Here is a 106,392-nt window from a genome sequence, read left to right on the forward strand (position 1 = left end):
CACTATGCCACCTATGCTTGTCTAGCCCGTCAGACCCTCGCCCACACCACACACGCACAGACACACGTGCACACAGGCAGAGAGCAGTCCTGGGGCGGTGGCTCCGGGAACAGAGTAGGGGAGGCCAGGGTTACCATGGAAAGAGCCAGAGTTCGGGGTTTGAACCCCCCGGCTCTGACCCTTCTGCACTCAGAGGCCTGGAGAAACGACTTGGCTGCCTGAGCCCTGGTTTCCTGATCTGTGAGACGAGACAGTGATACTGTCCTCGTGGGTTTGTCGTGCCTAGTGTGTAGAAGTTGCTAGATACGTGTTCTGAGAAGGCAGCTGGTTGCATGCAGCTATGCAAATGGACCAGACTAGACATCCTAGCAGGCCGTTTGCGCCCACAAATCTCAGTTGCCACATCTATAAAACGGGGCTAGTAAAGAATGCCCTCCTTCCCTTGCCCACCTCAGCCTCTGTTGTGTGGCTTGAAGAGGCAGTGCTGTGAGGGGTAGTCTGATTCTGTAGGACTGAGGGCGCCCTTGTGGGGCAGTGATGGTGGGGGTCAGGAGCCAGACCCAGCTGGCAGCCTCCACGAGGGCACCCACCAGGGTCCTTGGAGCAGCTTCCCGGCTGTGTGCACATCCAGAGCAGAGCAAGGGGCCCGCAGCCCCTAGAACAGGTGCCCACATAGGTCCACCATGAAATGAAGAAGTCAGAGTAAGTGAGGGTGGGAATAGGGCCCCATGGGATGAACTGCTTTCTGAGGCTTTGCAGGGCTCACCACATGGGCAGCCCTGAGGTCTTTTCTCTAAAGAGCAGACATTGGTGGTTCTGAATGGACTTGCCAGAAGTTTCTCCACCTCGGGCTCCACACCTCATCATACTTGGTCATTCAGGAGTAGAAACCCAGGCAGGCTCCCTGCCCTCAACCTCCTCAGAGGAAACAAGGTGATGAGAGGCCTCCAGTTCAGGGAGCAGCTTGGAGACTCAGACAGGAGGAGTCAGGCCCTGTCTGTGCTCTTACCAGCTGTGGGCCCCGAGCAAAACCTCAGGTTCCCTGGAGGTGCACTCTGGGCTGCTGAGGTACAAGGTTTGGGGTGAGGCCTTCTGTCTGACCTGGCTAGCAACTTTGGGGTTGCCGCAACCCCACCACCTCAGGGTCAGCAATTTGCTAGCACAGCTCATAGAGCTCAGAAAAGCTCTTTACTCACATTTACTGGTTTATTATAAAGCGTATTATAGAAGATAGGCATGAACAGCCAGCACAGAGAGATACCTAAGGTCCAGGAGCATCCTGAGGGCAGAAGCTTCTGTCCCCATGGAGTTGGGGTACACCACCCTCCCGGGACGTGGATGTATTCACCAACTCAGCTCTCTGAAACCCATGCTTCAGGGATTCTTATGGAAGCTTCATCACGTAAGGGTGATCAATTATAAACTCAGTCTCCAGCCCCTCTCTCCTCCTCAAAGTTTGGGGATGGAGCCAAAAGCTCCTAGTGTTTCTAGTGACGACTCCCATCCAAGAGCCATCCAGGAGCCCACCCAGAGTCACCCATCAGAACAAAAGGTGGTCCTATCAGCTGGGAAATTACAAGGGATTTAGGAGCTCTGTGACAGGAACTGGGGTCAGACATATTATGAGAACAAAAGATACTCCTCCTAAGTGTTCTTATCACTAGGAAATCATACGAGTTTTAGGAGCTCTGCGTTGGGAACAAGGAGCAGAGACCAATATATCTACATATATCTATATATCTATATCTATATGTCTATATATGTGTGTGTGTTTTAGAGACCAAGGGAAAGTGAGGCCTAGAGACATGAGACAGCCCAAAGAGGGGGAGAGAGGAAGACAGACTGCCCAGGAGTCCCAGTGTTCCAGGGACAAAGAGGACCAAGAGAGTCAGAGACATGAGGAGACAAAGAGGGAGACAGGCAGACACTCTAAGGCAGGGGTCCCCAAACTTTTTACACAGGGGGCCAGTTCACTGTCCCTCAGACTGTTGGAGGGCCGGACTATAAAAAAACTATGAACAAATCCCTATGCACACTGCACAAATCTTATTTTAAAGTAAAAAAACAAAATGGGAGCAAATACAATATTTAAAATAAAGAACAAGTAAATTTAAATCAACAAACTGACCAGAATTTCAATGGAAACTATGCTCCTCTCACTGACCACCAATGAAAGAGGTGCCCCTTTCGGAAGTGCAATGGGGGCCGGATAAATGGACTCAGGGGGCCGCATGTGGCCCGCGGGCCGTACTTTGGGGACCCCTGCTCTAAGGGGGTGGAGATGTTTCTGCAGACCTGCTCCCCCCTCTCAGCAGTCTCAAGACATGAAGCTTTTACCCTCCCAAACAGCCCCCCGGTATTCTGCCTAGTGGCCCCGTGACCCGACCTGCCCTCTGTCAGCCCGGTCTGCCAGGGCAGGTGAGCGCTGAGCTGAGGGTCAGACAATGTGCTTGGGCTGCTAAAGCTGCCAGCATGCTGCCTCCACGCCTTAGGCTGAGTCTGGCACCTGACCAGGACCAGGCACAGGTTAAGGGGACCCAAGATCAAAGACAACCCCCACCAAAGGGTTCCAGTGCTTGGGGGCCAGTACAGGACTGTGGTTAGGCATGCAGGTCTCACTATCATGGATATTGGATTGGCCTCTGAGACCTGTTTCATCGACCAATAGCTCTGGGACCTTGGGCAAGTCATATCACCACTCTGATCCTCTGTCTTCCCACCTGTAAAATAGAGGTAATGATAATACAGTCCTTGTTTAATAGGGTTGTGGTTTTATTGTGAGGGTTAAATGTATATAGAGTCTTTACCCTGAGCAACCTATAAGCTTTCAACAACTGATGGTAAAAACTTGAAAGACTCAATGAACAACTAAGGTGCCACAAAGAAGAATTGATGCTTCTCCTCTCTCTCCCTTCCTGTCTGTCCCTATCTGTCCTCTCTGTATCTCTCTTTCTTTGTCACACACACAAAAAAAACTTGAAAGCTTAACTCAGGGGATGGGGTGGTAGAAGGGACCCAGGTCAGGGAGCCTGAACTTTCCTCATCCCTGGGGCCTTGGGAGTGTCAGGAAACCTCTCTGACACTCAATCTCTTCTTCTATGTAAGATAAAAACCCTCACCTACCTTACAGAAAAAGGAGAAAGTTTTTGATAAAGTTCAGCTAGTGGCATAATGGGGACCTTGGCTGCTGGATCTGTGACTTCCCTCCAGCTCTTTGGCACCAGCAGGGACTATGATTGGATGGTGGTCTACCCTGACTGTTCCTTAGCCACTGGCTGGGTTGTCAATGCCCCCTGCTGGTCAGATGAGGATGCCTCCAGTGCCCCCTCCAGGAGCTAGTGTGTTTAGCCGTGCAGGGGCTCACTCTCACACGGGACTTGGTCTCACAACACAGCTCCCTGGAACTGACTCAGATTGCCTAGGGCTGGCTTACTGGGTGGCTGGGACCACCAATAAGCATGGTCATTATTCCCTGATGTGTACTAAATATTGGACAGTGTTTTTAGTGCTTTGCCCACATTACCATTTCACTCTCCTAATGACCTATGTCACTAGGATTAACACTGTTATTATAATAAATTATTCTACAATACCTATTTTACAGCTGAGAAAACAGACTCAGAGAGGAGGATAACTTATCCAAGGCCACACAGCCAGAAAGGGGTAGGGATGGTTTTGCCATCCAGATCTGGCTGTCTCCTGAGTCCTGCCACCTCCCATACAACCCAGGTCTATCTCAGAGGAGGTGACCCATGTATGTGCTGGGAGAACAGTAGTGTCACATTGTCTAGGACTAGCCTAATATGGGGACAGGAGGCATCTGGCATCCTGAAAGGCACCTGGTACTACTTTGCCCACTTGGCTGCTCTGTGACCTTCAGCCAGTCCTTTGCCCTCTGGCCTCAGTTAACCTCATCTGTAAAACGACAGGCTTGTGCCACATACCGGGAGGCCCTTCGTGCCTCCGATTCCTTCTGCCACCCTCATCTCCATCATCACATTAATCCTATTTACGATACATCTTTACCGCAGACTGAGGCATATCAGCCTGGGGTCCCTGGACCTCTTTGGACTCCCTGAGCTGCCTGCAATGTCGAGTGATATCACCTGTGTGTATACCCAACGTGCATTTTCCCAGGGAGCGTCCGTTTTATTAGCAGATTCTAATCCCGAAAAGCTAAGAATCATTGATTATTGTAACCTTTTAGAAAGCATTCCCCTATCCTCAATCTAATTTGGGGGGGAATGAATGGAGAAAGTTGAGTCTCTACTGTGTAAAATTCTTTCCTTTGCTGTCCCCTCGGGCTTCCTGGAGCCCCACCAGCTCCTGTGCCCCAGGCTTTCATCCTCCAACCACAGTGACCTCTGAAGACCCCCCCCAACCCGCTGCTTCCGGTTCGTCTCTGCCTCCATACTGAAGTTCTGATCCACTCGCTTCTGTCATTGCAGGTCCTTATCCCCATGTTCTTCCCTGGACCTGAGGCACCAGGACTGGTGGGTCTTTCTTGAGGTAGGTGCAGTGACCAGGATGGACAGTAGGGGCCACCGGGCAGACGAACCCCGTGGAACCCGGGAAGCAGAATCTCAATCTCATGCTCCCTTGGTGGCCCTGGGGCTGGGAAAAGGAGGCCTAGGTTCTGGGTCTGGACCTTCCCCCTCATTGGCCTCAGTTTTTTCATCTGTAAAGTGGAGGGAGGTGGCCGAGAACCCCTAGATGATTGCCAGGCAACCATTCAGCACTGATGTCCAGTGCACCTTTCTGATTGATGCTGGAGGAGGAAGCTGTCTTGAACTACCCTGGCAGAAGTACTTGGCCCAGCATCCTTAGGGAATGGAGCCAAACAATTCCAGGACTCTTTCCCAAGCTTGACTGACAAAACAGAGCCCACTGTCCTGCAGCTTTAGGGGAAGACTTACCCCTGGAAACAAGAAGGGTTCTAAATAGGGCTGCCCCAAGAACTGCCTGGCTGGGGTGGCTAGGGGAATGGAGACCCCATAGGAGGCCTCCCAGGGGTGGGCAGGGGGGCTTTGAGATCAGGGCTCATGGGGTCTGGTGATGGGTGGCAACCTGCTGGGATATGGCCTCTACCCATGTCCAGAGAAGCCCAGGCAGACCCTGGTGGGAAGGGAGAAGGCATCAGCAGCTGCAGGCCCCGGGAGCAGGGCTGGAGCCTGAGCCATCCTCCTTGCTCAGCTGCTGGGGACTGTCCTGTCCCAGTTCTTCTGAACCTTCCCTCTCTATCAGCTCCAATTCTGGGCCCAGGGAGAGCAGGTGAAGGCCCAAGGATGAGGGGAACCCTCCACAGCTGCTCAGGGAGGAGTGTGCAACCATCCATCCCAAGACCCCCTCCAAGGAACAGGACCAAGTCCTCAAAGGCACAGAAAGACCCTTGCCCTCTCCTACCCCACCCGCTTGCTCTCTTCACCCTACCTCCCCCCCCCCCAAATGATTAGAGAACAAGACACAGTCATGACAATAATGCAGAACATACTCTTCAAAAGTTATAATGAGCCTGGGGGAGGGGTACTTTGTACAGTGGTGGGAGTCACAGAGCCCACACTACCCCAGCACAGGGAGAGCAGGGAGGGGCTGAGGCAGTGCACGGCCAGAAACAGGAGAGAAAGGGCAGCACCTGGCGTTCTGAGGAAGTCAAGTCGGCACTTGGGGGTTGCCCCACGCTCAGGCCCAGAGAATGGGAGGACTGGGGTGGGCTCAGGGTGGCAATGGTAGGCAGCCAAGCCCTCTGTGTGGGACCAGGGCCCATACACAGGCACAGATGCCCAAAGGGAGGCCTATGGCATCCTTTGGGGGTTCTCTTTCCCTGCTCTGGCCAAAGGGGCCCAGGAAGGAGTAGGAAAGGCTGTGGCAGTGCTCCCAGGAGAAACCGCTTCCCAGCTGAAGTTCAGGAATGAGGCCCATTACATGGGGGGGGAGGGTTGGGGGTATGTGCACACACACGTGTGTGAGCTCCTGAGTGACTCTCCCACATCGATGACCTCGGTCTAACTAGAGAGTTCTGATGACACATATCTGAGCACACATGCCTGAAGACCCCGAGGCCGCCTTTCTCCTGGTCTCACCACCACCACAGAGCAGGGGCATCTGCTGAGCTCTTGCTCACTCACTATTCATGCAGAACAGCAGCCACCCAGCCGCTTCCAGACCTTGACAGAAGTCCACCAACCAAAGCCCAGCACAGGCACACAGAGCCCTGGGGAGCTATGGTCAATTAGCAGCTTAGATTATCCACAGCCTCAGGCTGCTCCAGTGCCCCCATGACAGGATTGCCCCCACTAGGCTGGACAGCCTGCCATGCCTATCTCAAGCCTAGGGGCCATAATACTGCAGCCGGTTACTCTAGCACCTTGCATCTATTGCCCTGACCCTCTGGGGTCCCAGGAGGGCCAGGCTATACAACCGAGGAGAGGGAGTATGGAGGATGACAGGGTAAGGAGGGCAGAGTCAGGCTGGGCCCCCACCCCCAGGGTGAGCTGGGAAGGGTGCATCACCTGCACTCACACACACTCCAGCCTGGCGCTCCAACTCCCCAGCATGGCCAGTGGGAGAAGGAGAAGAGGGCCGGTTGTGCTAAGGGCAGGGGTGGGGACTAAAGTCAAGGCATTTGGCTGAAGAGTCTAGCCAGGACCTCTTCTCCAGGTTGTACAGGCAGAGGGAGGCAGCCCAAACTCTTCCCTCACAGGAATGGAGGAAGTGAGTGTCTCCAGCCTGAGCATGAAAACAGGCTCCTCAGAGGAGAGATATGGGAGACCACGGCCCTGGGACAGGCCGTGCCCACCCCTAACACACACTCCCACCCAGCTCTGATAGACACGTTGTCTGGTCCCCAGAGCCACAGTAGCCTCTGCCTTTCTTCTGGCCTCCTGCAAATCCACATGTCCTTTAGGGCCACTGAGATCAGGGTGACTTCAAGGGCTCTGGGACCCTTCCGGATGCTTCCAGGACACATCCTCTGCTTCAGAGTGTGGGAAGGATTTAAGGGAGACGAGGGACATGGTCCTTGCCCCTGGGGAAGGGCTCAGGGGCTGCGGGGCTGGCAACTGTGAGGACTTCGTGGCCCCACCGTGGGTTGTGGCAACTTGCAATTCATTTTGGTCTGGGGAGAGAAGCCCCCGTTATCTGTAGAGAGACAGAAATAGACCTCAGGTAAGAGCCTTTGAAACACTTTAAACCAAGACTAGCCATTTTGACAACTTACCATCTCTGGGCAGGTTGATGGTCAGGAATGGGGACACTTGCTGAGGGGTGCCCACCCCATACCCCAAACTCTAAATCAGACTGCCTCTTCACATCCACCCCTGCCCAGACATGTAGGTTAAAGGCCACACATACCAAGGAGCTTATGGAATGCCATGAAGGAGGGGTCAGAACAGGGATGGGCCATAGCATGGCCAGTGTGGCAGCAGCCTTGAACTTACAAAGATAGCTTTTTTTTTTTTTTTTTTTCCCCTGAAGCTGGAAACGGGGAGAGACAGTCAGACAGACTCCCGCATGCGCCAGACCGGGATCCACCCGGCACGCCCACCAGGGGCGAAGCTCTGCCCACCAGGGGGCAATGCTCTGCCCCTCCGGGGTGTCACTCTGCTGTGACCAGAGCCACTCTAGCGCCTGGGGAAGAGGCCAAGGAGCCATCCCCAGCGCCCGGGCCATCTTTGCTCCAATGGAGCCTTGGCTGCAGGAGAGGAAGAGAGAGACAGAGAGGAGGGGGGGGAGGGGTGGAGAAGCAAATGGGCGCCTCTCCTATGTGCCCTGGCCGGGAATCGATCCCGGGTCCCCCGCACGCCAGGCCGACGCTCTACCGCTGAGCCAACCGGCCAGGGCCACAAAGATGGCTTTTTGAACACGACAGCTCTGCCCTTCACTAGAGTCATCTAGTCCTAGGCTTTAGAGCAGCGGTTCTCAACCTGTGGGTCGGGGGTCACCTAAAGCCATCGGAAAATACATAATGCATATCAGGTATTTACATTCCAAATCATAACTGTAGCAAAATTACAGTTATGAAGTAGCCACCAAAATTATTTTTTGGTTTGATGTCACCGCAACATGAGGAACTGTATTGCGGGGTCACGGCATTAGAAAGGTTGAGAACCACTGCTTTAGAGTCACATAGACCAGGAAGCAAGCCCAGCTCTGCACCAAGCAGCCTTAAGCCCCTGGAATGAGCTATTTTAACCCTCTGAGCCACCACCTGCTTGCCTGGAAAATGGGGATGATCTAGCCCCTGTGTGTAGGGCATCTCCAGCGCCTAGGAGATGGGAGGCTCAAAACATCCTAGCTGTGATTACTATGACTACTGGGTCTCATCCACACTAAGACATCCAGTTTTCCACATTTTGACTTGTCCAAAATCGAGATGCACTTTACATCTGCTGTGATAAAAGGGCCTTGTGTCACCATCAAATCTGCAACTTATTTGTCTGAACTTGGAGAAAAGGAAATAAGTGGGACCTCTTGTAATTGATGGTGACTTGAGTTTTATGAAAAATGTATTATCCTCCACTTCCGGGGAAGACAGACCCCCCACTCCCAACCCCTGTTTTTTCATCCCCCCAAGGCTAGGTCACTCACAGCTCTGTGTCCTCCAGGGCTGGAGGGCGCTCCAGCGCCTGCCTCCGCCTCCGCACGGCCCCCATGATCTTCTTGCGGGGTCCCAGGGGGAAATTGATGCTACGGAGGTCGATGTCTGAGCACAGCATCAATGCTTCCAGGTCGATCTTCTCCTGCCGCAGGAGGGAGGTAAAGTCCTCCATGTGCAAGGAGGCCAGGAAGGTCTCCAGCGGGCTTGTCTCTGGCTCCAGATCCTCATCCAGGCCCAAGTCCAGCTCGTCCCAGGGCAGCTCCTCCCCGCAGCTGCGGTCCTGCAGGCTGTTGGCACTGCCCAGGCTGTCATTGTCCAGGCTGGGGGAGCTCTGCAGCCGACCCCGCGGCGTGCCCACGCTGTCCAGCGCCGCGTCCTCCCTGCCCAGCCCGTGCAGCCCGCTGCTCAGGTAGTTCCTGCGGAACACCATGGTGCCCAGGCCGGGGCGGGTAAACAGAGAGTCATGGCCTGAGTCGGTGCTGACCTCCGAGTGGGCAGGCTCGGCCGCCAGTGTGGCACGGGAGATACTGTCCTCGTCGGAGAGGAACATGTCCCGGAGCGGGGAGCGACCCCACTCCTTAGGGTTGGCGTAGTTGCCCTGGCGCACGAACATCACATCATTGCCCAGCTGTAGGCCCGAGAGCGAGCGCACACTCTTGCGCCCGTCCTCTGAGATCTTGAAGGTGCCCTCTCCGCCCTGCTTGCGCCGCTCCAGCTTCCGCTGGATCTTGGTCTTGCCCCTGTTGGTGCCATGCAGCGTGGCCTGCGAGTAGGGCAGCTGGCTGCCCAGCGTCAGGTGCTGCAGCCGGTGGCTCAGGGTGCTGGACGTGAGGCTGGAGAAGCTGAGCGTGTCGGAGCGTTCAGCCAGCTCTCGCCGGTAGCGCCGCTCCATGCGCTCGTGGTGCTTGCGCTGCATTTTGGCGCACTCGCGGATGCGCCTCTCCGCCTCGCGGAAGGCCTTGTCCTTCAGCTTTCCCACCAGCTTGGGGTTGAGACTGCTCTGCTTGGCCGCGATGGAGTCCAGGTAGCGCACACACTCCATGTGGCCCTTCATGGCGGCCATGTCCAGCGGGGTGTGGTAGTCGTTGTCCAGGCACCAGATATTGGCCCCGAAGGACACCAGAAAGGAGAGGCAGTGCAGGTGACCGTTGGCAGCTGCCAGATGCAGGGGCGTGTTGCCCCAGATGTCACATTTGTCCGGGTCACCCCTGCAGTGAGAACACATGGAGAGGGGTGATGTGCCATCACAGCTCAGACAGGTAGTCGGCAGTGGTTGCTGGTGTGAGGAGCTCCCAGCTTGGCTCAGCCTCCCCACGGGCACACCAGAGGGACCGGAGGGCCTGAGGTCTCTGCTTTGATTCCAGGAAACACTCAGCCCTGTGCCACCAGGCCGACAGAGAGTGAGCCCACGGGGAAAATGGCCCCAGGTACAGAGGGGGTGGGGCGACGGAGAAGGCGGGGCTAGGGCGGGGCCTTCCCCAAGAGGACTGAGGGCTGGGAATCTCAGGGGATAAATATTTGATGCCCAAAGAGAAAGGGGTGAATTATTCATGGGGCCCAGTGGGGAGCTGGCCCAGAGAGGTGGTGGGCCAGGGCGTGTCTGGGTCTCTAGGCAGGCGTGGTAGTGAGCTAGTTAGCGTGGCTGTGCGTGCAGGAGTGACCCTTAAAGAGGATGAGAGGGTGGTATGTGCTGGGCCTGAGCCCTGGGTGAGTGTGTGAGGGTGTGCGTGCGTGGCAGCGGGCACGGCCATGTCTGCAGGGAGCAGGGCCAGGCCTGGCAAGCCCGAGTGTGAGAGCAGGTGTCGGGTCTTGGCCTGGGCCAGAAGGGGAGCGTGGGGGCAGCCAGGACTAGAGGGGAGGAGGAGGGAAGTCTGCAACCTGGGCCCAGCGGCCCTCTCTGCCCCTGCTGCCCCACCTTTAGGATCCCTGTGAGGCAGGGTGTCTAGGGCCTGTCCAGGAGACCCACCTACCCCCCTCCAACATCCTCTACATCAGGCTGTTTTCCCTTAGGTCATGCTCCCTTCAGCTCCTGAACTCTCCTGTCCTTCAGGGGCCTAGCTCAGCGACTCTGCCTCACGCTAATGAGGCCACGAGGCCACCCGCAGGGCTGGAGAAAGAATCACCCCTTTGTCATTACTGCTTCCTGAACAAGCCCCTCCTCACTTCCCCTACAATCGCCAAGTCTTTCAGGACACTGTAGGGAGGAGCTGCTTGGCATCTGGTGTCCACACCTATACACCAACCCTTACCCTTTTTGGGAGTTGGGGGTGTCGAATCTCTCTGAGGGAGGGGGCAGGAAGTCAGGATCACTTCCTGACTGTATGCCCTCTTGGTGTGGGAGGGGCCAGACTTGGCCTCCTGGAATATGGCTTCACTGCAAGATTTTAAGAGATGGTCCCACCTGCTGGGCCCCAAAAACAGCCACCAAGGGAGAGCAAGGGGGGCTTCTTCCACCCACCACATGTTCAGGCCACAGGCCAGCACTCGGCACCAGGGCTACCTGGGCCCTTGCTTCTCCACAGTGATTTCCTAGGGCCTGAGATGTGCATGTTGACCCTCCTGAGGCAACTCTTTCACTTTTTCTATGTTCAGGCCTCCCTGATGTCCAGTTCAACCTGACTTCTTTTTATAAATCTGCTGGGGGCAAAGAAGTGGTCTATAGTGTCATTCAGCCATGGGAGCCCCCTTCACATTCCATAATTACCTCCAAATCTCTTCCCTAGCCCTGACACCTGGACTCTACATCCTCCCCCCACCCCACCCCAGACAATTCCAAAGGGAAGGTGAGGGAGTTTTTGGTGGGGGAGGGGCATAGAGGGATTTGTAGGACGGTTGGACCCAGTGACATTTGGTACTGTGGATAGTTCCCATAAATCCCAGCAATGAGCAAGGAGAGAGCATGTGAGCCCCAGCCTGAGGGGAGGAGGTTGCTGCTTGGAGAGCCCTTTGCATCCCAGGCTGGCAGTGGGTACTGAGTCCCTCCATTCTGAGCCTCACTCTGACCCCTCTGAGGCTTCTGCACTTCCTCTCCTGTTCTCACTATGCCTCTCACACGTGCTTCAAGGTGCCACCCACCCAGGAGACCTTTCTCACACTCCCACCTTCCTCTTACTCCGCAGCCACTCCCACATCATGAACCCCCAAATCCTAGTCCTCCTCTCCTAGCCCCATATCCAGGTCACAAATGTCACACACTGCTTGTGTCCCCCTCCCTCCCATGACTGCCAGGTCCCAAGTTCCTACCTTAGGGTCTGTCGATAGGGAAAGAAGTGGGTCAGAGGAGAGGGTGCGTGGAATCTGGGGGAGACTCGGGGGGCTGGAGAGCGCTGCGACTCTCTTCCCCTCCGCTGCGGGGCTGGTGCTGAGTACTCACCCCCGGCTCACAATGAGGCGCAGTGACTCCAGGTTGCCGTGGTAGGCAGCCCAGAGGGTGGGGGTCATGCCATCCTCGTCGGGGGCGTTCAGCTCCTTCCGGGTGGCCTCCTTGAGGAGCTCCAGGTAGCCGTCCCGGGCCGCCCGGTGGTACTGGTCGTTCATGGCTCCTGACTTGGACGGAGCGGGCAAGGGACACCGGGAAAGGCCCCCCGCTGGGGAGGGTGTCGAAGTTAGGTCTGAGGCATGGGGTTGGGGGAAGGGGCCGGGCAGGGGCCGGGGCCGCCAGCCCCCGCTGCCGCAGACGGTAGGTGCGGAGCGCCAGAGCCGCGGCTACTCCGACATCTGAGCCGCTCACGGGCGGGGGGGGGAGGGGGGGAGGATCTTCTGCGGCCCGGGGAGCCGCCCCTGGGCTGCCCCTGGGTCCTAAACACCCTGCTTCCAAGAGCGGACTAGGCCTTGAACTCCCTCCAAAAGTGCCTACCCCAGCGCCCCAGCCTGTGAAGGGACAATCCGAGGTCTGTCCTTACTAGAGCCCCGGTGCGCGGCTCTCCATTCATCAAAGGAACGGGTCAAGGGTTGAGGAGGAGTATCTGAGGGTAGTCCTGACCCCTAGGACGGTGGGCCTAAAAGGGGTATTAGTACCGACCGCGAGAAAGTCGCCAAGTGGAAAGAACTCCGCTGTCCCGGACGCCGCCCAGTTCTGCGGGGTAGGCAAGACGCTCTCCAGCAGGGGGCGCGAGAGGACCGGTTCCGGACGCCGCGCGCAGCTGGGGAGCTTCAAATCCGAGCTCCCCTGCGCCGCATCCAGCGAAGCAGGGGGATGGAGGAAGGACAGAGGAAGAAGGAACTTCGATTGGAGATTAATGAGGTGTCGGAAAAAGGGGCATGAGGGTCTGTCTAAATCTTGAGGCAACAACAGGGGGGCACAAAGGTATAGGGCGCACCGAGAGCATTGCGATGCCTACGGACCCTTGGGGCGTCTATTGATCATAAATTCTTGGGGCTCCTGGCGGCCAGGATTGCGGGGTGCCAGGGCGAGGTGGGCGCCGGGGTGGGGTGTTCTCAGGGTGCCTCAGTGCGGGGCCGCGCCCGAGTCTGGCCGGGCAGAGGTGACGGGGCGGCGAAGGAGGGGGCGCTCCTTAACGGGAAATTAAAATCTCCCCTTATCTGGCTCCTGCGCGCTCTTCCGTAAAAGCTCGGAGGAAAGATGGATCATGTGAGTGGGTCTGAGAGGTTTATAGAGCTGCGCTCCCTCGGCTGTAAATCACCCTGCCCTCCCCACTATAAAGTGCCCGTCCAGCTCGGCGTGGAAGACAGGAGACGTTCGCCGCCCTCTGACCCCCAGCTCAGCGCGGGCTCCCGGCCCAACCAGGTGGGTGACCTGGGCCAGGGGGCCCACGGATTTGGGAAGTGGGGACTTTGGAAGGTGTCCGACGGGGCTGCGCCGCTTGAGACTGGCAGTCTCAGTTTTCCCCTCCACATTTCCATTGCTTCCTCTATCGCCCGCGGCCCTCTCTGAGTTAGGAATTCCCTGGTACCCAAATCTAGGTATAAGATGGGGGAATGAATCTAGGGTTCTGTTCGCTTCCCCCCGACAGTGACCCCTCCAACCTCCTCCAGTCGCCCCTGCCATGTCCGAGGAACTGGCCACCGGCCCCAAGGAAAGCCCGCCAGCGCCGCGGGCAGGCCCCCGCGAGGTGTGGAAGAAGGGCGGCCGCCTGCTGTCCGTGCTGCTGGCGGTGAACGTGCTGCTCCTCGCCTGCACGCTGATCAGTGGTGGCGCCTTCAACAAGGTGGCGGTGTATGACACCGACGTGTTCGCGCTGCTCACCACCATGATGCTGCTCGCAGCGCTCTGGATCCTCTTCTATCTGCTCCGCACCGTGCGCTGCCCCGACGCTGTCCCCTATCGGGATGCGCACGCTGGCCCCATCTGGCTCCGAGGTGCCAGGGAAGGCGGCGGCCGGACGGGGGGGCGGGGGCAGGCAGGAGCTGGAAGCTTGGGCTTTCCGGGGAATTGTGGAGCGCGTTGAGGTAGAGGGGTTAGAAATCCCCCTGACAGGACTAGATGTGCCTGAGGAACAGGTGAGCCGAAGGTGAGGGAGAAAGGGAAGGGAGAGGATCCCAGAGGAAGGATGAAGGGGAACAGGTTTACCTTGCCTACAGATCAAAAAAGGGTGGTCATGGTAGAGCCTCTGGTGAAAGCAGAAAACAGATGACAGCTGCAGCTGAAAGAGCCCATCCAGGGCCCTTCTCTTATCTGTTTAGTCCCCGAAAATGGGGGCTCAATGAGACACCTATCCATCCACCCACTCAGACATACACTCAGCCTTTTACCCATCCATTCATCTTTTAGTCCATCCACTCACCTCTACATCCATCCATCCATCCATCCATCCATCCATCCATCCATCCATCCATCCATTATTCCACCCCACCATATATCTATCCATCACTCACCCATTCATCCATCTACCAAATTATCCAACCAACCATTTACCTAGTTGTCCTCAGATCCATAAGCCTTCTTTCTCTCCAGCTTCTCTTATCCACCCCCCAACCCCTATTCCCAGGTGGGCTGGTGCTGTTTGGAATCTGCACTCTGGTCATGGATGTCTTCAAGACCGGCTACTACTCCAGTTTCTTTGAGTGCCAGTCGGCCATCAAGATCCTGCACCCTCTCACCCAGGCTGTGTTTGTCATCATCCAGGTGAGTGGGTGGGAGGAATGTCCTTGAGTGTGGTGGAAAGGAGCCAACACCTGGAATGGGGTCAGGAGACCTGAGCTCCACTCTTCTACACTGAGCAATCAGATGAGGTGGGGTTAGGACTGTAGAAGAAATCATGAGTCCATACATCTGGAAGCACTTGGTAATGAAGAAATATCCAAGTGTGAGCACTGTCTTAGGAACCTATGATTTTATTTCAACCTAAGCAGTGCCACTAGTTAACACCTAAGAAGTATGAGTTGTGGCAGCCACGCTGTCTCCTAGAACCTGGCCTGCCCTCCCTCCGTGCCCATAGAGGTTTCAGCCCAGGGTTCTGCTGTGGACACGGCCAGTTTGGCCTCAGCTATGACCCCTATATTCTGTATTTGATCAGGAAAAAGGTTTGCTATATCTGGGGCTTTTGGCTTTTCAAACAAGTTCAAAATTTGTTTGTTTGTTTGTTAATTTATTGCATAAACAGCACTGAAAGATCTTCCTACTGAGCCGAGGCAAGACTAATCTTATATGGGACCAGAACAGACTCCAGCCCAGTATGACCAGAATGACCACATAGATGGTTCCCACCCCTGAAACATCATCCCTGTGGCCAGTTTTCCACAATTCAACACAGTTGTGACTTTGGAATTTATGTAGTTTGGTCTTTTACATTGTATGGGGTGGAAGAAGACTCATGTAAAAAGAAAATACAGATACCCCCACAGAGTAAGGATTTGTTGGCAGCCGGATGGGAGTGAGAACTTACAGGGCAAAAGAGAACGAAGATGGGGCAGGGGATGCTGCCAAAGCAAGTGAGATGTCACCAGAAATTCTCTCTATCTTGAACAAGACCTAGCCTGAGGCTGGCCTTACTCCCAGGATTAAATAAGCAGACACTCAAACCTCTACCAGACCTCTACCCTGCAAACAAACAAACCCCAGGACCAGAACTTTTTATTGGTAATATTTTACAAATTATTAAAGAAGAGAGTACTATTTTATATGAATTTTTCCTAGTCTCATTTTGTAAAACTAAAATCAATTTAATAACTTAGTATGAGGGCTTTTGAGGTAGAGAGAACTTAATGCTGGGTGTAGACACGGCACTTGAGTTTAGCTGTGTTTGTTGCACAGAGTAAATGACCTCACTGCTCTCTCTCAACAGACTTACTTTCTGTGGGTCTCTGCGAAAGACTGTATTCACATCCACCTGGATCTCACCAGGTGAGTGCCTGGTCCACAGCTCAGTGGCCCTGCCCAGCATAGCAGTACTCACCTTGCGTGAGCACTGTGCTCACCTTCCAACCGAGGGCATAGGTCCTCTTTCTGCCCCTTAGGTGGGGTTTTAGCCAAAGTCCCCTTGCTTTGTCGGCCTGATTTCCATCACCCTGTGCAATGGTGTGTGTGTGTATGCATGTGCACATGCATGTGTGTGTACCTGGCTGTGATTTGGTGGGATGGTCTATGTAGTACACTATCTGTCCTTTTCCCTAAGAGAGGGAGCAGCCCCTGGATATCCCTAGACATCCCCACACTCCCACCAGGCTATGTTCCTTCTAAACTCAGCTTCCTGTTCACACAGGGACCTGACTGCTTTCTTGTTTCCAAACAGCATCTCCCATTGTAGCTCCCAAACCCTCCCTCCACCTTGCCAATAACCCAAGGTGAGCCAGAGACTTTCACTGGCCTCTGTACTGTCCCTCCCCAAACAGGTGTGGTCTCATGTTCACACTCACCACCAACCTGGCCATCTGGATGGCAGCCGTGGTGGATGAGTCCGTGCACCAGGCCTATTCCCACAGCAGTTCCCACAGCAACGCCAGCCACTCCCGCCCTGCTCCTGACCGTGAGTGCCCACTTCAGATGACCCCTGGCCCTGTGACTCTCAGGCCCCAGGCTGAGAGCTTTGTTCACTGATAGAGTCAGTCTCCCAGTGCCCTCCCAGGAGAGCCTCCTCCACTCTGACTCTGACACGTGGGTGTAGGCAACACAAGAGGCAGAGTATCGGGGGCACCCTCTCATCCTGGATGGTGCCGGCTTAGCCCCACTGCCCAGGTCTGCATTCCACTAAAGGAGGGTCTTGGGCTCCAAGAAGAAAGGGCAAGGGTGATCAAACTGGAGGGAGGGAGGGGAGGCAGAGTGCCTTGATGGCGGAAGCAGAGGAGCAGATGGAGTGCCTGACTAGGAGAAGTTAGAAATCATAATCATGATGATAATGGTGACAATCTACGGAGCTCTACATGACTGGTGCTGTGCTAAATGTCCTAAGCACTATGTTACTTAACTCTCATAACTTCCCTATGAGATGAGTAATATTAATATTCCCATTTTACAGGTAAAGAAACTAAGCATAGCAAGGTTATGTAGCTTGCCCAAAGTCACAGAGTTTGAAATTGGAGTGGTGTTCAGATCCATCTTTGCTTTTAACCAAAAGGCCACACTGAGAAAGAAGGAGGCCCACAGTTCCCCTGGTCTTACTTATCTGGAATTCTCTAGAGCCCCCACTACCAGGACCATCTGAACTTGGCCTGAAGATACATACACACCCAGCATGGGAGGAAGAGAAAGCATGGGCCAGCCCCAGGGAGGCCCCAGCCCAGCAAGACCAACAGAAAGCTACCTTTTACACACAGAGAGTTGCTGAGGGTGGCTAAAGCCAGTTGGGAGGTGGCCAACTGGGTGCTCTGGGGCTGTGGGGTACAGAGAGGCATGCGGGAGAAGTCCTTGCCCCAGGGTGCAGTCAGGTCATTTGCAGTAGCTCCGCCATCACAAGTCATTACCTCAATGACCCTCAGTGTTTTCATCTGTAAAACCAGCTGGGATAGTTCTGGGGATCAAAAGAGACATTTGCCCTGGCTCAAGGCATCCCACAAAGCATGGGCTGGGTGCAGGATGAGACTCCTTTTAGTGTGGCACAAACCGAGGTGATGGGAGGTCATGGTCCAGGCCTCAGCACAGCAGCTCGCTTTCTGGGCTGAGCCAGGCGCTAGGGAAAGCTTACAGTTAAGCTGGAACTTTAGGGGTTCCCAAGAGGGACACCTTTTATTGGGACCGGAACCCACCTATGTTGTTGGGGAGCCAGGGGTCATTACTGCTGGGGACTGCTTGGCAGTGTTTTCCTGAAGGAATGGAATGGGTGAAGTGGGCAGTTTTGCATTTTAGGGGTTTTTTTTTATTTATTTTTTATTTATTTATTTTTTTACAGAGACAGAGAGTCAGAGAGAGGGATAGACAGGGACAGACAGACAGGAACAGAGAGATGAGAAGCATCAATCATTAGTTTTTCTTTTTCTTTTATTTATTTATTTATTTATTTATTTATTAGATTTTATTTATTCGTTTTAGAGAAAGGAGACAGAGAGAGAGAGAGAGACAGACAGACAGACAGAGAAGGGAAGGAGGAGCAGAAAGCATCAACTCCCATATGTGCCTTGACCAGGGAAGCCCAGGGTTTCAAACCGGCGACCTCAGTGTTCCAGGTTGATGCTTTTACCCACGGCGCCACCACAGGTCAGGCTTGTTTGTTTTTTAATTGAACACTGGCTATTGTTTACTGATGTGTCTCCTTGTCTCTGGCACACAGTAGGTGTTCAATAAATGGTTGTGGCATGAATGAACATGCCAAGCCCAGCGTAGGTGTTTGGGATACAGTGGTGAATGTGGCAGTCAGAGAGCCTGCCCTGACCAAGGTCGCAGGCTAGGGGTGAGGCTCCTTAGCTGCGGCTCCTCCAGGAAGCTGGGAGGGCAGTACAGCTCTGTGTCCCTCTCCGCAGCAAAGCGCATGGGCAGCCGGGTCGGAGGAGACTGCCCCTGCAACACGGCTGTCTGCCAGGTCTTCCAGCAAGGCTACTTCTACCTGTACCCCTTCAACATCGAGTACAGCCTCTTTGCTTCCACCATGCTCTACGTGATGTGGAAGAACGTGGGCAGGCTGCTGGCTTCCTCCACCCATGAGCACGGCCACAGCCCATCCTGGGTCAGCCTCTTCCAGGAGACATTCTTTGCTGGCCCAGTCCTGGGCCTGGTGCTCCTCATGCTGGGGCTGGCCGTCTTCATCATCTATGGGGTCCAAGTGAGTGGGGAGGGGGGCCACACCCAGCAGGCCCTGGTCATCTACTACAGCTTCAACATCGTCTGCCTGGGGCTCATGACTTTGGTCAGCTTGAGTGGCTCAGTCATCTACCGTTTTGACCGCCGGGCCATGGACCACCATAAGAACCCCACTCGCACTCTGGATGTGGCCCTCCTAATGGGTGCCGCCCTGGGCCAGTATGCCATCTCGTATTACTCTATTGTAGCCGTGGTGGTGGGCATGCCCAGGGACATGCTGGGGGCGCTCAGCCTAGCCCATGCTCTGCTCATGATTGCCCAGCACACCTTCCAGAACGCGTTCATCATCGAGAGCCTCCACCGGGGCCCGCCTGGGGCTGAGCTTCACGGTCTCCCTCCCAGGGAACCCTGCCTTACCTTTGCCAACCTAGATGCCCTCCACACCTTGCCCGCCTGCCCAGCCACCCCCAGGTGGGTTGACCCCAGCCAAACAGGCCCTCAAGAAGCCATGGCCATCATCTTGGCCCCCAGGGGCCACTGGAGACGCCGGTACCTGAAGGACATCTCTCTCTTTCTCCTGCTCTGCAACATCATCGTGAGTACCTGGGGGAGGTAGAGGTGGACCAGGGCGGGAGAGAGGGCTAGGAAGGGGGTTTCATCGTTTATTGACTTGGCCTTCTCTGTCTTGACCCCAGCTTACTTGAGAATTGTATGGCTGTCCAGAAAAGGAGTGGGTTCAGTGAGGGTTGGGGGCAGGCCCCAGGCAAATAGCATCTCAGGGCACACAGTGAATCCCAGCATTCTGGCATCCAGGCAGCTGCTGGAGCTGGAGGGGTCCCAGGGAATGCTGACAGGGGACAGCGCGGGATGGGAGGGAGCTGTGGGAACTGATATGGAGGTTGGGGACCTCACCCCGGGTGGGAGGTGTGACTGCTTCTGGGAACTTGTGACCAGCCTGCTTCTTAGAATAACTGGAGCAGCATCAGGAAGTAGCGGAGACCAGGGTAAGTGTGAGCGATCTGTTAGCAGAGCTTAGCAGGGGGCAGGCCAGGAAGGTGGCACCCACAACAGCCATCCCCTCCCCAGTGATTCAGCAAAGTCCCTAATGAAGGGAAACTCCTCTGTATAACAATACACTTCACCCAATGCAAATATGCACTGTCTATGGAAACATTCTTCATAAAGGTGCACCCCAACAGAGAAATACCCCTAATGTAGCTATCACCCAACAGTGTAGATATGATGATCCCCAGGGGGAAATCTCTAATACAAAAATATGTACCCATCTGAGTACCTCCCACAGAGGGAACACACCTCTAAAGAGGTTTCACTCAATATGAAAATAGTCCTTTTAGTTAGACCCTCCAATGGAAAAAAAATACTCGTAATGTAGAAACAGCCTCAATGTGGGTATATCAATAAAAAATATCTCCAGAGAAAACTCCTACCCAGTGTCATCTACATGAGATACACTGACAATCCAAGAACACAGCTAAAGTACATTTTTAGTGAAGTCCCCACTGTAAATATTGCCCATCCTACAAGTAACCTTCCAAAAAAAAAAAAGAGTGATCAGTAAACTCCAGCTTACCAGTGGAATCAATAAGGCTCAAAACATCATACCCTGAGCCAATCTTAGTGCTGGCCCACAGCCCTGGCCTGGCTCTCGCCTTCTGTAGGCTCTGTCCACAGGCTGGGAATCACCTTTGGGAAGGCTGTTTTTGTTCCAGGTATCTGAGCCTGGATCAACTCTGGGAGAATCATCTCCAATTCAATAGAAACAGGTTGAGAGAGGGGCGGTGATGTGGCCAAGGATGCAGTTAACTGGGGATGGGGAGGGTGGGGTTAGCTTAGAAGCCTTTGTTCTTTGCCTCATACACCACCCCAGAATCTTCTGGCTGGATCCTAAGCACTCCTCCCCACCACACAGACCTTGGGCCTGTCTTATTCTTCCCTACCTCTCTCCAGGAGAGAGTTCCTAATTTAGCCATTTCTAAATTTCTACCAAATTCTCACATCATCTATTGAAACCTCTGCTCCCTCACCCCATCCCACAAGAAGTACGTGATGATATGAACATGGGGGAGCCCTAGCCTGGGGGCAGGCTGAGTTGTACACATTTCTTGAACTCCTTAGTGAGTGCCACTTCCTGCCCAGGAAACAAGAGATGAACATTCAAAAACATCCAGCCCTTGCTGTCCGCCAAACTAGAGGGCTGGAACCCGCAGCAAAGCTTACTGATGTGACCCAGTCCAAGACAGGTCCTGACACACCCTCTCTCACACAGCTGTGGATTATGCCTGCCTTCGGGGCCCGCCCTCACTTCAGCAACAAGGTGGAGGTGGACTTCTACGGCTACTCCCTCTGGGCAGCCATTGTCAACATCTGCCTGCCTTTTGGCATCTTCTACCGTATGCATGCTGTCTCCAGCCTGCTGGAGGTCTACGTGCTTTCCTGAAGCCCCCGACAGATACATGGAGGGTGTGCTCAGCTCCTGCGCTCACCCAAAGACCCTCAGGAATGAGCTTGAGGCTGGCAGTCACTGTGCCACATTACCACCACTGGCCCCAGGGTGGAATTTTCACAGAAGTTGTTTTTCCAGGATGTTTTTTAAATCACAATCAGGACATGGCCACCCATCCCAGTGCGACCCTAGTGCATGCAGCTACTGGGCAGAGAGACCTCTCCCTGAAGCATTTCTAGGACAGATAAGATATACAAGTGTCAGTGGCTCTAGCTCCACCCCTAATCCCAGCCCTGTGACCTGGCCAGTGCTGCTGCCTGAACCTGGGAACCAATAAATCCCGCAGTTCACCCCCTGCTCCCCACTTCCTGTCTCAGCCACCCAATATAAGGTGATCACAGGAGAGGATCGTGGGGGACCTAGCTGGAGGGCCCCTGCAGATTTTCAGGTCTCAAGCTTTTCCGTGGTAAGCCAAGTCCAAGTTACACACACCAGCTACAGACTAGTACCTGGTGGTGAGGAGGAGCTGGGCAGAGTACCCGGGCTGCACCTTCCCCTTCCCTTTATCCTCAAGTGACACACATGCTATGTGTCCCATGATACTGGAAAAGTTAGGAAGCACTGACTTAGTCCAACTACCATTTTACAAAGCAGGAATCTGAGGCCCAGAGAGGAAACATGAGTTGCCCAAGTCACACAATTGAAAACAGCCAGGGCCTTTCTACTAAGGACAATAATTTTCAAACTGCAGAACGTTGCCGCCCCCCCCCCCCCCCCCACACACACACAAGTGAAATATTTCAGGAACCTAAATTTATAACATAGACACAAGCAGGGCTGTTCTAGTTCAGGAGGAGTTGGGGATATAGATCTTTACCCCTGGACCTCCTCTTTCCCACCTCCCAGGGGTCTGTGAGACCTCCTTTACAAAAGGTAGAGAGATGGACTGACCTGGGAGAAAGACTGAGATCGCTGGGTGGAACAGAGCAAGGAGGAAAAGAGGCCCAACATCTAGAAGAGGAGGAAGAATTGGTGGCCAGCTGAGTCAGGTGAAGAAAGAGACAGGATGGGGTGGGGACAGGGGTGGGGCTGGGTGGAAGGAGAGCGTGGGAGCAGCAGGACCGAAGCACAGGGGACTTGAGAAGAAAATATGCCTGAACCCTGCCAGCAGAATGAAGTGGACATGTCTCAGAAGCCTCGGGAGAAGCTGAGGAGGCCCAGAGGGGCAACTCCTCACCCTGCCTGCCTCTTGCCCTGTCTGAATGGGGTTTCTTCTGCCCCAAGTTCACGGCTGACTTAGGGAGAGAGAAGGTGCTGGAACAGGTGGGTTGACAAGGTTGCTGTGAGGCTGCAGCCGGCCTGGTGCTGAGTGGGGTTACAGGAAAAGACGACCCCAAACCTGGGGTTCCATTCCTGCTTGGAAGCCAGAGGAAAGTGTGGCCTGAACCCCTGCAAAGCCAATATTGCGCCCTGAGGACATCGCGCCCCACCCCACCCCGGAGGCTGCCGCCGGCGGGTCCCTTGACCCTAAGCCCCACGCCTGCACCGCCTCCAGCCCCGCCCGCCCGTCCAGCCGCCTCGCTATTGGCTTCTCTCTCTGGGCCCGAGCCCCCGGCGGGGTAATTAACGAAGGATTAATGACATCCCCAAAGTCAACAGAAAAATCGATGGACCGCGGAGCCCAAGTGGCGGCTGCGCAGTCCCGCTAGGGGAAGGAGTTGGAGGCACCGGTCCGGGCGCTGGGGCCTCACCGGGACGGACTGTCGGTGCTGCATCTGCAGTCGGTGGTCAGCCGGTTGCGATGCCTGCCCAGGCCTCAGGTAAGGCTCTCCGGCAGCGCCTTTCTGTCCAGGCGGGAGTGCCCTTGGACCTTGGGCTGGACATTCCTGGCAAGCCCATCTTGACACTCACACCTACTCCTCCTTCTGGGGTTCAGGGACTCCGGGCTGCAGGGATTGAAGCGGGAGGACAGGATGACTGGGGGAGGGGGGGAGCCAATCACTGACGACTCCAGCGCCGGCTCTGCTCCCTGCCCCAACTCGGTCTCCGCGCCCCACCTCCTTTCCACGGATGGTTGCGCACAGCCGAAAAGGGGCCGGGAAGCCAGGAAGAAGAGAAAAACCTGGACTGCCAGGAAAAGGGGGTGTGGGGTTGGGCTGCCTGGGCGCCGGGTCTGAGGCATATGAATAGCGCTGCCCCAGCCCGCAGTCCCCCGAATGGCTCGGAAAGAAATCCCGAGGCTCCCGCCAGCGCTCAGCGACCTCCTACGGAGCTGGCGCGGCCCTACTGGCCCGGCGCCGCGCCCCGACGGCTCCGCGGCTTTCATCACCTGTCTCGAATCGTGACCACAAACCAGTTGTGCAGGCCCTCCCTTGGACTGGCGTCGCGCCCAAGGGCGTGCCGGAGGGTGGCGGTTTTCTCCTTGTCAATTCCCGAAGCTCTTGCCCTCTTTCTGCGACCCCTGTAGGTCGCCCTGCCTCAAGGCCCACCGAACCTGCCACTTCGAGGGCTCCCTCTAGCGACTCTTGGAAGGTTGAAGCCCTCGGCTGGGGGCGGAGACGGTAAATTGAAAACCCTAGGGAGAGGACCCAGAACCTTGTCGACCAGTGTCCCCTCCAGGCTTGTCGCGCAAGCGAAAACTGCCCCTGAAATTCACCAGTAATCCCGACTCTTCCAGCTTCCCTAGGATTTTTAAAGAACTGGAAGGAAATGCTCAAATCGCTAACGCTGAGAGCTTTCTGTGTGCCAGACACCGATCTACATTCATTTACATAAATTAAATCATTAAATTTTGATAAAACCCCTGTGACATAGGGATTAGGCACTAACCCCTTCATTTATTCGTTCAAAAAATTGTTATTGAACATCTACTATATACCAGGTACTATTTCATCTTTGTAATCTGCTTTGCCATTGGGGAGACCGAACCACAGTCTAAGTAGCTTGTCCAAGATCACACAGGTAGTAGGGGTCAGAATCTGAGCTCTCAATCGTTAGGCTGCCCTGCCTTGGGAAGATGTGGGGGGGAGATTCTGGGAAAGGTGAGATGGAGCAGTCAGGGTTGGGAGAAAAGGGTCAGGGAGGTGTCCCCATGAGCCCCAAGCTTGCTCAACCTGGGCGGGGGACACTAGGAGGAAAGATAAAGATCTTCTGGAAAGTCTCAGCTGGCCAAGATGGAAGAGGTTTAAAGGGGGGTCTCTGTCCATGTCTCCAGTGCTGAAATGTCCCCAGAAAATGCCGACAGCTGGCAAACACTGGTTGAGTGTCATGCTGTGCCAAGTTTGGGGGCTCCAAATTAAGCAGGACCTGGTCTCTGCCCTGGAGGAGCTCCTGGCCTCGAGGGGAGCCAGTCACACCCACCGCGCCTCACCAGACAGTGCACACCCACTCTCATAGATGCTTGGGCAGAGAGAGAAGGCTTCCCAGGACAGATCCTGAGGTGGATGGTGAGAATGGGTGAGAGCCATGGTGGAGGGGAGCAGGTGAGGCAGGAAGCACGGAGGGCTCCAGGAGTGATGGTGGGAGGCAGGGACCCACATAAGAAATGTGGAGCCCTCTGGCTGGGCCTGGATGGGTGGGGGGGATGGGTGCTTGGAGTGTGACGAGGAGGCTGGACAAGAAGAGGGCAGAGGGGAGCAAGGATGACAGAGGAAACCAGGAACTGGGGAGAAAACCATGTAGAATCTTTGAAAGTGGACCAAGTTTAATTATTCTGTGTGCCCCAGAAGAAAAGAGTAGACATACAAATATCAAGTAGGTTGTACGTGGAAGAAGGGGGGACATTTTAGAGCCACATGAGATGAGGGTCTGATGATGGTCACATAGTGAGAAAGGCTGAAGCTTCTAAAGCTCAGAATTCAAAGGCAGAGACAGAGCAAAGACTAGCTAGATAAAATAGAGCATAAGAGGTGCTGCTCCAGAAACAGGCATGGGGCTCAGGGGGGGCCCCAGGGGGAGCACCTACTCCAGTTTTGGCATGCGGGTCCAACAGGGGTTGCTTACGGGAGGCGGGGCTCTTCTGAGTCCTGAAGGACAAGCTGCGGTCAGCTAAAAAGCAAGAGGTGAGCATGATGGGCAGAGGGTGGAGTGTGGGCAGACAGGGAGATGAGCGAAGACAGGGGCATTCTGGAAGTGTAATAGGATGGTACGGCCCATGGGCAAGGGAGTCTGAAGACAGTGCTGGAGATGTAAGTCAAGGCCAGACCAGGAAGCGACAGCAGCTACCCTGCCTTGGGCACTCTGTGTGTTACTGTGTTGTTTCATTTTGAGGGGGCATGCTAGGCAGTTTGGATTTTATATTGAGGGCAATTAGGTGCCTGTGCAGGGCTCACCGTTGGGGAGAGGCATGGTGGGCAGGGAGATAAGTCTAGGACAATGAGGAGGGGGTCCTGGACTAGGGCAATGGTTGAGCTCAAGAAATATCTAAGAGCAATTCTGGGGCTGGAATGGACAGGCTTGGGGCCTGAGAGGAGGGCTGGTGAGGAAAGAGATAAAGAGGATGCCTAGTCGCCTGCTGAAATACGTGGGGATGGAATGCCACTCGGTGAGAGAGTGAACTTAGGAGGCAGGCTTCCTGCAGCCTGGAAATGGGGACACTCTGAATCCTGAGCCCAGGGCCCCAGGGGTGTGAGGCGAGTGGCAGGACCAGAGGAGAGCACCTGGGATGGCAGAGGGTGAGGAGGCAGCCCCCAGGTCAGCCCAGGAGAACCTTTCCCTCTGGGACAGCACCCAGCACCAGCAGGGCACCCCTCCCAGTGCAGCTCAGTTCCACAAGGAATGAGCACCTACGGGTCCGCAGGAGGAGTGTGCTGACTCCAGGCCAAGGCCCTGAGCTGTGGGTATGGGCTGACCTAGATCTGGGTCCAAGAAATGAATGACAAAGAGGTTGGTCTGAGTGAAAGTTTGGGGACAGTGAGGAAGTAGCAAGAGACGTTCAGGGAAAGAGAAGGGTCATGGATGATGTTTTCCATGTTGTGCTGAGAATTTACGGAGTTAGGGAAAGGTGGTGCAGATGGAAGTCCGTTCTGTCAAGGTCAAGGTCAAGGGCATGGCGTTCATGCTGATTCCAACCTGCCCCGTGCTTGTGGCAGACATTGCAAATCAACCCCAGGAGGTTTCCCCTAAGCCTTCAAAATCAATTTTAATTACCTAAGTGATGTGGGGTTTTTTTTTTTTTATTTATTTCTGAAGCTGGAAACCGGGAGAGACAGTCAGACAGACTCCCGCATGCGCCCGACCGGGATCCACCCGGCACGCCCACCAGGGGCGACGCTCTGCTCACCAGGGGGCGATACTCTGCCCCTCCAGGACCTCGCTCTGCCACGACCAGAGCCACTCCAGCGCCTGAGGCAGCGGCCAAGGAGCCATCCCTAGCACCCGGGCCAACTTTGCTCCAATGGAGCCTTGGCTGCGGGAGAGGAAGAGAGAGACAGAGAGGAAGGAGGGGGTGGGGGTGGAGAAGCAAATGGGCGCTTCTCCTATGTGCCCTGGCCGGGAATCAAACCCGGGTCCCACGCACGCCAAGCCGATGCTCTACCGCTGAGCCAACCAGCCAGGGCTGATGTGGGGGTTTTTTTTTTAAAACTAAAACATGAAGCCACTGCCACTCTTTTCTTCCCCAGAATAAAACTTATTGCAAATCTTGTGAGTACCTTCTAGACATTTTCAAAACATATACCCATCTGTATCCGTTATTACTTCAGATGACAGCATTCTTCCCCACCAAGCCCACACTTAGCCTCAGAATCCCTCTCAACACAATGGTCTATGCAACAATGACTTACTAATCAGAGCCAGAAAGAGAGAGGACACTTGCTCTTTCACTCAGTAGTGAAATTCCTCCCAGAAGTCAGCAGAATGCAGGATGCCTTTTGGTGGCAAAAAGTCACCAAGCGGGAAACTGCCCAGTGGCCAGGCACTATGCACATGCCCCTGGCTCCCTTGACAGATGTTATTATTACATCTTGAGATCAGGCACTGAGTCAGAAAGGGGGCATGAGCGTAGGGTGGGAGGAGGTGGTCCTCAAGCCAGTCAAAATAATCTGTTAATGTGGAACACAGAAGGCTTCCATCTCCCCAGTCTGTTTGAACCTCCCCTGGTCCTGTAAGGTAGATAGGCAGGTGCTGTTATTTCCAATGTTCTGACGAGAGAGGTTGTATACTTTGTTTGGCCCTAGATCACATAGTAGTTGAGGTCAGGGATGGAACTGAGTCCAGGATAGCCCTGGCAGCCAATCAAGACTCTCCCTCCCTTCCCAGCTCCTGCTGAGGCTCCACAGGTGGCCTCTGTAGAAGCACAGGAGACTGGACCAGCCCTAGCCAAGGAGAACGTAGTGGACACGGGGGCCGAGGAGACAGGGGCCCCTGTCTCGCTCAGGCAGAAGTCCTGGCTGGTGCGGCATTTATCCCTGTTACTGAGGCGGGACAGGCAGGCCCAGAAGGCTGGGCAGCTCTTCTCAGGGCTTCTGGCCCTCAACGTCGTGTTCCTGGGAGGCGCCTTCATCTGCAGCATGATCTTCAACAACGTGGCCGTCACGCTGGGTGACGTGTGGATCCTGCTGGCTGTGCTGAAGGCCCTGTCCATCCTCTGGCTAGTCTACTATGTGGCGGGCACCACCCGCCGGCCACATGCCGTGCTCTACCAGGACCCTCATGCGGGACCCATTTGGGTACGGGGTGAGTACGGGGCCTCTGGGTAGACAGAAAGGATGGGGAGGGAGGGCCCATTCTAGGGAGGTGCCAATGGCTGCCTGGCCCGACCAGGCTCCCTGCTGCTCTTTGGCAGCTGCACCATCTTCCTCAACGTCTTTCGCGTGGGCTACGATGTGAGCCACATCCACTGCAAGTCGCAGCTGGAACTCATCTTCCCTTCCATTGAGACTGTCTTCATCGGCGTCCAGGTAACAGGCCTTTCTCATCCCCATGTCAACAGGGAAACACTCTCCCTACCCAAGCCAGGTGCACACACACCCAATGTGTGTGTGTATGCCTGGAAACAGCCTCATGGGCAAATACCTACATGGCCCAGAGTATGCACACACACCAGAGCCCCCACAGATGCCTGCCTATATGTACCCATGCCACGCACACCTACATACACTGTAGCATCACGCACGTCACTGAAATGCAGAACCCTGTAAATACATCTGCCTGCGTCTGCTTGTATGTACTCAATCACAGAGTCACTCTTAATAATAAATATCCAGTTCCCTCCCGACTTCCTGTTCTCACCCAGCATTGTTTCATTTGTATCATCTGTTTTATTTCCCCAATAAATACACATCACCTGAGAGGTAGGCATTTTAGTCCCCTTTTAGAGCTGAGGGAGACTGAGGCTCAGAGATATCATGCCACTGGCCCAAAACCACACAGTAAGGAAATGGTGGAGCCAAGATTCCAGCCCAGGTTTCTTTAATGTGTCTTCCATGGAAAATACACACAGTAGCTGGAGCATATACCCCACGGTCCCACCCCCACCATCCACAAGCCCAGGCTCAAGGCCCTGGGCTCAAGGCCCTGTCTCTTTCAGACCTGGGTGCTCTGGAAACACTGTAAGGACTGTATTCAGGTCCATACCAACTTCACTAGGTAAGATGGGGTGCCTTCTCTCCCTCCAACAGCTCCTGGAGCTCCCTGTCCCCACCTAGTGCCCACCCCCTATGGCTTCCTTGGACAGGGTGGTCCTGGGGCTAGGGGTTAACCTGGGAATGGTCCCAGGTGGCCCCTGGGGCTGCTGCTTCTCAAGTCCCAATGCCAGATGGGACTTGGCTTTGGGAGACAGTGGCTATCCCAAATGCAGTGATGGTAAAGTTTGGACACCCGAGGAGTGGGCCAGGCTGTGTGGGCAGAGTGTGGCATCTCCTCCAGGTGTGGACTGATGCTGACCCTGGCCACAAATCTACTGATGTGGGTTTTGGCTGTCACCAATGACTCCATGCACCGCGAGATCGAGGCGGAGCTCAATGCCCTCATGGAAAAGTTCTCAGGTACAGAGAAGACCATGCCCTTCCACCCTCAATGTGCATGCAAATGCGCGCGCACACACACACACACACACACACACACACACACACACACACCACTCCCTCAAGCGGGTGAGGCTCAGTGAATCTATAGAACAAACTCCAGTGGCTGGATCATGACTAAACAGAAAACAGACATTTGCCAATAGTACACACTGCCCCCCTTTTGTGCCTGCTCCCTCGGGTGCTGGCGCCCTGCGGCCCTGCTCCAGGCACCCATCTAGCTGTCAGCAAGCTAGCCACTTACCCCGGCTGAGCTTTTCATTGATAGGTTCAGGTATGCACCTCACCCCTGAGATTTACATTTTACTTGCAAGAAACTAAAAAGCCTTCAGGGCTGAAAGGAATGTCTTCCTGATACAACTGTGGGTGCCTGGCCATATCAGAAGGAACAGAGAATTCTGGGGAGAAAGACTCCTCTCATTGTTCCATGTGCCCAATCCCCACCTGTACGGTCTGCCCCTCAGAGGCTATGTCCCCTAAACCTACATGGGTGTATCACTGTCTGTGGGATTCAGCCACACCTGTATTAGACAGCCATACTATCTAAGGTGGTATCTCTAAGGTGGTATTACCGTACTGACCTGTGTGCAGGCACGCCTTCCCAGCACACCTGTGCACTTACACACCTGCTGTGTGAGTAACGGCACACCTGCACACTGGCCAGATTCTTTTTTTTTTTAATTTTATTTATTCATTTTTAGAGAGGGAGAGAGAGAGAGAGAAAGACAGAGAGAGAGAAGGGGGGAGGAGCTGGAAGCATCAACTCCCATATGTGCCTTGACCAGGCAAGCCCAGGGTTTCGAACCGGCGACCTCAGCATTTCCAGGTCGACGCTTTATCCACTGCGCCACCACAGGTCAGGCTGGCCAGATTCTTTATACCCTGGATACATCTCTCAGGGGAGCTGTGCAGAGGATTTGTTGCAAGCAACACAGTAGATTGTTTTGTTTTGTTTTGTTTTTAGATTATTTTATTGTTCAAAAATTCAAACATAGAGATGAGTAGAACAAGATATTTTATCACCCAGGTGCAATAATTAATATTTTCCCATATTTATTTTTATTGATTGATTTTAAAGAGACAGAAAAGGGGGGGCATTCATTTTTCTTGTTCCTCTTAGTTGTACACTCATTTCATTTCCTGTATGTGCCCTGACTGGGGACCAAACCTAAACCTTGGTGTTTCAGGATGATGCTCTAACCAACTGAGCTAACCAGCCAGGGCCCGTGTTTATTTTTTTGTTGAAGTACTTACATAACTGAGATTATGGCATTTTATCTTAAAGCATTTTCATGTGTATCTCCTTAAAATAAGCATATTCTGCTATACTACAACAATGCTATTATATTTTCTAACAAAATTCCTTAACATCATCCCCATCCTCTATATCAATCTATACTAGCTTTTCCAATTAGCCTGTGAACATCTTTTATGTTAGTTTGTTCAAACATGCAATGCATTTGTTGTTCGGTCTCTTTTTTCCTAATGACATTGAGATCTGTCAAGTTGCTTCCTAGTGGTGGCATTTGACTTGTTCTGCCTATTTTTCTAGATACTGGAGGCATAGACTAAAGTGTTGATTAGGTTCAAACTAAACACTGTTGGTTCCAGCATCCCACAGGTGAGGCTGTGTGCCTCGCGGAGCACCTCCTCGCCAGGCAGGATGCCTGGTTGCCCCACAGTGCATGCTGCTGAGGATGCAGGGGTAGCAGCCAGATCCTCCCATTATAATGCTACAGGTTTCCCCTGGTGCCCAAAAAGTGACCTGTAGAGTGACATTTGGTACCAAAGACATCATCCATCAAATGCTTTGCATAAGCTTGACACCCGAAGTCTGAAATTCCTTTGTAAAGGAATGACCAACCTGTGATTTCTGATTTCTCTCTCTGGGCCTCAGTTTCCTTCCATACCTGTGAAATGGGTGGCGGGGTCCCTTTCACCTGTGGCACAGTCCAGGGGGTGAATGAGACTGATTTGTGCAGCTGGTTTTCTCAGAGCCAGGCCCACCTGAGTGTCTCTCCCTACCCCCTCCCAGGCAATGACAGCAACACCTGCTTGTGCCTCAACACCACAGTGTGCGAGGTCTTCCAGAAGGGCTACCTGATGCTCTACCCCTTCAGCACTGAGTACTGCCTTATTTGCTGTGCTGTGCTCTTTGTCATGTGGAAGAACGTGGGTCGCCGGCTGGCACCCCATGCAAGCACCCACCCTGGCACCCTGCCCTTCCGCCTGCACGGGGCCTTCTTTGGGCCACTGCTGGGCCTGCTGGTGCTGGTGGCAGGCGTGTGTGTCTTCGTGATCTTCCAGATCGAAGCTGGTGGACCAACTATAGCACGCCAGTACTTCACCCTCTACTATGCCTTCTATGCAGCCGTACTACCCGCCATGAGCCTGGCATGCCTGGCGGGCACGGCCATCCATGGGCTGGAGGAGCGAGAGCTGGACACACTCAAGAACCCCACCCGCAGCCTGGATGTGGTGCTGCTCATGGGGGCGGCTCTGGGACAGATGGGCATCGCCTACTTCTCCATTGTGGCCATTGTGGCCACTCGCCCCCATGAGCTGCTCAACCGCCTCATCCTGGCCTACTCGCTGCTGCTCATCCTGCAGCACATTGCCCAGAACCTCTTCATCATTGAGGGCCTGCACCGGCGCCCACTCTGGGAGGCAGCTCCCGAGGGCGAGGGCACGGAGGGCAAGCAGGAAGCTGAGCCACACCACAGGGGCTCCCCGCTGGGCCAGGGCCTGCGGCGGGCCTCCCTGCTGGAGCTGGGCCAGGGCCTGCGGCGGGCCTCACGGGCGTACATCCACTCCTACAGTCACCTCAACTGGAAGCGGCTGGCACTCAAGGAGATCTCGCTCTTCCTCATCCTCTGCAACATCACGGTCAGTGATAACCGGGAGGCACAGGGGCAGAGCTGGCCAGGTAGCCCCAGAAATCCTCACTCAGGAAGGGATGGTTCAAGGGGCATTCACTGCACACTGACTGTCCCAATAGTAATTGGCTTGTCGCTTTGATTGTCAAGGACATGTGCCTCTTTCCAACTAGCTCTGTGATGCTTGAGAGCAGAGCGTCCCCCAGCTCCCTGCAGAGTAACTGGCATGAATGAATGAGCGTGCCAAGCACAGATACAGACGGATAAGATTTTTGCCCTCGGGATGCTTCCTGTCTGATTGGGGAGACACCGAGGGAACAACTGGGGAATTACCAAATAATTAATCATCTACTTAATTCAAAGGAAGAGATTAGAAAGTGTCTAGTTTTCTTTTTTTTTTTAATTTTTTTTCAAGATTTTATTTATTCATTAGAGAGAGGGGAGAGAGAGAGAGAAGGGGGAGGAGCAGGAAGCATCAACTCCCATATGTGCCTTGACCAGGCAAGCCCAGGGTTTTGAACCGGCAACCTCAGTGTTTCCAGGTTGACGCTTTATCCACTGCGCCACCACAGGTCAGGCCAGAAAGTGTCTAGTTTTCTGAAGAACTTTTAGTGGAAGAACACATGTTGACAAGGTTTGCTCGTCCCAGGTCTTCCCCTCCAGGCAATAGTTCGGCCTCTTGTGAGCTGTCAGAGTAACTCCACACAGCAGGCATGGCTGCTGTCCCTGGTTCACAGATGCAGAAACTGAGGCTTCAGTCGTTTAACCTGACATAGTCCCACAGCCTAAGCGGCAGTGCTGGGACAACTCAGGCCTGCTTGAGCTCACGTTGGTAATGACGGTGCTGGAAACACATCTCAGATGTTGAAATCCCTCGTCTATAAAGAATAAGTAATGAGTTGGCCCTAAAGTGCAGTAGAACCTCAGGGGAGGAGGTGTTGGCCTGAGTGGCCAAGGAAGGATTCGTGAAAGTTTGATCGAGGCCTTGAGACATGGGTAGAATTTGGACAGAAGGTGGGGCCAGGGGGGAGAGGGCAGAGACTAGCAGAAGAATGAAGCTGGAGAAGAAGATGGTTGAGATCAAAGCAGGGGGCACTCCACTTGACAGAGCAGGTTATACCCTGGGTGGTGGAATCCATCCAGAATTCAGGCTAGTAAGCCAAGGAGGTGGCGGTGCTCTGGGTGAGCGGGGATATGGAGGGAGAAGGGCTGGCTCTGAAGGCCCAGCGGGGAGGGATATGCTGGAGGAGCCATGGTTCTGGGGCCCGCCTCCTCTGCACTGAGGGCCTGGGAGCACCTCTCCTCTATTCAACACCCTGCTTCTCCTCCCCAGCTGTGGATGATGCCTGCGTTTGGCACACACCCTGAGTTCGAGAATGGACTGGAGAAGGACTTCTATGGCTACCGGACGTGGTTCACCATCGTCAACTTTGGCTTGCCTCTGGGGGTCTTCTACCGCATGCACTCTGTGGGGGGACTGGTGGAGGTCTACTTGGGGGCCTGAGGCTGCCCGGGGAACACACCCCCGGCAGAACCCCAAAGTGCCAAGGCTGGAAAAATATAACCCAGAGTCTCTGAGCAAACATCCAATTCCAGGGGGGCTTAGGGCAGCCTGGATTCCCAAAGACTCCCCTTCCCCAGAGCCTCTCCAAGGGGGGTGGGTGAGGGAGAGTGGGTTACTGTTCACAGCCCAAGGCCAAGGGCAAACCTGAATACTGAGTTTCTAATGCCCATACCAAGGACTGGGCAAATGCTTGCCCTTGCTCACCACCACATCAATACAGCCCAGGTTATACACAGGAAGCCCCGACAGCTATTCTGGGAGGGCCAGCCCTAAATGACTGAGTCTGCAGAGCTTGGAAAGGGGTGCCCTTCCCAGCCTGGCTTCTGGGGTCTGCCTCCTTCTGGGAGGAGCGGGCATGGTCCAGCTCAGCCCAGGGCATCGCGGAAGCTAGCAGCTAGGCAGGCAGCCCTGCCTGTCTCTCCCCACACAGCCTAATGAGCTCATTAATTAGCTGCCAGGCAGGGTTTGACAGCTCTCTCCCACTGCTATAAACTCTGTTTGATTGATTACATTCGGGCTTTGTGGCATTTGTTCCCAGGAACAGAGCTGCCACTCCAGGTATGGTGGGAAGGGACTGTCCTGGGCAGGGCTGTGGGGCTGGGACACTTCTGTGTATGAGCCAAGAGGCATCTAAACCATTTCTTGTCTATCCATGGGAGGAGGTGGAAAGAGAAAGGCCAAGGCTCTCAAATTCCCACACCTTCATCAGCACATCCTCTCTGATACAGAGCCTCAGGTGACTTTCTGGAGCTAGCTCACCATGGGGGTTATCACCTCTGGCTCCTGGTCCCCAGGCCTGCTTGACCCTCTGAGCCATCAGGCAGAAAGGGTAGATATGACAGCCCATTCATCTTCCTGAGCCCAATGCAAACATCAGGCTGAGCCTGGGGTGAAGCCCGGGGTAAGGCCCAGGGTGAGGCCCGGGGTGAGCAGCCCTAGGCCTGTGGACTGGCTTTCGTGCCTCTGGGCCACCCCACCCCCCATGAAGCTGGGCCATGGCAAGCACAGGGCGAGGTCCCAGGAACCCCCAGGCCACTTTCAGAGGCGGCCTGGGCCCAGCAGAGCCCCTGGGGGTTGTGCAGAAAGCTGGGAGGTAGGCCCCTTGCCTCTCCTGTGTGGGCTCTTTCTCTGGGTGGCCACAGCCCTGGGGTCCAATTCTCCAGTCCCCACCCTATCCTCACCTGTAAGAAAATTACAACACAGGTTCCCAGTCAGGTACTAAGGTCCCCTGGGGACTGACTCTGGGAGACAGCATCCCTCTCTCTCCTGATGACAAGATCCATGGCCTGACCCGCCCCTCCTCTTTAAGCACCAAGAGCCAGGACATGGAGAGGGGGCTTTATTGTGTCAAGAGGCCGATTGTACAGAGCAAAGATTGTACTGAACAGGTGGGGTGAGGGAGAGACCAGAGCCAGGAGGATGGAGGGAAGGACAAAGGGGTGGCATCCTGCCCCCAACCAGTCTTCCAGACAGTGGGTGGGGAGTAGGGGGGACTCAGCTGCCCCCTCCTCATTCCCTTTGCCCCCATTATTAAATATAAGGAGCCAACCTATATCCACTGACCTGGAAGAATATAGCAAAACACCCTCAACATCCCACTCCAAATCCCTAAAATGCATGGGGTCTCCCAGTCTGGTTTCCATAGTCAGCCAGCCTCCAGCCTTTGCCTCAAGCAGCCTGGCTGCACGCCTTCCCCCTCAGGCCCTGGCAGTAACCAGGACTGGACCGAGTGGTCTCAGGTCAGGAGACTTGATCAGGCTCCCCTCAACCGGCCCAAGCTACTCAAGGGACGGCCCCCAGCTCCCTTTGGGCAGCCTATTAGGGCACAGTAACCTGACGGCGTCTAGAGGTGAGCAGCACAGAAGCTGGGTGGGCACTGAGGGCTGGCATAGAAACAGGGCTGGACGGGGAGCAGAGGAGGTGGAGGCATTGGCTGGGGCCTGCAGCCCTGGAGACTAGAGGTGCCGGGGGTACAGGGAGAGTTCGGGGATGGTCGGAGCTGGTCCCCAGCATTCCAGCCATGAGGGGCCTCTGAGGCCTGCCACCCAGGACTCTGCCAGCCCCCAGTAAGTTAAAGCTCAGAAGGGTGGGGGATGGGGAGGACCATGGCTCCGCCCTCTCCTGGCCCCTGGCCCTTGTCGCTTCCGTCCTTCATCCTCACACTCGCTGGATCTCAAACAGCTTCACATCAGTGTCGTACCAGACAGGCGGGTCCACATTCCTGCCAAGGGAGGGGGTCATCAGGTGCCAGGAGTCCTTGCAGACCAGGGAGACACTAGGCGATGGTAAAGCCCAGACCACTCCCACGCTGATGTCCCACTCCAGTGTCCCACCCTCGACAGTGGGTGCCCAACCTCAACCAGCCAGGGCCATCTTGGTTGACATTAATTACCCCACTATGATGGTGGGACCCAGTGATGAGGCCCCCAGTAAGCCCCACTCAGCAGATCCTCAGGTGGAGGGACACCAGACCCCCCCAGGCTGTTAACTGCCCCACCCCCACAAGGCCCACCTCAGATAGATGACACCCCACATGTAGGTGCGGAACCACATGGCTGTGCCCGAGTTGGCCTGGTACTTTCGGATGAGGATGGGGTGGGGCACAGGCAACAGTCCCACCAGCGTGCCATGCTGCAGGAACCTCAGGATCTCCGACTCATCCGTCAGGCCCCTGCCAGGGATGGGGGGGTTCTAACACGCTCATGTGGAAGGCCCACCATGAAGGTCAAAGGGAACATGGGCTAACCCTGGACCCTCGAGGCCCGTGCCTCCGGGCACACCCCCACCTAAGCCTGGACTCGCCCCTCCTTGGAGCCACTGATCCACCCCCACCCCACCCCCATCCCCACAGCCTCACTTGTCAATGCAGATCTTCTCCACCTGGGGAACGAGCACCTGGAGCAGCCGCATGATGGTCTGCAGTGGCAGCTTGGACTTCCAGGAGAGGACCTGGGGAGAACCCGGGGTCCTGGGGCTCGGAAAGCAGCCCCTAGGCTATGGGACCGGCCTGACCCCTGACCCAGGGCTGCGGACTCTTCAAGGCAAAAGGCACCCCCAATCACCACAGCAAGGGCCTGGCATGGAACAGTGCCCAGGAACAGTGACTGTTTCTCACAGTAAGGCCACGGCCTCTCATTGAGCACATACTATACTCCAGAATGTCTCCTGGCCCCTCACCATGGCACGATCAGGTAGGGATGTTTATTCTCGCCATGCAAGGGCCATTAGTAGTGATCTCAGGAAACACATAAGGGAATGGGCAAATGATTCAGGGAAGAAAGCTGAAAGGGGCAATTTATTAAGAAGAAAAGGAGTGCTGTGGGCAACTGGAGCTCAACCCTGTCATACAGAGGAAATGACTGAGTCAGAGGGAGGCCAAGACCACCCAGCGAGCGGATCCTGAGTCTGGCTCTCAGGCCAATCTTTGGATTTGGACACGTTTCTGTCAAGTCTTTACTGAGCTGCTCCTAATCCCAGGAGCCCCTGTCCTTGTCCCCACGTAGGTGCCACCTGCCCAAACCCTCACCCACTCCGATGTCGGGCTCCACTGCCCACTGGCTGATGCACTGGACAGTCGCCGCTGCTCCCGCCAGGCCTGGCTGGGCTCCTGGTCCCAGGAAAGAAACGGGAGTGAGGGGTGGAAAGAATGGGTACAAGGTGGAGGCAGAGGGCAAAGAAGTAGCCCTTTTTCCAGCCATCCCACAGTCTGAAACCCGAGAGGGCAATGAGGACCCTGCACTGGCACATGTGCCTGGGGGTTCACTCCTGACCAAGGAGACAGCCCAGCCCGGCACCCTTTGCCCTGGGCCCCAGGCCCTGCCCGACCCAGCCCAGCTCAGGGACAGGTTTAGGGTAAAGGCCAGCCTAGCCTCAGATAAGGATGATGGATGAGAAGTCTGAAGGCCAAGGGCTTGAGTCTGTGACCAGTAAGACAGGAAGGAGTCTGTGAAAGCCGTCTCCCCAGAGAACCACCCGCCGCCTGCCACACTGCTGCAGGTGACTCCAGAGCGCCCGGCTGGGCCCACGCCTCAGAGCGCCCGGCTGGGCCCACGCCTCAGAGGCCAGAAGAAAGGGAATGCCCAGCCTAATCCGCTCCAGGACACCCGCCGCCTACCTCCTCAGCGGGACTGCCATCTGTGGAGCTCTTCTGGGGTGCAGGCTCCAGGGATTGCAAGGTGCCATCCTCTGACACCTGAGACTTCTCTGTCAGCTTGTCAATGCCTGGGGGGGGGTCCAGGTAGGCATGAGGACACCTGCCCACTGCCGTTCCTCAGCCGGGCCAGGCCCCTCAAGTCTCCCTCTTCCCTCCGCCCACTTGAGAGATGCTGTGCCTGACCCCCAACTCCCCACCCCTGCACCCACCCCTCCCAGAGCCCACTCCCAGGCCTGGGCCCTAGGCCCTCGACCAAGCTTCCACTCCCAGACACCGATACCTCTGCCCTCACCCCAGTTGCCATCCCCAGCTCCTCAGTTTCCCGACTCAAGCCATGCTCTTTGCCAGAGATGGGGTGACATATTCAAGAGACCCTGCCCATTCCCAACCATGCCAATAGCCACACCCTCTGCCACCTGCCAGCACCAGACCTGGGGTGGCCACCAGGCTGGTCTTGAGGGTGCCCGGCTCAGCAGGGGCAGCAGGGCGGGACCCCTCCATGGAGGCACCCTCCTGTGAGCTGGTGCGGGACAAGGGCTCAGGTGCCCGTCGGCGCCGCTGCAGGGCCTTGTGGATGGATGGTGGGTCAGTGGGCAGGTTGGCCAGCTGGTGGAAGACACTGCGCTTCCGGATAATGGCATAGACCAGGTTGGAGTTACCTGTGGAGAGGGAGCAACTCACCTCAGGGAGGCCCCTTCCCTCCCCCTCCACCTGGTGGGCTTCTTGGGACAGAGAATTTGCAGGACAGGAGGGTGTTGACCCCAGGGGAAGGAGACATGCCCAAGAGAAGGAGGCAGAGCAGGGCTGTCACCCGGTGGTGTGTGTCCACTCTGGCTACACCAAGATACACCTTTCTGGAAATGAGCTTCTGGGCTGAGCTCCCCCTATGCGCCTCCTGGTGCCTTTCAGCCCCCCTTCCACCCAGCACTAAGGGGTAACACTTGGCAAAGTGGGGTTGGCTCAGTATTTAAGTGTCCACACCATGCCAGCTGTTAAGTATTTTGACCCTGTCCCGAGCCAGGTCACGGGGGGGGGGACAACATATGTGCACCTGGGCTCCTCAGCGATGAATTCTCTCAGCTCCAGGGGAGGACACACATGCTTTCCAGACCTTCACACTGGGCCCCTCCCTGGTGCTTGCTTCTTACCACACTGTTCAGTATCTCACCCGAGGGCCTCTGTATATGTTGCCCCTCCCCAAAATGCTTTTCCATGCATTTTAGTTATTTTGGAAATAATAATAACTGCTGATATTTAAATTGTCAGGCACTGTGTTACTTGCTTTTGTAGGTTATTTTACTTAATCCTCCCAACACCCTCTGAAATAGGGCCTCATTGTATTATATTATTGTTACAACTATCTCACAGATAGGAAACTGAGGCTCAGAGAGGTTGTGTCCACAACGACAGAGCTAACAAGTGACAAGGCCCTCACTTACACCAGGCAGCACAGCATCTGTGGCACCCATCAGGGTTATGCCATTCAGAACTTCCCTCTCACCTGACCAGTGGCAGCACAGTGGATAAAGCATCCACTTGTAACACTGAAGTTGCTGGTTTGAAACCCTGGACTTGCCTGGTCAAGGCAAATATGGAAGTTGATGCTTCCTGCTCCTCCCTTCCTTCTCTCTCTTTCGCTTTTTCTCTTTTCCCCCTTCTTCTCTAAAAATGAATAAATAAAATTTTAAAAATAAATAAATAAAAGAAGCCTGACCAGGTGGTGGTGCGGTGGATAGAGTATTTGACTGAGATGTGGAGGACCCAGGTTCAAAGCCCTGAGGTAGCCAGCTTGAGCGCAGGCTCATCCGGCTTGAGCAGGGACTCACCAGCTTGAGCATGGGGTCGCTGACTTGAGTGTGGGTTCATAAACATGACCCCATGGTCACTGGCTTGAGCCCAAGGTCACTTGCTCTACTGTAGCCCCTCCTCCCCCATCAAGGCACATATGAGAAAGTAACTACTGAGCAACTAAGGTGCCACAAAGAGGAATTGATGCTTCTCATCTCTCTTCATTCCTGTGTCTTCCCCCCCCCCCCCGAAAAAGCCCCCAAAACTTCCCTCTCATCAGATTAAGATGACCTGTCCGGGTGACCATCTGATTAAAGCCTCCCTCCGAGCCTCCACCCCCCGCTGTTGAGTGCCACAGGGCAGGAGCATTCCGCCTGGTTCTCCACTGTGTCCTCTGCGCCCAGCACAGGGCTTGGTACACGCCAGGTGCTCAATAAATACACACTGGACAAACTGGGGGCAGGGTCTTCGGCAGGTGCCTCACCATCAAACTGGTACTGGATGATGTTGTTGAAGACCTCTAGGAGGAAGAAGACCAGGTGGTGGTTCTGGGCAGCAGAGAAGAGGAACCAGGTGGTGGAGAAGGCCTCCAGCAGGTGCAGCAACTTGTTAGCAGCCACCATGGACAGACTCTTGAGGTAGGGTGACACTGAAGGGGAGGGTTTGGCTTACTCCTGGGGCCCCACCAGCCAGCTGTGCACATCCTGGGCTTGAGCAGGACAAGATGTTCCTGCTCCCAAGCCCTCCCTGCCCCCGCCTGTGAAATCTTAGAAAAGCCAGGAAGAGCACATCCCCAGAGGTCAAGGCCACACTAGCCAAAGCTTCTGCAAAACCCCAGGGAGTTTAGGCTCCACCCTTGACCCAGGGTGGGGCTGAAAGGTCAGACTGTGGCCTTGCGCGCCACCTGGCGGTGAGCACGGGATAGGCGGGCTTTGGGGCCCCTACCGTTGACCACGATGGTGAGCAGGCAGTCAAAGAGAGGCTGCAGCCGCTGGTGCCCGCTGGTGATGATCTTGTGGAATACCTGTGCGGGGTCGGTAGAGGGGCGGCCATAGAGTCCCCTCCGCCCCCAGACTCAGCCAAGAGGACATCACCCTCATGCATCCAGGTGCCCTCTTACCACAATGAGTAGGTCAGCATGGGTACCCGTGAAGACTGGAATGTCCATGGGCACGCGCACTGAATAGGGCTTGTTCAGCCGCACCCCGAAGTTCCGCTCCCCACTCAGAAGCAGCAAGATGAAGACACCAATGTGCATCAGGCCTACTCGAGCTGCAGCAGGTGGCATGGGAGGGGTCACCCCATGCCACATGGAGGGAAGGAAAGGAGCCAAGGGCAGGGACCCATCCTGGGGGGACTGGAAAAAGCCCTCTTTAGGGCACCAGGCCTGAGCTTCCGGGAGATGGACAGACTGGCCGGACCATGCCTCTGCAAGGAGCCCCCCCACCCCCACCCCAGCCTACGCACCGCCCCGGCCTTACACTGATCTGCTCGGGCGTCGTTGAGGAAGTAGAGGATGGGGACCAGGATGTCCAGCACATCGCTGCTCTTCAGCACAAAGAAGAGGAACTTCTGGAGGGAGGAGGGAACAGGCAGCAGGGTCAGGGAGCTCCTTCTCATAGGGCTGACCACTAACCACCAGGCTGGGCCCCTGAAGCCGGCCCACCTTGTTGAAGTCACAGAGCTTCCAGAAGAGGACCAGCAGCTCCTGGTGGAACTGGATCTTCTTGGTGGAGTTGGGCAGGTAGGTCTGGAGCAGGGGGTTGGACAGCAGCCGGGCTATGCCCTTGAGGATAAACTGGAAGTCCTGGGAGGGAGAGCAGGGCCTGTCCAGTCCGGCTCCCTACCAATGCATCCTCACCAGCCCAGAGTGTGGCCCCGCCCAGAGAGCCTTGGTGGCTTATATCCTAATGTCATCAACAGCTGACATTAGAGCCCCTCAGGAAGTTGAGTCCAAGGCCAGACTGGGGGGCGCCTTCCCTTCCACCAAGAGGGTCATTCACTGAGCACCTACTACACGCTGAGCTGTGCTCTCAATCCTCACAACAAAGCAAAGGAACAGCTACTTCCCCGTGTTACAGCTGCAGATCACATAAACAGGCCCCAAGGTCACAAGACACAAGACCTTGGGTCTGCCTGGCCTTTAAGTCCATTTTATTCCCTTGCCTCAACCTTTGAGAAACTTGACATCAGAGCCACCTCTTCCTGGAAGCCTTCCCAATTGCCCTAACCCAGTTGGGGCCATTGGCCCTTTTCTGCATCTTGAAACCCTCACAGTCCTACTGTCACTATTTTACCTGGGGTGGCTGGAGTCCATGGGGACTGTGGTTCCTTTAGTGGGGTCAAGACCTCCCCACCCCATCTCACCTGCATCCTTTCACCCCTTGCAAGGTCATAACCACTATGGGGTAAGCATCAATAATCCCCCTGAGCAAGAGCAGTGCTAGGCCTACCTCCTCACGATGGATTCGGGACAGGTAGTTCACAAACAGGTTCTCAGGCCCTGGAGGCTGCCAAGGGTGGAGCTGGGATGAGCAGGTGCCCCCACCCTCTGCCCCTACCCCGGGCCTAGCTGTTGGTAGCTGCGCCCCCCCTCCTCCCCAAGCTTACCACAAGATGATGACTGGGTATCCCTAGCCCAACTCTGCTAGAGAGAGTGCCACCTGCCCAGGGGCCCTGCCCTCCCTCCCTCTCCATCCTTACATCAGTGTCATCCATGGCCGTGCCTGTGGTGGTGCCATCCACAGTTGGGCTGGCACTGGTGGCGCCATCATGGTCCAAGGTGACAATGAGCACCTGGGCAGCCTCCTCTACCAGGGGTTCCCGGTAGTCAGAGAAGAGCAAGTGGTTGTAGGGAATCCCGTAGCCCACAGGGTCATAGGCACACACGGTGTTGAGCAGAGAGGTGAAGAGGGGTAGGGCGTGTCTGCAGGGAGAGGGGCGGCAGGGCTTCAGAGACCCCACTGGGCCCAGCCCTCCACCCACCCAGGCCGGCACACAGGGAGGGTGAGCCCAGCCACCTCCTCATTCAACACGTGTCTCAGTGCCAGCCCTGGGCTGGGGGCCGGCAGCAGAAACAGTGGCTTGTCCCTTCCTGAGTGGAAGGACCATTTCTCCTCCTTGCCTGTAACTAGGCTGGGCCAAGGGAAGGAATAATGTATTACCAAGAGTGGGATGGCCAGGCAGGAGGGACTCTTCATAGGAAATCATGTCCACACCCCTTAGATTCCTCCTGAAGCCTTTTCTTCTTTTATTATTTTTAAAGACTACTTTTTAGAGGTCACGAGACAACTGAGGAAGGTACAGAGATGTACCATATACCCCTGCCCCCACAGAAGACTCCCACACCAGTGTACAATTTATGAACCTACGTCCATACATCTTAACCACCCAAAGTCCACAGCTTCCGTCAGGGCTCACTGTTGGTGCTGTACAGTCTGCAGGCTTGGACGAAGGTATAAGGAGAAGGGGCTGGTGGCCCACAGGGAGGTGGGCTGCCCTTTGGGAGGCAGAGCAGGTACTCAGTCACCGTTCTCAGGCCACAGAATGACTCCACTCAGAGATTCGTAAGATGTCAGGGTTCAAGCGCCTCATCCTATGGATGAGGAAACTGAGAACCGGAGAGGCTAAATGCACGTGGCAGGGCATGGCTGTTTGCCTGATAAGGCTGGTGAGAAGGAAAACTGGCCAGCTTTTGACTGTGGCTGGTGGGGGGAGTCACCTGGGTTCCTTTCTGGGGGGAAAAATTGGAGCAGGAGGCCAGGAAAATCTGATGGATGAGATGTGCCATGTGGGCACCAGACTCTGGACATGACAGGATGAACCAGGAACCTTGGGGACATGACACTAACTCCTGTGCTGTCAGCAGAGCCCTGGGCACAGCTGGAGCTGCACAGCTGCAGTGCCAATACCCGTTCCTAATACTCAGTTCTGCCATGTGACACGTCCTTGTACTCATATGAGCCCCCGTAGCCCATAAGCACCCCATGTGGCCGGGATCCCCTATCCTTCAGGGTGTTCATTATGCCCCATCCTCACCCACTCTCTAAATTGCACTGCCCAATACAGGCCACATGTAGGTCCTGAGAGCTTAACACGTGGCAGATTGAATTGAAATGTGCTGTGTGAACTACACACCTTAGCATGAAAAGGGAATGTAAAACATTTCAATAGTTTTGTATATTGATTACATGTTAAATGCTAATATTTTGCATTTGTTGGGTTAAATCAAACATATTACTTAATTAATTTTGCCTGTTTTGTTTTTACTTTTTAATGTCGCTACTAGAAATGTGTCAATTTCCTATGCAATTTGCATTATATATTTTTTATTTTATTTATAAAATTAAACTTAATGACGTTATATTTCTACTAGGTGGAGGATCCAGACACACGTCACCCAAGGCCCCGCAATGGGACATTGGACAGCACCGGCATAAGGTGTGACTGTTAAGTTACAGGTCATCACCACCAGGGGGAAGCACCTCCCCTCAAATAAGACTTAGCTGGAGTGTGGCCGCAGCTCCTCAGCTCTGCAGCCTGGAGTAAGAAGGGAATGGAAAAAAAGGCCAGGGGCCCCTCACCTGTTCTCCGTGGAACAAAAGAACTGCACCCACGGGTTAGTGCTGCCACTGTCCGGAGCTGGGGGCAGGTACATGGCCTCAGAGAAGCACGTCAGCAGCAGCTTCAGTAGCTCCATCCTGGGGAGGGGGTTCAGTACCTGAGGGTCCCACTTCTCCTCCAGGAGGGCATGCCCGCCTTGCCCAGCCCCAGGTCAAGTCCAGGAGAAGAAATGGCCCCATTTTATCCCTGTGAGGCTGAAATTGGGTCATGAATGGGTAGGGTCTCTGTAAGGCCCCATGCATGGTTCCCTCCCTGAGCCGTGCAGGGACCAGGCTTGGGGTGCAGCATGACACAAGCTCTGGGCCCAAGAAAGCTCACCGGTTCATGTCGTGGATATAATTGGGCTGAGGGGAGTGAGCAAAGCCCACACCGGCCTCCCAGATGTATTCACAGCTGTCCAGGGAGTGCACGTCCTCCATCAAGTCCTGGGGACAGGGATAGGGAGAGATCAGGAGAGATCAACCTCAGCCCCCGCTGTCCCTGGAGCAGAGACCCTCATATTATCCCAAAGACAGACCCTTAAAATGCCCCATGTGCTAATGTACAAGGGAGGAAATAAATGTTCTCAACCTCTTGAAAGCTCATTTTTCTTCAGTCTAGTTCTTTTACTTGCTCAGTCTAGTTTGAGACAGAGAGAGATACTGAAGGAGGGGAATAGAATTGGGTGTGTCTGGTGGTGCATGGGAGTGGGGTCAGAGAGCACTCAAGGTCAAGTTCATGGGCCCACGGGAAGTGAAAGGGCCAAGCCTCCTGTGCCTCAGCCCCACACCCCACCCACCACCCAGGCCAAGACAATGGGAGCCTGTGCCCAGCCTCCCGGATGCAGGGGCAGGGCCAGGCACCAGGTGGCTCCACTCCAGCTCTGCCAGCCACCCCGCCTCCCTGGCACCATGAACGCAAAGGCGGCCCAGCTCTCCCTGGGCAGCAGATTTAACGGCAGGCGCGCCGGGCATGCACCCTGGGCCCAGGCTTCTGAAGGGCTCTAAAAAACCCCAACTTTATACTTTTTTCTGACAAGTGGCCCAATATTTCCTTCTGTGCCCGGGGCCTCAACTGATTGATCTTAATCCATCTCTGCTGAGCAGCCCTGCCCCCAAAACATCCTGCCCAAGGCAACTTCAACCTGCCTCAACCTAGAACCATAGCCATCCCCAGCCCAGGGGTGGAGTTAGGGGCTCTCACCACAGTGCTCCTCCGGTGGCTCTGGACAGTGAAATCTGGGCAGAAGAGCAAGTCAGCAATGGCCAGGAGCAGGGACTCTGCCAGGGGCCGGGCATTCTCGTCATTGTCTTCACCCTGTTCAGGACACAGCACCCAGGGGCTACCTCATTGTTAGCTGGCCAAGGAGAAGGGGCTCCAGGACTTGGGGGAAAGGAGGAGCATCGGGTGGAGCCCAGGCAGTCACTGGGACAAAGAGTAGAGTGAGGAAACCTCTCACTGTCTGGGAGGGCCAGGCCATGTGTGTCCCCTAAACCCTGGAGCTTCAGTCCTGCAGGGATCCAGTGGGCTTAGAGGTAAACCCAGGGAGGGGAGGATGGGAGGAAGGAAGGGAGGGAGAGGACCAAGCTGCCCTGTCCCCATCTCTGCCCACATGTAGGGCAGAGGCCCCTGGGGGAGAGAAACCAAGGGCTCAAGGAAGGAAAGTTGACCCCCACTTCCCCTACCCTGTACTCCTCAAAGCCCAGGAGAGGTCTGAAAGAACGTGGCTGGCCCGAACCTTCTCCACCTGTCCCCACAACTCCACCTCCCACCCAGCCCTGTCCGACCAAGCACACAGACCCCGCTGCGCCCTGCCCCGGGCACTGTGGACCAGAAGAAGCCCCTCCAGTCTGGGTCCTCAAAGATGTAGGGAAGCACGCGGGTCAGAAGCCGGCTGCAGTTCAGGACAATCTGCTTCTCCTTCTCTGAGTGGCAGCCACTCTCAGCTCCCTGCACCAGCTTCTCAACAGCCTGGAAGATGGGCAGAGGGGCACAGTGGAAGGGGCACATTGGAAGGCCCTGACACCTGGCTCAGGATGAGCACCCCAGGCTTCAGAGGGGGAAAGGCACCAGGACCACAGATGAAGGCCCCACCCAATAGGGCCACCCCTTTAGCCAGGGTCAGCCAGCCCAGGTGGATGGGATATGGGCCAGCCCACCATTCACGGCGAAGACCTTGCTAAGTAACCACCCACCTGAGCCTCAGTTTCCTTATCCATAAAATGGTAACACTGAAAGTAGCAACCACACAAGTGAGCTACATGAGCTGACCTTGGAAAGTTCTCAGCAAGGTCTGGCACAGAGGAAGCCCTCACAGATGGCGGGTGCCATGATCACTTCCCCAGAACCGAGTCCAGACACACCTGGGTGCCTGCCCTCTCAGACCACAAGGCTGAGCCAGCTTCAGTTTCCTCACGAGGGTGGTAAACGGCTCAGCTGGGAGTGGCAGTGAGGGGCCAGGTACCCCTCACCTTGTAGCATAGAGTGGCCAGGTTGGAGGGCGACTCCTCCCGCACAGCCCGGATCTCTGCTGCCGGCACCAGCGCAAAGACGTCCTGCACTGAGGTGGCCGTGTCCGCCCAGAACTGGTCCCAAAAGGCATCATCAGTGGCTTCCACAGGCTATAGGGGAACCCAATGTCCAAAGTTGCACAATCTCTTGCCCAAGGGCCCATAGTTTGCCAAGGAAGCCCCCAAGAAGGAAACCATAGTCCCCCTACTCCATCTCTGCTGGTGTCCAGGAACCTTCCCATGTGAAAGGCGTCCTCAGACACCATGAGCCCCAGCCAGCACAGGCAGGCTGGGGACACGTGGCAGGCATGGTCAGGGGTCAGCTGGGCATTTAGTTTAGCAGCCAAAGCTCAACCCAGTCCCTGAGGAATTGTGTGACTGTCCAGCTCTGAGAATGTCACCATCCTCCTCTGGTGGGCTTCCCCACTTGGAGACATTCTCAGGCCACACAACTAGGTCAAGTGTCCAGGGACCAGACCCAGGCTGTGCCTCTCCCCCTAGGAAGAAGACAAGGGGCATGTGCTCATTTCCATTCACCCGAGCGATTCCTGAGCCCCCGTCTCCACCCTCTCCCAGCATAACCAATACATGTCAAATCTAAAGGAGTCAATGCCATGGCTCTCTGACAGCACCTGCTCCTACAGGTGCTTCCAGCACTGCAATTCAGGCCCCACCCTCAAACTTACCTCCTCAATCCAGCCTCCAAGTTGCCCCAGCCCACATTCAAAGCCCGGCTCCAAAGACATAGATCCCTCAACAAAGACCTTTAGGGCTCCCACTGCCTGCAGGATTGTCTAGACCTCAGCCAGATGCTCAGCCAAGACCTTACCAAAACACACCTACACACCTGCATACACACACGTGTGCACACACCCCTGTATTTACCATCCCTACAAAACCACCGACAAAACTTCTTCTTGCCTTTGCTCAGACTGTCCCCTCTTGCCAGCATACCCATCCCTCCTAATACATTCTGAAGTCCCACCAGTCCTAGTGAAGCAATGTCCCTTAAACACATTTATTCTTTTGAATCATATAGGCAATGAATGTGAATCACAAACTCCACTTCTAGAAATATTTCCTAAGGAAATGATTGGAGATGTTTATGCATCTATAAGGATGATAACTGAAGTGTTATTGTTAACAACAGTAAAATGTGGGGATGAACCTAAATAACCAACAATCAGGGAATACTTAAAAAGTTAAGGCACATCGCCCTGGTTGAATCAGTTGGTTATAGCATCATCCCGGAGTTCAGAGGTTGATAGTTTGATCCCTGGTCAAGGCACATACAGGAACAGATTGATGTTCCTGCCTCCCTCTTCTTTCCTCTCTCTCTCTAAAATCAATAATTTTTTAAAAAGTTAAGGCAAATTTATACAATGGAATATTATGCAGCCATCAGAATCACATTTTCAAAGAATATTAATGAACGGAAAATGCTCACAGTGTCATGTTATGTGGGGGAAAAAAAACAAGTTCTAAAATTAAAGGATGGGCACAATTTATGTTAAATTATATAGTAATGGCTCTGGCTGTTTGACTCAGTGGTAGAGCATCAGTCCAGCATGTGGAAGTCCCAGGTTTGATTCCTGGTCAGGGCACAAAGAAGTGACCATCTGCTTCTCTATCCTTCCCCCTTCTCTCTCTCTCTCTCACTTGCTCCCCCTCCCACAGCAATGGCTCAATCGAGCAAGTTGGCTCTGGGCACTGAGTATGGCACCATGGTTTTGCCTCAGGCACTAAAATAGCTTGGTTGCCGAGCAACGGAGCAACAGTCCCAGATGGGCAGAGCATTGCCCTATAGGAGGCTTGCCAGGTGGATCCTGGTCAGAGCACATGTGGGAATCTGTCTCTCTGCCTCCCTGCTTCTCACTTAATAAATATATATATATAACTATATATAAAGTAATAAAAGCCTAGAAGAAAATGACAATCTTAACAGCAATGATCTTTTGGGCAGTTTTTATTTTTTCTTTATGTTTTTCTGTAAATGCAGTATTACCATTTTCTTCCTTTTGAATGTTCACCTGTCGAGGGGCCAGGGTGTCTAGGCACTTCTACCCTTCAGAAGAGCACTTTCTGCAGGAGACCTTTGCCATTGCTCCAGTCAACCTATGCTTTTTCCTTCCTCTCAAAGGGCTGCTCTTGGCTCAGCGGAAGATGTCGGCCCAGCATGTGGAAGTCCCGGGTTCAATTCCTAGCCAGAGCACACAGGAGAAGCGCTCATCTGCTTCTCCACCCTTCCCCCTCTCCTTTCTCTCTATCTCTCTCTTCCCCTCCCACAGCCAAGGCTCCATTGGAGCAAAGTTGGCCCGGGCGCTGAGGATGGCTCTATGGCCTCTGCCTCAGGTGCTAGAATGGCTCCGATTATAGTGGAGCAATGCCCCAGAGGGGCCAAGCATCACCCCCTGGTGGGCTAGGCTCATGCGGGAGTCTGTCTGTCTGCCTCCCATCTCACTTTGGAAAATTAATTAATTAATTATCACCTGCTATCCCCACAAATCCACATATAATATACATTAGTCTTTTATAATTCTACCTGACCAGGGGGTGGCGCAGTGGATAGAGCATCAGACTAGGACGCAGAAGACCCAGGTTCGAAACCCCAAGGTTGCCAGCTTGAGCACGGACTCATCCGGCTTGAACATGGGCTCACCGGCTTGAGCATGGGGTCACTGGCTTGAGCAAGGGATCACTTGCTCTGCTGGAGCCCTCCCCCCCCAGCAAGGCACATATGAGAAAGCAGTCAATGAACAACTAAGAAGCCACAACAAGCCTGACCAGGTGATGGCGCAGTGGATAGAGCGTCAGACTGGGATGTGGAAGGACCCAGGTTCGAGACCCCGAGGTCGCCAGCTTGAGGCGGGCCTCATCTGGCTTGAGCAAAGAGCTCACCAGCTTGGACCCAAGGTCACTGGCTCCAGCAGTGGGTTACTCGGTCTGCTGAAGGCCCACGGTCAAGGCACATGTGAGAAAGCAATCAATGAACAACTAAGAAGTCGCAATGCGCAACGAGAAACTGATGATTGATGCTTCTCATCTCTCTCCGTTCCTGTCTGTCTGTCCCTGTCTATCTCTGCCTATGTAAAAAAAAAAAAAAAAAAAGAAGCCACAACAAAGAATTGATGCTTCTCATCTCTCTCCCTTCCTGTCTATCTGTTCTTATCTGTTCCTCTCTCTGTCTCTGTCAAAGAAATAAAAAAAAAAAAAAAAATTCTGTCCTCTGAAGCTACTTCTTGCAAGAAGTCTCCCAGAGCTCCAGACAGACGGGCTTGCTCCCACCTTGGACCCTGCTTCCTGCCTGCTCAGTCACTCACTATAATCCCTGACTCCATGGGTCTTAAGGCACCTTTAGTCTACCAGCTCTTCCTCCTTGACCTTGCGGTTGAGGCATAGGGCAGATGCTGAGGCAATGTTTGTTCAGCTAAAGGCTATAGTTATTCCTAGAGATCCCTTCAGCCTGGTCACTAGGCAGGGCTGAGGACCCGCGGGGCTTTCCAAAGTCAGGGCTGGGGTTGCGAGCCTCTCCAAGGTATACCCTGGCCCCCAAGGGATGCCCTCCTCTGAGCTACAGGGCAGTATATGGTTTTGGCCCTCCGGACAGGCCTGGCACCAGGACCTGCTCAGTCCCAGAACTGGTAGAGCGAGTTAGCTGGGGTGAGAGGAACAGAGGCCAAAGGAGGGGCCCTGGGGCTGGGGTTTGCTGGCCCTCAGTCCCTCAGCTAGGACAGCCCTCTGACACTCACGGGAGTCCAGGGGTACCACACCCTGGTGTGGTGGCCAAGGTGGGGGTTGGAAAGAAAGGACATCCCAGAAAACACGTAGAGCCCTCCCCCACCCAATCTGGGAGCACCTCTGGGAAGCTCCCATTTCTACACCTTTCCCACCTGCCAGGTAACCACTACCCACTTAAAGGGACAGAAACTCACCAGAGCACCAAGTGGACTTGGTCTCTGACCTAGTTCATCAGACAAGTGTACCCAGGGTAGCCCAGTCCTGAATCCGAGGGAAGTCCAGCTATAGGAGCAGGCCTTAAACTTCCAGAGTGGTGACTTCCACCTTCCCCATCCCCAACTTGTGCCATTGTGGCTTGTACACTTCAATTTGGTGACCATTACCTGACCATACCAGGCTAGATTGATGCTACATATCTTGACCAGGGTCACTGGAGCCCCTTTAACTTCTAAGAGGAGGAACATGGCTTAATTTCTGACTCAGTTACCCTAGCTGGGCTCCACTCAAACCAAGGAAGCTTTAAAATCCAAACCAGTTTCTTTAAAAAGAGAATTTTTGCTGAAGGTAGGCAGGCCCAGGCCACCAGGTACACAGGGACTAAGCTACCCTGGGGGGAAACCAGATATTCTTACCCCAGCTCTGCCAGGACCTGCTCAGGCCAGAGCTCCCACTGGCCTGAGTGACCCATTGCATCTTTTGAAACCTCTCTGGAGGAAAGATGGAAGGACCAGCAGTGCGCCAGCCTGCTTGAAACCTCTCTGGGGGAAAGATGGAAGGACCAGCAGTGCGCCAGCCTGCTAAGTGTGATCTGTTCTAGAGGACTGTGTCACCACGTTATTAACACGCATATACATGTGCACACATGTAAACATGGACCCACCAGGTCTCATCTGTCCAACAGCAGAGAACCTCCGAACAGGTGGGATCTAGGAGAGGGTCCAAGTCCAGGAATGCCCCCCTCCAGGGCCCCACCCACCTGGGAAAGGCTCAGGAAACAGCCAAATCTCCTGGCCCTCAGGACCAGGGTCAGGCCTAGCTCAGGGCAGGAAGAAAACAGGATGCAGCACAGGAAGGCTGAGCAGCGGCCGCTCAGGCCCAGGCTACGGGGAAAGGCGCTGGGTCAGCTTGTCTGCAAAACTGTTCACAGCGCAGCCTCTGACGGCTGGGACTGGCCGATACTATGTGGACAACTGGCCTGAATCTCCTTGGAGGCAGGGAGTGACAAGACGAACATCTGGGATCTAATCCTCACGCCCAAGCTGCCCAAGCCAGGTCACTACACAGGATCTGAGGTTTGGGCCCCTGAGAATCTTTCCCTCCAGGCGTCCCAGGCCACCTCCCACTTAGAGGACCCCAGTGCTTCTCAGCGGGAGACCCAGGATGGCCTCTAGCTTTGGTCCTATTTCAATCCAACACAATATCCCCAGCTGGGAAATGGAACAGCATAGCCTCAGTCAACTCCACCAGGAGTTTTGAGGAGGGGGGCGCCACAGGTAGAAATGTAGTCCACCCAGATCTGTTGGGGTCTGGCTGAGCTAGTCCTGCTGACCCAACAAAGGACCCTGGCAGCTGAGCCAACAGCCCATAGTTAATTTCTCCAACAGGGTGTTTCCCTCAGCAGGTAGGTAAACATAAGAGCCTCTCTCCCTCTTCTCTCCATGGCCTCACATTGAGCGGCTGGCCCACCTTCCACCCAACCCACAGATCTAGAAGCCCCAGCCCTAGAGAGCCAAGTGCCAGAACTAGCCAGGAGCCATGGGGGAAGCAGCAAGGAGCAAGGTCTGGTTTCTATCAAACACCTCTCAGTCGGGCTGGACTCTCCAGAGGTCCTGGGCATTTGCCAGCCAGCACCTGACCTTTCTCTCATGGGAACGAGAGAGGGTGGGACCAGTGGTCTGGCCTCTGGAGCTGCGACCAGCTGGCTGTGGGGAAATGGCTCCCTCTGTAAGAGAGAGCCCTGGAGAGCAGTGGGATGGGGTTGGGGGCGGGAGTAGGATGCAAGTCCCAGATGGCAGCAGGTCCGACTCCTTTGAAAGTGGGGGAACTGGGGAGACAGGGTTTGCATCTGTGTGGCCAGAGTGGCCTTGTTTGAGGGATGAGGAGAGAAGGGTGGACAAGGAAACAGGCTTGCTGGGGCCAGGTCCTGTTTATTGGGGGCAAGGAGGTGGCCTTTGTGCCACTTGTGGACTTAGGGGAGTGTGCAAGCATGGACTAAGCTGCAAGACACCCCCAAACCCCACACCAGCAGGTCAAGGGCAATCTAGAAGTTTCTCAGCCCTGACCCAGGAAATAGAGGGTACCACAAACACAGCCATCCTTACTGCTGGGCCTCAGAGGAGAAGCCCCCTTCAGAAGTGGTCCCACTGGGAAACTGGTATCCACGAGCCTGGAAGCAAGTTCCCTTGCCAGGCTGCAGTGCTGGCCACTACTCTTAGCGTGTCCCCAGGCAGACTTGGGCCTTTCCGGCCGGCCGTGGGCATCGACTTGGGCCCAGCGAGGCTGCGGCCACCGCGCACCAGCTGTTCCCCAGTCAGGGCGGGCGCCGGCCCGGCTTTGTTTGCATTGAGTCAGCCGGGTCTGTGCGTCCGGGACCAGCGAGCATCCAGGGGCAGGGAGGGGAGACGGAAGGTGGATGGATGGGTGCAGGCAGGGAGAGGCTCAAGATGCAAGGCTTGAGGAGCAGAGGGGATGAGGGGCAGGCAGGGGGCGGAGTGGCGACGCCGGCTCGGGAAGGCACACGTCAGCCTAAGGTGGCAGCTGCAGCTGCCGGGAGAACGATGTTCCCGGGAGAGAAGGCTGTGGGTGGAGGACTAGGGCTAGGGGATGGAGCCTATGGGTACAGGCCAAGGGGTTCAGCCCCGGCCCTGGCTTCCGTATCACCCACCGGCCCATATGGTTCCCCCATCTCAGGGCCAGCCAAATACGCGCAGCCCCCTGGCCCTGCCCAGCTCCCAGCCCGGCAGGTGGGTGGGGAGGCCGGGACCCCCGGGCGCACCTGCGTCTTGGTGGTGAGCTGGATCACAGCCTTTCGGAAATTCAGCTTGGAGTCGGCCGACCCCATATCGTTGGAGCCCGCTCCGGCCTGGCCCTGGCCCCGGCCCCGACTCCCGCCCCGGGCCCGGCTCTGTATCCAGCTTCAGCTCCGCGGCCCCCGCGGCTCTCGCAAGAGCAGAGCGCGGCACAGCACCCAGCCCGCGGGCCAGGCGTCGGCCCCGCCTCCTGTTGGCCTCGCCCCCTTCAGGCCCCACCCCCTCGTGGCTCAGCCCCCAAAACCTGCCACACGCCGCACAGTCCGTTCCCGTGTCCCGAGACTGCCCCTCCAACCCAAAGCAGCAGCAGCCGCTCGTCCCGCTTCCTTCTCAGCTGGACCAATGCCTCTGCGTCCCTCCTTCTGGGTTCGAACGTTGTCCCTGCTCCATCTCTCCTATTTCCACTCAACCCCAGGCCCCTCAACCCTCCCATCCTCAACGTGATCCCCACGCCATCACTTGGCCCTCTCCCTTGAGTTTCTTACTCGTAAATCCCTGCCCTCCCCATTCTTTTTTCTTTTTTCCTGAGCATCTGCTCTCCTGGTTTCCCCTTTTTCTGATCTGTCAAGCTCACACGTCCAAACAGCCCCAGGCTCAGCCTTCCACTCTGTGGAAGGAAGGCCACTTGGCCCCCTTCCTGGGAAAGCAGCGCCGGGACTTGATGAGGTCCGGAGGTCTCTGGGTCCCACAACTCCTTTCTGACCACCTGCCTTTCTGAAAATCTTTTAAGTTCATCCATTTCAACAAATGTGTTGAGGGACTGGAATTTAGCAATACCATGTCAGCATCACCATGCACAGGGGCTTAAAATCAGAGGGCCTATCCTTTATGACCAATTATCTAGGGAGAGAATCAAGAAGAACATCAGCCTGACCAGGCTGTGGCACAGTGGATAGAGCGTCAGACTGGGATGCCGAGGACCCAGGTTCGAGACCCCGAGGTTGCCAGCTTGAACATGGGCTCATCTGGTTTGAGCAAAAGCTCACCAACTTGAACCCAAGGTTGCTGGCTCGAGCAAGGGGTTACTCGGTCTGCTGAAGGCCCACGGTCAAGGCACATATGAGAAAGCAATCAATGAACAACTAAGGTGTCTCAATGGCAACAAAAAACTAATGATTGATGCTTCTCATCTCTCCATTCCTGTCTGTCTGTCCCTGTCTATCCCTCTCTCTGACTCTCTCTCTGTCTCTGTTAAAAATAAATAAATAAATTAAAAAAAAAAAAAAAAAAAGAAGAACATCAGCCATGGTTCAACCAGAGCTTTTGATAGAGGCAAAGTGCTAATAATAATAATAATAATAATGTGACGACAATATCGCTAACAACAAAACCTACCTCTGAAGTATGTATTATACACATTTTACACTTGAGGAAACCGAGGCTCAAAATGTTTGTTACTTGCCCGAGGTCATACAGCTAGTGAGGAACAAAGCCAAAAAAAGAAAATCCAACTCACTACCAAAAGAGTTTGCACTTTTTCCACATCATCTTGCATGCTACATCCGGAAGCTTCTGGAAATCCTAGATGCTTCAAAAGGAGGTGATGTTTAGCTTAAACAGGAATTCCACCAGTAAAAAATGAGAGACACACCACCTGGGCAGCAAACAGGTGACGCAAAGGCAGAGTAGGATAGGTATGACTGTAGGAAGGAGGGGGACAGGGTGTCACTGAATGAGCAGACTGGACAGGATAGCTCAGTCCTTGCTCCAGAGGTGTGTTTTCCCTGCCCTGGATGAAATCCTGGGCAAGCTCTGTGACTTTTCTGATTTCTCTGATATAATGAATGAATGGTACCTTTATTTGACATTAAAAAAATATATATGTATCCAGTTTACTCTACAAACCACCCAACTCCAGTCCAGCCTAGAGCAACATTAAAAACTTTGAAGGGGCAAGGGGAGGAATGGTTACCAGAACCCAGAGAAAGAAAGTCCAGCTGTAGGAAAGGGCTGACAGGAGTAGTGGCCTGCCAGGGTCTGGAAGGGAGGGTGCTGCCAGGTAGATCCTCAACCTTCACTCTTCTCCCCCCTCTATTTTCTTATGGTGCTTCCCATCAGTGGACCCAAAGACAGTAAGAGAGCAAACGACCCATGAATGCAGCCTGCAAAAACCTAAGCCCCCTGGGCATGGAGCAGATGGAGACAATGGAAAGAGATTGGAAAGGGCAGATGGAACATGTCCTTCATCCAGGCAGGTGGAGAGAGCAGAAGGAATGCTCAGAAGTGTAGAGAGCCTGGTACAACTAGAGGATGGAAACACCCCATTGAGGTGAAATACGGGGAGAGACAAGAGATATAGCTTGAGAGGCAGACCAGGACCAGAGCATAAATGGCTGCATACATCATGTTAAAGAGCTTTTATCTTATTCTGTGAGCAATGAGGAGCCTTTGAAGCAGGGAAATAGTGTTATGGGATGTCATTTATGTCTTAGCAATGTCATTTTGGCTGCTGCAGGAAAGATAGTGACCTGAACACAAGGAATCCAGCTAGCAAGGGGGAGACAATGAGGGTTGAACCTAGGCAATCATAGATGATACGGAGACTAAAGATGCAGGTGACATTGGCGATGTAGAATCTTGATCGTCAATGCAATGCATCTTCCAGATACTATTGCTGCCTCCCACCAAACTTGGGGAACAATAAACATTTATCAGAAATTCAGTTAGGTATAACCCAGCTGAAGTGGTTTGTGTCTGCTCCACAATGTCTAGGGTCTCAGCTGGAAAGACTAGAATGGCTAGGGGTGGGATTAACTCAGCACAGCTGGATTCTGGAATCATCTGGGAGCTTCTTCACTAACATATCTGGCATCTGGCACCTTGGGAGGACTCAGAGGCTGGGCTTGACTGCTAAATCTGGAATCATCAACATGGGATGTCTGTGTGGCCTGGGCCTCTCACAGCAAGACCTTGGGCTCTGACAGTGAGTGTACCAAAGAATGAAAAAAAAAAAAAAAAAAGATGTCTGAGTGAGATATAGAAGCTTCATGGCCACTTACTGGACAAAGCAATCACAAGCCCATTAAATTTTAGGGGAGGGGACCAAAACCCCACCTAGCACTGTGTTTAAAACTGCCACATTGGGCCTGACCTGTGGTGGCGATAAAGCATCAACCTGGAAATGCTGAGGTCGCCGGTTTGAAACCCTGGGCTTGCCTGGTCAAGGCACATATGGGAGTTGATGCTTTCAGCTCCTCCCCCCTGTCTCTCTCTCCTCTCTCTCTCTCTCTCTGTCTCTCTCCTCTCTAAAATGAATAAATAGGTTGGCTCAGTGGTAGAGCGTCGGCCTGGCGTGCAGGGGACCCAGGTTCGATTCCCGGCCAGGGCACACAGGAGAAGTGCCCATTTGCTTCTCCACCCCCTCCCCTCCTTCCTCTCTGTCTCTCTCTTCCCCTCCCGCAGCCAAGGCTCCATTGGAGCAAAGATGGCCCAGGGCACTGGGGATGGCTCCTTGGCCTCTGCCCCAGGCGCTAGAGTGGCTCTGGTCTCGGCAGAGTGACGCCCCGGAGGGGCAGAGCATCGCCCCCTGGTGGGCAGAGCGTTGCCCCTGGTGGGTGTGCCGGGTGGATCCCGGTCAGGCGCATGCGGGAGTCTGTCTGACTGTCTCTCCCCGTTTCCAGCTTCAGAAAAATATAAATAAATAAATAAATAAATAAAATGAATAAATAAAATAAAAATTAAATCTCTAAAAAAAACCAAAACTGCCACATTGAACACCCTGGCCGAATAGCTCAGTTGGTTGGAGAGTCATCTCCAGGCTCAGAGGTTGCCAGTTCAATCCCTGGTCAGGGCACATATAGGAACAGTTTGATGTTCCTGTCTCCCTGCCTCTCACTAAATAAAACAAAACAAAACTGCCACATTGTGAGTGATTCTCTTCTCCACATGTCATCCCTGAAGCCTCATCTATCCCTTTCCTGATCTTTGTCTCTAAGTCTTCTTATCTCAGTAAATAGCAGCTTCCAGATAGTCAGGCCTGAAATCAGTGTCACCCTTGGTGCCCCTCCTCTTATCACACCATGTGCCACCCATCACCACATCCTGATGCTATTCCCCAAACCTGTGTGGTCCCCCATCATCCCCATCTATAGCAGCCTCCACTCTTGCCCCCTCTAATCTCTTCTCAGCAGAACAGCCCCAGTAGTTGTAAAATGCAGTCACAACCCTCCTCCACTGAAAACACCTCAGTCCTTTGTCAGAACAATTTCTTCAGGGCTGTGCCATGACCTCCGCAGCCTGCTCATCTGCTCCCCTCCCCCAGGTACAGCCCACCGCACCCCCCAACTCCAGCTTCCACACACGGGTCTTCCCACATTTCCTCAACACCCCTAAGCTCTTTCCTCCCAGGATCTCTGTGCAGGTTGTTCCTTCTACCTGGGACACCCCTCCTCCCACTCTTCATGTGCCTGTCCCCTCCTCATCCCTGGGGTCTTATCTTTAAAGCCTCTTTTCCTGACAGATTTCTCATCCCCAGCTGTTGTTATTTCAGCCTCTGGTGTTTCCTAAAACTTTACCACCGCTTTAAATATTTTTGTCTTTTTATTTGGTTTGTGTCTGACTCTCCTAGTGAAATGCAAGCTTCTGGTGAGCAGAGATGGGGTTTGCCTTGTTCCCTGCAACTCCAGTGTCTAGCACTGGCCCAGCACACAGAAATTATTTATTGAATGAGTGAGTAATGAATGGCAACTCCTGGGCATTCATAGAAGATGGAGCCACTTTGGTTGTTCACTTCAGCCAGAAGAGGGGTAGTGAAGGGCCAGGAATAGACCCTCTAGGTAAAAAAATGTATAATAATAATGACCCTAAAGGCAAACACAGACTGGTGCTCACATGGCCCAGGCCCTGCTCTCACATAACACTTGGCCTGTATTAATTCATGGTATCTTCTCAACAACCCTATGAGTGGCACTGAAGAAGTAGAGGAGGCCACAGGAGGACACTCAGCATACATATCCTAAACGACAAGCCTAGAGGATTTAACTGCAGAGATTTGAGGTAGCCTTATGGAAGCACTTCCTGACCGCAGGACTGTGAGAAACTTGTCTGACACAGACACAGATGGTTTATGGGGGAAAGGGAGGGACACCAGATGATCTCGCTCATTCAGATGTATTAAGTGCCTTACCATACCAGGCGCTGACCTCAGACTGGTGGATGGGACAGATGGGGCAAGAGCATTCAGTGTAGCGCTGCAAAGTCTGAGGATAAGGAGGGCCGCAGCTTGGCCTGCAAGGGTGGGGGCACCTCAGGGAGGTGTCCTGGTGCCGCCTGATCCCTTGACTTCAACACAAGATGCGCAGTGTTGGGGGCGGATGGGAACCCTGATGGACCAGAGGCACCTCTGGCTGGCCACCCTGGCCTACCCAGGCCCACCCCTAGCGTGACTCAACTCGCGTGACTGGGAGTGACCGAGACCCTCTAACGTCAGCACTGCCTGTCCCCGTCATTTCCGGTGGGCTGGGCTGGGCTGGGGTTTGGGCAGTGGCGACTCTGCCTGGGGGCTGTCCATCAGGGTCTTTAGCCCACCCAGCGGGGAGGGCATTTGCTTCGTTGTATCTGGCTCCGAGTTCCCCCACCCCCAATCCTCCGGGTCCGTATCTGTGCTATGGTCCCAGCTCTGGTATCTGGGCTGGCGTTCAGCATTTAGAGGGATCTCCTCGGGTGGGGACTGGGGAAATGCTTCCAGTCCGGGAGTGTGAAACCGACCCCAAGGGAATCATAATGCCCAAGGCTTGGGGGACGTTGAATTCATCAGTGCAGTGTCTTGACGCTCCTGACAAGGAACACCAAGAAACAGGTCTGCCTGACACACGGAGAAGGCACCAGGCTCTGGGGATTCCCAAGACTGGGTCATTTCTAGGTCCCAGTCATGGGCACAGCTCTATACTCTGCTTAGAGGAAAAGTCCTAATGTGGATCCCAGGGCTTGTTGGCTGGTAGCTCAGGAAGGCAAAGGAGTTTCCTTTTTCAAAGCAGATCTAATTTTCCTCCTCACACAATAGTTTAGAAAATAGTAAGTCTGCCCTGAAGGCACAAAGGGTGATCCCACTCGGCAAGGAGCCTGGGGTTCCCAATGAACTAATTTGGGCAAAGGGCCCAGCACAGGCCTCATATGCAGCAAGAACCCCATTCCTCAGCCATCCACAGCTCTGAGTCACCTGGGCCTCTACCCTATGTACCTGTGGAAGTGGTCAGGGAGGCTCCACCCACCTGGCAGAGTTGGTTGCTCAGCTTCAACCCACCCCCACCCCACACCAGCTTCATGGCACCTAGGGGAGTCCAGCCTGCTTCACCCTGTTTAGTGCTTGGGCAGCAATGAGAATCCAGCTTTTGTGACACACTTGTCTTTGCTAGACAATGCTCCTGGAACTGGGCCAGGGGCAGGGTGACTACAGGAAAGGAAGGTATTTGGGTAGAGCCATGCTGAGGGTGTGGCCAGTGTGGTAAAGACCAAAGGCTGGCAGATGACCCAAGAGCTGGATGTTTTCAAACACAAGGGTTGTCTAAGCCATCAGTGAAAACATCCTTAGCTCCAGGGAGTAGAGGTGAATCTTCACTACCTTGGGGGGGGGGGGGGCATGTTAGCATTGCACTGCCAAGGCCCTGGCCCTCAGCACTTTGCTCTATTTTACTCTGGGGCTTCCTGCCGTTAGGGGCAGCGTGGTTTCTGTAATTACACTTTCACAGAACTGTAGAATGAAGAAATGAACAAATGGGGAGGGAAATTTTGTGGGCTTGGGATCCTGACCAGCTCCCTCTGGAACTCAGCCCCCCAATCTGTTTGTCCGTTAGACTCATTTTGTCCAAATCTCAATAAATAGCATCACAACCACCCTGTTACTGGAGCCAGAAGTCTAAGTCATCACTCCAATTCTTTAGTCAATTCATCTGCAAAACTTGGTTCTACATGCAAATTTTTTTTTTTTTTTAACAGAGACAGAGAGTCTATCTCAGAGAGAGGATAGATAGGGACAGACAGACAGGAATGGAGAGAGATGAGAAGCATCAATTATTAGTTTTTCGTTGCGACACCTTAGTTGTTCATTGATTGCTTTCTCATATATGCCTTGACTGTGGGGCTACAGCGGACCGAGTAACCCCTTGCTCGAGCCAGCGACCTTGGGTCCAAGCTGGCGAGCCTTGCTCAAACCAGATGAGCCTGCATTCAAGCTGGCGACCTCCGGGTCTCGAACCTGGGTCCTCCGCATCCCAGTCTGACTCTCCATCCACTGCGCCACCGCCCGGTCAGGCCAAAATATTTTTCATCTTACTCCATCTCCACTGCCATCAGCCTTGTTCATCCCACCATTACCTCCTTTCTAGACTATCAAAGAAACCTCCAAATTCATCTTCTTGCTTCCACTCTTGCTCTCTTCCAGTTATGCTCCAAAATTGTCCATGTTATTTTACAACTGAAAATGAAAAGCTTTCTATTGGTTCTCTTTATCCACTGTGGGGGTGGGGAGGGAGTCCCAACTCCTTCCCAGGGCCCTGACTCCAATTTCATTACTACTCTATCCTAAATAGTCCAGCTACTCTAGGCTTTTGTCAGTTCCTAATATAGGTCAAGCTTTTTCTACATTAGGACCTTTGGCCTTGCTGTCTCCTCTGTCTGGAACACTCTTTCCGCAAAGCTTGACATGGCTGGCACCATCGCATCCTTTAGGTATTAGCTCAGATGTCACCTTCTGAGGGAGGCTTTTCCTGAATGCTGAATCTAAACCTTCCCCCTCAATCTGTTGCATAATTCTGTTAATTTTCTTCATAGCACATGCTTCAGGTTGTAATAATTTATCACCACCAGAATGAAAGCTACATAAGGGCAGAAACTACCCATGTCTCATCCATAGGGTGTTTTTTTCTTCTTTAAGTACTTTAATTGAGGTACAACATATATTCAGAGAAGTGTACACATCAATGATTTTTCCCTGATGAATACACGTGTTTGAGCAGCACCAAGATCAGAAACTCCTGCCAGTTCCCTACACGACTCCCCAAGGCTGAACACTATCCTAATTAAATTCATTTGTGCCAGTTTAAAACTTTATATAAAGGGAATCATGATTCCTTAAGATGTCCACTCCCTAATCTCCAGAATCTTTTAATATGTTACATTGCATGGCAAAAGGGACTTTACAGGTGTGATTAAGTGAAAGACCTTGGAATGGGGAGATTATGCTGGATTATTATCCAGGCGGGCTCAATGTAATCCCAAGGGTCTTTAAAAGGGGGAGAGGGAGGCAGATGTCAGAGTGATACAGTGTGAGAGAGGCTCAACCTGCTATTGGTACTTTGAAGATGAAGGAAGGGAGCCACAAGTCAAGGAATATGGGCAGTCTCTAGATGAAGTAGGCAAGGAAATAGACTGTCCCCTGGAGCCTCCAGCGAAAACTAAGCCTCGCAGATATCTAGATTTCAGCCACAGAGAACATATCAGAATTGTAAACTACAGAACTGGAAGATAATAAATTGGTGTTGTTTCAAGCCACTAAATTTAGGGGAATTGTTACAGAAACAATAGTAAATACATGTACTTACTCTTTGTGTCTGGTGTCTCGCTCAGCATTTACTTGTACTCTATCATACTCCATTGCACGAATACACCACATTTTATTCAGAAACTACAGATGGTCATTTGGGTTGTTTTCAGTTGGCACTATTGTCAATAGTGCTGCTATGAACATTTTTGTACATGTCTTTCAGCTAACATGTGTACATATTTCCGTTGCACATAGAGGAACAGAGTTGCTAGTTTATAGGGTATGCATATATAGTGGACGCTGTGATGCACCCCCCAGACTTTCTTTCAGGATTGAAGGATCTGTTTCCTTAGCTGCTGGACACTCTCATCCCTCTCAGAGAAACTAAAAAGAGCTACTTTGCCCAAGGTCACACCGGTTTCCCAGGGGCAGCTTGCATCCATTCAGTAATGTGTTGACGTGTGTGCGTGTGTGCGCGCGCGTGTGTGTGTGTGCGTGTGTGTGTGGCAGCTTGCATCCATTCAGTAATGTGTTAACGTGTGTGTGTGCGCGCGCGCGCGCGTGTGCGTGTGTGTGTGTGCGCGCGCGCGGTGTGCATACACGGGGGCCATATAAAGACCCTTTCCCGCCCTCGGCCCCGCCTTTAGCTTTGCATACGTCTTCTGATTGGTCGGCGGTGGTCGGCCCCACCCCGTGGAGCGGGAGGTTAGGGAAGCTCGAAGCGGTTGGGGAAGCGTTGAGCCAACCCAGCCAAGATACATCCCCAGCTTCGGGTGTCGCTGGGCGGGCCGGAGTGCGGGCCGGAGCTGGCCAAGGGTCGTCCGCCGTGGCACCCGCGCTCTTAGCACCCCACCTGCGGGCGAACCTAGGCCTTCCTTGTTGCCTAACCGCCCGCGGTCCCCTCCTGTCCACCCTTTGTGCCTTTACTGCTTGGTGTCCCCGGCTTCGCAAGACCCCGACCGGGCCAGACCGCCGAGGTGCGTCAGCCCCGTTGGGCGCCGGGTCAGCGGCCAATGGCGAAGGGTCGTAGCGCGGACGGGGGCGCTGCAGCCGGCGTCCGCGACGCTGGAGACCCGGCCCGCCTCCGCCGCATTGTCCCGGACCCCGCACCCCGGCCCTGAGTCGCGCCGCCGCAGCGCCCGCCCGCCACCGGCGGGGCCATGCGGAGGGCCGCCGGGATGGAGGACTTCTCCGCAGAAGAAGAGGAGCCCTGGTACGACCAGCAGGACCTGGAGCAGGGTGAGCACCGAGGAGGGGGGCAGAAAAGCGAGGTACACCCCGCGACCTCTGTCCGCTTCTCCATTGTTAGGCGGTGTCACCTCCGGTGGGGCTGGGCTGGACCCCGCAACCTGGACTCCGAGGGGTGACGCTTTCGGAGAAGGAAGACGTAGAGAAAAGGGGCGCGCTTCCCGGGAAGATCGGGCCCCAGCCCACGGAGATCTGCAAAAGTCGAGGGAACGGTCTTATCCTTCTGAAGGATGGAGACATACTTCACCCAGCTCGCCCGCCCTACTTAGAGGAGAAACTGCCCAGGGGCCCCTGATATTGTCGGGGGGGCTGAGTACTGGCTGGAAGTCTTCGGAGGCCGGGAGGTGGCTCCTTGTTTGTTTCGCTGGGAGGGGCGGAGTGTGTGTGTGTATGGGGGGGTGGGGGGGGACGACTTATCCCAAATCCAGCGACATGACTCCTGCCAGAATTTCTGAGCTCTTTAAGACTCCCAGAAAGTTTTCCCAACTACCTTCCGTTTCCACCCAGGGAGGAGATGAGGGTGTGGGGACCCCACCATGGGAGAAGTGAAGATTTAGAGTGATCAATCTACCTTCCTGAAGGCAAAGTCTCCTGGTCCATCCTTACCCAGCCCCCTCCCAAAATGCTCATGGTTTGATGGGGGTCAGGTTTTGGAATTCTGAGCAAGGGCCTCGATTAGAGCTGGAGTAAAGAGGGAGCCACCTCCCCCTTCCATCGGAGGACAGAGAGAGTGGTCAGAAGTGGGTTAGTTAGAAACTGGTGATGAGGTGGCTGAAGTGACATCACTCTGTTAGGACAGGAAGGAGGAGGAGGCCTAAGAGGGTCAAGGCCAAGCCCTACTAGAGTGTTGTCAAATCTACCCTCTCCTCCCCAAGAGTGCCTCATTCTTGGATGGTCAGGGCTGGAGGGGCGTCCAGGAGAAGTGACCACAGTCCCCCAGCAGGCAGACAAGTGTGGACACAACTCTGGTTTAGTGTGTGCTGGCACTCCTGCTCTGGGCTCCATCCACGGCCCCTGACACCTGGCTTTGCTCTCATGGGAAGCATCTACCCAGGCCCTGAAACCTTTGTTTCCTGGCCCTGACCCATATCCTTATGTGGCCAGAATTGCTGGTTGATGAGCCTCAGTCCTTGTGCTTAGGAATGTGGGTTAATCAGAGCCTCTGGGGGACTAGTGTGAGACTAGATGTACTGGGTTGTACCCTGCCATACCCTTTGCCCCAGCGTCTACCCGCAGCTTCGCTGCCTGGAATGAGATGCCGTATATCGGCAGCAACAACCCCTCCCCAACCCTGGCACTACCCCCACCCCCAAATTGTGCATCCCACAAACACCCATCAAGCTCCACTTAAGTGTCAGACACTATCTTGGGCACTGGGAATAGTCTCAGCCATGGGCTACTAAGTGGACCTGGGCAGGTAGAGGTGGGCCTGTAATTGAGTGTAGGTGATGGGATGCAGTGAGAGGGCTTCGTGGAAGAGGCAGGTCTAGAAGGAAAGACTAGAAGCTGAGTGCCTGGGAAGATGGCCTCCCGGAAGGCGATGCTGATATTGTTGCTGTCTCACTTCATTCCTGCACCCTTAACGAAGTCTCCGGAAATCTCTGGCACCGTGCCCAGCCCAGATGTGGGAGGAAGGAGCCAGGGAGTAGGGGTGGTAGATGTGTTGCTAGAGAGAGAGCTATCCAGATTCTTACTGGGCTGGGTGCCCGCTCTGGGCCAAGGTGGGGTCAGCCTACCCTCATAGCCCCAGTAGTACCCCAGAGCCCAGGAACAAGGAGAAAACCAGAAATGAGAACATCTCAGAAGAAACTGGAGCTTTTGGCCAAAACCCAAAGGTCTGCTGCCTTGAGCAAGTCCTGAGTCTGGCAAGTGATCTCTGCCCTCAGGGGACTCCACATTCCAGCAGAGGAGGCAGAAAGGGGATCACACGAACAACTGTGGGAGAGCCACAGGAGCGCTGCAGCGGCAACTCTGGCAAGCTCCCACAGGCCCCTCTGAGCTGGAGGGTGAAAAGGTACTCCCTGGGCAGAGAAAGGCAGGCATTCTAGGTGGAGGGATGCTTGTACAAGGCATGGAGCAACGAGGAAAGACCACACATGACTGGAAAGTAGGTCTTAGAGTGCCATGGTGGGGTCAGAGAAAGTTCCAGGCCCAGGGACTGTGGCACCACCCCCGAGGGGCCAGCATGGAGAGCTGGATAATGGCATGAGCATTTGCCAAAGGCTAGCCACATTGGGGACCAGGTGCCTGTTTCATTTCCCTTCCTTACACTCAGTTGCCCAAACTGCTCCCACCCCCGACCACCACCATGTTACTGCAGGCCCTGACTTGACTTCCTGAAGCTTGGCCAGCAAGATCCCATTTGACTTTGATGCTGTCCTATCCCAACAGCAAGGTCCTAGATTCTCAGTGTTCCCTCTGCCCACTGCCACAGCACCTGTAAAAATAGAAAATGCCATTAATTATTAAGCACTGGCACTCTTCCTCTGCCTGCCTCCCTCCCCATCTTGGACCAGGCTTGGCGGGTCCTGTGGGTACCTCTTTCCAGGCTGAGAGATGGTTGCTGAGTCACAGATTTTAAGGCTTGGGTGCCTGACCTTGAGACTCAGCATCAGGTGACAGCTCTGGTATGGCAAGGGGAGTTGGTGACTGGACCCCAATTCTGTGGACCCACAGTTTCTGACATTCATGCCCTATAGGCTGTGAGTAGGACACCTGCAGCCCTGCCAGGTAGTAGATTGCCTCCCCTTTATCTTTGTCTCTTCTTCCCTGTGAATGTCCCCTGTCCCTTTCCTACCTCCTTTCTCCGGTGTCTATGGGGCCCCACCCAGACCTCAACAGGTGAGGGGCAGTGGGACTTCAGCATTTCCTTTCAAAGAAATCCCCGTCTCCCAGCCATGCCCTCTCAGGTTCTGGGGCGTTGCTCCTGGGCAGCACCTCAGCCGATTCAGTGTGGGGTGGGGCGAGAACAGCTGAAGCCTTCTGCAGGATACCCAGCAAACTCTGGGGTCCAGGCAGGGGAGGTGCCATTGGACTCAGTACCTTTCCTGGCTGGGTCCAGTGATCTGGTGTGACAGGCTGTTTATTCCTCTAGCTTCCAAATTAGCCAACTCACCCATTCTTCCACTACCAGGCCTCCCTCCCACTCCGCTCCTGGGACACTACATTCCCCCTGAAGCCCTCAGTTAGCTGTTGTCCCTTCCCCAGCACGTGGCTCCACTCAGACCCTAGCTGTGCAAGTTTTATACTTCTCTTGTGATCCCTCCTGGCAGCTTTGACTAGCTCAGCTTGCACTGTGATCCAGCTTCCCTGAGACAGTCCCTGAGACTCTCCCCACCCCAAAGACCTTTATTGTGTTCCCTTCTTCCTCAATCCGAAATCACTAGGGGACCCAGGTCGCAGTCACTGCTTCCCAAGGGCCATGTTCCTGGTTTATAGTGTGATTTTGTTGCAGGAAAGTGGCCCAATGGAGGACAGACACTCAGATAACTTTATAAGAGAAAAAGAGAATTTATTAGTAAGCCGGAGGAGAAGGGGTAATGGTTCCAAAAGACACATGCTCCCCGAAATTAGATTTCTTACATCTTATATACCCTTTACAGAACACAGGTTCACATATATGGGTCTCATGATCTCGAAATACACATGTCAATCACACATTTCAGGATGGGAGGAGGTTTAGGTGATGTCAGAGGATAAGTGTTTGTAAATCGCCTATTAAGGTCTTAAAAGGGGAGAGGAAGGGGCTCTTCAGATCTCCCTTCCCCCCTGCACTCTTTATTGCTTATCTTCCTCCTCAGTGAATGGGGGGGGGGGGTCTGATGTCTCTTTCCTTCTTCCTTTCACACTTTCTAGTATGAAAACCTCTCCACTAGCAATATACTAGCCCTTCCCAAGCAGGAATGCAGTCTGTAACTTTACTAACTTTAGCTGGTGTTGCCTAGCCCTCATTGTAAATTATACACAAGTATAAAAAATCATATTTACAAAATTATTTGGCTAACATCTTACTCCTTCTGCTTGCTTTGCCACCTACACCACAGTCATCCCAACGCAGGGAATGAGGTACATTATACAATTAAAAAGGTGTCCTTTACAAAATCTCTCTGAATGCTTGGCCTAAAACAAAATGTCCTTGAAACTTCTTAGTTCAAGGCGGGGGGCTTCCTATCTGAACTTTAGCTGGCCCAGCCCCCTGTCATAGGAATGCACACAGACCAGATGCTCACCTGGGAGGGCGAGCAGAAAGTGCAGTGTCCACCACCATTCCTCACTCCATCTCTGAGCTCTTGCAGGGAATCCATGCAGGCCATCCGCAGAGCCTGTCCCTGACACCAGCACAGGTGACATCAGTAGCAATGGCCTCTTCACAAGCTACCTAACAGTTTCCAAGGGAGAAATCATTGATTAGTGTGGCCCTAGGGGTGGTCTTGCTGGGCTCCTGAATTTCCACTAAGCACTCAGCATAACACAAGGCTGCAGTTCCACAACCCTAACGGCAAACCTCACAGTTTGTAGACTTGCCAAACTTATAGTTAATAAATTCATGCCACAGTGTCCTCATGCCCATCTAGGTTTGTGTCAGGGAGCTAGTTTTTCTTGGCATCCTCATCAGAAGGTTAATTGCGCAAGGCTACAGGTTCTTATCTGAGATTTGTATCAGCTAGTACAGTATTTTGTTTAACAGCTGAGATAGGTGTTTAGGAAAGCTCTGGTGTTTGTCCAGGCTACATTATTCTTATAGCTGCCTTGTTCTGGGATAGGAGCTTTGCACTCCTCAATCAGGGAACTCCTCCGGGTGACATCAAGGCTCAGGGCTCCCCGCCCAGCTCACATCCGGTCTGGGGGCTGCATTCTGGCTGTTTTAAAAACCTCACCTCTGTGTGGAAGCAGACTCCAGGTTTGTTACCGACAAGCAGTTTGGCCTTCGGTCCAGGCCTGGCGGCCAGTCAGGCCCCTTTGGCCTTCATAAGGTGATGTCATTCCTATCCACAGCTAGCTGAAAGAAAGCTCAAGGCTCTGCTCTCAGATGCGCACTGAGTCACTGCTCTCTGGGGCTCTCCCCAGAGGAAAACCCCCACCCCAGGCTTGTCAGTGGCAAGGTAGGGGCTCCGCTGTATTTATGAACCTTGCCAGTGGGGAGCATAGAGACCACTCATCCTCTAGGGGTCCTAGGATCACCACTTCTTTCTGAAGAGGGAAAGCTGCAGCGAGCTCAATCCCTGGACCACATCATTTTGACCCTATCAGAGCTGCCTTTATGCCTCTTGGTCTGGATTTATACCATCAGCCTAGATCGAGGCCTCATCATGGGACAAAGACCCAATCTTTCCTGGATGCCATTTTGGCAGAATGAATCAAATAGGCCTGCTCTTTGCCCTGGGAATTCTGTTTCTAGGAAAGGATCCTCAGAAAATAGCTGATAATTTGTACAAGGTTTTTGTACTATCAAGTAAATTACAGTTTCATTTTTAATACAGAAAGGAAACTGAAAGCACCCTCGAGTCCAACAATAAGAACTATGTAGGGACTTGTATATAGTAAAACTGCACATCCTCTAAAAATGATTCTGTAGGTCTGTGTTGACACAGAAAGCTATCTGTGCCATTTTTTAAATTTTAAAAAGCAGGTACATAAAAACAGTGCTATTTACACGTAAGTGTATCTACAGCTGTTTGAAACACAGACTTGTTTAGAAGATGGTTACTAACATGGCAGCAACACCTTTCTCTAGGTGGCATGTCTTTGTTCTTCTACCCCATCTCTCTGCCCCTCCTCCACACCCACATCAGTGGTTCTCAAAGTGTGTGCCAGGGTGCACTGGTGCGCCCTAGAGTTCCAGGTGCGCCCTATGGTATTCCAGAGAAATATGTGCCTGTTGGGGACCAAAAACCAACAGGGTTTTTGGAGTTTAGATTTTTGGGGGACAGAGGTGTGGGGAATTGGCTGCAAGCTGACAGTCTGCCCAACCCCCCACCTCACTTGCCTGATTAGGTTGCAAAAGGCTGTTAAGCTGTGGTGCTGGATTGTTTACACTATCCCCCATGTTCCCCAGAAAGACTGCAGGCAAGTTTCTTCTATCCTTTGTTTGGTGTAAGGTTAAGATGTATGTATGGTGGGGGTTCTCTGCACTCAACACAATTAAGAGTAAAAAGAGAGGAATTCTTCAATGTATGACAAGGAAATGAGAGCTTGCCTTTCAGATACATGCCCGAACATTGAAGAAATCACTAGGACACATCAGACTCATGTTTCTCATAAACACAGGAATGAAAAAAACTTAATACATTTGTGCCAGGACCTGCTGAATTTACTAAATCTTACTAAGAATGTATCTATATATATAAAAAGATAACTTTTTTGTCATTCCTTTACTTTTTAATCCCTTTTTTACAAATTCTAAAAGGCATAACTCAAAAAAATAACAAAAATGCTTTTAATGTCAGAATAAATTTAATTTGTCATATTTATTTCTTTTAATTACCATAAAATCACGCTTGGACTTTATATATGTATTTTTAATATTTGACTTAATTATTATATTTCTCAGAAATTTGTATATAGTGTGCCTACAATTATTTGTAGGATTTTAAATGCACCTCAACTTCAGAAAGTTTGAGAACCACTGCCCCACATACAGAGTGGTACCTTAATTACAAATAGCACTGTTCCTTCATTTGGGGCTATGTTCATTTGTTTATGAATCTCCCAGATATAGATCTAGAAAAACATATGAGGTACATTTTTAAGTAATTTTTTTCCTCTTTTTTCCAAGTGAAAGGAGGGGATATAGAAAGACTCCCGCATGCGCCTGGACCAGGATCCACCCGGCCACCCCTGTCTGGGGCCCATGCTCTCTGCCCATCTGGGGCCATGCTCGCAACCCAGCAACTTTTAGCACCTGAGGTGGAGGCTCCACAGAGCCATCCTCAGCGCCGGACCAATGTGCTCAAACCAGTCAAGGGAACCATTTGAGTTATGGCTATGGGAGAAGAAGAGAAAGAGAGAGAGAGAGAGAGAGAGAGAAGAGGGAGGAGGAGGGGTCTCCTATGTGCCCTGACCAGGAATTGAACCCAGGACATCACATGCCGGGCCAACGCTCTGCCACTGAGCCAACTGGCCAGGGCTCAAGTTATTTTTTATCACTTGTTTAACCTTTCTACACTGTTTGATTTTTTTTTTTTTTTTTTTTTTTTTTTTTTTTTTTAGTGAGAGACAGAGGGACAGACATATAGGAAGGGAGAGGGATGAGAAACATCAGCTCATAGTTGCAGCACATTAATTGCTTTCTCATATGTCCCTTGATGGGGGGGGGGGCGCTCCAGCCGAGCCAGTGACCTCTTGCTCAAGCCAGCGACTTGCGCTTAAAGCCAGTGATTTTGGGGCCATGTTAATGATCCCATGTTCAAGCTGATGACCCTACAGTCAAGCCAGCGACCAGGCACTTAAGACGGCAACCTCAGTGTTTCAAACCTGAGGCCTCCGTGTCCTAGGTCGATGCTCTTTCCACTGCGCCACAATGGGTCAGGCTCTGCCTAACTCTTTTTAGAAACAAAAGGAATAATATATATATATATTTATGTTATTTATAAAAACATATCTGCTGCAGCTCCGGCAGCTCGGCCTCCAGCTCCTGCACGCGGAGGCGGCAGCCCTCTATATCGCGCAGCTGCTGTTCCAGCTCCGTGTACTCCTGGGGCACCATCGCGAACTCGCGCTCTGCCCGCTCTGTACGCTGCCGCTCCTGGCTCACCTGGGAACGCAGCACACCCACCGCATATACATACATATTTGGTGTATGTATATAACAGTGTAAAAATGACAATATTTGTTATTTATGTATTTATTTATATATAAAATATGACTCCCTTGTTTCTGAAGAGTTAGGCATAGAATGGGAGAACGTCCACCCCCAAATGTCTAGGTACCTTTGAACAAATCTAGACCCACTAGAGAGAATTGTTAGGTATTCTAGCACATGCTGCTTCCTTCTTTCCCCACCATACCATGCCAGATCTCCCCCCAGCCTAACAGGTGTTCGTGTACCCTGGGCTGGGATAGGGGAGAGGAGGTTCCAGTCCTAGGTACAAGAATCAGGGCTACAGGGGGGAAGAGGGTGGTTTTGTTTCCCAGGGAAAGAAGGTTCAGAGAGGACACGTGTATCTAGGACCAAATGCTATTTGACTCGGGTGAGGAGACCTGAATTCTGCCTTCAATGTGGCTATAAGCCAACTGATGACCTTGGACAAGTCACTCTTCCCTCTCTGGACAGTCATCATAGACTAAGGAGGTTAGGACAAAGAGCTCTGAAGCCTCATCCAGTTCAACACCCAGCAAGCCCCTCTGTCCCCTCCACCTCTCAGTGAGCTCCTAGTCACCCCTCCAAGCCCGGCTCAAAGGCTGTCCATTGTCTGAGCCTCCTGCTGTCCCCGGAAAGATGAACTCTCCCTTATTTATCATCCAGAGCACTTTGTTCCTTTGTCTTATCACATCCTACTCATTCATTCTTTCAAAAAAGATTTATACACCTGCTCTGTGCCAGGTACTGTTCTAGGTCCTGGGGATATCAGTGAAGGGAACAGGCAAAATCTCTGCCCTGTGAGCTTATAATTAGTCAGGGTAGACAAACAGATAAATGAGCAAATTATTCAGTAAGTTTGATGGTGATTTGTGTTAAGGAGAAAAAAATTAAGTGGGAAGGGAGTGCGTGGTGGGAGAGGGTACAATTTTAAATCAATGGTTGAGGGGCCCTGGCCGTTTGGCTCAGCGGTAGAGCGTCGGCCTGGCGTGCGGGGGACCCGGGTTCGATTCCTGGCCAGGGCACACAGGAGAAGCACCCATTTGCTTCTCCACCTCCCCCCTCCTTCCTCTCTGTCTCTCTCTTCCCCTCCCGCAGCCAAGGCTCCATTGGAGCAAAGATGGCCCGGGCGCTGGGGATGGTTCCTTGGCCTCTGCCCCAGGTGCTAGAGTGGCTCTGGTCGCGGCAGAGCGACGCCCCAGAGGGGCAGAGCATCGTGCCGGGTGGATCCCGGTCAGGCGCATTCGGGAGTCTGTCTGACTGTCTCTCCCCGTTTCCAGCTTCAGAGAAAATACCAAAAAAAAAAAAAAATGGTTGAGGAAAGACCTCCTGGAGAAAGTGACATTTAAGCACAGACTTGAGGGCAGAGAGGGATGAGCCCTGGGAATGTCTGGGGAGGACGTTCCAGGCAGAAGCAACGGCCAGTGCAAAGGCCTAGCTCCTAGCTTATAGTCCCTCCCAGGCCTGGAGGCTCCTTGAGGGTGGTCCCTCGTCCTGGTCATCTCGGGGTCTGGCGAGGCCCAGCTCAGAATGAATGGGGGTCCTCTGGCTTCTTTCTCACACTGCTCATTGTTTCTCTCACCCTTCATCTCTCCCGGCAGACTTGCACTTGGCTGCCGAGCTGGGGAAGACGCTGCTGGAGAGAAACAAGGAGCTGGAGGAGTCTCTGCAGCACATGTATGCCACCAACGAGGAGCAGGTGCAGGAGATCGAGGTGAGGGCCGTGAGCTCCCCCACGCACCAAGGGCCCGGCCTGTCAGTGCCTTTGTGCAGCTTAGGTAAAAGTACAGCAGGCACAGCTATTGCATCCAGCCCTCCTGCACCACTATCTTTACCTTCCATTCTGGAGCACGTGAATGCCCCAAAGCAAACCTTTCCTAGAAGTGGGAGGAGGGCCCAGGAAGAAACATTTTCCCTAACCCTGTCCTGAAAGGTTACTCATTCACCATCTCCTACCAACCCCTAGTACCTGACCAAGCAACTGGACATGCTGCGGCACGTGAATGAGCAGCACGCCAAAGTGTACGAGCAGCTGGACCTGACAGCTCGGGACCTGGAGCTGACCAACCAGAAGCTGGTGCTGGAGAGTAAGGCTGCCCAGCAGAAGATCCATGGGTGAGGCCGGGTGGAGGGCTGTGGGGAGGGGGGTGGCAAGGAGAGGCCCAGGATTGGGTGTGCACGCGGCGTACGAACCAGTGGGTGAGTCTTGCTCCTTTTCCCAGAAGCCCAGACTGGGAACCTGGGATGGTAGTGAGTTTGCCCTTGTATATTTGAGGTGGTTTAATATTCAGGGCATAGCCCTTTAATACCAATTATGCCCCAGGCTCTGTTTAGGCACTTGAGATAGAGTGATGGGGATACAGACACTGTCCCACTCTGGGAGCTTACATCCCAGGAGGGAAGGCAAGCATGTAAATATCTTACTGCAGTTCAGGGTGATAGGAGGTACAGGGAACTGAGGTAGTGCAGAGGAGAAATGGTCAGCACAGCCTGGGAGGTATGGGAGAAAAGTGAGTGCTTGGAGCCCCCATCTGACCTCAGCACCAGGCAGCATGACTCAAGATTGCCGACCTGTCCCCAACCCATGTCCCTCCAGGGCTGCAGTAAGAAGGGCTGGCCCCATTACCTTAAAGTCACTCCCATGCATGTCCCCCACCCTACGCCCAGGCTGATGGAGACCATTGAGCGCCTGCAGGTCCAGGTGGAGGAGCTGCAGGCCCAGGTGGAACAGCTTCGGGACCTGGAGCAGCTGAGAGTGCGCAGGGAGAAGCGCGAGCGAAGGCGCACCATCCACACTTTCCCCTGCCTCAAGGAGCTGTACACTAGCCCCCGGTAGGTGAGGGCCCCCAGACCCTGGACTGTGTCTCCGAGTGCCCAGGGCTGCCAGACAGGGGCGCAAGAAGAGGGTGGGCACCGGGCAGCAGGTGGGAAAAAGAGTTGTTGCATCGTCCAGGCTATTGGCGAGATTGGTCCTGTTGTTAACAACAGTCAGCAGCTGGCGTTGACTGAGCACTTGCCATGTGCCCATGGCTGGTAAGTAGTTTAATAATCAATGGCAATACCATGAGGTAGGTTTTATCATTTTCACTACTCACATGAGGAAACTGAACGCCAGAGGTTATGTGTCTTTCCAAGGTCACCAGATCAGTAAGCCAGAACTCTAACCCAGGAGGGATTAACCACGACACCTTTCAATTAAACCTTCTCAGTGGGATGATGTCTTAATGTAAGAATACATATGGTGTCTTTAGTGGATATTTCAATAAGGGTCTTGGAAGAGACAGTGCCTCGCAGAGTAATTGATGAGCGGTTAATAAAGAGGTATGGACAGGTGTAGGAAAATGGGGGTGGGGAGAGACTGCCCCAGGGTTACAGTAGTGAGGAGCTGTTACCAGCCCTAGGCCCAAAGGGACCAGGGGCTGAGAGGTTACTGGAACCTAGAAGGCATGTTGGGTGCTGCCTGGCCTGCACGGACCAGGGCAGAAGCCTGGGGAAGACATTCCCATCACCTCCCTCTGCTCCCACCCTCAGACCTCCTGCCCATCCCTCCCACTGACTGAGCTCAGGCGAGAGCCAGGTAACCTGGCTGAAGCAGTCTGTTGAGGTCGGCCTCCCAGGGCAGAGGAAGAAGGGCTGAAAGTGGATTTAGAGAGGACAAACAGAATATGCAGCCTGTGGACTAGTAAGATGTAAGTGTCCCGGGGCTGGGCTCCAGGGCCTTGTCCATAACCAAAGCCCTCTGCCCTCGTGCCCTCACTCTCTCCCAGGTGCGAGGATGCCTTCCGCCTGCACAGTTCCTCCCTGGAGCTGGGCCCCAAGCCCGTGGAGCAGGAGAATGAGCGTCTGCAGACTCTGGTGGGTGTGCTGCGTTCCCAGGTGAGCCAGGAGCGGCAGCGTAAGGAGCGGGCGGAGCGCGAGTTCGCGGTGGTGCTCCAGGAGTACACGGAGCTGGAACAGCAGCTGTGCGATATGGAGGGCTGCCGCCTTCGCGTGCAGGAGCTGGAGGCCGAGCTGCTGGAGCTGCAGCAGATGAAGCAGGCGAAGACCTACCTGTTGGGCCGGGAGGATCACCTGGCCGAGGCCCTGCTGGCACCCCTCACCCAGGCCCCTGAGGCCGATGACCCCCAGCCAGGCAGCGGGGAAGAGTTCTGCGCCCAGGATGGTATCTCATCCCCCACCACCTCCCCGAGCCATGCTGTGCGCAAGAGCTGCAGCGACACGGCGCTCAATGCCATAGTGGCCAAAGACCCAGCCAGCCGGCACGCGGGCAACCTCACGCTGCATGCTAACAGTGTGCGCAAGCGGGGCATGTCCATCCTCCGGGAGGTAGACGAGCAGTACCACGCGCTGCTCGAGAAGTATGAGGAGCTGCTGAGCAAGTGCCGGCAGCACCGGGCTGGAGTGCGGCATGCTGGCGTGCAGACCTCGCGGCCCATCTCCCGGGACAGCTCGTGGAGGGACCTGCGGGGAAGTGAGGAGAACCAGGGGGAGGCCCGGTTGGGTGAGAAGAGCCTGAGCCAGCACGTGGAGGCTGTGGACAAGCGGCTGGAGCAGAGCCAGCCTGAGTACAAGGCGCTCTTCAAGGAGATCTTCTCCAGGATCCAGAAGACTAAGGCCGACATCAACGCTACCCAGATCAAGACCCACAGCAGCAAGTGACACTTCGCTGGCCGGCAACCTCTCCCAGGGTCAGGCCATGGGTCCCTGATGCCTGGGAGGTACTGTCTCTGGTAGTGACTGAGCCTTTTAGCAGCAGTATATCCCCTTGGAGGCCGCTTTCTGATCTGGAGGGACACAGCTTGTTCCCTGCTGATGTGGGAGGCAGTCAACCTGTGGACAAGCCTGGCCTTGCAGGACCCTCTACCACGCTGTCAGCCCAAGGCACAGCCAAGTGTTTCAAAGCCAAACGTCCCCACTTCCCCAGGAATTCCCAGCTCCTTCTGCTTTCCAATCCCAGATTTGTGGCCAGGCTTCTGAAAACCATTCTAGACCAGTAGGCTTTTTTTTCCCCCAAAGTTATTATTTTTTTTAGAGATTTACAATGTAAGGTTCCCCTGACCCTTTGCCACAACTGGAAACACTTGAAGGGGGATCCCAGAGCCAGCTGTGGCAGGTTCTTGGGGTCTTCCGGACCACCCACTGCTTTTCCCCAGCTGTGACACTCTGTCATTCCCTTAGCACCAGCTATCTCCACCCTCAGGTTAGAGATGGCCCCTGCCATGCAGAGCAAAACGCCTCAGCCTGGCCTCAAGTGCCACCCACTTCAGCCCCGGTGAGGATGGCCTTCTCCCTGGAGACCCTCAGCCCACTGCAGATCTGTAGCCAATCAGAGGAGGGGAGCAGAGAGCCCCGCCACCCCACACACTAGCGCTGTACCCTGTCTCCCTCAGAGTCAGCCTCCTTAGGTTCCAGCCCTGGACATGCCTTCTGGGCAGTAAGCCTTCCAGGGGTCTGGGAGTGGGGAGCCCCCATCTCTGCATGCCACCTGCAACTCATTGCGTTTGGCCACTGCCTTCCCCCACCTCAGGGACCATAATGTGTCTCATTCCCTCCCAAGCTCCCTACAGGCTGACTCCACTGCAGGTCATACCTGCTGTCTCCAGGATGTCTTGGACATGTCCACAAGCCAGTGGTCCCAGCGGCCGCCCCTCCCCTTAACTAGGGACAGCCTAAGACTCCTGCCCCACATTGAACAGTATTGAAATGGGACCTGGTTGGAGAGCATGTCGCCTTCCTCCCATAAAATGCCTGCACTTAACCTCCTCTTTATAGGGGACTCTTGAGGACCCAGCTGGCTCAGGGGTTTAACCCTTTGTTAAGGCTTCAGAATGTCCAGCTTCAGCTAAGAGATGTCAAGGTCCCCAGCTTACCCTGAACAGTTCTTCAGGACTTCCAGTTTCTGCCACCCACCTGAGACCCAAGAAATTGGAGGAGCCATACAGCCCGGTGAAGGCCGTGGCCCTGGCCTCTGTGCTGGGAGCCCAGTGGGAACCTTCATGCCTTACTTGTTCCTAAGGGGTAAAGGGGTTTTCTTAATAAGTACACCCGACCTCCCCAGAGGTGCCTCCCTGCTCTCGAGGTGGCACTGTGATAAGAGCTGTCAGCTGGTCCTTGCGTCCATACATCTTGGAACCCTTTGTCCTTTGGAGCTGGGCAGCTCCCAGCCCTCCGTGTGTCTCTGTCATCTAAGGTGGAGGGGGTAGGGTGCATTGGGGTGGGGGAAGGGCTCCTGCCTGTTCGTTTCCCAGTTCTGTAGCAGCCGACCAGCATCACCTTTGAAGTATACATGAGAGAAATATATTTACAAATGCTTTATTCTCTTCTTTAATAAAAAAAATGCACCAGTATTCTAAAAGCAGAAATGGCCCCAGAGCCATGGTCCTGTCTCTGTGCATCTTACACACCTGCCTCCCATCACACAGCTTTGAGACTTCCTGAACCTCACTCCCCTGGCGACGGGCAGCTATTGACCTCTAAATAGTAGGTCTTGGGAATTGACATGTTTATTGAGTGCCAGCTCCGAGGGTCATATTGCCTTGCAGGGTGCCCCAAACTGGGTGGACCCTCCTTGCTGAATAGATTTTGCAGTTCCTTCTTCTAACCCACACCTGCTAACAGCTTCGACTTCAGAAGCTAGAGAAAATGCTCCCAAATCTTTGGGGGCTCAGTTTCTTGCTGCCTTCTCTACTCTCCTCTTTCCACAGGAGAAAATTCAGCCCTGGGGACCCCAATCCCATGAGGAAAAATGTCCAAAATCTTCCCCTGAAGGTAGGCTCAGGGACCTCCCTCCACCACCTCTCCCCCATTCCTGAAGGAGCCAGAAGCAACCTCCCTTGGTCCCTGGAGGCGAAGATGGTGAGATGGGAGCCCAGGACTGGGTCCTAAATTGATGGTGTCTGCTTTTTATTTATTTATGTTTTATTTTTCTTAAGTGAGAAGCAGGGAGACAGAGAGACAGACTCCTGCATGCACCCCTACTGGGATCCACCCGGCAAGCCGACTAAGGGGTGATGCTCTGCCCATCTGGGGCTGTTGCTCTGTTTCTCCACAACCGAGCTATTTCAGCTCCTGAGAGACCAAGGAGCCATCCTCAGCGCCCTGGGCCAACTCGCTTGAACCAATCAAGCCATGACTGCAGAAGGGGAAGAGAGACAGAAGGGAGAGGGGGAGGGGTGGAGAAACAGATGGTCGCTTCTCCTGTGTGCCCTCACTGGGAATCGAACTGGGGACATCCACGCACCGGGCCAATGCTCTACTGCTGAGCCAACCCACCAGGGCCAGTATCTGCTTTTTACATCAACTGACCAGCATGCAAATGGCTGTTGGATTTCCCTACCCTGCTGTGACCTGTCTCCAGTGGGATGGAGAGCACACTTGGGTGTGACACCCAGAGCTGTGGCACCCGAGGAACACAGGAAGCTGTGGCTTGTATCCAGCCACTCTTCTCTCCCTCATCTTTTGAATTCCCTCTGATAAATCTTTTTCTGGCCTCTTCCTTCCTGTCACCATTTTGTCCTTATTCAGCTGCTTCCCCAGGGTCTCTCCTCGTCCTCTCTCCTCCTTTCCCAGACTAACAGCCTTCCCCAAGACACTGTGTTAAGGGGAACTGGTCCTCCCTCCCACTACCCCAGGAAACTAACCTCCTGTGCCCTCCCTGCAAACTCTGAGCTGAAAGTCTGACAGTGTTTTCAGGTAACTAGGAAGAAATGAAGCAGCTTCCAGGAAAAAGGGGGCAGCTTTGCCCACCCATGCCAGGGGGCATGCTCTGTGCTGCCTGCCAAGCCCCTCAGAGGAGAAGGTCTGGAATAGAGCTAGTCAGACTGGATTTCCCACCCCATTGCTGCAGAGGAAAAAAGATAGTCATCAGATCTATGAAAGTAAAAGGAGGTTCCTTCAAAAAACCTGTACACACTTAGCATCCCTTAGTAGCAGCTAACTTTTGTTGCCTAATGACAAGCAGCTATAAAATATCTATTTTACTAATGGGAACCCTGAGGCTTAGAGGTTAAGTTAGTATACTGCTCACAAAATTAGAGGCTATTTCAAAATAAATATGAAGCAATAAAAAAAAAGAATTTGATTTTTTTTAATTAAGAACATCAGATAAGCAAATGACAAGTCAAAGAAAGTTGTTTGATTATGCAAATGAGATGCAAAACAAACATTTCATTGGTGAAAATGCATGATACAAAAGGCTGAAAGTACTGGAGTATCTGCATGTTGCCCGATCCCCTATTTTTGTGAGCAGTATAATTCAAAATCACATAGAAATACTGACTTCAGATCTGACCCAATCCCACTATGCAATAGTGCAAATTCCCCATTTCCATGTAATGAGTTTTAAGTGCCAGTCTGGTCCAGGACACTTCAAAAAAGAAAGGAAAATCCTGTGGAACCCCCTAGATAGGAGTGGTACCCCAAGTCACAGGCCATAGAGAAGGGCTGTGCCTGCAAGCTCAGCTGCCAGGAAAGGCTCGGTGATCCTTTATTTTGTCTTCCCCTCTCTTCTCACCCCTGTGAATGTCCCCTCCTGAAGCACCATCTCAGCCTCTGCAGTACCAGGGAGGGGAAGGCTGGCCTCAGCTTTCAATGCCCACGTTTTTAAGGGAACAGGTGGCACCTCTCAGACCTGTTTATCCCAGAGGGACCTCTATTCTGGATGGTTCGCTGCATGCAGCAGGTGAAAAGACTTTGGCAGCTGCTCTCTCCACCCCAGGGTAACTTGTCTCATTCTTTCCTCTACCCCCCTCCTCTCCCAGAATCCAGGGCACCAGATGGCCCAAGCAGGCTGTTTATTTGGGGCCATGGAAACCTGCAGCTTCTTTTTCCTATCATTCTGGGTCAGGCACAGGGCTGGAGCCCATCCTCAAAGCAACGATGCCATGGAATGGTACTGATTTTGTTATTCATAATCCCAGAGCCATGAACTTGGGTGAATCCCTAGCTTTGCTCCCCTGAGAAGCTTATTCCATTCACCATGGAGATGCCTCTGCTCCCTCTGAGGTCTTGAGATTAAGTCAGACTCAGAGGGACCTAGGAGACTCTCCTTCCAACCTAGAGCCCAAAAGTTTTATGTCAATTGCCATTCTCTTCCTAGTTTGGGTTTACAAAGCCAGTGCCCGGGGGAAGGTTTATTCCTTCCTAAATAAAGATTTTGCCTGTATGAATGAGGTTAAGATGGTAAAGCCTTGATTTGATGATAATCTGTTTCAAAAGCCAACATACCCAGGGACATATTTTTCTAGATAATTATGCTTTTTCTAAAAATAGAACTTCATAAAGAAAAAAACACTAATGTTATTAATAATCAGTAACATTGAGTTCTGTTTTCATTTACCACACTGCCCCTCAACAAAGTAACTCCGCCAACATTCAGCTGTTTGCAAACACTGCTTGCTCTACTTCAAAACTTTCTTCTCCGTTTTCGAGTTCCTGTCTGAACAGCCCTGTGAAAGGGTTCTCCTTAGCCTCTCTGGCTGTCTGAATCTCTGCCTCCCTGCTCAGCCTCCCTTTATCTGCCGGCTGGAGAAACTGCCGTCTTGCCCCACAAAACTGCTAGTTCCCCCCACAAAGGGGTTGGAGGTGGGCGTGGCCCACTTTTTAAAACACTTCTTTCTTCACCCTCGTTCGTCTCCTCCCATCTGGTATTTGCCGGTAGAGTTTCACACACGTGCTCAGCGGGGTCTTGCTCATAGGCTTGCCTTGTGAATTGAGCCTGGAGTTACTAAAACTCAGCTCTAGCAGAACTCAACTTTCAAAAACACGATCCCAAAGAATTCATCCTGTTTACAGTATGGAGTACCTACGATGTGCCAAGTTCTTGGGAGCTGGGAGTCAGCAGTGGGCCAGTTCCTTAGTGTCTTCCTGGAGCTTATCACATTCACTAAACAAAGATGTGGGGGGAAAAAAGATAAGCAGGGCAGGGTCAAGGGGACGGAGATGAATTAGGCCAGACAGAGCAGGCCTCATAGATGGTGTGATGTTTGTGAGGAGAGCGGTCCAGGGAGGAGGGCACAGACTCTGAAAGGGAGGTAAGTGGTGTTTCTGGGGGACACGGATCTGGGGTTCTTTCATTAGGAAGCTCCGTTGAGGGCTCGCTGTGCGGCCAACGTCTTCCCCACCGCTGCGGCAGATCTCAGAGCGCCCACTAGGCCTCCCGGAGGCAGCCCATGGGGACCTTCCAACAGGCACTGCGAGAGAGCCTCGCTGGAAGCCCAGCTCGCCGCCTGCCCCGGAGGGCGCTAAAAGTCTCAAGGAACCAAAGTCCAGAGAGAAACACGACCTAGCGGACCGCGTAAGAAAGCGTCCACCGGAAGCAACTCCAAGACTCGAAAATGGCGGCCGCCAGAAGTCTACGCTGGGGCCTGAGCCGAGCCAGAGCCTGCCTGCTCTCACCACCTGCACACTGCCCCCACCGGGATCTACACAAGCAGGTAGACGGCACCGAATTCCAGAGCATCTACAGCCTGGACAAGCTCTACCCGGAATCGCGGGGCTTGGACACCGCCTGGAAGGTCCCGGTGAGCCGGGAGGTTCGGACGGAAAGGGCGTTTCCTCGCCTCTGCTGGGGGGACGTCAGAAAGCCGGGGCCGTATTGGCCATGCCTGCCGCTAATCTAAAAGGCCGCCGTGGAAGGGAGCTGGTTGCTCAAGCAACCGAGGACTGGAGCCACTGGGCGGGTCTTGGGGCCGGGGGAGGTTCAAGGTGTGCGGGCGCTGGAAGAGTACGCAGGATATGATTTTTGTAAGAACACCAACTTTTCCCGTATTAGTTCCCCAACCTTCAGGCCCATATTCTTGTTCCAGGAAAAAAAGTGTGGCATTCTGGTCCTGCAGGGTGAACAGTAACAAGTTGCATGCTTCCTTCTGGAATCTTTTGGAAAGTTACACTGCCCTTAGCCTCTGGTAACTCCAGCACACCTGAGGAAACTGGGCTCTCCTGTTCCTCAGGATGCGTTTAATGACAGCCCGCTGTGTGCAAGCTCTGGGTCTGGCCTCGGAGCGGGAGAGATAGGACCCAGCCAGTTCTGTTGCGTTTCCACCGAAAGGACTGGAAGAGAACGTTCATTGATTCGTTCATTCAACAAACTTCTATTGAAAGCATGCTTTGTGCACTAGGCATGGGGATAGAGTAGTGAACAAACACAGCAATCCTAATGTTTGTGGAGCTTGAATTCTAATGGAAGGAGACAGCAATAAGTCAAATAAATAGTACAGAGTATACAGAGATGGTGATTTACTTTAGAGAAAATTACGCCTGAAAGGAAGAGGAGTGCTAAGGTAAGGTAGATGGCTCACCAGGTTTGTTGCAGTTTTAAGTAGGATGGTCTAGGAAGGCCTCTGAGAAGGTGACATTTGAGTAAGAACCAGGAAGAAGCAAGACTGCAAGCCATGGGAATAGAGGGGAAAAGGAACAGCAGATACAGCCACTTCAAAACAGCAGCGTGCACAAGCAGGCCACTATGGGAACCTGTTGGAGGATTTGAGGCAGATGAGTGGAATGCCCTAACTGGGTGTTACAGGGATCGCAGTGATAGAGCCTTATAAAAAGAGAAGACTGTAGAACGGCAAGACCAGGAACACGAGTTAGGAGTTTGCAACAGTATAGGTAGATGACAAGCAGGGTGAAAGCAATAAGGATCATGAGAATTGTTCAGGTTGTAGGTATATCCCGAAGGGAAAGCCTCTAGGATTTGCTAATGCATTTTCTATGAGAAGTGAGAATAAGAGAGGAGTTGAAGTCTGGGGCCTTGAGCAGTGGAAGGATTGAGTTGCCATTAATTGAGATTAGAAAGTTCTTTCATTTGGCAAAAAAAAATTATTGTATACTTACTGCATCAGACACTTTCAAGCATTGCAGATACAGCTTCTGTTCTAGTGGAAGGAGCACACAGTAAACAAATGGAAGAAACAAGTCAGTATTGAGAAGTAATGACTAGAGCAGGATGCTGTCATGGAGAGTGCTGGGAGCTACTTCAGATGGGAGTAAGGGAAGTCCTTTGTGAGGTTGAGGTTTGAGGCATCTGAGAAGAAACGCCGAATAGCAGTTGGCTGTGTGGGTCTCGAGTTGAAGAAAGAGGTTTGAGTTTGAGCCAGAAAATTGGGAGTCACCAACACAAATGATATTTTTATCAACATAGATAGATGAAATGTTCTAGGGAAAGGATAAGATAGAGAAGAGAAAGGTTTCCAGGAGCATGTCAGTGTTTAAAGGTTGCAAAGAGCAAGCAAAGAGAGTAAGAAAGTGAGAGATCCTGGAGGGAGCAGTTCAGTTTGACAGAAACCTCAAGACAGATGTAGTAGGCACTGTTCAAGGCAGGCAGACTCCCAGGTAAGCCGAGAGAACATGGTGGCTCACCACGTTTGTCACTCCAGGTCAATGGAGGATGTGGCTTTTGGAGTCTCCCTGATGCCTGTGTGCTCTGGTGCCTTCCCACCCTGTCTCCCAGGAGCCAGGCCTCTGATGGTGCCCGACACTAGTTAAGGTGGGGGCAGGGAAGGCTGGAGACCTTCCTCCAGTCAGTTGCATTTTCCTGAAGGAGTGTTTCTGAGGGGGCACTCCTGGGATCTGGGGATACTTTCCATCCTCTGATATGATTTTGCTAGGGACCTGAAAATAGCTGTATTACATTAGTGTCGTGGCTTTACATCATTTCTTTGTTTTCCCTGGACCAGTTAGAAGTCACCTGGCAGGTAATATTTGTTTGACACGGTGTACATTACTTTACAGGATGATGCAAAGCAAGCCAACAATGACATTCCTCTTGGTAAGTAATTTCATTTTATAAAAAATCAGCCATTTCCCCCACTCCTCACAGAGTTTGTCCAAGTCTCTTCAGCTTAAGTAAGTTAAAGTAACTCTCTTTGGGTGTTACTTCAGTACTGTTTAGAATAGAAAAAAAAAAGAAAGAAAGATGGTACGGCCACTTTGGAGTGCTGTGCAGTGCGCAGCACAAATGGAGAGCTCTTGATGTTCTTGTTACATGGAATAATCTTTACCATAAATGAATTAATTATCATTTGAAGAAAATAAGGTACAGAAGAATATGTATGCCTGGCCAGACGGTGGTGCAGTGGGTAGAGCGTCAGACTGGGATGCAGAGGACCCAGGTTCAAAACCCCGAGGTCATCAGCTTGAGCCCAAGGTTGCTGGCTCCAGCAAGGGGTCACTCAGTCTGCTGTAGCCCCCCAGTCAAGGCACATATGATAAAGCAATCAATGAACAACTAAGGTGCCACAACTAAGAATTGATGCTTCTCATCTCTCTCCCTTCCTGTCTGTCTGTTTCTATCTGTTCCTCTCTATCTCTGTCACACAAAAAAAGAATATGTATAGTAAAGAAGAATATGTATAGCAAGCTACTATTTGTATCATGTATATATCTGAAATACATGTTTTCTATATATATACACATAGATCTGAAAGGATGCACAAGAAATTGGACAGCAGAACTACCTTGGGGAATGAAGAGAAAAGGACACACTCATGGGGACTTCTCCCTGTGAACCCTATGCACAGCTTTCTAATTGTGCACCATCAAGCCTGAAGCCAGGCCTCTCAGAGTGGCCTGGAAAGAAACAACCAGCCCTTTTCAGACTCAGAGTCTGTGACTTCCACAGACAGGGACAGAAACAGCATCAAAGGGGCTGGCTCCCCAGGGCCCTTGCTCAGGGTGACACTGAAACAAAAAGGCCAGGGGATGGCAACAAGGCAAGGATACCTGTGGCTGATTTGATAGCTTGCAGCTGAGTCCTGTAGTGTGCTCATGCCTAGAGGAGGTAGAGAGCCTGTCTCATCAGAATGGGAGGCTCAGAAACTGTCATGCCAGCCTCCAGGGAGATAGGGAGGCAGTGGGAGATGGCCATATCACTGCTCCTCACCTGCCTACCCTGCTCTTGTGCTCTAGGCGATCACGGGCATTCCTGCAGAGACAGACTTGGCCACAGTGCCAGCCAGACCAAGGTGGCCTGTGTGGATACAGGATAGGTTGCCGACACCATGATGGAACTTTTGCTCCCTAATCTTTCAGGGAGGAAAGCCTCTCAGAGACAGTCCCGAGATGGGCCACCACTGCCCAGGGAGGCTGGCTCACCACCACCAGGCTGCCACAGTTGTTTGCCACCCAGACTTCCTGCGGCTCAGCTTCTAGTCATCTAAAATTTTCCTTTTTTCTTTTCCTCAGACACTATAAGGATGCTTTTTATGAATTGTAAAAATAGAAGGAAGAAACCTTATTTTACATATTCCAACACACACAAAACTGAGACCCAAAGAAGCAGTGGGACTTGGCCAAGATCACATAGTCAGTGTTAGAAATCAGGTCTCCAGGCTCCAAATCAAGTGCTCATTCATCCAGCAGATGTTTTCTTTCTTTCTTTCTTTCTTTCTTTCTTTCTTTCTTTCTTTCTTTCTTTCTTTATTTATTTATTTTTAGAAAGGAGAGAGAGAGAGAGAGAAAGAGAGACAGAGAGAGAGAAGGGGGAGGAGCTGGAAGCATCAACTCCCATATGTGCCTTGACCAGGCAAGCCCAGGGTTTCAAACCGGCGACCTCAGCATTTCCAGGTCGACGCTTTATCCACTGCGCCACCACAGGTCAGGCTCCAGCAGATGTTTTTAAACACTGACCAAGCGCTAGGCACTGGAAGGCCACTGAATTAGACACACGCCTGTGCTCTCGGAGCTTACAGTCTACAGGGCTCCACATCCACCATGTTTTGAAATATAACCTTAAACTAAGTTTATCCCTTAGGTTGAACTTTTGAAAGAATCCTTGTTTTAAAACAAACATCAAAAAGCTAGGCCATGCCCTGCCCGGATAGCTCAGTTGGTTGGAGCATCATCCCGAAGCACAGAGGTTGCCAGTTCAATTCCTGGTCGGGGCACAAACAGGAACAGCTTGATGTTCCTGTCTCTATTACTCTCCCTTCCTTCCTCTCCCTCTCAAATAAATAAAACAAATATTTAAAATAAAATAAAAAGCTAGGCCAGCTGGATCTGGTGGAATGTACTAGATCAGAAACAGACAACACTGGTCATAAATTCGTCTTTTGTGACCTTGGGAAAGTCACTTACTCTTGATCTATAATCTCTTATTCTACTGATCTGCATGTTACGTTTCTATGTATATATAAAAGTCACTGAGAGAGATGTGTAATATTTTGCCACAGGATAATAATTTCTTTGGTATGTGTTCTGTTTTACAGATCGTTTGACAATCTCTTATTGTCGGAGTAGTGGCCCTGGAGGCCAGAATGTTAACAAAGGTACAAGGCATCTAGTCATTTTCATTCACTTTAAAACTTAGTTGGAAGATGGACTTGAGGATTCTGTGTTTACATTCATGGGGCATAAAGGGCTTTTCTCTTTCTTTCTTTCTTTCTTTCTTTCTTTATTTATTTTTTAGCAGAAGTTTAAATACTGCCAGTTTATAATAATCCTCTATTCTTTTGAATGTGGTCTGATTCTCAGTGGGTTGCTAGGACTAGGATTGGCTTGTGAGTCTGGATCCAGAGTCCAGAGTGCTAACCAGTACACAATGGAACCTACTGGCGTGAGCCTGAACAAAGGGAAATCATAGTGCGAGTTGGCAGCCAGCTTGAAGAACAGGTTTCCTTCATTCTTGTGGAACCCATCCCCCCATTCTTTTCAGAACCTCATACACTGTAAGAGAAGCACTGGGCAGTTAGTTCGTGGAGGATTATTTTTTTTTTCAAAAGTGCCTCAGTAGCTTGACCAGGCGGTGGCGCAGTGGATAGACCGTTGGACTGGGATGCTGAGGACCCAGGTTCGAGACCCCAAGGTCTCCAGCTTAAGCATGGACTCATCTGGTTTGAGCAAAGCTCACCAGCTTGGACCCAAGGTCTCTGGCTCGAGCAAGGCTTACTCGGTCTGCTGAAGGCCCGCGGTCATGGCACATATGAGAAAGCAATCAGTGAACAACTAAGGTGTCACAACGAAAAACTGATGATTGATGCTTCTCATCTCTCTCCGTTCCTGACTATCTGTCCCTATCTATCCCTCTCTCTGATTCTCTCTCTGTCTCTGTAAAAAAAAAAAAAAAAAAAAAAAAGAAAAGAAAAAAAAAGTGCCTCAGTATCTTGCAGGCTCGTTCCATGGCCAGCTTTGCGTCCCTGAGTTGACGCAGGATGGGAAAGTACCTGGTTAGGTTTCTTGCCTCCCTTTGTTTCAGGATGGTCACCAGCCACCCAGGTGCTGAGCCTACCTAGAGTCTCAGTGACCTGTGCTCCCTTGTCCCTTTCTTTTCAGTTAATTCCAAGGCTGAAGTCCGGTTCCATTTGGCGACTGCGGATTGGATCACAGAGCCGGTGCGGCAGAAGATGGCCATCATGGTAACCACCAGCCCCTTTCCTGTCAATCCCTTGGTCACTTTTTTTTTCTTTCTATTTTTCTGAATTGAGAAGCGGGAGGTAGAGAGACAGACTCCCCCACATGCGCCCTACTGGGATACACCCAGTATGCCCACCAGGGGGCGATGTGCTGCCCATCTGGGGTGTTGCTCCGTTGCAATCAGAGCCATTCTAGCACCTGAGGAGGAGGCCATGGCATCATCCTCAGCGCCCAGGCCAACTTGCTCCATTGGAGCCTTGGCTGCGGGAGGGGAAGAGAGAGACAGAGAGAAGGTACAGGGGGAAGGTTGCAGAAGCAGATGGTCGCTTCTCCTGTGTGCCCTGGCTGGATTCCAGGACATCTGCATGCTGGGCCGATGCTCTACTACTGAGCCAACTGGCCAGGGCCCCTCAGTCACTTTGAAATCTTTACTTGGTAGAACTCTGGCTTTGCCTTTGTTCCCACAGCATAAAAATAAGATCAACAGGTCAGGAGAGTTGATACTCACCTCTGAATGCAGTCGCTATCAGTTTCGAAATCTGGCAGATTGCCTACAGAAAATTCGAGACATGATTGCTGAAGCCAGCCAGACGGTCAAGGAGCCATCCAAAGAAGATGCTGCACTATGGAGAATCAGGTACCAGAAACCGCCCCAGGTTTCTTTCAGCGGAGTCGGGATGGGGCAAGGTCAAGTCCACGACCTCCCAGCTGCCAGGGGAAAAGCCCCAGGAATGGGAGAAGACTGACCCCGTGTGGAGGCTCAGGAGCAGGCGCCTGCTGATGTGGCTGCTCTGCTTCCTGCTCAGCTGCCAGCTCCTCTCACCACTTCGAAGAGCACTGACTGGTGTCCGGGCCTCACTGTGGGCTTTTTGTTTTGCAGGATAGAGAACATGAATCGGGAAAGGCTGAGAAAAAAGAGAATAAATTCTGTTACAAAGACAAACAGAAGGGTAGATATGGACTGAAAGCACCCTCCAAGGCTGGCAGACACCCTCCGCAGAGCGTCCCAGCGGCCAGCCAGAGCGTTAGTGCCGCCAGGAGACGAATGTGTTGGTTGAAGTTATTAACGCTTGTCTCTAGCATTGGAGTCATTTGAGAATGTTCATTAGGAATGAGCATTGCAAGCACTGGTTGCATAGGCAGTTACATGTTGTCAAACCTTAATTATTCACTTAATCTCTTAGATGCAATAAAATTCTAAATGCAGTGGGCTTCCCTTCTTCAGAATGTGTCAGAACAGAATTCCTACCTTTCTCTCTGTTGGACTCTGCCTAACAATTCCTGACCAGCACTGGCTAAGTTTGCAGCCCGGGGGAACAGGAATGAACGTGGGGGCTGCCCTCAGGGAACACACGGTCCGTAGAAGCAAAGACAGGTGCGGGCCCTCTGAGCTGGGCCTTGGAAAAGGTACAGAATTTTAATCAGTAGGAAGGGGTGGAGCATATGCCAGTTGAAGGGGACAGTGTGGACAAAGGAAACCAAAGGAAAGGCTGGGGTGGAGGAGACGAGGAAGCCATTGGAGTGGTAGGTTTGTGCAGGGGGAGCACGGGAGGTAAGTCTGGAGAGGGAGATGGAAGCTTAGTGTAGAGATTCACAAATTCAAGTTTAGCAGTTTAGATTTTAAGAAATGTAAGTGATGGAACCACATGAGTGGGAAGGAACGGCACATGTGTGCTATTGCAGGCTGTGAGCAGTGGGGGCAGGAAGAGTGAATTAGAATGAGAAGGGTTTTGCAGTCCTATGGGTGTGGGACACACCCAGGCCAGCATAACAGTGAAGGTCACTGGCATGTGCGGAGTCCAGTGTTCTCTAGTATTTTGATCCAGTTCACTCATTTGACAAATACTGCCTTGCAATGCTCTGAATGCAAGGTAATGAACAGTAGTAGTGTATACATTCTATGAGCAGGGGCCTCGTTCATGTGAGTGTAAAACAAAGGGGAAAAAGGCTTCAATAAATGACTTAGAAAATACAAAAGATATCGAAGACATGGTCTCAATCTTCAAGGGGAGCAAGGAAGTGCACTAGTCATTAGTTCACGAGGCCCTGGCTGTGGTCCCTGGGAGTCAGCAATGAACAAAGTCTCTTTTAGAGAATTGACATTTGATCAGTTGAAAAGAAAAGTGGATTACTGTGTGGTAACACGACCTAAAATGTGGTAAATAATATAAGAAATGCCTAAATAGATTGTGGGAGGCTCAGAAATAATTAGTTCCAGCTGGAAGGTCAGATAAAATGTATTCGAGGTAGCCCTGAAGGATGGGAGGAGCCAGCCATGTAAGAGGAAGGTAAGAGCTTGTCCCCTGTGGCTCCAGTGTGGCCAAGGGCCATACTTGTAGCTGGGAGAGTGAACAGAGAAAGCCTCTGAAGCCAGACTACCCTGGTCAGCTCCTGCCCTTCACCCCCCCACCCCCCCCCAGCTGTGGGGCCTTGGGCACACTAGCCTCTCCCAACCTTTGTAACTAGGTTATGTAAACGAGGAATGGTATTTTCAGTGCCTACGTCCTAGAGTTGTTGTGGGACTTAAATGAGTAAGTGGTTAATGGCACTGAGTATATACTCAGGGAATAGTGATTAATAGCCCAGTTTGGCTGGGAACCAGGGGATGAGGAGCTGTGGAAGACACATCTGCCACATTGAGTGGGAGCCAGGTCTAGAAAGTCCTTAAGTGTGACAGCTAAGACATTTGAACTCTGCCCCCACAGAGGATGTCAGGGGAAGATTAATCTAAATGTAAATGGAAGAAGAAAGGCCACAGAGAAGTGAGCACAGATTGGTGGACTGATCCACATGAGAAGTCAGGAACCCATCCTAGAACGAGAACAGTGACACTAGGGATGGAGAGAAAATAGATACAAAAGCATATGGGGACATACAATTGGCCCATGTAGAATGGGGGCAGGTGTGTGACATGGGTGATGCTGTGCGTTGAAACAGGAAAGTCACATAGGGAGCAGGCTTGGGAGGATGGTTGGATGATGAGGATGGATTTGCCTGTGGGAAGTTGACTTTGTGAGGCCAGAGGAGGAATGCCTAGGTAGTGCCGCCCAGGGGACGGAGCATCTAGAGCTGGAAAGTGAAGTTGCAGCTGGGAGACAGGATGGAGGGGGACGAGCAGAGTCTTGGGAATGGCTGTTATAAAGTACCCAATCCACAATTCCGTGGGTTTTCATAGAGGCACCAAGTCCAAATAAGTTTTTGAAGAGTTTTATTAAAGGAGGAAATTTATTAAAAATGCTGGCTGCATATATCTTACACGGGGCAGCAGTCCCAAATTGTGTGTCTCATTAATGGTCTAGGGGCTGGTTATATACTCTTAATTATACATGGGTGGGGAAAAAGCCTGACATCATGGCATATGCTTATAACCTTTGTTTTCTCCTACACAGGTTTGAGAAAAGAATGAAGGGGGATGGGACACAATTCATTAGCAAGTTTATAACATTTGTCTATAGGTGTAAAGCCAGAAGGCACGGCCACAGCCACTATCACAGCAGCCCGGCCCATGCAGGTTCGTATTGGATTCGGACAGTCGGTAAAGAAACCATGGAGCCAAAAACTGGTGGGCCATAGTCTTTAATCTAGCTTGCACCTGGCGGGCAAGTAAAAACACACACTGGGCTCCAAAACCCAGTCACATTCAGTGCTCACAAAGCTACTGATTTATCCGAGTTTCCTAGAATCAAAGGTTTCTAGCTCACCAGCCTTATTCTCCTCAGTTCCCCATCTCCTTCCTTATCCCAGATACAAACTCTGTACAAACTGGCATCTCACTCAGCACTCCACCATCTTGGCTGCTTCTCCTGGCCTTCTCCACGTGGCCTCCTCCCGCTGCTGGCTCTATTCTCTCTGCTCTCTCATGCTAACCTCAGGAACCAAGCGGCAAGTTCCCGTTCTACCCCTATTTTATAGTGTAGCTTCACAACCTCTAATCCAATATACAAAATAGGGAAGTCTCTAATACAAAGTCACTTCTCTGAGGCATGATTGGATTGTACCACCCCTCATCAAAAAGGGTGGGAAAGGCTTAATCCCAAAACCAAGCCTCATGCTACAACAATTCTCAACACACATTAATATCACCTGGGCAACGGCCTCTTTAACAAAGTGAGCATAATACATTTTATCTGCCCAACAATAGGATTCATAAGAAATGTTTCTACACATTAAAACTCACAATGTGGCCTGACCTGTGGTGGCGGCGCAGTGGATAAAGCATCGACCTGGAAATGCTGAGGTCACTGGTTCGAAACCCTGGGCTTGCCTGGTCAAGGCACATATGGGAGTTGATGCTTCCAGCTCCTCCCCACCTTCTCTCTCTGTCTCTCTCTCCTCTCTCTCCTCCTCTCTGCCTCTTTCTCTTCCTTTCTCTCTCCTCTCTAAAATGAATAAATAAAATAAAAAAATTTAAAAAAAAACTTACAATGTAACATTGGTAAAACTGTCACTTTACATATTAAAAGACATACCTATATTTTCTAGTGTTCATTTGCTATTCCTTTGTCCAGAAATACATACATTAACTACATGCTTTCAGGAGGGGAGAGGTAGTTTCCATGGGGAAAAATGCCTGTAAATGACCCATTAATATAAGAAAAGGGCCTGACCAGGCAGTGGCGCAGTGGATAGAGCATCAGACTGGGATGCAGGAGACCCAAGTTCGAGACCCCAAGGTTGCCAGCTTGAGTGAGGGCTCATCTGGTTTGAGCAAAAGCTCACCAGCTTGAGCCCAAGGCCCCTGGCTCCAGCAAGGGGTTACTCAGTCTGCTGAAGGCCAGCAGTCAAGGCACATATGAGAAAGCAATCAATGAACAACTAAGGTGTTGCAATGCTCAACGAAAAACTAATGATTGATGCTTCCTATCTCTCTGTTCTTGTCTCTGTCCCTGTCTATCCCTCTCTCTGACTCTCTCTCTGTCTCTGTAAAAAAAATAAAAATAAATATAAGAAAAGGTTTAATTTAATCTTTCTCTGCCTGCACGTGGCTAGCTATTCACCCTACTTCCCCACAGGTATGGTGGAAGGTCAGAGAATCCAAGTCTCCTTCCCCTTTGCATTTACAACACAATGCCATCAGCCATCTTGATTTTACCCTAATCACACAAGTACAAAGATCATTTACAAAATCTTTCTGCACACCTTGCTCAAATTAATAAAATGTTCCTTAAGCTTCATAAAATATTAATATTAATTCTGTAACCTTTGATACAACATGGCTAGGAGCAGGGATAGAGAAAGCAGTTGAGGATGAAGCAAGCCAGAACCCAGAAAGATGATGAGATGGTGTCTGTGGAAAAGGAGAGAAGGCATTCCTGTGGGCTGACCCTGAGCAAAGTGCTGGACCCTGAGGCCCTCAGAAGATATTGGTGGCATGTAAAAGGACCTGGAAAAGCATTCAAGACGAGGGGAAGGAGAGGTATAGAGAAACAACAGGCTCAGAGATAGAGAGTATAGCACAGAGGTAGGACCCATTGTTTAAAAAAGCTGAGGGCAGAGAAAAAAAAAAGAGAAGAAAAAAAAAAAGAAAATAAATAAAATAAAAAAGCTGAGGGCAGAGGAATGGACGTGGGTGAATCTCATAGATATAATGTTGAACAAAATAGGCCAGGCTACCAAAGAGTATTATAAAGTACCACACCCCAGATTTTGAAAGGCACTGTCCCTCATTTCATTGAGTTTATGTAGAGACACCAAGTCCAGATGAATTTTGAAGAGTTTTATTAGAGGAGGAGATTTATTAATATGCTGGCTGCATATAGCTAACATGGGGCATCTGCAAGCCGAAATTGTGAAGTCCCAAAAATAGTTCAGGGGCTGTTTATATACGCTTGCTCACACACGGGCAGGGGAGAGCATTACATCATGGTACAGCTAGCAACATTTGTTTAGGGGATACACAGAAATATTAAGACTTTTAAGGTAACACAATCAAAGATGTTTACAAATCTTTCAGGGTTCATCTCCCCTCACTAGCCTAGAGGTATTTTACCCTCAAGATTCCAGGAAAGGGGAGGAACTACAATCAATGCAAGGTGTATGTAAATTATGCCTCCTATTGAAAGAGAAGAAGTTTCTAGGTTAACCTTTACTTTAGATTTAAAACTGAATGACCTATTGTTCTTGTAAACCAGAAACTTCTACATTCTTCTCTCTCCCCCTCCCTAAAGGAGGGAGGGGACAGGAAAGCCTGACCTTTCCTCCCAGAATATTAATATCAATTTTCAGCTTTTGGTACCTTACAATATCCCCACTGGTTCTATTTCCTAAGTCAAATCCTTGACTTAATTTACTGAGGAGTGTGAGGCTGTTGTCTAGGGTTATTAACTTATAACATGTAACAGATATTTAACAGATACGAACAAACTTTGTTATAAAATTGATTAAATATGGTATAAGCAATATTAAAGTAAGAGGACTAATTGTCACAGACAATAAAATTGTTAGCTAGGGTGACTAATTAAACATTCTTTAAAAATCAGTTGACTGTTCAAATTATTTTCTACAAATTTTCTATAACTTGTATAAACCTTTTGTAATTTATATAAACTTTTAATTTTTATAAAGTTTTTTATTTAGAAATAACTGGCCTTCACAACAACCTTTTTTTTTTTTATCTTTTTTTCTGAAGTTGGAAACGGCTGACTCTCGCATGAGCTGGACCAGGATCTACCCAGCACACCCACCAGGGGGCAATGCTCCGCCCATCTGGGCCATTGCTCTGTTGCGACCAGAGCTACTCTAGCACTGGAGACAGAGGCCACAGAGCCATCCTCAGCACCCAGGCCAACTTTGCTCCAATGGAGCCTTGGCTGCGGGAGGGGAAGAGAGAGACAGAGAGGAAGGAGAGGGGGAGGGGTGGAGAAGCAGATGGTTGCTTCTCCTGTGTGCCCTGGCCGGAAATCAAACCTGGGACTCCTGCGTGCCAGGCCGACGCTCTACCATCCGGCCAGGGCCCACAACAACCTTTTTAAAAAAATATTTTTATACTTCATATTTTTTACTATTAAAATTATATAATTCCTTTTTAGTCAGAATTTTTTATTTTAAAAATTTTAACCTTTAGTGACAATTAAGTTGACTTTCATTTTTCCCTAGTTTCCCTTTTCCCAAAGTCTGATTAAGAGTCCTTAGTTTTTTCATATATTCACCATACGTAGACCAACCAGCTTCTGGTTTGTGGTTGGAGTAGGGCCAGCCAGTTTTCTATCTTAGCAGCAGTGGGAGTGGTCAGGATCACGGTGTGTGGACCTGTCCACATGAAAGTCAGTCCTTGGGTGATGTAATGCTAGATCTCCTGGACAGTCTTTGAACAGTTTGTTGAGTAACCTGTAAATCCTGCAGTTACTTAGGAAAAGGGTGGTTACTTTTTTTACTATTTGATTCATGCAATTTATTCACCTTGAACCTTTGGGTATTTGTGGGCACAATATAGTTTCAAATTAGTTTCTAATTATTATTGGGTTCCTTTTTTACTAGCAAAATCTTTTTTTTAATTGGTTTCGAATATACCTTTGGCAATAAAGGTCCCAAGACCCTACTGGTTCTGGGTGGCATCTATTCATTTGAATTACTGTGTTCCGATTTTGAGGCAGACTGGAAAAATATACAATTAACAATAAAATTCAAATAGCTAATGTTAACAAATACTATAATTAGTGGCTTAATACAATAAAATGACTAAAGTCTACTAGATTATTAGACAAAAATAAAATTCTAACTAATATAACAGGATTCAAAATAAAATTTTTACAGTCACGAATGTTCTTAATATGTTAACGTAATTTCACTAAATCTGAGAAATGTCCTAAAGACCAGGAGTTACACATATTTAGGAAAAGTCCATAAGGCATTGGAGTTGTGGTCACATTCTGCACTTTGTAGCTAGAGTTTAAGTCCTAGTGACCACTGCTTCTAGCTGGAATTAGGAGCAGGTCCCGATCTATAATAGGCATGGAGCATTGAGACAAGAGGAATAAAGGAGACACTATACATTAAATAAAGCAATGAAATCAGACTGTCAATACTCACAGAGATCTTTGAGGGATAAACAAAACTCAAATATTCAGGCAAGACATAGTAGATGGCCCTTATGTTTCCAAGAAATGAGATCAGTTTATCTGCTACTTGGAAGAAATATGTTAAGCTCGTGAACAATGTCCTTGGGCCTTCAGTGGCAATTCCCAGTAAGCTGGGCAAGGTCAGGTCACAAGTAGCTGGAGCAGGATTAGAAGAGACTGAACCCTCCCTCCCTCCATGGAGCAAGGGGGCAGCTTACCTTTTCGTGTCCCTCTTTCCACAGCAAAGGCGTGTCTCCCAGTGGGGCCAGGAAGCCTGGCAGGCCTCAGTTCAATGACTTTTCTTTCCACTTTTGAAGCAGGGCCCTGCTGAAATTCTATGAAACCCCTTTGGGGCACTGGAGCCTTTAAGAGCATATGCCAAAAGCTGGTATTTCCTGACCTCTTTTTGGCTTTATTTGTCTTTTTTGTTATTATTGTCGTTATTATAGACCTTAAACGCCATGCTCAGAAGATCTCACTGAGGGGCTTGAGAACCTTTTTTTATTTATATAAACTTTTGGAAAAAAGACAAAAGAAATGTTATTAGCTAGATTAATTCAAGAAAAATAGGTTTGAGTGTCTTCTTTAGAATTCCAGAATCTCTTCACTGTTAAATGATTCAGTACATTAGTATTTAAAAGAAATTATAATAAAAGCATGATAAAAATATATTTGTAGAAATTCTAAGGTATGACTAACATTATATAAAAGACATTATTAATAATTTCTAATATTTAAACTAAGATTTCAATATTACAGGACTATAAAACAGCAAATAAAAGAATTAACACCTGACCTGTGGTGGCGCAGTGGGATAAAGTGTTGACCTGAAACACTGAGGTTGCCGGTTCGAAACCCTGGGCTTGCCTGGTCAAGGCACATATGGGAGTTGATGCTTCCTGCTCCTCCCCCTTCTCTCTCTCTCTCCCCTCTCTCTAAAAAATCAATAAATAAAATATTTTAAAAAAAGAATTAACAAAAGGCCTTTGAAACAATACATGTATTTTAACATGGAAGATATTTTTATATAATACATTAAGGGATTCTTGGTATAAACTACCTAGCTGGCAAAGAGATATTAACTTTCTTTTGCATGAGGGGCGGGGTGGATGCCTGAGGGAGAAGCCGACTCCAAGAACCAAGAGCTTGCTGTTTTTACCTTTTTTTTTTTTTTAAAGCAAAGTTCTAATTTTTAATATTATTCCTACCTTGTAATTTCTAAATGGGCAAAAATTCCTTTGGTCCACTGGTGGATATTTGAAACTAATTTTTATTCTACATTTTAGTTATTTTATCCTTGCTTCATTGCTTTTTTCTGTTGTTCTACACACAGTAAGGCTGAATCCTAACCTAACTGTGCACCTGGAGGCCGCGAGCTGTTTACTGTTTGCCTGCCGCTCGGGTGCAACACCTTGGAGACCTGGGAATGAGGACGGAGAGGGGAGGGACTATGCGTATTCTGCCCCACCCCTCGCTCTGCGCATCGCTGCTCAATTTTTCTCTCACTCAAACTGCTTACGTGCTAATCCTTTTGCTCCAGAGTTTGGAGAAACCCTTTCAATTTGTGGGCTCCACTTTTCTTTCATTTAAATCGCTTGCTTGCCAGCCCTTTCTGTATTGAGCAAGCTTTTAAGCCACTGTGGTGGATTTATTATTAAATTTAGCCACCAATCAATGTATGGAAACTGATCGGAACAACCTGGGTTCCCAATTACTATATTCCACACTGTCCTTATTATCCAAGGATTAGAATTCCCAGTTGTTATTGCTTATTACAAAACTAAAACTTGTTTCAGGAGAATCTAAGAATTAGTGCACCAATAAAACAAAAATATAAGACAGATAGTTAACTAGCACCCGGAATAAGAGGGTGTTTGACTATAGCAGGGTTTGGGACCCTTTTTGGCTGAGAGAGCCATGAACGCCACATATTTTAAAATGTAATTCCATGAGAGCCATACAACCACCCGTGTACATTACGCATTATCCAATAAAAATTTGGTGGTGTCCCAGAGAACAGCTGTGATCAGCTTCAGCCACCTGCAACCATGAACTTGAGTGGTAGGAAATGAATGGATTGTAATACATGAGAATGCTTTATATTTTTAACGTTATTATTATTTTTTATTAAAGATTTGTCTGCGAGCCAGATGCAGCCATAAAAAGAGCCACATCTGGCTCGTGAGCCATAAGTTCCCGACCTCTGGACTATAGAGATACTAATTGTTACACAAGACAAGGGGAAGAAGCCAACCCAAGGGGATAATTTTCCTTTAGGGGAGAAGTCAGATGAAGTGCCCTGAGAGTGGATTTTGAGAACAAAGAAAGTCACTTAACAGAGCTTTTAGTCAGAAGCTTCCAATCTTGACATAAAAGACTCAAACAGACACATTTATACATTGAACAAAGGACTTATACACAAACAATGTGCACCCATTTCAATTAAATAATACTGGATAATTTGATGAACAAAGACCAAGCCTCACAGACAAGGAAAGGCTCTCCCTTGTGGCCTTTCAGGTGCACGCAGGTCTCGGCACCAGAGATTTAACCAGGGGTTTTAGAGACAGAAACATTAAAATAAAGACTAAGATTTTGTCATAGAAACGTCTCTTAGAAGTCTTGGGTCGAGATTAATCAATGCAGGTTAGCTCAGTCTCCACTGATACAGTGCGATGCGAGACTGACTAATCCTGAGTGGACTTAACCTCCATTAGCCTTTCTAGAGATAGACACATGTCCCCACTTCTGGCATTCACTGAGAGCGCAACTAGAATCCAAGGTAGGACCACTAAAACTCCCCACCAACGTCTCGGTGTTGGAAAGCCTGTGCAAATTTACTACCACGTCTGGTCTGTTTCGCGACAGATTCAGTTTAAAACATAGAAACCATAGACTAGTAACAACCAGCAAAGCAGTTTTGAAAGCCCTACCTACTTCCAACGGGGTTCCACATCCCCAGAGTCACAATTCAGCAAAACCCCCAAGTCCATCCTACCTATATTCTAGTCTGACACAGACTACAAACTAGTTACAAACATAAAAGTGAAAACAAGAGTTCAAAGGGAAGCCAGAAAGTTCAGTAAAGCAGAAAGAGTTGTTTTACCTACCTCCTTGATTTTCTCTGTTGAATTACCCAAATTGGCGAATTATCCAAATTGGCGAATTTGGGAACCGGAAGGCGTCTACCAAGGAATGGTCCAGACCCCACAGGAAGACCAGGAACCCTGAAAAGTCTCAGGTGGTGCGCCTCTCTACGAGATTCAAGTGGGGCCAGGCAGCTCAGTGGAGAGTCCAGCCAATTCGGGGTGGGGCCAGGCAGCTCAGCGGAGAGTCCAGCCAATTCGGGGTATCTCGATCCGGTGATGCAAAACACCAGATCTCGAATGAGCCCCCATATGTTATAAAGTACCGCACCTCAGATTCTGAAAGGCACTGTACCTTATTTCATCGAGTTTACGTAGAGACACCCAGTCCAGATGAATTTTGAAGAGTTTTATTAGAGGAGGAGATTTATTAATATGCTGGCCACATATGGCTAACACAGGGCATCTGCAAGCCCAAATTATGCAATCTCAAAAATAGTTCAGGGGCTGTTTATATACCCTTGTTCACACACGGGTGGGGGAGAGCATGACATCATGGTACAGCTGACAATATTTGTTTAGGGGATACACAGAAACATTAAGACTCTTAAGGTAACACAATCAAAGATGTTTACAAATCTTTCAGGTTTCACCTTCCCTCACTAACCTAGAGGTATTTTACCCTTAAGATTCCAGGAAAGGGGAGGAACTACAATCAATGCAAAGTGGTATGTAAATTTTGCCTAGTATTGAAAGAGAAGAAGTTTCTAGGTTAACTTTTATTTTAGATTTAAAACTGAATGATCTATTGTTCTCGTAAGGGAGAAACTTCTACATTCTTCTCCCTCCCCTCCCTAAAAGAGGGACAGGACAGGAAAGCCTGATCTTTCCTCCCAGAATATTAATATCAATTTTCAGCTTTTGGTACCTTACAACATTTGTATGTAGTTCAAAACAAGGCAAAACTTTTAAGGAGATGAAAATTAGAAAAGTATTTGGGACCTGACCAGGTGGTGGCGCAGTGGATAGAGCGTCGGACTGGGATGCGGAAGGACCCAGGTTCGAGACCCCGAGGTCGCCAGCTTGAGCGCGGGCTCATCTGGCTTGAGCAAAGAGCTCACCAGCTTAGACCCAAGGTCGCTGGCTCCAGCAGGGGGTTACTCGGTCTGCTGAAGGCCCGCGGTCAAGGAACATGTGAGAAAGCAATCAATGAACAACTAAAAAGTCGCAATGCGCAACGAGAAACTGATGATTGATGCTTCTCATCTCTCTCTGTCCCTGTCTATCTCTGCCTCTGTAAAAAAAAAAAAAGAAAGAAAGAAAGAAAAAAAAAAAATATTTGGGGGTAGTAGTGATTGACTGTCAGGAAACACAAGGGAACTTTCTGAGATGCTGGGAATGTTCTGTGATAGATATGTGTATTCCAAACTGCCCTCTTGATGTTCCACTTATCTGTCAGACCTCACCCTTACTGGACTATTGCTACTGAAACAGAGGAATTCCAAAAAGCTGATAAGCCGCCCCAAGGAGGGGCTCCGGACATACCAGGACTTTTTATTCAACACCCACATGCTTGAAGCCCCCCAAGGAGGAGCATTCTGTACATACCAGGACTTTTGCCTCAGTATCCTCTCAGGCTCTCCCAAACACTATATAACTCGCCCTTAGTCTGTAACCTGGTGCACTTCTCCTGGAGGAGTGCCCCGGCAGGTCTTTCTCCTCTAATAAAGCCTGCACATCTGGTGATGGAGTGCCGTCTCATTCTTACATTCTGTGTCTCATCAGGTTGTAATCTGTGATCTGTACACTGCTGCATGAATATTACACCTCAACAGACAAGACAAATTGATTAACTTCAATGACAGCATCCTCAAAGCAGGAGGTTGGAGCCAACTGGGTTAAACTCTTCTTGCTGATGTAGGGGAAGAAGATGGGTTTCTACAGACTCCACATGTTGGAGAGAGAAACAGAAGAATGTGTCCAAATTCCCTGTTCCCTGAAATGTGGAAGATGGGGAGGCAAGATTTCAATGCAGGCATGACAGGAAAGCAGCCGCCCTTGGCTGAAGCTTTTTTTTTTTTTTTTTTTTAAATATTTTATTTATTGATTTTTAGAGAGAGGGGAGAGGGAGAGAGAGAGAGAGTGAGAGAGAAGGAGCAGGAAGCATCAACTCCCATATGTGCCTTGACCAGGCAAGCCCAGGGTTTCGAACCAGCAACCTCAGTGTTCCAGGTCGATGCTTGATCCCACTGCGCCACCACAGGTCAGGCCGTTGGCTGAAGCTTTTGCTGTGACATTTCAGATATGTATTGTAATAGTGGATTTCCAATGTTTGTAACGTTTAAAAATGTGCTTATTCTTTATTTGTACTTGATAGATACATGAATTTACCAGGAATTACAACTGTCCTTTTGCTGTTCTGCTTGGCTGCATGACCCCAATCTTAATTACAGGACAATTGCCCCTGGGACAGAGGGGTTCCAAGAAGCTGGTCAATTGCCCCAAGGAGGAGTATTCAGAAAGCCAAACATACCAGTACACCCTTGCTTGAGGCTATCCCCAACCCTATAAAACTTTGCCTCAGTCTGTTTTTGGTGCCCTTTTTCCCGGAGAAGTGCCCTGGCAGGTCTTTCTCCTCTAATAAAGCCTGCACATCTGGTGTTCGAGTGCCGTCTCATTCTTACATCTGGTGCCGAAACCAGGGATGGGGTACCGGCTGCCTGGACGATCCTCTTGCCGGCCGAACTTACAACCAGGGAAGCATTGGACAGCGGCAGCTATCCAGGCTAACTCAGTGATTCTTTTCGGCTGTGTGAGCACGGTTGAGCAACCAGCAGTCCAACCCTGTCCCGAACTCCTGCCAGACCAGAGAAAGGTAAGGAGTTTCTCCCTTCCCTCTATTGGTTGGCTTTAATTCAACCCACAAGTCCCTAATCCATCGTCAGATGGTTTTCTCCGGTCAGCCTCACATTTTGAGGGGTTTGCCATTTTTCTGTCCCAGGGACAGCATATTCCAAAAGTCTAAGTGCTTAGCCAAATCCCTCCACATTCTCTTTGAGCTCCTTCTTAGGTGGTGACGACCCCTAAGTAGGACGACTCCACATGCCCAGGAGAGCTCTCTCCTTTGAGATTGTGATTGGAGGTGGGGACGCCCTCTCTAGATCACTAATCTCCACGTTGGGCTCTTCGGAGTCAAAGCTATCTGACCAAACCCCGTTGGGCTCTTTTCTACTCATTTTCCTTTGCAACACAGCCTGGCCTCAATATAGGCTCGACAATGACTCCCATTGGCCTGAAAACGGGACCTTTGATTTCAACATACTGAGAAATCTAGATAATCGTTGCCACCGGACAGGAAAGGCTTCTGAAATTCGTTACGTGCAGGCTTACTTTTACTTTCACTACTGTCTTTAATTTCTGTACCGCTTGTACTACACGCAGGCCGATTTTGGCCAAAGAAACCTCACCTAAAACCTTCACTCCTAATCTTTCCTTCTCCGTGAACTCTCAACTCTCTTCTCCTCCTGCCTGATCCCTGGGGGCATCCCTCTCTCAGGACCCCTCTCTGGTCTCTGCAAATCTCTTCCATTTGAGTCTCTTTCCTCCAGAAAGCCCCCTCCCTTCGCAAAATCCTGCTCTTCCATTTGAGTCTCTTTCCTCCAGAAAGCCCCCTCCCTTCGCAAAATCCTGTTTCTCATTCACTTGCAAATACCAGTCTCTCTTTCTCCTCCCCTGCTGGCCAGGGGCCCCTCCCTTCTCCACTGTGTTCTTAAATCCCTCCTCCCTCCTTACAGACTGGCAGCTCTCTCTTTTTCTTCTTCTTTTTTTTTTTTTTTTTTCCATTTTTTTCTGAAGCTGGAAACAGGGAGAGACAGTCTGACAGACTCCCGCATGCGCCCGACCAGGATCCACCCGGCACGCCCACCAGGGGCGACGCTCTGCCCACCAGGGGGCGATGCTCTGCCCATCCTGGGTGTCGCCATGTTGCGACCAGAGCCACACTAGTGCCTGAGGCAGAGGCCACAGAGCCATCCCCAGCGTCCGGGCCATTTTTGCTCCAATGGAGCCTTGGCTGCGGGAGGGGAAGAGAGAGACAGAGAGGAAAGCGCGGAGGAGGGGTGGAGAAGCAAATGGGCGCTTCTCCTATGTGCCCTGGCCGGGAATCGAACCTGGGTCCTCCGCACGCTAGGCCGATGCTCTACCGCTGAGCCAACCGGCCAGGGCTCTTTTTCTTCTTTGACCCATCCTGCCACCCCAGCAGCTTCAGCTGTCTCTTTTTCTTCTTCGGCCCATCCTTCCCCCTCCTCAGAGACTGCCTTCCACTACCCCTCATCCTTTTCCCTCTCCTCAGAGCTCTAAATCTTTTGACTCTTCTGACCACGTGGCACCACCACCAAGCACTTTAATCCCCTCCCCCTCCTCCTGCGGATTCTGACCCTCTTTCTTTTCCATCCAGCTGCTCACACTGTCCATCTGTCTGCTTTCTCTCTTCTTCCCCTGTATGCTGACAACTCCCTGCCATCTCGAAAAGCTTAAAAAAGCAGAGTTGTCTATTGAGCTGTGTGAGTAATCTGTTTTGTGTCTTTGTCAGAAAATATCTCAGTATAATTTAATTGAAACAAGTAAAGCACACTCATTTAAATTCCTTAATTCATAATTTGTATAATGTGTAACTGTGTTTCTAAGGCCTTAAATCAATAATGACCCACTTCTTAAATCTAGGCTTACTCATCCCCAAGGACTCTCCCTGCAATACCCCCATCCTTCCTGTTCAAAAACCTTCAGGGGCTTATCGTCTCGTACCAGACTTACACCTAATCAATGAGGCAGTAATTCCCCTCCATCCAGTAGTCCCTAATCTCTACAGGTTACTGTCACACATTCCCTCAAACACCACTGTAAAGCCAGAAGTCATGGCCAGGGCCACTATCACAGCAGACCGGCCCATGCAGGTTTGCATTGGATTCAGACAGTCGGTAAAGAAACCATGGAGCCCAAAACTGGTGGGCCATAGCCTTTAATCCTAGCTTGCACCTGGCGGGCAAGTAAAAATACACACTGGGCTCCAAAACCCAGTCACACTCAGTGCTCACAAAGCTACTGACTTATCTGAGTTTCCTAGAATCAAAGGTTTCTAGCTCACCAGACTTATTCACCTCTGTTCCCCATCTCCTTCCTTATCCCAAATACAAACTCTACACAAACTGGCATCTCACTCAGCACTCCACCATCTTGGCTGCTTCTCCTGGCCTCCTCCACGTGGCCTTTCTCTGCTCTCCTCTGCTCTCTCTTCTAATGATAATCTCAGGAACCAAGCGCCAAGTCTCGTTCTGCCCCCATTTTATAGTGTAGCTTCACAACCTTTAATCCAATATACAAAATAGGGAAGTCTCTAATACAAAGTCACTTTCTGAGGCATGATTGGATTGTACTGCCCCACATCAAAAAGGGTAGGAAAGGCTTAATCCCAAAACCAAGCCCCAGGCTACAAGGATTCTGCCTGCCTTTAGCCTTCCCCCAACACTCATTAATATCACCTGGGCGACGGCCTCCTCGTGTCATCTTTAACAAAGTGAGCGTAATACATTTTATCTGCCCAACAACCACTCACTTCATGGTCTAGACCTCAAGAATGCCTTCTTTACCATTCCTCTACACCCTGACTTTTACTTTCTGTTTGTCTTTACCTGGACACTAATGCAGCCCAGCAACTTACGTGGACTGTCTTACCCCAGGGGATCAAACAACTGTTTGGGCGGGCACTAGCTCAGGATTTAGCAGCATGCAATCTCAAAACTAGTACTCTCTTACAATATGTAAATGACCTACTCCTCTGCAGCCCCTCCCTGCCTGCCTCAAGGAGACATACCTCCACCCTTTTTAACTTCCTCACTATAAAGTGATATCATGTCTTCTCTGCTAAGGTTCAACTGCACTCTTAGTCCGTAGTCTATCTGGGCATCACCTTAACCCCCACAACCTGAGGTCTCACCCTAAATCGAACTCAGACTCTCCGCAGTCTCCAACCACCTACCACTACATATCAAATCCTTTCTTTCCTCAGTGTAAGGCCAGTATCCACTGCCACCATCACAGCCGCCTGGCCCATGCAGGTGTGCATTGGATTTGGACAGTCGGTAAAGAAACAATGGAGCCAAAAACTGGTAGGCCATCATCTTTAATCCTAGCTTGCACCCGGTGGGCAAGTAAAAACACACACTGGGCTCCAAAACCCACTCATTCAGTGCTCACAAAGCTACTGACTTATCCGAGTTTCCTAGAATCAAAGGTTTCTAGCTCACCAGACTTATTCACCTCTGTTCCCCATCTCCTTCCCTCTCCCTGCACAAACTGGCTTCTCTTTCAGCATTCTGCCATCTTGGCTGCTTCTCCTGGCCTCCTCCATGTGGCCTTTCTCTGCTCTCTGCTCTCTAATGCTAATCCCAGGAACTGAAAGAGAGCAAGCTCCCGGTCTGCTCCCATTTTATAGTGCAGAAATCAAAACCTTTAATCCAATATACAAAATAGGGAAGTCTCTAATACAAAGTCACTTATCTGAGGCATGATGGAATTGCACCACACCACATCAAAAGGGGTGAGAAAGGCTTAGTCCTAAAACCAAACCTCAGGCTACAAGGATCCTGTCTGCCCACAGCCTGCCCCCAACACACATTAATAACCCCTTGGGCGATGGGTTTCCATGTGGGCAGCACCATCCTTTTCTTTTCTTTTCTTTTCTTTTCTTTTCTTTTCTTTTCTTTTCTTTTTAGAGAGAGAATCAGAGAGAGGGACAGACAGGGACAGACAGACAGGAACAGAGAGATGAGAAGCATCAATCATTAGTTTTTCGTTGCACATTGCAACACCTTAATCATTCATCGATTGCCCTCTCATATGTGCCTTGACTGTGGGCCTTCAGCAGACTGAGCAACCCCTGTTTGAGCCAGCGACCTTGGGCTCAAGCTGATGAGCTATTGGCTCAAACCAGATGAGCCCTCACTCAAGCTGGTGACCTCAGGGTCCCGAAACTAGGTCCTCCGCATCCCAGTCTGATGCTCCATCCACTGTGCCACTGCCTGGTCAGGCTGCAGTGCCATCTTCAATAAAGTCAGCATAATATATTTTATCCGCCAACACTCAGTCTAATAGGCTTTTTTAAACACTGGATTCCCAATTTTACTTTTTTAGTCAAGCCCCTCAGTGAGATCTTCTGAGCATGGCATTTAAGGTTTATAATGGCCAAGGAAGTAACAGAAAAGGCAAACAAGGCCCAAAAGAAGTCAGGAAATACCAGCTTTTGGCATACACTCTTAAAGGCTCCAGTGCCCTAAATGGCTTCATAGAATTCCATCAGGACCCTGCTCCAGAGTGGAAAGAAAGGTCATTGACTGAAGCCTGCCAGGGTTCCCAGCCCCATCAAGAGACACATCATTGCTGTGGAAATTGGGACATGAGAAGGTAAGCTGCCCTCTTGCTCCATGGAGGAAGGGTTCAGTGTCTTCTAGCCCTGCTCCAGCTACCTGTGACCTGACCTTGCCCAACATGCTGGGAATTGCCACTGAAGGCCCAAGGACATTGTTCACAAGCCTAAGGTATTTCTTCCAAGTAGCAAATAAACAGATCTCATTTCTTGTAAACACAAGGGCCATCTACTATGCCTTGCCTGAATATGTGAATTTTATTTATCCCTTAAAGATCTCTACTGTGGGTATTGACAGTCTGATTTTGTTGCTTTATTTAATGTATATCCTTTATTCCTTTTGTCTCAATGCTCCATTCCTATTGTAGGCTGAGACCTGCTGCTAATTCCAGCTAGAAGCAGTGGTCACTAGGACTTAAACTCTAACTGCAAAGTATAGAAATGTAACCACCCTTTCCCTAAGTACTTGCAGGATTTAAAGGTT

General features: G+C 51.7%; 6 protein-coding genes across 12 annotated transcripts; 4 read left to right on the plus strand and 2 right to left on the minus strand.

Moving 5' to 3' along the window:
• Positions 1–5,522: 5,522 nt before the first annotated feature.
• On the minus strand, positions 5,523–12,295 carry USH1G (USH1 protein network component sans). 2 transcript variants are annotated; one of them, XM_066237270.1, is made up of 3 exons: positions 11,970–12,295; positions 8,587–9,804; positions 5,523–7,137 (listed from the first exon to the last, which is right to left on the minus strand). In XM_066237270.1, the coding sequence occupies exons 1-3, from the start codon at positions 12,131–12,133 to the stop codon at positions 7,134–7,136; spliced, it is 1,386 nt and encodes a 461-aa protein (XP_066093367.1). In that variant the 5' UTR covers positions 12,134–12,295; the 3' UTR covers positions 5,523–7,133. The 2 variants fall into 2 exon arrangements, with proteins under 2 accessions (XP_066093367.1, XP_066093366.1); XM_066237269.1 differs by lacking the exon at positions 5,523–7,137 and having other exon boundaries at positions 8,583–9,804.
• A 116-nt stretch (positions 12,296–12,411) lies between these two features.
• On the plus strand, positions 12,412–22,568 carry OTOP2 (otopetrin 2). Of its 4 annotated transcripts, none has more exons than XM_066236442.1 (8): positions 12,412–12,839; positions 13,167–13,343; positions 13,570–13,915; positions 14,545–14,681; positions 15,841–15,899; positions 16,388–16,521; positions 18,449–19,320; positions 22,358–22,568. In XM_066236442.1, exons 3-8 carry the CDS (start codon positions 13,603–13,605, stop codon positions 22,487–22,489), a joined length of 1,647 nt encoding a protein of 548 aa, XP_066092539.1. In that variant the 5' UTR covers positions 12,412–12,839; positions 13,167–13,343; positions 13,570–13,602; the 3' UTR covers positions 22,490–22,568. The 4 variants fall into 4 exon arrangements, with proteins under 4 accessions (XP_066092539.1, XP_066092536.1, XP_066092537.1 ...); XM_066236439.1 differs by lacking the exon at positions 22,358–22,568 and adding an exon at positions 21,013–21,539; XM_066236440.1 differs by lacking the exon at positions 22,358–22,568 and adding an exon at positions 21,013–21,539 and having other exon boundaries at positions 13,261–13,343.
• Positions 22,569–22,758: 190 nt separating this feature from the next.
• On the plus strand, positions 22,759–34,162 carry OTOP3 (otopetrin 3). The gene is made up of 7 exons (XM_066236438.1): positions 22,759–23,009; positions 27,448–27,864; positions 27,952–28,088; positions 28,718–28,776; positions 29,056–29,174; positions 31,249–32,099; positions 33,423–34,162. Exons 1-7 carry the CDS (start codon positions 22,991–22,993, stop codon positions 33,591–33,593), a joined length of 1,773 nt encoding a protein of 590 aa, XP_066092535.1. The 5' UTR covers positions 22,759–22,990; the 3' UTR covers positions 33,594–34,162.
• Positions 34,163–34,970: 808 nt separating this feature from the next.
• HID1 (HID1 domain containing) lies at positions 34,971–53,658 on the minus strand. Its single transcript, XM_066235402.1, has 19 exons — positions 53,440–53,658; positions 46,668–46,817; positions 45,997–46,167; positions 45,400–45,513; positions 44,536–44,642; positions 44,178–44,294; positions 42,298–42,520; positions 42,048–42,104; positions 41,261–41,401; positions 41,076–41,166; positions 40,715–40,866; positions 40,540–40,618; positions 40,079–40,243; positions 38,238–38,465; positions 37,768–37,874; positions 37,180–37,260; positions 36,511–36,602; positions 36,166–36,324; positions 34,971–35,874 (listed from the first exon to the last, which is right to left on the minus strand). Exons 1-19 carry the CDS (start codon positions 53,503–53,505, stop codon positions 35,811–35,813), a joined length of 2,364 nt encoding a protein of 787 aa, XP_066091499.1. The 5' UTR covers positions 53,506–53,658; the 3' UTR covers positions 34,971–35,810.
• Positions 53,659–62,646: 8,988 nt separating this feature from the next.
• CDR2L (cerebellar degeneration related protein 2 like) lies at positions 62,647–77,337 on the plus strand. The gene is made up of 5 exons (XM_066235756.1): positions 62,647–63,191; positions 72,600–72,712; positions 72,965–73,113; positions 73,666–73,830; positions 74,766–77,337. The coding sequence occupies exons 1-5, from the start codon at positions 63,113–63,115 to the stop codon at positions 75,655–75,657; spliced, it is 1,398 nt and encodes a 465-aa protein (XP_066091853.1). The 5' UTR covers positions 62,647–63,112; the 3' UTR covers positions 75,658–77,337.
• A 3,976-nt stretch (positions 77,338–81,313) lies between these two features.
• Positions 81,314–88,551, plus strand: MRPL58 (mitochondrial ribosomal protein L58). Of its 3 annotated transcripts, none has more exons than XM_066236547.1 (6): positions 81,314–81,518; positions 83,728–83,764; positions 86,202–86,261; positions 87,265–87,347; positions 87,813–87,982; positions 88,226–88,551. In XM_066236547.1, the coding sequence occupies exons 1-6, from the start codon at positions 81,333–81,335 to the stop codon at positions 88,308–88,310; spliced, it is 621 nt and encodes a 206-aa protein (XP_066092644.1). In that variant the 5' UTR covers positions 81,314–81,332; the 3' UTR covers positions 88,311–88,551. The 3 variants fall into 3 exon arrangements, with proteins under 3 accessions (XP_066092644.1, XP_066092646.1, XP_066092645.1); XM_066236549.1 differs by having other exon boundaries at positions 88,231–88,551; XM_066236548.1 differs by having other exon boundaries at positions 81,314–81,431.
• Positions 88,552–106,392: the final 17,841 nt, after the last annotated feature.

Source organism: Saccopteryx bilineata, chromosome 6, assembly GCF_036850765.1.
Source record: "Saccopteryx bilineata isolate mSacBil1 chromosome 6, mSacBil1_pri_phased_curated, whole genome shotgun sequence".
NCBI lineage: Eukaryota > Metazoa > Chordata > Mammalia > Chiroptera > Emballonuridae > Saccopteryx > Saccopteryx bilineata.

Coding starts and splice junctions, on each gene's coding strand:
- CDR2L (XM_066235756.1), top strand. CDS start 63,113: ATGCGGAGGGCCGCCGGGATGGAGGACTTCTCCGCAGAAGAAGAGGAG. Junction 63,192..72,599: donor CCAGCAGGACCTGGAGCAGG/GTGAGCACCGAG, acceptor CTCTCCCGGCAG/ACTTGCACTTGGCTGCCGAG. Junction 73,831..74,765: donor GAGCTGTACACTAGCCCCCG/GTAGGTGAGGGC, acceptor ACTCTCTCCCAG/GTGCGAGGATGCCTTCCGCC.
- MRPL58 (XM_066236549.1), top strand. CDS start 81,333: ATGGCGGCCGCCAGAAGTCTACGCTGGGGCCTGAGCCGAGCCAGAGCC. Junction 81,519..83,727: donor ACACCGCCTGGAAGGTCCCG/GTGAGCCGGGAG, acceptor ATTACTTTACAG/GATGATGCAAAGCAAGCCAA. Junction 86,262..87,264: donor AGGCCAGAATGTTAACAAAG/GTACAAGGCATC, acceptor CTTTCTTTTCAG/TTAATTCCAAGGCTGAAGTC.
- USH1G (XM_066237270.1), bottom strand. CDS start 12,133: ATGAACGACCAGTACCACCGGGCGGCCCGGGACGGCTACCTGGAGCTC. Junction 9,805..11,969: donor CGCCTCATTGTGAGCCGGGG/GTGAGTACTCAG, acceptor TTCTCACTGCAG/GGGTGACCCGGACAAATGTG.
- HID1 (XM_066235402.1), bottom strand. CDS start 53,505: ATGGGGTCGGCCGACTCCAAGCTGAATTTCCGAAAGGCTGTGATCCAG. Junction 40,867..41,075: donor CGACGCCCGAGCAGATCAGT/GTAAGGCCGGGG, acceptor CACCTGCTGCAG/CTCGAGTAGGCCTGATGCAC. Junction 40,244..40,539: donor GCTCACCATCGTGGTCAACG/GTAGGGGCCCCA, acceptor CCTCCCCTTCAG/TGTCACCCTACCTCAAGAGT.
- OTOP3 (XM_066236438.1), top strand. Junction 28,089..28,717: donor CTGTCTTCATCGGCGTCCAG/GTAACAGGCCTT, acceptor TGTCTCTTTCAG/ACCTGGGTGCTCTGGAAACA. Junction 29,175..31,248: donor CCTCATGGAAAAGTTCTCAG/GTACAGAGAAGA, acceptor ACCCCCTCCCAG/GCAATGACAGCAACACCTGC.
- OTOP2 (XM_066236439.1), top strand. CDS start 13,603: ATGTCCGAGGAACTGGCCACCGGCCCCAAGGAAAGCCCGCCAGCGCCG. Junction 13,916..14,544: donor TGGCCCCATCTGGCTCCGAG/GTGCCAGGGAAG, acceptor CCCTATTCCCAG/GTGGGCTGGTGCTGTTTGGA. Junction 14,682..15,840: donor CTGTGTTTGTCATCATCCAG/GTGAGTGGGTGG, acceptor CTCTCTCAACAG/ACTTACTTTCTGTGGGTCTC.